The sequence below is a fragment of the Schistocerca serialis genome, chromosome 1 (assembly GCF_023864345.2).
Source record: "Schistocerca serialis cubense isolate TAMUIC-IGC-003099 chromosome 1, iqSchSeri2.2, whole genome shotgun sequence".
NCBI classification, from domain to species: domain Eukaryota; kingdom Metazoa; phylum Arthropoda; class Insecta; order Orthoptera; family Acrididae; genus Schistocerca; species Schistocerca serialis.
In genome coordinates this window covers 13234527-13378705 of record NC_064638.1, presented here as the reverse complement: position 1 = coordinate 13378705, position 144179 = coordinate 13234527, and positions in this window count along the sequence as shown.

The following is a 144179-nucleotide window of genomic DNA, read 5'->3' as shown; positions in this document are numbered from 1 at the left end:
TCCGATGCAAATTCTGTGTTTCATCGTCAATAAGAAGGTAAGAGGGATACAGTAAACCTAAAGTGAAGCATCGCAATCTATAACTAGTGTCACAGGAATGGTTCAAAATATAGACAGTAGGAAGAGTCAGTCTTCTTGTACTTATTTTGGCATTGTGCCTTTTCTATTTAATTCCTATGCAATTTCTGTGTTTCATCGTCAATAAGAAGGTCCAAGGGATATAGTAAACCTGGAGTGAAGCATCGGAATCTATAACTAGTGTCTCAACAATGGTTCTAACATAGACAGTAAGTAGAGTCAGTATTCTTGTACTTAAGTGGGGATTGTGTCTTTTGTATTTAATTCCGATTGCATTTCTGTGTTTCATCGTCAATAAGAAGGTCAGAGGGATACAGTAAACCAGAGGTGAAGCATCGGAATCTATAACTAGTGTCACAGGAATGGTTCAAAACATAGTCAGTACGAAGAGTCAGTCTTCTTGTACTTAAGGCGGCATTGTGCCTTTTTCATTTAATTCCGATGCAATTTCTGTGTTTCATCGTCAATAAGAAGGGCCAAGGGATACAGTAAATCTGGAGTGAAGCCTCGGAATCTATAACTAGTGTCACAGGAATGGTTCAAAGCATAGACAATAAGAAGGTTTAGTTTTCTTGCACTTAAGTGGGCATTGTGTCTTTTGTATTTAATTCCGATGAAATTTCTGTGTTTCATCGTCAATACGAAGGTCAGAGGGATGCAGTAAATCTGAAGTGAAGCATCGGAATCTATAACTATTGTAACGGGAATGGTTCAAAGCATAGTCAGTAAGAAGAGTCAGTCTTTTTGTACTTAAGTCGGCATTGTGCCTTTTGTATTTATTTCCGATGCAATTTCTGTGTTTCATCGTCAATAAGAAGGTCCAAGGGATACAGTAAACCTGAAGTGTAGCACCGGAATCTAAAACTAATGTCACATGAATGGTTCAAAGCATAGTCCGTAAGAAGAGTCAGTCTTCTTGTACTTAAGTCGCCATTGTGCCCTTTGTATTTAATTCCGATGCAATTTCTGTGTTTCATCGTCAATAAGAAGGTGCAAGGGATACATTAAATCTGGACTGAAGCATCGGAATCTAAAACTAGTGTCACATGAATGGTTCAAAACGTAGACATTAAGAAGAGTCAGTCTTCTTGTACTTAATTCGGCATTGTGCCTTTTGTATTTAATTCCGATGCAATTTCTGTATTTCATCGTCAATAAGATGGTCAGAGGGATACAGCAAACCTGAAGTGAAGCATCGAAATCTATAACTATTGTCACAGGAATGGTTCAAAACATAGACAGTAGGAAGAGTCAGTCTTCTTGTACTTAAGTCGGCATTGTGCCTTTTGCATTTAATTGCGATGCAATTTCTGTGATTCATCGTCAATAACAAGGTCCAAGGGATACAGTTAACCTGGAGTGAAGCATCGGAATCTATAACTAGTGACACAGGGATGGTTCAAAACATAGACAGGAAGAAGAGTCAGTATTCTTGTACTTAAATCGGCATTGTGCCTTTTGTATTTAATTCCGATGCAATTTCTGTGCTACATCGTCAGTAAGACGGTCCAGGGGATACAGTAAACCTGAAGTGAAGAACCGGAATCTATAACAAGTGTTACAGGAATGGTTCAAAACATAGTCAGAAAGAAGAGTCAGTCTTCTTGTACTTATGTCGGCATTGTGCCTTTTGTATTTAATTCCGATGCAATTTCTGTGTTTCATCTTCATTAAGAAGTTCCAAGGGATACAGTAAACCTGAAGTGAAGCATCAGAGTCTATAACTAGTGTCACAGGAATGGTTCAAAGCATAGTCAGTATGAAGAATCTGTCTTCTTGTACATAAGGCGGCATTATTCCTTTTGTATTTAATTCCGATGCAATTTCTGTGTTTCATCGTCAATGAGAAGGACCAAGGGATACAGTAAACCTGAAGTGAAGCATCGGAATCTATAACTAGTGTCACAGGAATGGTTCAAAGCATAGACAGTAGGAAGAGTCAGTCTTATTGTACGTAAGTCGGCATTGTGCCTTTTGTATTTAATTCCGATGCAGTTTCTGTGTTTCATCGTCAATAAGAAGGTCAGAGAGATACAGTAAACCTGAAGTGAAGCATCGGAATCTATAACTAGTGTCACAGGAATGGTTCAAAACGTAGACAGTAGGAAGAGTCAGTCTTCTTGTACATAAGTCGGCATTGTGCCTTTTCTATTTAATTCCTATGCAATTTCTGTGTTTCTTCGTCAATAAGAAGGTCCAAGGGATTCAGGAAACCTGGAGTGATGCATCGGAATCTATAACTAGTGACACAGGGATGGTTCAAAACATAGACCGTAAGAAGAGTCAGTATTCTTGTACTTAAGTGGGGATTGTGTCTTTTGTATTTAATTCCGATTGCATTTCTGTGTTTCATCGTCAACAAAAAGGTCCAAGGGATACAGTAAACCTGAAGTGAAGCATCAGAATCTATAACTAGTGTCACAGGAATGGATCAAAACATAGTCATTAAGAAGAGTCAGTCTTCTTGTACTTAAGTCGGCATTGTGCCTTTTGTGTTTATTTCCGATGCAATTTCTGTGCTTCATCGTCAATAAGAAGGTCCAAGGGATACAGTAAACCTGAAGTGAAGCACCGGAATCTAAAACTAATGTCACATGAATGGTTCAAAGCATAGTCAGTAAGAAGAGTCAGTCTTCTTGTACTTATGTCGGCATTGTGCCTTTTGTATTTAATTCCGATGCAATTTCTGTGTTTCATCGTCAATAAGAAGGTCCAAGGGATACAGTAAACCTGGACTGAAGCATCGGAATCTATAACTAGTGTCACATGAAGGTTCAAAACATAGACAGTAAGAAGAATCAGTCTTCTTGTACTTAATTCGGCATTGTGCCTTTTGTATTTAATTCCGATGCAATTTCTGTGTTTCATCGTCAATAAGAAGGTCAGAGGGATACAGTAAACCAGAGGTGAAGCATCGGAATCTACAACTAGTGTCACAGGAATGGTTCAAAACATAGTCAGTACGAAGAGTCAGTCTTCTTGTACTTAAGGCGGCATTGTGCCTTTTTCATTTAATTCCGATGCAATTTCTGTGTTTCATCGTCAATAAGAAGGGCCAAGGGATACAGTAAAACTGGAGTGAAGCCTCGGAATCTATAACTAGTGTCACAGGAATGGTTCAAAGCATAGACAGTAAGAAGATTTAGTTTTCTTGCACTTAAGTGGGCATTGTGTCTTTTGCATTTAATTCCGATGAAATTTCTGTGTTTCGTCGTCAATACGAAGGTCAGAGGGATACAGTAAATCTGAAGTGAAGCATCGGAATCTATAACTATTGTAACGGGAATGGTTAAAAACATAGTCAGTAAGAAGAGTCAGTCTTCTTGTACTTAAGTCGGCATTGTGAATTTTGTATTTGATTCCGATGCAATTTCTCTGTTTCATCGTCAATAAAAAGGTCCAAGGGATACAGTAAACCTGAAGTGAAGCATCAGAATCTATAACTAGTGTCACAGGAATGGTTCAAAACATAGTCAGTAAGAAGAGTCAGTCTTTTTGTACTTAAGTCGGCATTGTGCCTTTTGTATTTATTTCCGATGCAATTTCTGTGTTCATCGTCAATAAGAAGGTCCAAGGGATACAGTAAACCTGAAGTGAAGCACCGGAATCTAAAACTAATGTCACATGAATGGTTCAAAGCATAGTCCGTAAGAGGAGTCAGTCTTCTTGTACTTAAGTCGCCATTGTGCCCTTTGTATTTAATTCCGATGCAATTTCTGTGTTTCATCGTCAATAAGAAGGTCCAAGGGATACAGTAAATCTGGACTGAAGCATCGGAATCTAAAACTAGTGTCACATGAATGGTTCAAAACATAGACATTAAGAAGAGTCAGTCGTCTTGTACTTAATTCGGCATTGTGCCTTTTGTATTTAATTCCGATGCATTTTCTGTATTTCATCGTCAATAAGAAGGTCAGAGGGATACAGTAAACCAGAAGTGAAGCATCGGAATCTATAACCAGTGTCACAGGAATGGTTCAAATCATAGTCAGTACAAAGAGTCAGTCTTCTTGTACTTAAGGCGGCATTGTGCCTTTTGTATTTAATTCCGATGCAATTTCTATGTTTCATCGTCAATAAGAAGGTCCAAGGGATACAGTAAACCTGAAGTGAAGCATCGGAATCTATAACTAGTGTCACAGGAATGGTTCAAAACATAGACAATGAGTAGAGTCAGTCTTATTGTACTTAAGTCTGCATTGTGCCTTTTGTATTTAATTCCGATCAATTTCTGTGTTTCATCGTCAATAAGAAGGTCAGAGGGATACAGTAAACCTGAAGTGAAGCATCGAAATCGATAATTATTGTCACAGGAATGGTTCAAAACATAGACAGTAGGAAGAGTCAGTCTTCTTGTACTTAAGTCGGCATTGTGCCTTTTGCATTTAATTGCGATGCAATTTCTGTGATTCATCGTCAATAACAAGGTCCAAGGGATACAGTTAACCTGGAGTGAAGCATCGGAATCTATAACTAGTGACACAGGGATGGTTCAAAACATAGACAGTATGAAGAGTCAGTCTTCTTGTACTTAAGTCGGCATTGTGTCTTTTGTATTTCATTCCGATGCAATTTCTGTGTTTCATCTTCATTAAGAAGTTCCAAGGGATACAGTAAACCTGAAGTGAAGCATCAGAATCTATAACTAGTGTCACAGGAATGGTTCAAAACATAGTCAGTATGAAGAATCTGTCTTCTTGTACATAAGGTGGCATTGTTCCTTTTGTATTTAATTCCGATGCAATTTCTGTGTCTCATCGTCAATGAGAAGGTCCAAGGGATACAGTAAACCTGAAGTGAAGCATCGGAATCTATAACTAGTGTCACAGGAATGGTTCAAAGCATAGACAGTAGGAAGAGATAGTCTTATTGTACGTAAGTCGGCATTGTGCCTTTTGTATTTAATTCCGATGCAATTTCTGTGTTTCATCGTCAATAAGAAGGTCAGAGAGATACAGTAAACCTGAAGTGAAGCATCGGAATCTATAACTAGTGTCACAGGAATGGTTCAAAACGTAGACAGTAGGAAGAGTCAGTCTTGTTGTACTTAAGTCGGCATTGTGCCTTTTCTATTTAATTCCTATGCAATTTCTGTGTTAGATCGTCAATAAGAAGGTCCAAGGGATATAGTAAACCTGCAGTGAAGCATCGGAATCTATAACTAGTGTCACAGGAATGGTTCAAAACATAGACAGTAGGTAGAGTCAGTCTTCTTGTACGAAATTCGGCATTGTGCCTTTTTTATTTAATTCCGATGCCATTTCTGTGTTTCATCGGCAATAAGTAGGTCCAAGGGATACTGTAAACCTGGAGTGAAGAATCGGAATATATAACTGGTGTCACAGGAATGGTTCAAAGCATAGACAGTAGGAAGAGTCAGTTTTCTTGTACTGAAGTGGGCATTGTGTCTTTTGTATTTAATTGCGAAAACATTTCTGTGTTTCATCGTCAATAAGAAGGGCAGACTGATACAGATAATCTGAAGTGAAGCATCGGAACCTACAACTAGTGTCATAGGAATGGTTCAAAATATAATCAGTAAGTAGAGTCAGTCTTCTTGTACTGAAGTCGGCATTGTGCCTTTTGTAACTAATTCCGATGCAATTTCTATGTTGCTTCGTCAATAAGAAGGTCCAAGGGATAAAGTAAACCTGAAGTGAAGCATCGGAATCTATAACTAGTGTCCCAGGAATGGTTCAAAACATAGTCAGTAAGAAGAGTCAGTCTTCTTGTACTGAAGTCGGCATTGTGCCTTTTGTATTTAATTCCGATACAATTTCTGTGTTTCTTCGTCAATAAGAAAGTCCAAGGGATTCAGGAAACCTGGAGTGATGCATCGGAATCTATAACTAGTGACACAGGGATGGTTCAAAACATAGACCGTAAGAAGAGTCAGTATTCCTGTACTTAGGTCGGCATTGTGCGTTTTGTATTTAATTCCGATGCAATTTCTGTGTTTCATTGTCAATAAGGTGGTCCAAGGGATACAGTAAACCTGGAGTGAAGCATCGGAATCTATAACTAGTGTCACAGGAATAGTTCAAAACATAGTCAGTAAGAAGAGTCCGTCTTCTTGTACTTAAGTCGGCATTGTGCATTTTGTATTTAATTCCGATGCAATTTCTGTGATTCATCGTCAATAACAAGGTCCAAGGGATACAGTTTACCTGGAGTGAAGCATCGGAATCTGTAACTAGTGACACAGGGATGGTTCAAAACATAGACAGTAAGAAGAGTCAGTATTCTTGTACTTAAGTCGGCATTGTGCCTTTTGTATTTAATTCCGATGCAATTTCTGTGCTTCATCGTCAATAAGAAAGTCCAGGGGATACAGTAATCCTTAAGTGAAGCACCGGAATCTATAACAAGTGTTACAGGAATGGTTCAAAACATAGTCAGTAAGAAGAGTCAGTCTTCTTGTACTTAAGGAGGCATTGTGCCTTTTGTATTTAATTCCTATGCAATTTCTGTGTTTCATCTTCATTAAGAAGTACCAAGGGATAGAGTAAACCTGAAGTGAAACATCAGAGTCTATAACTAGTGTCACAGGAATGGTTCAAAACATAGTCAGTAAGAAGAATCTGTCTTCTTTTACATAAGTCGGCATTGTGCCTTTTGTATTTAATTCCGATGCAATTTCTGTGTTTCATCGTCAATGAGAAGGTCCAAGGGATACAGTAAACCTGAAGTGAAGCATCGGAATCTGTAACTAGTGTCACAGGAATGGTTAAAAAGCATAGACAGTAGGAATAGTCAGTCTTCTTGTACGTAAGTCGGTATTGTGCCATTTGTATTTAATTCCGATGCAATTTCTGTGTTTCATCGTCAATAAGAAGGTCAGAGAGATACATTAAACCTGAAGTGAAGCATCGTAATCTATAACTAGTGTCATAGGAATGGTTCAAAACGTAGACAGTAGGAAGAGTCAGTCTTCTTGTACTTAAGTCGGCATTGTGCCTTTTCTATTTAATTCCTATGCAATTTCTGTGTTTCATCGTCAATAAGAAGGTCCAAGGGATATAGTAAACCTGGAGTGAAGCATCGGAATCTATAACTAGTGTCACAGGAATGGTACAAAGCATAGACAGTGAGTAGAGTCAGTCTTCTTGTACTTAAGTCGGCATTGTGCCTTTTTTATTTAATTCCGATGCAATTTCTGTGTTTCATCGGCGATAAGAAGGTCCAAGGGATACTGTAAACCTGGAGTGAAGCATCGGAATCTATAACTAGTGTCACAGGAATGATTCAAAGCATAGACAGTAAGAAGAGTCAGTTTTCTTGTACTTAAGTGGGCATTGTGTCTTTTGTATTTAATTCCGATGACATTTCTGTGTTTCATCGTCAATAAGAAGGGCAGAGGGACACAGAAAATCTGAAGTGAAGCATCGGAACCTATAACTAGTGTCATAGGAATGGTTCAAAACATAGTCAGTAAGTAGAGTCAGTCTTCTTGTACTGAAGTCGGCATTGTGCTTTTTGTAACTAATTCCGATGCAATTTCTATGTTGCATCGTCAATAAGAAGGTCCAAGGGATACAGTAAACCAGAAGTGAAGCATCGGAGTCTATAACTAGTGTCACAGGAATGGTTCAAAACATAGTCAGTAAGAAGAGTCAGTCTTCTTGTACTTAAGTCGGCATTGTGCCTTTTGTATTTAATTCCGATGCAATTTCTGTGTTTCTTCGTCAATAAGAAGGTCCAAGGGATTCAGGAATCGTGGAGTGATGCATCGGAATCTATAACTAGTGACACAGGGATGGTTCAAAACATAGACCGTAAGAAGAGTCAGTATTCTTGTACCTAGGTCGGCATTTGCGTTTTGTATTTAATTCCGATGCAATTTCTGTGTTTCATTGCCAATAAGGATGTCCAAGGGATACAGTAAACCTGAAGTGAAGCATCGGAATCTAAAACTAGTGTCACAAGAATGGTTCAAACATAGACAGTAAGAAGAGTCAGTCTTCTTGTACTTAAGTCGGCATTGTGCCTTTTGTATTTAATTCCGATGCAATTTCTGTGATTCATCGTCAATAAGAAGGTCAGAGGGATACAGTAAACCTGAAGTGAAGCATCGGAATCTAAAACTAGTTTCACAGGAATGGTTCAAAACATAGTCAGTAAGAAGAGTCAGTCTTCTTGTACTTAAGTCGGCATTGTGCCTTTTGTATTTGATTCCGATGCAATTTCTATGTTTCATCGTCAATAAGAAGGTCCAAGGGATACAGTAAACCTGAAGTGAAGCAGCAGAATCTATAACTAGTGTCACAGGAATGGTTCAAAACATAGTCAGTAAGAAGAGTCAGTCTTCTTGTACTTAAGTCGGCATTGAGCCTTTTGTATTTATTTCCGATGCAATTTCTGTGTTTCATCGTCAATAAGAAGGTCCAAGGGCTACAGTAAACCTGAAGTGAAGCACCGGAATCTAAAACTAATGTCACATGAATGGTTCAAAGCATAGTCAGTAAGATGAGTCAGTCTTCTTGTACTTAAGTCGACATTGTGCCCTTTGTATTTATTTCTGATGCAATTTCTATGTTTCACCGTCAATAAGAAGGTCCAAGGGATACAGTAAACCTGAAGTGAAGCATCAGTATCTATAACTAGTGTCACACGAATGGTTCAAAACATAGTCAGTAAGAAGAGTGAGTCTTCTTGTACTTAAGTCGGCATTGTGCCTTTTGTATTTATTTCCGATGCAATTTCTGTGATTCATCGTCAATAAGAAGGTCCAAGGGATACAGTAAACCTGAAGTGAAGCACCGGAATCTAAAACTAATGTCACATGAATGGTTCAAAGCATAGTCAGTAAGAAGAGTCAGTCTTCTTGTACTTAAGTCGCCATTGTGCCTTTTGTATTTAATTCCGATGCAATTTCTGTGTTTCATCGTCAATAACAAGGTCCAAGGGATACAGTTAACCTGGAGTGAAGCATCGGAATCTATAACTAGTGACACAGGGATGGTTCAAAACATAGACAGTAAGAAGAGTCAGTATTCTTGTACTTAAGTCGGCATTGTGCCTTTTGTATTTAATTCCGAAGCAATTTCTGTGCTTCATAGTCAATAAGAAGGTCCAGGGGATACAGTAAACCTGAGGTGAAGAACCGGAATCTATAACTAGTGACACAGGGATGGTTCAAAACATAGACAGTACAAAGAGTCAGTATTCTTCTACTTAAGTCGGCATTGTGCCTTTTGTATTTAATTCCGATGCAATTTTTGTGCTTCATCGTGAATAAGAAGGTCCAAGGGATACAGTTAACCTGGAGTGAAGCATCGGAATCTATAACTAGTGACACAGGGATGGTTCAAAACATAGGCAGTAAGAAGAGTCAGTATTCTTGTACTTAACTCGGCATTGTGCCTTTTGTATTTAATTCCGATGCAATTTCTGTGCTTCATCGCCAATAAGAAGATCCATGGGATACAGTAAACCTGAAGTGAAGAACCGGAATCTATAACAAGTGTTACAGGAATGGTTCAAAACATAGTCAGAAAGAAGAGTCAGTCTTCTTGTACTTAAGTCGGCATTGTGCCTTTTGTATTAAATTCCGATGCAATTTCTGTGTTTCATCTTCATTAAGAAGTACCAAGGGATACAGTAAACCTGAAGTGAAGCATCAGAGTCTATAACTAGTGTCACAGGAATGATTCAAAACATAGTCAGTAAGAAGAATCTGTCTTCTTGTACATAAGGCGGCATTGTTCCTTTTGTATTTAATTCCGATGCAATTTCTGTGTTTCATCGTCAATGAGAAAGTCCAAGGGATACAGTAAACCTGAAGTGAAGCATCGGAATCTGTAACTAGTGTCACAGGAATGGTTCAAAGCATAGACAGTAGGAATAGTCAGTCTTCTTGTACGTAAGTCGGCATTGTGCCATTTGTATTTAATTCCGATGCAATTTCTGTGTTTCATCGTCAGTAAGAAGGTCAGAGAGATACAGTAAACCTGAAGTGAAGCATCGTAATCTATAACTAGTGTCATAGGAATGGTTCAAAACGTAGACAGTAGGAAGAGTCAGTCTTCTTGTACTTAAGTGGGCATTGTGCCTTTTCTATTTAATTCCTATGCAATTTCTGTGTTTCATCGTCAATAAGAAGGTCCAAGGGATATAGTAAACCTGGAGTGAAGCATCGGAATCTATAACTAGTGTCACAGGAATGGTACAAATCATAGACAGTGAGTAGTGTCAGTCTTCTTGTACTTAAGTCGGCATTTTGCCTTTTTGATTTAATTCCGATGCAATTTCTGTGTTTCATCGGCGATATGAAGGTCCAAGGGATACTGTAAACCTGGAGTGAAGCATCGGAATCTATAACTAGTGTCACAGGAATGGTTCAAAACATAGACAGTGAGTAGAGTCAGTCTTCTTGTACTTAAGTCGGCATTGTGCCTTTTGTATTTAATTCCGATGCAATTTCTGTGTTTCATCGTCAAAGAGAAGATCCAAGGGATACAGTAAACCTGAAGTGAAGCATCGGAATCTGTAACTAGTGTCACAGGAATGGTTCAAAGCATAGGCAGTAGGAAGAGTCAGTCTTCTTGTACGTAAGTCGGCATTGTGCCATTTGTATTTAATTCCGATGCAATTTCTGTGTTTCATCGTCAATAAGAAGGTCAGAGAGATACAATAAACCTGAAGTGAAGCATCGGAATCTATAACTAGTGTCGTAGGAATGGTTCAAAACGTAGACAGTAGGAAGAGTCAGTCTTCTTGTACTTAAGTCGGCATTGTGCCCTTTCTATTTAATGCCTATGCAATTTCTGTGTTTCATCGTCAATGCGAAGGTCCAAGGGATATAGTAAACCTGGAGTGAAGCATCGGAATCTATAACTAGTGTCACAGGAATGGTTCAAATCATAGACAGTAAGAAGAGTCAGTTTTCTTGTACTTAAGTGGGCATTGTGTCTTTTGTATTTAATTCCGATGACATTTCTGTGTTTCATCGTCAATAAGAAGGGCAGAGGAAGACAGAAAATCTGAAGTGAAGCATCGGAACCTATGACTAGAGTCATAGGAATGGTTCAAAACATAGTCCGTAAGTAGAGTCAGTCTTCTTGTACTGAAGTCGGCATTGAGCTTTTTGTAATTAATTCCGATGCAATTTCTATGTTGCATCGTCAATAAGAAGGTCCAAGGGATACAGTAATCCTGAAGTGAAGCATCGGAATCTATAACTAGTGTCACAGGAATGGTTCAAAACATAGTCAGTAAGAAGAGTCAGTTATCTTGTACTTAAGTCGGCATTGTGCCTTTTGTATTTAATTCCGATGCAATTTCTGTGTTTCTTCGTCAATAAGAAGGTCCAAGGGATTCAGGAAACCTGGAGTGATGCATCGGAATCTATAACTGGTGACACAGGGATGGTTCAAAACATAGACCGTAAGAAGAGTCAGTATTCCTGTACTTAAGTCGGCATTGTGCCTTTTGTATTTAATTCCGATGCAATTTCTGTGCTTAATCGTCAATAAGAAGGTCCAGGGGATACAGTAATCCTAAAGTGAAGCACCGGAATCTATAACAAGTGTTACAGGAATGGTTCAAAACATAGTCAGTAAGAAGAGTCAGTCTTCTTGTACTTAAGTCGGCATTGTGCCTTTTGTATTTAATTCCTATGCAATTTCTGTGTTTCATCTTCATTAAGAAGTTCCAAGGGATAGAGTAAACCTGAAGTGAAGCATCAGAGTCTATAACTAGTGTCACAGGAATGGTTCAAAGCATAGTCAGTAAGAAGAATCTGTCTTCTTGTACATAAGTCGGCATTGTGCCTTTTGTATTTAATTCCGATGCAATTTCTGTGTTTCATCGTCAATGAGGAGGTCCAAGGGATACAGTAAACCTGAAGTGAAGCATCGGAATCTGTAACTAGTGTCACAGGAATGGTTCAAAGCATAGACAGTAGGAATAGTCAGTCTTCTTGTACGTAAGTCGGCATTGTGCCATTTGTATTTAATTCCGATGCAATTTCTGTGTTTCATCGTCAGTAAGAAGGTCAGAGAGATACAGTAAACCTGAAGTGAAGCATCGTTATCTATAACTAGTGTCATAGGAATGGTTCAAATCGTAGACAGTACGAAGAGTCAGTCTTCTTGTACTTAAGTCGGCATTGTGCCTTTTCTATTTAATTCCTATGCAATTTCTGTGTTTCATCGTCAATAAGAAGGTCCAAGGGATATAGTAAACCTGGAGTGAAGCATCGGAATCTATAACTAGTGTCACAGGAATGGTACAAAGCATAGACAGTGAGTAGTGTCAGTCTTCTTGTACTTAAGTCGCCATTGTGCCTTTTTTATTTTATTCCGATGCAATTTCTGTGTTTCATCGGCGATATGAAGGTCCAAGGGATACTGTAAACCTGGAGTGAAGCATCGGAATCTATAACTATTGTCACAGGAATGGTTCAAAACATAGACAGTGAGTAGAGTCAGTCTTCTTGTACTTAAGTCGGCATTGTGCCTTTTGTATTTAATTCCGATGCAATTTCTGTGTTTCATCGTCAAAGAGAAGGTCCAAGGGATACAGTAAACCTGAAGTGAAGCATCGGAATCTGTAACTAGTGTCACAGGAATGGTTCAAAGCATAGGCAGTAGGAAGAGTCAGTCTTCTTGTACGTAAGTCGGCATTGTGCCATTTGTATTTAATTCCGATGCAATTTCTGTGTTTCATCGTCAATAAGAAGGTCAGAGAGATACAATAAACCTGAAGTGAAGCATCGGAATCTATAAATAGTGTCGTAGGAATGGTTCAAAACGTAGACAGTAGGAAGAGTCAGTCTTCTTGTACTTAAGTCGGCATTGTGCCCTTTCTATTTAATGCCTATGCAATTTCTGTGTTTCATCGTCAATGCGAAGGTCCAAGGGATATAGTAAACCTGGAGTGAAGCATCGGAATCTATAACTAGTGTCACAGGAATGGTTCAAAGCATAGACAGTAAGAAGAGTCAGTTTTCTTGTACTTAAGTGGGCATTGTGTCTTTTGTATTTAATTCCGATGACATTTCTGTGTTTCATCGTCAATAAGAAGGGCAGAGGAAGACAGAAAATCTGAAGTGAAGCATCGGAACCTATGACTAGTGTCATAGGAATGGTTCAAAACATAGTCAGTAAGTAGAGTCAGTCTTCTTGTACTGAAGTCGGCATTGTGCTTTTTGTAATTAATTCAGATGCAATTTCTATGTTGCATCGTCAATAAGAAGGTCCAAGCGATACAGTAATCCTGAAGTGAAGCATCGGAATCTATAACTAGTGTCACAGGAATGGTTCAAAGCATAGTCAGTAAGAAGAGTCAGTTATCTTGTACTTATGTCGGCATTGTGCCTTTTGTATTTAATTCCGATGCAATTTCTGTGTTTCTTCGTCAATAAGAAGGTCCAAGGGATTCAGGAAACCTGGAGTGATGCATCGGAATCTATAACTGGTGACACAGGGATGGTTCAAAACATAGACAGTAAGAAGAGTCAGTATTCTTGTACTTAGGTCGGCATTGTGCGTTTTGTATTTAATTCCGATGCACTTTCTGTGTTTCATCGTCAATGAGAAGGTCCAAGGGATACAGTAAACCTGAAGTGAAGCATCGGAATCTGTAACTAGTGTCACAGGAATGGTTCAAAGCATAGGCAGTAGGAATAGTCAGTCTTCTTGTACGTAAGTCGGCATTGTGCCATTTGTATTTAATTCCGATGCAATTTCTGTGTTTCATCGTCAGTAAGAAGGTCAGAGAGATACAGTAAACCTGAAGTGAAGCATCGTAATCTATAACTAGTGTCATAGGAATGGTTCAAAACGTAGACAGTAGGAAGAGTCAGTCTTCTTGTACTTAAGTCGGCATTGTGCCTTTTCTATTTAATTCCTATGCAATTTCTGTGTTTCATCGTCAATAAGAAGGTCCAAGGGATATAGTAAACCTGGAGTGAAGCATCGTAATCTATAACTAGTGTCACAGGAATGGTACAAAACATAGACAGTGAGTAGTGTCAGTCTTCTTGTACTTAAGTCGGCATTGTGCCTTCTTAATGTAATTCCGATGCAATTTCTGTGTTTCATCGGCGATAAGAAGGTCCAAGGGATACTGTAAACCTGGAGTGAAGCATCGGAATCTATAACTAGTGTCACAGGAATGGTTCAAAACATAGACAGTGAGTAGAGTCAGTTATCTTGTACTTAAGTCGGCATTGTGCCATTTGTATTTAATTCCGATGCAATTTCTGTGTTTCATCGTCAGTAAGAAGGTCAGAGAGATACAGTAAACCTGAAGTGAAGCATCGTAATCTATAACTAGTGTCATAGGAATGGTTCAAAACGTAGACAGTAGGAAGAGTCAGTCTTCTTGTACTTAAGTCGGCATTGTGCCTTTTGTATTTAATTCCGATGCAATTTCTGTGATTCATCGTCAATAAGAAGGTCAGAGGGATACAGTAAACCTGAAGTGAAGCATCGGAATCTAAAACTAGTGACACAGGAATGGTTCAAAACATAGTCAGTAAGAAGAGTCAGTCTTCTTGTACTTAAGTCGGCATTGTGCTTTTTGTATTTGTTTCCGATGCAATTTCTATGTTTCATCGTCAATAAGAAGGTCCAAGGGATACAGTAAACCTGAAGTGAAGCATCAGAATCTATAACTAGTGTCACAGGAATGGCTCAAAACATAGTCAGTAAGAAGAGTCAGTTTTCTTGTAGTTAAGTCGGCATTGTGCCTTTTGTATTTATTTCCGATGCAATTTCTGTGTTTCATCGTCAATAAGAAGGTCCAAGGGATACAGTAAACCTGAAGTGAAGCACCGGAATCTAAAACTAATGTCACATGAATGGTTGAAAGCATAGTCAGTAAGATGAGTCAGTTTTCTTGTACTTAATTCGACATTGTGCATTTGTATTTAATTCCGATGCAATTTCTATGTTTCATCGTCAATAAGAAGGTCCAAGGGATACAGTAAACCTGAAGTGAAGCTTCAGAATCTATAACTAGTGTCACAGGAATGGTTCAAATCATTGTCAGTTAGAAGAGTCAGTCTTCTTGTACTTAAGTCGGCATTGTGCCTTTTGTATATATTTCCGATGCAATTTCTGTGTTTCATCGTCAATAAGAAGCTCCAAGGGATACAGTAAACCTGTAGTGAAGCACCGGAATCTAAAACTAATATCACATGAATGGTTCAAAGCATAGTCAGTAAGAAGAAACAGTCTTCTTGTACTTAAGTCGCCATTGTGCCTTTTGTATTTAATTCCGATGCAATTTCTGTGTTTCATCGTCAATAACAAGGTCCAAGGGATACAGTTAACCTGGATTGAAGCATCGGAATCTATAACTAGTGACACAGGGATAGTTCAAAACATAGACAGTAAGAAGAGTCAGTATTCTTGTACTTAAGTCGGCATTGTGCCTTTTCTATTTAATTCCGATGCAATTTCTGTGCCTCATCGTCAATAAGAAGGTCCAGGGGATACAGTAAACCTGGGGTGAAGCACCGGAATCTATAACAAGTGTTACAGGAATGGTTCAAATCATAGTCAGTAAGAAGAGTCGCTCTTCTTGTACTTAAGTCGGCATTGTGCCTTTTGTATTTAATTCCGATGCAATTTCTGCGTTTCATCATCATTAAGAAGTTCCAAGGGATACAGTAAACCTGAAGTGAAGCATCAGAGTCTATAACTAGTGTCATAGGAATGGTTCAAAACGTAGACAGTAGGAAGAGTCAGTCTTCTTGTACTTAAGTCGGCATTGTGCCTTTTCTATTTAATTCCTATGCAATTTCTGTGTTTCATTGTCAATTAGAAGGTCCAAGGGATATAGTAAACCTGGAGTGAAGCATCGGAATTTATAACTAGTGTCACAGGAATGGTTCAAAGCATAGACAGTACGAAGAGTCAGTTTTCTTGTACTTAAGGGGGCATTGTGTCTTTTGTATTTAATTCCGATGACATTTCTGAGTTTCATCGTCAATAAGAAGGGCAGAGGAAGACAGAAAACCTGAAGTGAAGCATCGGAACTATAACTAGTGTCATAGGAATGGTTCAAAACATAGTCAGTAAGTAGAGTCAGTCTTCTTGTACTGAAGTCGGCATTGTGCTTTTTGTAATTAATTCCGATGCAATTTCTATGTTGCATCGTCAATAAGAAGGTCCAAGGGATACAGTAAACCTGAAGTGAAGCATCGGAATCTATAACTAGTGTCACAGGAATGGTTCAAAACATAGTCAGTAAGAAGAGTCAGTTATCTTGTACTTAAGTCGGCATTGTGCCTTTTGTATTTAATTCCGATGCAATTTCTGTGTTTCTTCGTCAATAAGAAGGTCCAAGGGATTCAGGAAACCTGGAGTGATGCATCGGAATCTATAACTAGTGACACAGGGATGGTTCAAAACATAGACCGTAAGAAGAGTCAGTATTCTTGTACTTAGGTCGGCATTGTGCGTTTTGTATCTAATTCCGATGCAACTTCTGTGTTTCATTGCCAATAGGGATGTCCAAGGGATACAGTAAACCTGGAGTGAAGCATCGGAATCTATAACTAGTGTCACAGGAATGGTTCAAAACATAGTCAGTAAGAAGAGTCCGTCTTCTTGTACTTAAGACGGCATTGTGCATTTTGTATTTAATTCCGATGCAATTTTTGTGTTTCATCCTCAATACGAAGGTGCAAGGGATAGAGTAAACTGGGAGTGAAGCATCGGAATCTATAACTAGTGTCACAGGAATGGTTCAAAACATAGTCAGTAAGAAGAGTCAGTCCTCTTGTACTTAAGTCGGCATTGTGCCTTTTGTATTTAATTACGATGCAATTTCTGTGATTCATCGTCAACAAGAAGGTCCAAGGGATACAGTAAACCGGGAGTGAAGCATCGGAATCTATAACTAGTGCCACAGGAATGGTTCAAACATAGACAGTAGGAAGAGTCAGTCTTCTTGTACTTAAGTCGGCATTGTGCCTTTTGTATTTAATTCCTATGCAATTTCTGTGTTTCATCGTCAATAAGAAGGTCACAGGGATACAGTAGACCTGAAGTGAAGCATCGGAATCTATAACTAGTGTCACAGGAATGGTTCAAAACATAGACAGTAGGAAGAGTCAGTCTTATTGTACTTAAGTCGGCATTGTGGCTTTTGTATTTAATTCCGATGCAATTTCTGTGCTTCATCGTCAATAAGAAGGTCTAAAGAGATACAGTAAACCTCAAGTAAAGCATCGGAATCTATAACTAGTATCACAAGAATGGTTCAAACATAGACAGTAAGAAGAGTCAGTCTTCTTGTACTTAAGTCGTCATTGTGCCTTTTGTATTTAATTCCGATGCAATTTCTGTGATTCATCGTCAACAAGAAGGTCCAAGGGATACATTAAACCGAGAGTGAAGCATCGGAATCTATAACTAGTGTCACAGGAATGGTTCAAAACATTGTCAGTTAGAAGAGTCAGTCTTCTTGTACTTAAGTCGGCATTGTGCCTTTTGTATATATTTCCCATGCAATTTCTGTGTTTCATCGTCAATAAGAAGCTCCAAGGGATACAGTAAACCTGAAGTGAAGCACCGGAATCTAAAACTAATATCACATGAATGGTTCAAAGCATAGTCAGTACGAAGAGTCAATCTTCTTGTACTTAAGTCGCCATTGTACCTTTTGTATTTAATTCCGATGCAATTTCTGTGTTTCATCGTCAATAACAAGGTCCAAGGGATACAGTTAACCTGGAGTGAAGCATCGGAATCTATAACTAGTGACACAGGGATGGTTCAAAACATAGACAGTAAGAAGAGTCAGTATTCTTGTACTTAAGTCGGCATTGTGCCTTTTCTATTTAATTCCGATGCAATTTCTGTGCTTCATCGTCAATAAGAAGGTCCAGGGGATACAGTAAACCTGGGGTGAAGTACCGGAATCTATAACAAGTGTTACAGGAATGGTTCAAATCATAGTCAGTAAGAAGAGTCGCTCTTCTTGTACTTAAGTCGGCATTGTGCCTTTTGTATTTAATTCCGATGCAATTTCTGCGTTTCATCTTCATTAAGAATTTCCAAGGGAATCAGTAAACCTGAAGTGAAGCATCAGAGTCTATAACTAGTGTCACAGGAATGGTTCAAACCATAGTCAGTAAGAAGAATCAGTCTTCTTGTACATAAGTCAGCATTGTGCATTTTGTATTTAATTCCGATGCAATTTCTGTGTTTCATCGTCAATGAGAAGCCCAAGGGATACAGTAAACCTGAAGTGAAGCATCGGAATCTATAACTAGTGTCACAGGAATGGTTCAAAGCATAGACGGTAGGAAGAGTCAGTCTTCTTGTACGTAAGTCGGCATTGTGTCTTTTGTATTTAATTCCGATGCAATTTCTGTGTTTCATCGTCAATAAGAAGGTCAGAGAGATACAGTAAACCTGAAGTGAAGCATCGAAATCTATAACTAGTGTCACAGGAATGGTTCAAAACGTAGACAGTAGGAAGAGTCAGTCTTCTTGTACTTAAGTCGGTATTGTGCATTTTCTATTTAATTCCTATGCAATTTCTGTGTTTCATCGACAATAAGAAGGTCCAAGGGATATAGTAAACCTGGAGTGAAGCATCGGAATCTATAACTAGTGTCACAGGAATGGTTCAAACATAGACAGTGAGTAGAGTCAGTCTTCATGTACTTAAGTCGGCATTGTGCCTTTTTTATTTAATTCCGAAGCAATTTCTGTGTTTCATCGGGAATAAGAAGGTGCAAGGGTTACTGTAAACCTGGAGTGAAGCATCGGAATCTATAACTAGTGTCACAGGAATGGTTCAAAGCATAGACAGTAAGAAGAGTCAGTTCTCTTGTACTTAAGTGGGCATTGTGTCTTTTGTATTTAATTCCGATGACATTTCTGTGTTTCATCGTCAATAAGAAGGGCAGAGGGATACAGAAAATCTGAAGAGAAGCATCGGAACCTATAACTAGTGTCATAGGAATGGTACAAAACATAGTCAGTAAGTAGAGTCAGTCTTCTTGTACTGAAGTCGGCATTGTGCATTTTGTAATTAATTCCGATGCAATTTCTATGTTGCATCGTCAATAAGAAGGTCCATGGGATACAGTAAACCTGAAAAGAAGCATCAGAATCTATAACTAGTGTCACAGGAATGGTTCAAAACTTAGACAGTAGGAAGAGTCATTATTCTTGTACTTAAGTCTGCATTGTGCCTTTTCTATTTAATTCCTATGCAATTTCTGTGTTTCATCGTCAATAAGAAGGACCAAGGGATACTGTAAACCGGGAGTGAAGCATCGGAATCTATAACTAGTGTCACAGGAATGGTTCAAACATAGACAGTAGGTAGAGTCAGTCTTCTTGTACTTAAGTCGGCATAGTGCCTTTTGTATTTTATTCCGATGCAATTTCTGTGCTTCATCGTCAATGAGACAGTCTAAAGAAATACAGTAAACCTCAAGTGAAGCATCGGAATCAATAACTAGTGTCACAGGAATGGTTCAAATCATAGACAGTAGGAAGTTTCAGTCTTCTTGTACTTAAGTCGGCATTGTGCCTTTTGTATTTAATTCCGATGCAATTTTTGTGTTTCATCGTCAATAAGAAGAGCAGAGGGATACAGTAAACCACAAGTGAAGCATCGGAATCTATAACTAACGTCACACGAATGGTTCAAAGCATAGACAGTAAGAAGATTTAGTTTTCTTGTACTTAAGTGAGCATTGTGTCTTTTGTATTTAATTCCGATGAAATTTCTGTATTTCATCGTCAATAAGAAGGTCAGAGGGATACAGTAAATCTGAAGTGAAGCATCGGAATCTATAACTAGTGTCACAGGAATGGTTCAAAGCATAGTCAGTAAGAAGAGTCAGTCTTCTTGTACTTATGTCGCCATTGTGTCTTTTGTATTTAATTCTGATGCAATTTCTGTGTTTCATCGTCAATAAGAAGGTCCAAGGGATACAGTAAACCTGGACTGAAGCATCGGAATCTAAAACTAATGTCACATGAATGGTTCAAAGCATAGTCAGTAAGATGAGTCAGTCTTCTTGTACTTAAGTCGACATTGTGCATTTGTATTTAATTCCGATGCAATTTCTATGTTTCATCGTCAATAAGAAGGTCCAAGGGATACAGTAAACCTGAAGTGAAGCATCAGAATCTATAACTAGTGTCACATGAATGGTTCAAAGCATAGTCAGTAAGAAGAGTCAGTCTTCTTGTACTTATGTCGCCATTGTGTCTTTTGTATTTAATTCCGATGCAATTTCTGTGTTTCATCGTCAATAAGAAGGTCCAAGGGATACAGTAAACCTGGACTGAAGCATCGGAATCTAAAACTAATGTCACATGAATGGTTCAAAGCATAGTCAGTAAGATGAGTCAGTCTTCTTGTACTTAAGTCGACATTGTGCATTTGTATTTAATTCCGATGCAATTTCTATGTTTCATCGTCAATAACAAGGTCCAAGGGATACAGTAAACCTGAAGTGAAGCATCAGAATCTATAACTAGTGTCACAGGAATGGTTCAAAACATTGTCAGTTAGAAGAGTCAGTCTTCTTGTACTTAAGGCGGCATTGTTCCTTTTCTATATATTTCCGATGCAATTTCTGTGATTCATCGTCAATAAGAAGCTCCAAGGGATACAGTAAACCTGAAGTGAAGCACCGGAATCTAAAACTAATATCACATGAATGGTTCAAAGCATAGTCAGTAAGAAGAGTCAGTCTTCTTGTACTTAAGTCGCCATTGTGCCTTTTGTATTTAATTCCGATGCAATTTCTGTGTTTCATTGTCAATAACAAGGTCCAAGGGATACAGTTAACCTGGAGTGAAGCATCGGAATCTATAACTAGTGACACAGGGATGGTTCAAAACATAGACAGTAAGAAGAGTCAGTATTCTTGTACTTAAGTCGGCATTGTGCCTTTTCTATTTAATTCCGATGCAATTTCTGTGCTTCATCGTCAATAAGCAGGTCCAGGGGATACAGTAAACCTGGGGTGAAGCACCGGAATCTATAACAAGTGTTACAGGAATGGTTGAAATCATAGTCAGTAAGAAGAGTCGCTCTCCTTGTACTTAAGTCGGCATTGTGCCTTTTGTATTTAATTCCGATGCAATTTCTGCGTTTCATCTTCATTAAGAAGTTCCAAGGGATACAGTAAACCTGAAGTGAAGCATCAGAGTCTATAACTAGTGTCACAGGAATGGTTCAAAACATAGTCAGTAAGAAGAAGCAGTCTTCTTGTACATAAGACGGCATTGTGCCTTTTGTATTTAATTCCGATGCAATATCTGTGTTTCATCGTCAATGAGAAGCCCAAGGGATACAGTAAACCTGAAGTGAAGCATCGGAATCTATAACTAGTGTCACAGGAATGGTTCAAAGCATAGACGGTAGGAAGAGTCAGTCTTCTTGTACGTAAGTCGGCATTGTGCCTTTTGTATTTGATTCCGATGCAATTTCTGTGTTTCATCGTCAACAATTAGGTCAGAGAGATACAGTAAACCTGAAGTGAAGCATCGAAATATATAACTAGTGGCACAGGAATGGTTCAAAACGTAGACAGTAGGAAGAATCAGTCTTATTGTACTTAAGTCGGCATTGTGCCTTTTCTATTTAATTCCTATGCAATTTCTGTGTTTGATCGTCAATAAGAAGGTCCAAGGGATATAGTAAACCTGGAGTGAAGCATGGGAATCTATAACTAGTGTCACAGGAATGGTTCAAATCATAGACAGTGAGTAGAGTCAGTCTTCATGTACTTAAGTCGGCATTGTGCCTTTTTTATTTAATTCCGAAGCAATTTCTGTGTTTCATCGGGAATAAGAAGGTCCAAGGGAGACTGTAAACCTGGAGTGAAGCATCGGAATCTATAACTAGTGTCACAGGAATGGTTCAAAGCATAGACAGTAAGAAGAGTCAGTTTTCTTGTACTTAAGTGGGCATTGTGTCTTTTGTATTTAATTCCGATGACATTTCTGTGTTTCATCGTCAATAAGAAGGGCAGAGGGATACAGAAAATCTGAAGAGAAGCATCGGAACCTATAACTAGTGTCATAGGAATGGTACAAAACATAGTCAGTAAGTAGAGTCAGTCTTCTTGTACTGAAGTCGGCATTGTGCATTTTGTAATTAATTCCGCTGCAATTTCTATGTTGCATCGTCAATAAGAAGGTCCAAGGGATACAGTAAACCTGAAGTGAAGCATCAGAATCTATAACTAGTGTCACAGGAATGGTTCAAAACATAGACAGTAGGAAGAGTCACTATTCTTGTACTTAAGTCTGCGTTGTGCCTTTTCTATTTAATTCCTATGCAATTTCTGTGTTTCATCATCAATAAGAAGGACCAAGGGATACTTTAAACCGGGAGTGAAGCATCGGAATCTATAACTAGTGTCACAGGAATGGTTCAAACATAGACAGTAGGAAGAGTCAGTCTTCTTGTACTTAAGTCGGCATTGTGCCTTTTCTATTTAATTCCGATGCAATTTCTGTGCTTCATCGTCAATAAGAGGGTCCAGGGGATACAGTAAACCTGGGGTGAAGCACCGGAATCTATAACAAGTGTTACAGGAATGGTTCAAATCATAGTCAATAAGAAGAGTCGCTCTTCTTGTACTTAAGTCGGCATTGTGCCTTTTGTATTTAATTCCGATGCAATTCCTGCGTTTCATCTTCATTAAGAATTTCCAAGGGATACAGTAAACCTGAAGTGAAGCATCAGAGTCTATAACTAGTGTCACAGGAATGGTTCAAACCATAGTCAGTAAGAAGAATCAGTCTTCTTGTACATAAGTCAGCATTGTGCATTTTGTATTTAATTCCGATGCAATTTCTGTGTTTCATCGTCAATGAGAAGCCCAAGGGATACAGTAAACCTGAAGTGAAGCATCGGAATCTATAACTATTGCCACAGGAATGGTTCAAAGCATAGGCGGTAGGAAGAGTCAGTCTTCTTGTACGTAAGTCGGCATTGTGTCTTTTGTATTTAATTCCGATGCAATTTCTGTGTTTCATCGTCAATAAGAAGGTCAGAGAGATACAGTAAACCTGAAGTGAAGCATCGAAATCTATAACTAGTGTCACAGGAATGGTTCAAAACGTAGACAGTAGGAAGAGTCAGTCTTCTTGTACTTACGTCGGTATTGTGCCTTTTCTATTTAATTCCTATGCAATTTCTGTGTTTCATCGTCAATAAGAAGGTCCAAGGGATATAGTAAACCTGGAGTGAAGCATCGGAATCTATAACTAGTGTCACAGGAATGGTTCAAACATAGACAGTGAGTAGAGTCAGTCTTCATGTACTTAAGTCGGCATTGTGCCTTTTTTATTTAATTCCGAAGCAATTTCTGTGTTTCATCGGGAATAAGAAGGTCCAAGGGTTACTGTAAACCTGGAGTGAAGCATCGGAATCTATAACTAGTGTCACAGGAATGGTTCAAAGCATAGACAGTAAGAAGAGTCAGTTCTCTTGTACTTAAGTGGGCATTGTGTCTTTTGTATTTAATTCCGATGACATTTCTGTGTTTCATCGTCAATAAGAAGGGCAGAGGGATACAGAAAATCTGAAGAGAAGCATCGGAACCTATAACTAGTGTCATAGGAATGGTACAAAACATAGTCAGTAAGTAGAGTCAGTCTTCTTGTACTGAAGTCGGCATTGTGCATTTTGTAATTAATTCCGATGCAATTTCTATGTTGCATCGTCAATAAGAAGGTCCAAGGGATACAGTAAACCTGAAGTGAAGCATCAGAATCTATAACTAGTGTCACAGGAATGGTTCAAAGCATAGACAGTAGGAAGAGTCATTATTCTTGTACTTAAGTCTGCATTGTGCCTTTTCTATTTAATTCCTATGCAATTTCTGTGTTTCATCGTCAATAAGAAGGACCAAGGGATACTGTAAACCGGGAGTGAAGCATCGGAATCTATAACTAGTGTCACAGGAATGGTTCAAACATAGACAGTAGGTAGAGTCAGTCTTCTTGTACTTAAGTCGGCATAGTGCCTTTTGTATTTTATTCCGATGCAATTTCTGTCCTTCATCGTCAATGAGAAAGTCTAAAGAAATACAGTAAACCTCAAGTGAAGCATCGGAATCAATAACTAGTGTCACATTAATGGTTCAAATCATAGACAGTAGGAAGTTTCAGTCTTCTTGTACTTAAGTCGGCATTGTGCCTTTTGTATTTAATTCCGATGCAATTTTTGTGATTCATCGTCAATAAGAAGAGCAGAGGGATACAGTAAACCACAAGTGAAGCATCGGAATCTATAACTAGTGTCACACGAATGGTTCAGAGCATAGACAGTAAGAAGATTTAGTTTTCTTGTACTTAAGTGAGCATTGTGTCTTTTGTATTTAATTCCGATGAAATTTCTGTGTTTCATCGTCAATAAGAAGGTCAGAGGGATACAGTAAATCTGAAGTGAAGCATCGGAATCTATAACTAGTGTCACAGGAATGGTTCAAAGCATAGTCAGTAAGAAGAGTCAGTCTTCTTGTACTTATGTCGCCATTGTGTCTTTTGTATTTAATTCCGATGCAATTTCTGTGTTTCATCGTCAGTAAGAAGGTCCAAGGGATACAGTAAACCTGGACTGAAGCATCGGAATCTAAAACTAATGTCACATGAATGGTTCAAAGCATAGTCAGTAAGATGAGTCAGTCTTCTTGTACTTAAGTCGACATTGTGCATTTGTATTTAATTCCGATGCAATTTCTATGTTTCATCGTCAATAAGAAGGTCCAAGGGATACAGTAAACCTGAAGTGAAGCATCAGAATCTATAACTAGTGTCACATGAATGGTTCAAAGCATAGTCAGTAAGAAGAGTCAGTCTTCTTGTACTTATGTCGCCATTGTGTCTTTTGTATTTAATTCCGATGCAATTTCTGTGTTTCATCGTCAATAAGAAGGTCCAAGGGATACAGTAAACCTGGACTGAAGCATCGGAATCTAAAACTAATGTCACATGAATGGTTCAAAGCATAGTCAGTAAGAAGAGTCAGTCTTCTTGTACTTAAGTCGGCATTGTGCCTTTTGTATTTAATTCCGATGCAATTTTTGTGTTTCATCGTCAATAAGAAGAGCAGAGGGATACAGTAAACCACAAGTGAAGCATCGGAATCTATAACTAGTGTCACACGAATGGTTCAAACATAGTCAGTACGAAGAGTCAGTCTTTTTTTACTTAAGGCGGCATTGTGCCTTTTTCATTTAATTCCGATGCAATTTCTGTCTTTCATCGTCAATAAGAAGGTCCACGGGATACAGTAAACCTGGAGTGAAGCATCGGAATCTATAACTAGTGTCACAGGAATGGTTCAAACATAGACAGTGAGTAGAGTCAGTCTTCATGTACTTAATTCGGCATTGTGCCTGTTGTATTTAAATCCGATGCAAGTTCTGTGTTTCATCGTCAATACGAAGGTCCAAGGGATACAGTAAACCTGGACTGAAGCATCGGAATCTAAAACTAATGTCACATGAATGGTTCAAAGCATAGTCAGTAAGATGAGTCAGTCTTCTTGTACTTAAGTCGACATTGTGCATTTGTATTTAATTCCGATGCAATTTCTATGTTTCATCGTCAATAAGAATGTCCAAGGGATACAGTAAACCTGAAGTGAAGCATCAGAATCTATAACTAGTGTCACAGGAATGGTTCAAAACATTGTCAGTTAGAAGAGTCAGTCTTCTTGTACTTAAGGCGGCATTGTGCCTTTTCTATATATTTCCGATGCAATTTCTGTGATTCATCGTCAATAAGAAGCTCCAAGGGATACAGTAAACCTGAAGTGAAGCACCGGAATCTAAAACTAATATCACATGAATGGTTCAAAGCATAGTCAGTAAGAAGAGTCAGTCTTCTTGTACTTAAGTCGCCATTGTGCCTTTTGTATTTAATTCCGATGCAATTTCTGTGTTTCATTGTCAATAACAAGGTCCAAGGGATACAGTTAACCTGGAGTGAAGCATCGGAATCTATAACTAGTGACACAGGGATTGTTCAAAACATAGACAGTAAGGAGAGTCAGTATTCTTGTACTTAAGTCGGCATTGTGCCTTTTCTATTTAATTCCGATGCAATTTCTGTGCTTCATCGTCAATAAGCAGGTCCAGGGGATACAGTAAACCTGGGGTGAAGCACCGGAATCTATAACAAGTGTTACAGGAATGGTTGAAATCATAGTCAGTAAGAAGAGTCGCTCTCCTTGTACTTAAGTCGGCATTGTGCCTTTTGTATTTAATTCCGATGCAATTTCTGCGTTTCATCTTCATTAAGAAGTTCCAAGGGATACAGTAAACCTGAAGTGAAGCATCAGAGTCTATAACTAGTGTCACAGGAATGGTTCAAAACATAGTCAGTAAGAAGAATCAGTCTTCTTGTACATAAGTCGGCATTGTGCCTTTTGTATTTAATTCCGATGCAATATCTGTGTTTCATCGTCAATGAGAAGCCCAAGGGATACTGTAAACCGGGAGTGAAGCATCGGAATCTATAACTAGTGTCACAGGAATGGTTCAAAAATAGACAGTAGGTAGAGTCAGTCTTCTTGTACTTAAGTCGGCATAGTGCCTTTTGTATTTTATTCCGATGCAATTTCTGTGCTTCATCGTCAATGAGAAAGTCTAAAGAAATACAGTAAACCTCAAGTGAAGCATCGGAATCAATAACTAGTGTCACAGGAATGGTTCAAATAATAGACAGTAGGAAGGGTCAGTCTTCTTGTACTTAAGTCGGCATTGTGCCCTTTGTATTTAATTCCGATGCAATTTTTGTGTTTCATCGTCAATAAGAAGAGCAGAGGGATACAGTAAACCACAAGTGAAGCATCGGAATCTATAACTAGTGTCACACGAATGGTTCAAAACATAGTCAGTACGAAGAGTCAGTCTTTTTGTACTTAAGGCGGCATTGTGCCTTTTTCATTTAATTCCGATGCAATTTCTGTCTTTCATCGTCAATAAGAAGGTCCACGGGATACAGTAAACCTGGAGTGAAGCATCGGAATCTATAACTAGTGTCACAGGAATGGTTCAAAGCATAGACAGTAAGAAGATTTAGTTTTCTTGTACTTAAGTGAGCATTGTGTCTTTTGTATTTTATTCCGATGCAATTTCTGTGCTTCATCGTCAATGAGAAAGTCTAAAGAAATACAGTAAACCTCAAGTGAAGCATCGGAATCAATAACTAGTGTCACAGGAATGGTTCAAATAATAGACAGTAGGAAGGGTCAGTCTTCTTGTACTTAAGTCGGCATTGTGCCCTTTGTATTTAATTCCGATGCAATTTTTGTGTTTCATCGTCAATAAGAAGAGCAGAGGGATACAGTAAACCACAAGTGAAGCATCGGAATCTATAACTAGTGTCACACGAATGGTTCAAAACATAGTCAGTACGAAGAGTCAGTCTTTTTGTACTTAAGGCGGCATTGTGCCTTTTTCATTTAATTCCGATGCAATTTCTGTCTTTCATCGTCAATAAGAAGGTCCACGGGATACAGTAAACCTGGAGTGAAGCATCGGAATCTATAACTAGTGTCACAGGAATGGTTCAAAGCATAGACAGTAAGAAGATTTAGTTTTCTTGTACTTAAGTGAGCATTGTGTCTTTTGTATTTAATTCCGATGAAATTTCTGTGTTTCATCGTCAATAAGAAGGTCAGAGGGATACAGTAAATCTGAAGTGAAGCATCGGAATCTATAACTAGTGTCACAGGAATGGTTCAAAACATAGTCAGTAAGAAGAGTCAGTCTTCTTGTACTTAATTCGGCATTGTGCCTTTTGTATTTAATTCCGATGCAAGTTCTGTGTTTCATCGTCAATAAGAAGGTCCAAGGGATACAGTAAACCTGGACTGAAGCATCGGAATCTAAAACTAATGTCACATGAATGGTTCAAAGCATAGTCAGTAAGATGAGTCAGTCTTCTTGTACTTAAGTCGACATTGTGCATTTGTATTTAATTCCGATGCAATTTCTATGTTTCATCGTCAATAAGAAGGTCCAAGGGATACAGTAAACCTGAAGTGAAGCATCAGAATCTATAACTAGTGTCACAGGAATGGTTCAAAACATTGTCAGTTAGAAGAGTCAGTCTTCTTGTACTTAAGGCGGCATTGTGCCTTTTCTATATATTTCCGATGCAATTTCTGTGATTCATCGTCAATAAGAAGCTCCAAGGGATACAGTAAACCTGAAGTGAAGCACCGGAATCTAAAACTAATATCACATGAATGGTTCAAAGCATAGTCAGTAAGAAGAGTCAGTCTTCTTGTACTTAATTCGGCATTGTGCCTTTTGTATTTAATTCCGATGCAATTTCTGTGTTTCATTGTCAATAACAAGGTCCAAGGGATACAGTAAACCTGAAGTGAAGCATCGGAATCTAAAACTAATATCACATGAATGGTTCAAAGCATAGTCAGTAAGTAGAGTCAGTCTTCTTGTACTGAAGTCGGCATTGTGCATTTTGTAATTAATTCCGCTGCAATTTCTATGTTGCATCGTCAATAAGAAGGTCCAAGGGATACAGTAAACCTGAAGTGAAGCATCAGAATCTATAACTAGTGTCACAGGAATGGTTCAAAACATAGACAGTAGGAGGAGTCACTATTCTTGTACTTAAGTCTGCGTTGTGCCTTTTCTATTTAATTCCTATGCAATTTCTGTGTTTCATCATCAATAAGAAGGACCAAGGGATACTTTAAACCGGGAGTGAAGCATCGGAATCTATAACTAGTGTCACAGGAATGGTTCAAACATAGACAGTAGGAAGAGTCAGTCTTCTTGTACTTAAGTCGGCATTGTGCCTTTTGTATTTTATTCCGATGCAATTTCTGTGCTTCATCGTCAATGAGAAAGTCTAAAGATATACAGTAAACCTCAAGTGAAGCATCGGAATCAATAACTAGTGTCACAGGAATGGTTCAAAACATAGACAGTAGGAAGAGTCAGTCTTCTTGTACTTAAGTCTGCATTGTGCCTTTTGTATTTCATTCCGATCAATTTCTGTGTTACATCCTCAATACGAAGGTCCAAGGGATAGAGTAAACCGGGAGTGAAGCATCGGAATCTATAACTAGTGTCACAGGAATGGTTCGAAACATAGTCAGTAAGAAGGGTCAGTCCTCTTGTACTTAAGTCGGCATTGTGCCTTTTGTATTTAATTCCGATGCAATTTCTGTGTTTCATCGTCAACAAGAAGGTCCAAGGGATACAGTAAACCTGAAGTAAAGCATCGGAATCTATAACTAGTGTCACAGGAATGGTTCAAAACATAGACAGTAGGAAGAGTCAGTCTTCTTGTACTTAAGTCTGCATTGTGCTTTTTCTATTTAATTCCGATGCAATTTCTGTGTTTCATCGTCAATAAGAAGGTCTAAGGGATACAGTAAACCGGGAGTGAAGCATCGGAATCTACAACTAGTGTCACAGGAATGGTTCAAACATAGACAGTATTAAGAGTCAGTCATCTTGTACTTAAGTCGGCATTGTGCCTTTTGTATTTAATTCCGATGCAATTTCTGTGTTTCATCGTCAATAAGAAGGTCAGAGGGATACAGTAGACCTGAAGTGAAGCATCGGAATCTATAACTAGTGTCACAGGAATGGTTCAAAACATAGACAGTAGGAAGAGTCAGTCTTCTTGTACTTAAGTCGCCATTGTGCCCTTTGTATTTTATTCCGATGCAATTTCTGTGCTTCATCGTCTATAAGAAGATCTAAAGAGATACAGTAAACCTCAAGTGAAGCATCGGAATCTATAACTAGTGTCACAGGAATGGTTCAAAACATAGACAGTAGGAAGAGTCTGTCTTTTTGTGCTTACGTCTGCATTGTGCCTTTTCTATTTAATTCCGATGCAATTTCTGTGTTTCATCGTCAATAAGACGGTCCAAGGGATACAGTAAACCTGAAGTGAAGCATCGGAATCTATAACAAACGTCACAGGAATGGTATAAACATAGAAAGTAAGAAGAGTCAGTCTTTTTGTACTTAAGTCGGCATTGTGCCTTTTTTCTTTAATTCCGAAGCAATTTCTGTGTTTCATCGGGAATAAGAAGGTCCAAGGAATACTGTAAACCTGGAATGAAGCATCAGAATCTATAACTAGTGTCACAGGAGTGGTTCAAAACATAGACAGTAGTAATAGTCATTATTCTTGTACTTAAGTCTGCATTGTGCCTTTTCTATTTAATTCCTATGCAATTTCTGTGTTTCATCGTCAATAAGAGGGACCAAGGGATACTTTGAACCGGGAGTGAAGCATCGGAATCTATAACTAGAGTCACAGGAATGGTTCAAACATAGACAGTAGGAAGAGTCAGTCTTCTTGTACTTAAGTCGGCATTGTGCCTTTTGTTTTTTATTCCGATGCAATTTCTGTGCTTCATCGTCAATGAGAAAGTCTAAAGATATACAGTAAACCTCAAGTGAAGCATCGGAATCAATAACTAGTGTCACAGGAATGGTTCAAACCATAGACAGTAGGAAGAGTCAGTCTTCTTGTACTTAAGTCGGCATTGTGCCTTTTGTATTTAATTCCGATGCAATTTTTGTGTTTCATCGTCAATAAGAAAGTCAGAGGGATACAGTAAACCACAAGTGAAGCATCGGAATCTATAACTAGTGTCACACGAATGGTTCAAAACATAGTCAGTACGAAGAGTCAGTCTTTTTGTACTTAAGGCGGCATTGTGCCTTTTTCATTTAATTCCGATGCAATTTCTGTCTTTCATCGTCAATAAGAAGGTCACGGGATACAGTAAACCTGGAGTGAAGCATCGGAATCTATAACTAGTGTCACAGGAATGGTTCAAAGCATAGACAGTAAGAAGATTTAGTTTTCTTGTACTTAAGTGAGCATTGTGTCTTTTGTATTTAATTCCGATGAAATTTATGTGTTTCATCGTCAATAAGAAGGTCAGAGGGGTACAGTAAATCTGAAGTGAAGCATCGGAATCTATAACTAGTGTCACAGGAATGGTTCAAAACATAGTCAGTAAGAAGCGTCAGTCTTCTTGTACTTAATTCGGCATTGTGCCTTTTGTATTTAATTCCGATGCAATTTCTGTGTTTCATCGTCAATAAGAAGGTCAGAGGGATACAGTAAACCAGAAGTGAAGCACCGGAATCTAAAACAAATGTCACATGAATGGTTCAAAGCATAGTCAGTAAGAAGAGTCAGTCTTCTTGTACTTATGTCGCCATTGTGTCTTTTGTATTTAATTCCGATGCAATTTCTGTGTTTCATCGTCAATAAGAAGGTCCAAGGGATGCAGTAAACCTGGACTGAAGCATCGGAATCTAAAACTAGTGTCACATGAATGGTTCAAAACATAGACATTAAGAAGAGTCAGTCTTCTTGCACTTAATTCGGCATTGTGCCTTTTGTATTTAATTCCGATGCAATTTCTGTGTTTCATCGTCAATAAGAAGGTCAGAGGGATACAGTAAACCAGAAGTGAAGCATCGGTATCTATAACTAGTGTCACAGGAATGGTGCAAAACATAGTCAGTACGAAGAGTCAGTCTTCTTGTACTTAAGGCGGCATTGTGCCTTTTGTATTTAATTCCGATGCAATTTCTATGTTTCATCGTCAAAAAGAAGGTTCAAGGGATACAGTAAACTTGAAGTGAAGCATCGGAATCTATATCTAGTGTCACAGGAATGGTTCAAAACATAGACAGTAGGAAGAGTCAGTCTTCCTGTACTTAAGTCTGCATTGTGCCTTTTGTATTTCATTCCGATCAATTTCTGTGTTTCATCGTCAATAAGAAGGTCAGAGGGATACAGTAAACCTGAAATGAAGCATCGAAATCTATAACTATTGTCACAGGAATGGTTTAAAACATAGACAGTAGGAAGAGTCAGTCTTCTTGTACTTAAGTCGGCATTGTGCCTTTTGCATTTAATTCCGATGCAATTTCTGTGATTCATCGTCAATAACAAGGCCAAGGGATACAGTTAACCTGGAGTGAAGCATCGGAATCTATAACTAGTGACACAGGGATGGTTCAAAACATAGACAGTAAGAAGAGTCGGTATTCTTGTACTTAAGTCGGCATTGAGCCTTTTGTATTTAATTCCGATGCAATTTCTGTGCTTCATCGTCAATAGGAATGTCCAGGGGATACAGTAAACCTGACGTGAAGCACCGGAATCTATAACATGTGTTACAGGAATGGTTTAAAACATAGTCAGTAAGAAGAGTCGCTCTTCTTGTACTTAAGTCGGCATTGTGCCTTTTGTATTTATTTCCGATGCAATTTCTGTGTTTCATCTTCATTAAGAAGTTCCAAGGGATACAGTAAACCTGAAGTGACGCATCAGAGTCTATAACTAGTGTCACAGGAATGGTTCAAAACATAGTCAGTGAGAAGAATCAGTCTTCTTGTACATAAGTCGGCATTGTGCCTTTTGTATTTAATTCCGATGCAATTTCTGTGTTTCATCGTCAATGAGAAGGTCCAAGGGATACAGTAAACCTGAAGTGAAGCATCGGAATCTATAACTAGTGTCACAGGAATGGTTCAAAGCATAGACAGTAAGAAGAATCAGTTTTCTTGTACGTAAGTCGGCATTGTGCCTTTTGTATTTAATTCCGATGCAATTTCTGTGTTTCATCGTCAATAAGAAGGTCAGAGAGATACAGTAGACCTAAGGTGAAGCATCGGAATCTATAACTAGTGTCACAGGAATGGTTCAAAACGTAGACAGTAGGACGAGTCAGTCTTCTTGTACTTAAGTCGGCATTGTGCCTTTTCTATTTAATTCCTATGCAATTTCTGTGTTTCATCGTCAATAAGAAGGTCCAAGGGATACTGTAAACCTGGAGTGAAGCATCGGAATCTATAACTAGTGTCACAGGAATGGTTCAAAGCATAGACAGTAAGAAGAGTCAGTTTTCTTGTACTTAAGTGGGCATTGTGTCTTTTGTATTTAATTCCGATGACATTTCTGTGTTTCATCGTCAATAAGAAGGGCAGAGGGACACAGAAAATCTGAAGTGAAGCATCGGAACCTATAACTAGTGTCATAGGAATGGTTCAAAACATAGTCAGTAAGTAGAGTCAGTCTTCTTGTACTGAAGTCGGCATTGTGCATTTTGTAATTAATTCCGATGCAATTTCTATGTTGCATCGTCAATAAGAAGGTCCAAGGGATACAGTAAACCTGAAGTGAAGCATCAGAATCTATTACAAATGTCACATTAATGGTTCAAAGCAAAGTCAGTAAGACGAGTCAGTCTTCTTGTACTTATTTCGGCATTGTGCCTTTTGTATATAATTCCGATGCAATTTCTGTGTTTCATCGTCAATTAGAAGGTCAGAGGGATACAGTAAACCTGAAGTGAGGCATCGGAATCTAAAACTAGTGTCACAGGAATAGTTCAAATTATAGATGGTAGGAAGAGTCAGTCTTCCTGTACATAAGTCGCCATTGTGCCCTTTGTATTAAATTCCGATGCAGTTTCTTTGTTTCATTGTAAATAAGAAGGTCCAAGGGATACAGTAAACCTGGAGTGAAGCATCGGAATCAATAACTAGTGTCACAGGAATGGTTCAAATCATAGACAGTAGGAAGAGTCAGTCTTCTTGTACTTAAGTCGGCATTGTGCCTTTTGTATTTGATTCCGATGCAATTTTTGTGTTTCATCCTCAATACGAAGGTCCAAGGGATAGAGTAAACCGGGAGTGAAGCATCGGAATCTATAACTAGTGTCACAGGAATGGTTCAAAACATAGTCAGTAAGAAGAGTCAGTCCATTTGTACTTAAGTCGGCATTGTGCATTTTGTATTTAATTCCGATGCAATTTTTGTGTTTCATCGTCAACAAGAAAGTCCAAGGGATACAGTAAACCTGAAGTGAAGCATCGGAATCTATAACTAGTGTCACAGGAATGGTTCAAAACATAGACAGTAGGAAGAGTCTGTCTTTTTGTGCTTACGTCTGCATTGTGCCTTTTCTATTTAATTCCGATGCAATTTCTGTGTTTCATCGTCAATAAGACGGTCCAAGGGATACAGTAAACCTGAAGTGAAGCATCGGAATCTATAACAAATGTCACAGGAATGGTATAAACATAGAAAGTAAGAAGAGTCAGTCTTTTTGTACTTAAGTCGGCATTGTGCCTTTTTTTATTAATTCCGAAGCAATTTCTGTGTTTCATCGGGAATAAGAAGGTCCAAGGGATACTGTAAACCTGGAATGAAGCATCAGAATCTATAACTAGTGTCACAGGAATGGTTCAAAACATAGACAGTAGTAATAGTCATTATTCTTGTACTTAAGTCTGCATTGTGCCTTTTCTATTTAATTCCTATGCAATTTCTGTGTTTCATCGTCAATAAGAAGGACCAAGGGATACTTTGAACCGGGAGTGAAGCATCGGAATCTATAACTAGAGTCACAGGAATGGTTCAAACATAGACAGTAGGAAGAGTCAGTCTTCTTGTACTTAAGTCGGCATTGTGCCTTTTGTTTTTTATTCCGATGCAATTTCTGTGCTTCATCGTCAATGAGAAAGTCTAAAGATATACAGTAAACCTCAAGTGAAGCATCGGAATCAATAACTAGTGTCACAGGAATGGTTCAAACCATAGACAGTAGGAAGAGTCAGTCTTCTTGTACTTAAGTCGGCATTGTGCCTTTTGTATTTAATTCCGATGCAATTTTTGTGTTTCATCGTCAATAAGAAAGTCAGAGGGATACAGTAAACCACAAGTGAAGCATCGGAATCTACAACTAGTGTCACACGAATGGTTCAAAACATAGTCAGTACGAAGAGTCAGTCTTTTTGTACTTAAGGCGGCATTGTGCCTTTTTCATTTAATTCCGATGCAATTTCTGTCTTTCATCGTCAATAAGAAGGTCACGGGATACAGTAAACCTGGAGTGAAGCATCGGAATCTATAACTAGTGTCACAGGAATGGTTCAAAGCATAGACAGTAAGAAGATTTAGTTTTCTTGTACTTAAGTGAGCATTGTGTCTTTTGTATTTAATTCCGATGAAATTTCTGTGTTTCATCGTCAATACGAAGGTCAGAGGGGTACAGTAAATCTGAAGTGAAGCATCGGAATCTATAACTAGTGTCACAGGAATGGTTCAAAACATAGTCAGTAAGAAGAGTCAGTCTTCTTGTACTTAATTCGGCATTGTGCCTTTTGTATTTAATTCCGATGCAATTTCTGTGTTTCATCGTCAATAAGAAGGTCAGAGGGATACAGTAAACCAGAAGTGAAGCACCGGAATCTAAAACAAATGTCACATGAATGGTTCAAAGCATAGTCAGTAAGAAGAGTCAGTCTTCTTGTACTTATGTCGCCATTGTGTCTTTTGTATTTAATTCCGATGCAATTTCTGTGTTTCATCGTCAATAAGAAGGTCCAAGGGATGCAGTAAACCTGGACTGAAGCATCGGAATCTAAAACTAGTGTCACATGAATGGTTCAAAACATAGACATTAAGAAGAGTCAGTCTTCTTGCACTTAATTCGGCATTGTGCCTTTTGTATTTAATTCCGATGCAATTTCTGTGTTTCATCGTCAATAAGAAGGTCAGAGGGATACAGTAAACCAGAAGTGAAGCATCGGTATCTATAACTAGTGTCACAGGAATGGTGCAAAACATAGTCAGTACGAAGAGTCAGTCTTCTTGTACTTAAGGCGGCATTGTGCCTTTTGTATTTAATTCCGATGCAATTTCTATGTTTCATCGTCAAAAAGAAGGTTCAAGGGATACAGTAAACTTGAAGTGAAGCATCGGAATCTATATCTAGTGTCACAGGAATGGTTCAAAACATAGACAGTAGGAAGAGTCAGTCTTCTTGTACTTAAGTCTGCATTGTGCCTTTTGTATTTCATTCCGATCAATTTCTGTGTTTCATCGTCAATAAGAAGGTCAGAGGGATACAGTAAACCTGAAATGAAGCATCGAAATCTATAACTATTGTCACAGGAATGGTTTAAAACATAGACAGTAGGAAGAGTCAGTCTTCTTGTACTTAAGTCGGCATTGTGCCTTTTGCATTTAATTCCGATGCAATTTCTGTGATTCATCGTCAATAACAAGGCCAAGGGATACAGTTAACCTGGAGTGAAGCATCGGAATCTATAACTAGTGACACAGGGATGGTTCAAAACATAGACAGTAAGAAGAGTCGGTATTCTTGTACTTAAGTCGGCATTGAGCCTTTTGTATTTAATTCCGATGCAATTTCTGTGCTTCATCGTCAATAGGAAGGTCCAGGGGATACAGTAAACCTGACGTGAAGCACCGGAATCTATAACATGTGTTACAGGAATGGTTTAAAACAAAGTCAGTAAGAAGAGTCGCTCTTCTTGTACTTAAGTCGGCATTGTGCCTTTTGTATTTATTTCCGATGCAATTTCTGTGTTTCATCTTCATTAAGAAGTTCCAAGGGATACAGTACACCTAAAGTGACGCATCAGAGTCTATAACTAGTGTCACAGGAATGGTTCAAAACATAGTCAGTGAGAAGAATCAGTCTTCTTGTACATAAGTCGGCATTGTGCCTTTTGTATTTAATTCCGATGCAATTTCTGTGTTTCATCGTCAATGAGAAGGTCCAAGAAATACAGTAAACCTGAAGTGAAGCATCGGAATCTATAACTAGTGTCACAGGAATGGTTCAAAGCATAGACAGTAAGAAGAATCAGTTTTCTTGTACGTAAGTCGGCATTGTGCCTTTTGTATTTAATTCCGATGCAATTTCTGTGTTTCATCGTCAATAAGAAGGTCAGAGAGATACAGTAGACCTGAAGAGAAGCATCGGAATCTATAACTAGTGTCACAGGAATGGTTCAAAACGTAGACAGTAGGACGAGTCAGTCTTCTTGTACTTAAGTCGGCATTGTGCCTTTTCTATTTAATTCCTATGCAATTTCTGTGTTTCATCGTCAATAAGAAGGTCCAAGGGATACTGTAAACCTGGAGTGAAGCATCGGAATCTATAACTAGTGTCACAGGAATGGTTCAAAGCATAGACAGTAAGAAGAGTCAGTTTTCTTGTACTTAAGTGGGCATTGTGTCTTTTGTATTTAATTCCGATGACATTTCTGTGTTTCATCGTCAATAAGAAGGGCAGAGGGACACAGAAAATCTGAAGTGAAGCATCGGAACCTATAACTAGTGTCATAGGAATGGTTCAAAACATAGTCAGTAAGTAGAGTCAGTCTTCTTGTACTGAAGTCGGCATTGTGCATTTTGTAATTAATTCCGATGCAATTTCTATGTTGCATCGTCAATAAGAAGGTCCAAGCGATACAGTAAACCTGAAGTGAAGCATCAGAATCTATAACAAATGTCACATTAATGGTTCAAAGCAAAGTCAGTAAGACGAGTCAGTCTTCTTGTACTTATTTCGGCATTGTGCCTTTTGTATATAATTCCGATGCAATTTCTGTGTTTCATCGTCAATTAGAAGGTCAGAGGGATACAGTAAACCTGAAGTGAAGCATCAGAATCTATAACTAGTGTCACAGGAATGGTTCAAAACATAGAAAGTAGGAAGAGTCAGTATTCTTGTACTTAAGTCTGCATTGTGCCTTTTCTATTTAATTCCTATGCAATTTCTGTGTTTCATCGTCAATAAGAAGGACCAAGGGATACAGTAAACCGGGAGTGAAGCATCGGAATCTATAACTAGTGTCACAGAAATGGTTCAAACATAGACAGTAGGAAGAGTCAGTCTTCTTGTACTTAAGTCGGCATTGTGCCTTTTGTGTTTTATTCCGATGCAATTTCGGTGCTTCATCGTCAATAAGAAGGTCTAAAGATATACAGTAAACCTCAAGTCAAGCATCGGAATCAATAACTAGTGTCACAGGAATGGTTCAAGTCATAGTCAGTTGGAAGAGTCAGTCTTCTTGTACTTAAGTCGGCATTCTGCCTATTGCATTTAATTCCGATGCAATTTTTGTGTTTCATCGTCAATAAGAAGGTCAGAGGGATACAGTAAACCAGAAGTGAAGCATCGGAATCTATAACTAGTGTCACACGAATGGTTCAAAACATAGTCAGTACGAAGGGTCAGTCTTCTTGTACTTAAGGCGGCATTGTGCCTTTTTCATTTAATTCCGATGCAATTTCTGTCTTTCATCTTCAATAAGAAGGTCCACGGGATACAGCAAACCTGGAGTGAAGCATCGGAATCTATAACTCGTGTCACAGGAATGGTTCAAAGCATAGACAGTAAGAAGATTTAGTTTTCTTGTACATAAGTGAGCATTGTGTCTTTTGTATTTAATTCCGATGAAATTTCTGTGTTTCATCGTCAATAAGGTCAGAGGGATACAGTAAATCTGAAGTGAAGCATCGGAATCTATAACTAGCGTCACAGGAATGGTTCAAAACATAGTCAGTAAGAAGAGTCAGTCTTCTTGTACTTAATTCGGCATTGTGCCTTTTGTATTTAATTCCGATGCAATTTCTGTGTTTCATCGTCAATAAGAAGGTCAGAGGGATACAGTAAACCAGAAGTGAAGCACCGGAATCTAAAACTAATGTCACATGAATGGTTCAAAGCATAGTCAGTAAGAAGAGTAAGTCTTCTCGTACTTAAGTCGCCATTGTGCCTTTTGTATTTAATTCCGATGCAATTTCTGTGTTTCATTGTCAATAACAAGGTCCAAGGGATACAGTAAACCCGAAGTGAAGCACCGGAATCTAAAACTAATATCACATGAATGGTTCAAAGCATAGTCAGTAAGAAGAGTCAGTCTTCTTGTACTTAAGTCGCCATTGTGCCTTTTGTATTTAATTCCGATGCAATTTCTGTGTTTCATTGTCAATAACAAGGTCCAAGGGATACAGTTAACCTGGAGTGAAGCATCGGAATCTATAACTAGTGACACAGGGATGGTTCAAAACATAGACAGTAAGAAGAGTCAGTATTCTTGTACTTAAGTCGGCATTGTGCCTTTTCTATTTAATTCCGATGCAATTTCTGTGCTTCATCGTCAATAAGCAGGTCCAGGGGATACAGTAAACCTGGGGTGAAGCACCGGAATCTATAACAAGTGTTACAGGAATGGTTGAAATCATAGTCAGTAAGAAGAGTCGCTCTCCTTGTACTTAAGTCGGCATTGTGCCTTTTGTATTTAATTCCGATGCAATTTCTGCGTTTCATCTTCATTAAGAAGTTCCAAGGGATACAGTAAACCTGAAGTGAAGCATCAGAGTCTATAACTAGTGTCACAGGAATGGTTCAAAACATAGTCAGTAAGAAGAATCAGTCTTCTTGTACATAAGTCGGCATTGTGCCTTTTGTATTTAATTCCGATGCAATATCTGTGTTTCATCGTCAATGAGAAGCCCAAGGGATACAGTAAACCTGAAGTGAAGCATCGGAATCTATAACTAGTGTCACAGGAATGGTTCAAAGCATAGACGGTAGGAAGAGTCAGTCTTCTTGTACGTAAGTCGGCATTGTGCCTTTTGTATTTGATTCCGATGCAATTTCTGTGTTTCATCGTCAACAATAAGGTCAGAGAGATACAGTAAACCTGAAGTGAAGCATCGAAATATATAACTAGTGTCACAGGAATGGTTCAAAACGTAGACAGTAGGAAGAGTCAGTCTTATTGTACTTAAGTCGGCATTGTGCCTTTTCCATTTAATTCCTATGCAATTTCTGTGTTTGATCGTCAATAAGAAGGTCCAAGGGATATAGTAAACCTGGAGTGAAGCATGGGAATCTATAACTAGTGTCACAGGAATGGTTCAAATCATAGACAGTGAGTAGAGTCAGTCTTCATGTACTTAAGTCGGCATTGTACCTTTTTTATTTAATTACGAAGCAATTTCTGTGTTTCATCGGGAATAAGAAGGTCCAAGGGAGACTGTAAACCTGGAGTGAAGCATCGGAATCTATAACTAGTGTCACAGGGATGGTTCAAAGCATAGACAGTAAGAAGAGTCAGTTTTCTTGTACTTAAGTGGGCATTGTGTCTTTTGTATTTAATTCCGATGACATTTCTGTGTTTCATCGTCAATAAGAAGGGCAGAGGGATACAGAAAATCTGAAGAGAAGCATCGGAACCTGTAACTAGTGTCATAGGAATGGTACAAAACATAGTCAGTAAGTAGAGTCAGACTTCTTGTACTGAAGTCGGCATTGTGCATTTTGTAATTAATTCCGCTGCAATTTCTATGTTGCATCGTCAATAAGAAGGTCCAAGGGATACAGTAAACCTGAAGTGAAGCATCAGAATCTATAACTAGTGTCACAGGAATGGTTCAAATCATAGACAGTAGGAAGAGTCACTATTCTTGTACATAAGTCTGCGTTGTGCCTTTTCTATTTAATTCCTATGCGATTTCTGTGTTTCATCATCAATAAGAAGGACCAAGGGATACTTTAAACCGGGAGTGAAGCATCGGAATCTATAACTAGTGACACAGGGGTGGTTCAAAACATAGACAGTAAGAAGAGTCGGTATTCTTCTACTTAAGTCGGCATTGAGCCTTTTGTATTTAATTCCGATGCAATTTCTGTGCTTCATCGTCAATAGGAAGGTCCAGGGGATACAGTAAACCTGACGTGAAGCACCGGAATTTATAACATGTGTTACAGGAATGGTTTAAAACATAGTCAGTAAGAGGAGTCGCTCTTCTTGTACTTAAGTCGGCATTGTGCCTTTTGTATTTATTTCCGATGCAATTTCTGTGTTTCATCTTCATTAAGAAGTTCCAAGGGATACAGTAAACCTGAAGTGACGCATCAGAGTCTATAACTAGTGTCACAGGAATGGTTCAAAACATAGTCAGTGAGAAGAATCAGTCTTCTTGTACATAAGTCGGCATTGTGCATTTTGTAATTAATTCCGATGCAATTTCTATGTTGCATCGTCAATAAGAAGGTCCAAGGGATACAGTAAACCTGGAGTGAAGCATCGGAATCTATAACTAGTGTCACAGGAATGGTTCAAAGCATAGACAGTAAGAAGAGTCAGTATTCTTGTACTTAAGTGGGCATTGTGTCTTTTGTATTTAATTCCGATGACATTTCTGTGTTTCATCGTCAATAAGAAGGGCAGAGGGACACAGAAAATCTGAAGTGAAGCATCGGAACCTATAACTAGTGTCATAGGAATGGTTCAAAACATAGTCAGTAAGTAGAGTCAGTCTTCTTGTACTGAAGTTGGCATTGTGCATTTTGTAATTAATTCCGATGCAATTTCTATGCTGCATCGTCAATAAGAAGGTCCAAGGGATACAGTAAACCTGAAGTGAAGCATCAGAATCTATAACTAGTGTCACAGGAATGGTTCAAAACACAGTCAGTAAGAAGAGTCAGTCTTCTTGTACTTAAGTCGGCATTGTGCCTTTTGTATTTATTTCCGATGCAATTTCTGTGTTTCATCGTCAATAAGAAGGTTCAAGGGATACAGTAAACCTGAAGTGAAGCACCGGAATCTATAACAAATGTCACATTAATGGTTCAAAACAAAGTCAGTAAGACGAGTCAGTCTTCTTGTACTTATTTCGGCATTGTGCCTTTTGTATATAATTCCGATGCAATTTCTGTGTTTCATCGTCAATGAGAAGGTCAGAGGGATACAGTAAACCTGAAGTGAAGCATCAGAATATATAACTAGTGTCACAGGAATGGTTCAAAACATAGAAAGTAGGAAGAGTCAGTATTCTTGTACTTAAGTCTGCATTGTGCCTTTTCTATTTAATTCCTATGCAATTTCTGTGTTTCATCGTCAATAAGAAGGACCAAGGGATACAGTAAACCGGGAGTGAAGCATCGGAATCTATAACTAGTGTCACAGGAATGGTTCAAACATAGACAGTAGGAAGAGTCAGTCTTCTTGTACTTAAGTCGGCATTGTGCCTTTTGTGTTTTATTCCGATGCAATTTCGGTGCTTCATCGTCAATAAGAAGGTCTAAAGATATACAGTAAACCTCAAGTCAAGCATCGGAATCAATAACTAGTGTCACAGGAATGGTTCAAATCATAGTCAGTTGGAAGAGTCAGTTTTCTTGTACTTAAGTCGGCATTGTGCCTTTTGCATTTAATTCCGATGCAATTTTTGTGTTTCATCGTCAATAAGAAGGTCAGAGGGATACAGTAAACCAGAAGTGAAGCATCGGAAACTATAACTAGTGTCACACGAATGGTTCAAAACATAGTCAGTACGAAGGGTCAGTCTTCTTGTACTTAAGGCGGCATTGTGCCTTTTTCATTTAATTCCGATGCAATTTCTGTCTTTCATCTTCAATAAGAAGGTCCACGGGATACAGCAAACCTGGAGTGAAGCATCGGAATCTATAACTAGTGTCACAGGAATGGTTCAAAGCATAGACAGTAAGAAGATTTAGTTTTCTTGTACATAAGTGAGCATTGTGTCTTTTGTATTTAATTCCGATGAAATTTCTGTGTTTCATCGTCAATAAGGTCAGAGGGATACAGTAGATCTGAAGTGAAGCATCGGAATCTATAACTAGTGTCACAGGAATGGTTCAAAACATAGTCAGTGAGAAGAGTCAGTCTTCTTGTACTTAATTCGGCATTGTGCCTTTTGTATTTAATTCCGATGCAATTTCTGTGTTTCATCGTCAATAAGAAGGTCAGAGGGATACAGTAAACCAGAAGTGAAGCACCGGAATCTAAAACTAATGTCACATGAATGGTTCAAAGCATAGTCAGTAAGAAGAGTAAGTCTTCTTGTACTTAAGTCGCCATTGTGCCTTTTGTATTTAATTCCGATGCAATTTCTGTGTTTCATTGTCAATAACAAGGTCCAAGGGATACAGTAAACCTGAAGTGAAGCACCGGAATCTAAAACTAATATCACATGAATGGTTCAAAGCATAGTCAGTAAGAAGAGTCAGTCTTCTTGTACTTAAGTCGCCATTGTGCCTTTTGTATTTAATTCCGATGCAATTTCTGTGTTTCATTGTCAATAACAAGGTCCAAGGGATACAGTTAACCTGGAGTGAAGCATCGGAATCTATAACTAGTGACACAGGGATGGTTCAAAACATAGACAGTAAGAAGAGTCAGTATTCTTGTACTTAAGTCGGCATTGTGCCTTTTCTATTTAATTCCGATGCAATTTCTGTGCTTCATCGTCAATAAGCAGGTCCAGGGGATACAGTAAACCTGGGGTGAAGCACCGGAATCTATAACAAGTGTTACAGGAATGGTTGAAATCATAGTCAGTAAGAAGAGTCGCTCTCCTTGTACTTAAGTCGGCATTGTGCCTTTTGTATTTAATTCCGATGCAATTTCTGCGTTTCATCTTCATTAAGAAGTTCCAAGGGATACAGTAAACCTGAAGTGAAGCATCAGAGTCTATAACTAGTGTCACAGGAATGGTTCAAAACATAGTCAGTAAGAAGAATCAGTCTTCTTGTACATAAGTCGGCATTGTGCCTTTTGTATTTAATTCCGATGCAATATCTGTGTTTCATCGTCAATGAGAAGCCCAAGGGATACAGTAAACCTGAAGTGAAGCATCGGAATCTATAACTAGTGTCACAGGAATGGTTCAAAGCATAGACGGTAGGAAGAGTCAGTCTTCTTGTACGTAAGTCGGCATTGTGCCTTTTGTATTTGATTCCGATGCAATTTCTGTGTTTCATCGTCAACAATAAGGTCAGAGAGATACAGTAAACCTGAAGTGAAGCATCGAAATATATAACTAGTGTCACAGGAATGGTTCAAAACGTAGACAGTAGGAAGAGTCAGTCTTATTGTACTTAAGTCGGCATTGTGTCTTTTCTATTTAATTCCTATGCAATTTCTGTGTTTGATCGTCAATAAGAAGGTCCAAGGGATATAGTAAACCTGGAGTGAAGCATGGGAATCTATAACTAGTGTCACAGGAATGGTTCAAATCATGGACAGTGAGTAGAGTCAGTCTTCATGTACTTAAGTCGGCATTGTACCTTTTTTATTTAATTACGAAGCAATTTCTGTGTTTCATCGGGAATAAGAAGGTCCAAGGGAGACTGTAAACCTGGAGTGAAGCATCGGAATCTATAACTAGTGTCACAGGAATGGTTCAAACATAGACAGTAGGAAGAGTCAGTCTTCTTGTACTTAAGTCGGCATTGTGCCTTTTGTATTTTATTCCGATGCAATTTCTGTGCTTCATCGTCAATGAGAAAGTCTAAAGATATACGTTAAACCTCAAGTGAAGCATCGGAATCAATAACTAGTGTCACAGGAATGGTTCAAAACATAGACAGTAGGAAGAGTCAGTCTTCTTGTACTTAAGTCTGCATTGTGCCTTTTGTATTTCATTCCGATCAATTTCTGTGTTTCATCGCCAATAAGAAGGTCAGAGGGATACAGTAAACCTGAAGTGAAGCATCGAAATCTATAACGATTGTCACAGGAATGGTTTAAAACATAGACAGTAGGAAGAGTCAGTCTTCTTGTGTTTAAGTCGGCATTGAGCCTTTTGTATTTAACTCCGATGCAATTTCCGTGCTTCATCGTCAATAGGAAGGTCCAGGGGATACAGTAAACCTGACGTGAAGCACCGGAATCTAAAACATGTGTTACAGGAATGGTTTAAAACATAGTCAGTAAGAAGAGTCGCTCTTCTTGTACTTAAGTCGGCATTGTGCCTTTTGTATTTATTTCCGATGCAATTTCTGTGTTTCATCTTCATTAAGAAGTTCCAAGGGATACAGTAAACCTGAAGTGACGCATCAGAGTCAATAACTAGTGTCACAGGAATGGTTCAAAACATAGTCAGTGAGAAGAATCAGTCTTCTTGTACATAAGTCGGCATTGTGCCTTTTGTATTTAATTCCGATGCAATTTCTGTGTTTCATCGTCAATGAGAAGGTCCAAGGGATACAGTAAACCTGAAGTGAAGCATCGGAATCTATAACTAGTGTCACAGGAATGGTTCAAAGCATAGACAGTAGGAAGAGTCAGTCTTCTTGTACGTAAGTCGGCATTATGCCTTTTGTATTTAATTCCGATGCAATTTCTGTGTTTCATCGTCAATAAGAAGGTCAGAGAGATACAGTAGACCTGAAGTGAAGCATCGGAATCTATATTTAGTGTCACAGGAATGGTTCAAAACGTAGACAGTAGGACGAGTCAGTCTTCTTGTACTTAAGTCGGCATTGTGCTTTTTCTATTTAATTCCTCTGCAATTTCTGTGTTTCATCGTCAATAAGAAGGTCTACGGGATACTGTAAACCTGGAGTGAAGCATCGGAATCTATAACTAGTGTCACAGGAATGGTTCAAATCATAGACAGTAAGAAGAGTCAGTTTTCTTGTACTTAAGTGGGCATTGTGTCTTTTGTATTTAATTCCGATGACATTTCTGTGTTTCATCGTCAATAAGAAGGGCAGAGGGACACAGAAAGTCTGAAGTGAAGCATCGGAACCTATAACTAGTGTCATAGGAATGGTTCAAAACATAGTCACTAAGTAGAGTCAGTCTTCTTGTACTGAAGTCGGCATAGTGCATTTTGTAATTAATTCCGATGCAATTTCTATGTTGCATCGTCAATAAGAAGGTCCAAGGGATACAGTAAACCTGAAGTGAAGCATCAGAATCTATAACTAGTGTCACAGGAATGGTTCAAAACACAGTCAGTAAGAAGAGTCAGTCTTCTTGTACTTAAGTCGGCATTGTGCCTTTTGTATTTATATCCGATGCAATTTCTGTGTTTCATCGTCAATAAGAAGGTTCAAGGGATACAGTAAACCTGAAGTGAAGCACCGGAATCTATAACTAATGTCACATGAATGGTTCAAAGCATAGTCAGTAAGACGAGTCAGTCTTCTTGTACTTATTTCGGCATTGTGCCTTTTGTATATAATTCCGATGCAATTTCTGTGTTTCATCGTCAATTAGAAGGACCAAGGGATACAGTAAACCGGGAGTGAAGCATCGGAATCTATAACTAGTGTCACAGGAATGCTTCAAACATAGACAGTAGCAAGAGTCAGTCTTCTTGTACTTAAGTCGGCATTGTGCCTTTTGTATTTAATTCCGATGCAATATCTGTGTTTCATCGTCAATAAGAAGGTCAGAGGGATACAGTAGACCTGAAGTGAAGCATCGGAATCTATAACTAGTGTCACAGGAATGGTACAAAACATAGACAGTAGGAAGAGTCAGTCTTCTTGTACTTAAGTCGGCAGTGTGCCTCTTTTATTTAATTCCGATGCAATTTCTGTGTTTCATCGCCAATAAGAAGGTCCAATGGATACTGTAAACCTGGAGTGAAGCATCGGAATCTATAACTAGTGTCACAGGAATGGTTCAAAGCATAGACAGTAAGAAGAGTCAGTCTTCTTGTACTTACGTCGGCATTGTGCCTTTTGTATTTAATTCCGATGCAATTTCTGTGTTTCTTCGTCAATAAGAAGGTCCAAGGGTTTCAGGAAACCTGGAGTGATGCATCGGAATCTATAACTAGTGACACAGGGATGGTTCAAAACATAGACCGTAAGAAGAGTCAGTATTCTTGTACTTAGGTCGGCATTTTGCCTTTTGTATTTAATTCCGACGGAATTTCTGTGTTTCATTGTCAATAAGGAGGTCCAAGGGATACAGTAAACCTGGAGGGAAGCATCGGAATCTATAACTAGTGTCACAGGAATGGTTTAAAACATAGTCAGTAGGAAGAGTCCGTCTTCTTGTGCTTAAGTCGGCATTGTGCATTTTGTATTTAATTCCGATGCAATTTTTGTGTTACATCCTCAATACGAAGGTCCAAGGGATAGAGTAAACCGGGAGTGAAGCATCGGAATCTATAACTAGTGTCACAGGAATGGTTCAAAACATAGTCAGTAAGAAGGGTCAGTCCTCTTGTACTTAAGTCGGCATTGTGCCTTTTGTATTTAATTCCGATGCAATTTCTGTGTTTCATCGTCAACAAGAAGGTCCAAGGGATACAGTAAACCTGAAGTAAAGCATCGGAATCTATAACTAGTGTCACAGGAATGGTTCAAAACATAGACAGTAGGAAGAGTCAGTCTTCTTGTACTTAAGTCTGCATTGTGCTTTTTCTATTTAATTCCGATCCAATTTCTGTGTTTCATCGTCAATAAGAAGGTCCAAGGGATACAGTAAACCGGGAGTGAAGCATCGGAATCTACAACTAGTGTCACAGGAATGGTTCAAACATAGACAGTAGGAAGAGTTGTAACGAGAATTATACGTAGAAGAATTTTTTTTCTTTATGAATTTAGATAAATTAATAATAGCAATGTGTTGAATTTCTTTTTCGATTCTTTTCGTGTCATGTTAAAGAAACTGTGTGTGACTTTTGAAACGAATATTATTATTTCTGTTAGATTTCAAATAATGTGGTAATCAAAGGGAAGTGTATTTAGTGTGAAAACTATTGTAAGATGTGAAAATTGTAATTTATACACTTGGTCCATACGTAGGTAATGCGTTAGGATATGTGTAGTAGAAAACCTGTGGTGAATACCCTACCTGTAGGGGAGCGGGAAAAGGTGGAGGCAGGCGAGGCGGGAAAACGCACACTAGCGCGGTTCTGCACAACGGGCTCAGTAACACAGTCGGAGGCGAACAACAGTCTGAAGTACACGTACTGTACCGAGGAGGCTACCCAGGAAAAGTGGATTCCATTGAGCCTCGGATGAACCGATTCCGACGACCACTTGGCATGGCTATATCCTGAGGCACAAAATTGGAAAAATTACGACGCTAAGAAGATGGAAAGTGCCGATGTTGTGTGAGCCTTAGCCGTGCTTGTATGTGTGCCGTGCTGCCCGCTATCTCGCTGCCCGCCATCCGCCGCACCGACTTGCACAGGTCAAACATTTATTTCATCTTTAGAAGTGTATCTGTGTGGACCAGTGTCGAAACTGTTTCTAATGGTTCAATAATAACGTGACTTTTACCAGAATTGCTTTAGCCATGACTTATCCTGATCACTGACCTAGACAGGATCCTTACCTCGTATTGTGCAATCCGAGTATCCTAAATAGAAAGTTTAATGTTTGTGTTGATGAAAATTATCAGCAGAGTAATCTATGCCATAAAGGAATCTATAGTTCTGTATGTTGTTGCAAATATTGGTAAAGACCAAAAGAGTTTTTTTTTTTTAATTAAGTTAGCGATGTTATTTAATTAATTTGAAACAGAAATAATGACAGTTAAATTATTCATAAGTAAGACAAAAGAGTAGTTATCCAGAGATTGATAAATTTTGTGTGTTAATTTGCCTTCAGTACTTAACAGTTTCAGTATAACCACTATAACAGTTTCAGGGCCCCCCCCCCCTTTTTTTTTCTCTTATCAATTCGTTCAAACCTTGATGTGTACTGCTCAGATTTGACCAGTAAAGCTAAATTCTATATTATTCCTAAATGTATTAGTGTTTTTCCATTATTCATAGTGATATTGTGTGTGTACTTTTAAGCTTGTCAATGCTAGGGCAATCTATGCCCGATTTCAGTCTGCTCAACATACAAAATGCAGTTCGTAGTAATCATTACTGTGTGGTGTTGTGTAAACTTAGCTCGTCCAAAGTAATACAAAAAGAGAAAACTTCAGTTCAGTGGATTTTTCGAGTTCCAAACTTTGCCATATAACGCATCATTACTACGTGTTACTATGCTTGTACATGCACCCACTTGTACAAGGAAAAACTCACTAATTGCCTAAGTAGGCTGGCGACCGAATTGTTAATTACAGGTAGCACCTACTGTGTGTACTTCTTGTCCATGCGAAAGAGCAGTTATACTCTACATTTACTTGATGCATCACTGTAGTTATTGACTGAAGATAAGTCCGATTTTGCTTCTATTAGGTACACGCGGTCAACTAATGTACTAAAATCCTTGTTTATAAGGTGAAGCCCGTGAACTTATTACAGTACAGGCTTTATAGAGCTAACCTACGTCCGAGCAGGGCGGTAGTGTTACAAGTGGTTTCCCGGTGACAGGACATCCATCTGTTGTCGGTTACAAATTAATGTAAATACCGAACAGTGGATGTTCAGTGGCACGAATTGCAATAAAGTTTAGCAAAATAAACTGCAGTGTGAGTCAAGTATAATAGTGTGGTATAGTTGGCATTCAATATGGACAGGAACGTAGGCAGGGTAGATGCGCCAAGTGAAATGGAGAATGCGGCTGGCAGTAGCCGGAGTTTACGCGGCCAGATAACAGATGGCGTTAGCGAAAGACAGTTGGCGTACATACAATACCACGAACATGTCAATGAACAGATTGAAAGGTTGAGATCGCCTCGAACACAGCAAGGGACAAAACAGGAAGCAGAGGGTGACTTTGTAGATGATAGTGGGTATGTGAATGAATCCACTGACATGTTTGATTCTCCACAGATAAAGAAAGAACCGAAAGAAACTTCTGAAGTAGAATCGGAACACATCGATCCTGTAGAACAAAACAGTATAAAAATTTTAAGTATGAACGACTTATTTGAACAATTAACCAAACAAATTGCAGGACAGAATGAGCAACTTCAAAATCAAGTCGGCAATCAGGTTAATCAGCTTAAAACACATGTTGATCAGCAGCTCAAAACGCAGAATGAACAGCTCAAAACACACGTTAACGAGCAACTCAAAACACAGGTGGATCAAATTAAAGCACAGGTGGAAGGACAGGGAATTAAAATTAGTAAACAGATAGAACAGGTAGAACAAAAAGTGGGTAATTTAAGTTCTGTGGTAAATACTCTGAAATTTGAAATTGATACCATTAACAAAAATATGGATACTATGCAGGAGGAAATTGGAAACATTAATAGTAGATTTGATGTTGAAATTCTCAACATCCAAGAGAAAGTAGAACCTTTGGTTGAAACTAAGGTAGACGAAAAAGTTTTCGGTCTTAAAACTGAGATCGTAAACGAATGTCAACACGGGATATCGCAATTGAAAAAGGTAGTTTCAGACACTGAAAGTGATTTAAGTAAAAAAGTAACCGGATGTGTTCACAATTGTGAACAAAATACTACGAAAATTCAGGGCAAAATTTTCGATCTGGAGAGCAAAATTAAAGATAGGCCTGGTGTTGTCTGTAATGGCACACCAATTACGAAGCTGTTAGAAGGCGAGGAACGCTTCGATCCGGCCAAGAAACATAACGGGTGGCATCCGTTAGATTTTATCAAAAATTGCGAGAGAGTATTTCCTGAGCACTTGTCTGATCAGGAAAAGATAAACGTAGTAATTAGCGCCTTAGCAGGTGACGCTAAGCGCTGGGGAATAAATTTAAATACCGAACGAATGACTTTCGAAGAATTCAGGCAAAGATTTACGGAAGAATATTGGTCTGAACAAAAGCAGGACCATTTATGGCGCGAGTTTATCATGGCCAAACAGCATGATAACCGGGGGAGAAATTCTTTGAAAGATTTCTGTGAGTATTGGTACCGGAAATTGACACACCTAAGAGGTAGAAGATCAGATTCGGAAATTATCTGGGAGCTATATAAAAAGCTTCCGGAGGATTCAAAAAGGTATGTAGGAAGCAATCATCGCAGCTTCCAAGCATTTCTCGAAAGAGTCGAAGACGAAGATCATTGGCGCGAAAGTCGTGCCAATTATCAAAGTTTTGGTAACCGTAATAACCGACACAATGACGAACGAAATGACGGCGATGGATTTCGCGTCAATGTAATACAGAGAGGAAGAGGCAGAGGAAGAGGCAGAGGAAATAATCCAGGTCGCGGTAGAGGGTATACCGCGCAAAACAATAACGACGCGGGAAACTAATTTCCGCGAACGTTGCGGGCCAAACGGAAGCGGACAATACATACCGGCCCCGATTCAAGAAAAGATACCGGACCGACCGTAATGTAATAAGACAGGCTAGGGACGAGCGTGGAACGCCGCGACGTGTTGTGGCGAAACAAGCGTCAGGTGCGAGCCAGAATGAATCATCGCTGCCGCACAGAGCGCTACATGTTAACAGGCGAGTGGAGCATCAGAGGGCAACGGCCCAGCCTAGCCGAACATCTGTTCGGAAAGAAGCCGCTAGCAATACGGCAGCAGTAGATACGAACATAGCCGTCAGAGCTAAAGAAAATTTTACGAGTGATAATTCCGTGGCAAAGGAAACAATAATTGAAACTGTAAATACACAGAGAGGTGCGGTTAGCAGTATTTGCAATGAGATAAAAGGCGAGGATGAACTAGCAGAAGTAACTGATTGGCGTGTGCAGATCGATGATCTGTACAAGGGCCTAAAGAAATGTGAGTGGGAGGATTTTAAGAAGGAGTATGAGGCGAAGAAATTAGTTGGTGGAAAGAGAGATAGTAGGGACGTCCATAAAGTGACGTGGCCCAAATTTGAAGAGGGGAGAATAAATAGCGCCGCGCAAAGTACGCGTGCTGCCAATAGGATGAAGGTTAATGATAGGAAGGATTTGGAGGATGAAATCCTCCGCATTGATGAAGAAATAACTTCTGCTAACAGTCCGCCAATAGTACAAGCTGCTACCGAGAGGCACCGTGGAGAAGGGGTAGATGATTACCTGAAAGTAATTAAAGTCCACGAGGATTACACCAAATATGAAGTCACAGTGGATGTGAATAAAGCTGAGGATGAGGCCGTTTTGCCAAAAGAGGAGATTGAATTAAAATCTAAGCCTGACGACAATACAGAGGAAGAACTTAGTGCCTGTCTCAGAAAAGCTTTTATGTTAGAACCTGAAAGCGATCCGGAATGGTCGGATTCCGACGATAGTTCAGATGATGATAGATACGTAAATACAGACGAAAATGAATGTACTAACTCTCCCTATTGTGCAAAAGTAGCGTGCTTAAGTGAATCTGATGTTGAGGAAGAGAGTAGTAATGACTCTAGTGAAGATGAATTTTCAGGTGTAAAGGAAAATGAATATACTTTTACTGAAAGAGGATATGAGAAAATCAGTGAAAATAAAGGGGATGCAGTTAAGTACGATATTGTACCTAACGATGACGACGTATCAAAACAAAATCCAGACGTTGAAACTGAACAAAGAAAGAAAGAGCCACCTGACGACTCTGTGTTTATTTTGCGAAGAGTTCAAGTAAGCAAAGACTTTGAACTCCAGAAGCCTAAGAAGCCACCAGACTTAAGTGACTGTTTTATGAGCCAGAAAAGACTGCCTTGTTAATAAAGAGATTAGGGGGCAGGATGTTGTAATTTTATATATTATTAATATTATGCATGACTTTATTATTACTGTAACTCAGTTTTATCTGAAAGTGAATTGTTGTTTGTTGAATTAGAGCCTGGGGCAGATTTATATTGGATTTTGAAAATGTCATGAACATATTACATCATGAAACTACAGGATTTCCACCGGAAGAAATTTTGTTAGGCAGAAGTAGTAAAAGTTTAATTGAAGAAAAACTAGAGTTTCCACCTTGTACAAGTTTGGGATTGGATCAAAAGAAAGAATTGGTGATAAAAAGGGCAAAGCAAAAAGCTGAATCTAGATCTAAAAGACACAATAAAAATTTAAAAGTTTCAAAATTTAAAATTGGAGATTATGTTCTTTTAAAAACCCACGAAAAGTCTAGTGAACTAAACCATGAAATTTCAAAATTTAAGTATATTTATAATGGACCATATGTAATACAGAATATTCCACACGACAATGCTTACTACCTGATCTACCCAAAATCCAAAAGACCTTTAGGCGTAAGAAATATTGTGGACCTAAAATTGTATGTACCTAGGAACGAGTAAATGTGCTGTATCTTATGCTGAACCCAAATTATTCTAAATGTATCTAATCTTTGTAAATGTCTGTATACCCTTGAAAGTGTGCTAATGTAGTTATGTGAGTTTCAGATTACCAATTGTACTGTAACTGTAAAAATGTATGGAGAAAAGGACTGAAAAGAAAGGATAAATGCTATCAGTCAGATAAAAGATGGGACTGTCAAAATGAAAATGGGCAGTGTATGAACCATAATATGAAGGACTGCCAAATACCAATGAGGGCAGATAAATAATCGATGGAAAATTGTAAATGTGATCCAGGAGATGTCACCATATGAAGTGAAAAGGACTGCCCAAATCCGCATAATAGGCAGCAAATATGTGTAGTTAATTTTCTGAATATATGTGTGTGTGTTTTGTTTAGTAAGTAAGAAAATGGACTGCTATTCAAAGCATGCAGCGATAAATTATTTTATAGTGTATACAAAATATGCAATTGTTTTTTGTAGTTAAATGTTTGTATTCCAGAATTTTAAATTATTTCTTTGAGAAATTTAGAAAAAATAAGTAAATTGCTATTTTAGTGAGATTGTGATGGGAAGTTGGACTGTGCGAAAGGCACTTGAGTAAATGACAAGTCAGTGTTCTTGAAGTATTAAAAAAAAAAAAAAAAAAAAAAGTGTAAACCTATATACAGTGAGCAAAAGGAAATATGTAGTGTAAATCTTTTTGGACAGTTAAGTAAAAATGCAGAACCACTGTATAATTGTAAGATTTAGTGTTCCCATAAAATTTGGACTTAAGAAAATTTTCTGGAAACAGGGGCATGTGTAACGAGAATTATACGTAGAAGAATTTTTTTTCTTTATGAATTTAGATAAATTAATAATAGCAATGTGTTGAATTTCTTTTTCGATTCTTTTCGTGTCATGTTAAAGAAACTGTGTGTGACTTTTGAAACGAATATTATTATTTCTGTTAGATTTCAAATAATGTGGTAATCAAAGGGAAGTGTATTTAGTGTTAAAACTATTGTAAGATGTGAAAATTGTAATTTATACACTTGGTCCATACGTAGGTAATGCGTTAGGATATGTGTAGTAGAAAACCTGTGGTGAATACCCTACCTGTAGGGGAGCGGGAAAAGGTGGAGGCAGGCGAGGCGGGAAAACGCACACTAGCGCGGTTCTGCACAACGGGCTCAGTAACACAGTCGGAGGCGAACAACAGTCTGAAGTACACGTACTGTACCGAGGAGGCTACCCAGGAAAAGTGGATTCCATTGAGCCTCGGATGAACCGATTCCGACGACCACTTGGCATGGCTATATCCTGAGGCACAAAATTGGAAAAATTACGACGCTAAGAAGATGGAAAGTGCCGATGTTGTGTGAGCCTTAGCCGTGCTTGTATGTGTGCCGTGCTGCCCGCTATCTCGCTGCCCGCCATCCGCCGCACCGACTTGCACAGGTCAAACATTTATTTCATCTTTAGAAGTGTATCTGTGTGGACCAGTGTCGAAACTGTTTCTAATGGTTCAATAATAACGTGACTTTTACCAGAATTGCTTTAGCCATGACTTATCCTGATCACTGACCTAGACAGGATCCTTACCTCGTATTGTGCAATCCGAGTATCCTAAATAGAAAGTTTAATGTTTGTGTTGATGAAAATTATCAGCAGAGTAATCTATGCCATAAAGGAATCTATAGTTCTGTATGTTGTTGCAAATATTGGTAAAGACCAAAAGAGTTTTTTTTTTTTAATTAAGTTAGCGATGTTATTTAATTAATTTGAAACAGAAATAATGACAGTTAAATTATTCATAAGTAAGACAAAAGAGTAGTTATCCAGAGATTGATAAATTTTGTGTGTTAATTTGCCTTCAGTACTTAACAGTTTCAGTATAACCACTATAACAGTTTCAGGGCCCCCCCCCCCTTTTTTTTTCTCTTATCAATTCGTTCAAACCTTGATGTGTACTGCTCAGATTTGACCAGTAAAGCTAAATTCTATATTATTCCTAAATGTATTAGTGTTTTTCCATTATTCATAGTGATATTGTGTGTGTACTTTTAAGCTTGTCAATGCTAGGGCAATCTATGCCCGATTTCAGTCTGCTCAACATACAAAATGCAGTTCGTAGTAATCATTACTGTGTGGTGTTGTGTAAACTTAGCTCGTCCAAAGTAATACAAAAAGAGAAAACTTCAGTTCAGTGGATTTTTCGAGTTCCAAACTTTGCCATATAACGCATCATTACTACGTGTTACTATGCTTGTACATGCACCCACTTGTACAAGGAAAAACTCACTAATTGCCTAAGTAGGCTGGCGACCGAATTGTTAATTACAGGTAGCACCTACTGTGTGTACTTCTTGTCCATGCGAAAGAGCAGTTATACTCTACATTTACTTGATGCATCACTGTAGTTATTGACTGAAGATAAGTCCGATTTTGCTTCTATTAGGTACACGCGGTCAACTAATGTACTAAAATCCTTGTTTATAAGGTGAAGCCCGTGAACTTATTACAGTACAGGCTTTATAGAGCTAACCTACGTCCGAGCAGGGCGGTAGTGTTACAGAGTCAGTCATCTTGTACTTAAGTCGGCATTGTGCCTTTTGTATTTAATTCCGATGCAATTTCTGTGTTTCATCGCCAATAAGAAGGTCAGAGGGATACAGTAGACCTGAAGTGAAGCATCGGAATCTATAACTAGTGTCACAGGAATGGTTCAAAACATAGACAGTAAGAAGAGTCAGTCTTCTTGTACTTAAGTCGCCATTGTGCCCTTTGTATTTTATTCCGATGCAATTTCTGTGCTTCATCGTCTATAAGAAGATCTAAAGAGATACAGTAAACCTCAAGTGAAGCATCGGAATCTATAACTAGTGTCACAAGAATGGTTCAAACATAGACAGTAAGAAGAGTCAGTCTTCTTGTACTTATGTCGGCATTGTGCCTTTTGTATTTATATCCGATGCAATTTCTGTGTTTTATCGTCAATAAGAAGGTCCAAGGGATACAGTAAACCTGAAGTGAAGCACCGGAATCTATAACTAATGTCACATGAATGGTTCAAAGCATAGTCAGTAAGACGAGTCAGTCTTCTTGTACTTATTTCGGCATTGTGCCTTTTGTATATAATTCCGATGCAATTTCTGTGTTTCATCGCCAATAAGAAGGTCAGAGGGATACAGTAAACCTGAAGTGAGGCATCGGAATCTAATACTAGTGTCACAGGAATAGTTCAAATTATAGATGGTAGGAAGAGTCAGTCTTCCTGTACATAAGTCGCCATTGTGCCCTTTGTATTAAATTCCGATGCAATTTCTTTGTTTCATTGTAAATAAGAAGGTCCAAGGGATACAGTAAACCTGGAGTGAAGCATCGGAATCAATAACTAGTGTCACAGGAATGGTTCAAAACATAGTCAGTAAGAAGAGTCAGTCCATTTTTACTTAAGTCGGCATTGTGCATTTTGTATTTAATTCCGATGCAATTTCTGTGTTTCAACGTCAACAAGAAAGTCCAAGGGATACAGTAAACCTGAAGTGAAGCATCGGAATCTATAACTAGTGTCACAGGAATGGTTCAAAACATAGACAGTAGGAAGAGTCTGTCTTTTTGTGCTTACGTCTGCATTGTGCCTTTTCTATTTAATTCCGATGCAATTTCTGTGTTTCATCGTCAATAAGACGGTCCAAGGGATACAGTAAACCTGAAGTGAAGCATCGGAATCTATAACAAATGTCACAGGAATGGTATAAACGTAGAAAGTAAGAAGAGTCAGTCTTTTTGTACTTAAGTCGGCATTGTGCCTTTTTTATTTAATTCCGAAGCAATTTCTGTGTTTCATCGGGAATAAGAAGGTCCAAGGGATACTGTAAACCTGGAATGAAGCATCAGAATCTATAACTAGTGTCACAGGAATGGTTCAAGACATAGACAGTAGTAATAGTCATTATTCTTGTACTTAAGTCTGCATTGTGCCTTTTCTATTTAATTCCTATGCAATTTCTGTGTTTCATCGTCAATAAGAAGGACCAAGGGATACTTTGAACCGGGAGTGAAGCATCGGAATCTATAACTAGAGTCACAGGAATGGTTCAAACATAGACAGTAGGAAGAGTCAGTCTTCTTGTACTTAAGTCGGCATTGTGCCTTTTGTTTTTTATTCCGATGCAATTTCTGTGCTTCATCGTCAATGAGAAAGTCTAAAGATATACAGTAAACCTCAAGTGAAGCATCGGAATCAATAACTAGTGTCACAGGAATGGTTCAAACCATAGACAGTAGGAAGATTTAGTTTTCTTGTACTTAAGTGAGCATTGTGTCTTTTGTATTTAATTCCGATGAAATTTCTGTGTTTCATCGTCAATAAGAAGGTCAGAGGGGTACAGTAAATCTGAAGTGAAGCATCGGAATCTATAACTAGTGTCACAGGAATGGTTCAAAACATAGTCAGTAAGAAGAGTCAGTCTTCTTGTACTTAATTCGGCATTGTGCCTTTTGTGTTTAATTCCGATGCAATTTCTGTGTTTCATCGTCAATAAGAAGGTCAGAGGGATACAGTAGACCAGAAGTGAAGCACCGGAATCTAAAACTAATGTCACATGAATGGTTCAAAGCATAGTTAGTAAGAAGAGTCAGTCTACTTGTACTTATGTCGCCATTGTGTCTTTTGTATTTAATTCCGATGCAATTTCTGTGTTTCATCGTCAATAAGAAGGTCCAAGGGATACAGTAAACCTGGACTGAAGCATCGGAATCTAAAACTAGTGTCACATGAATGGTTCAAAACATAGACATTAAGAAGAGTCAGTCTTCTTGTACTTAAGTCGGCATTGTGCCTTTTGTATTTAATTCCGATGCAATTTTTGTGTTTCATCGTCAATAAGAGAGTCAGAGGGATACAGTAAACCACAAGTGAAGCATCGGAATCTATAACTAGTGTCACACGAATGGTTCAAAACATAGTCAGTACGAAGAGTCAGTCTTTTTGTACTTAAGGCGGCATTGTGCCTTTTTCATTTAATTCCGATGCAATTTCTGTCTTTCATCATCAATAAGAAGGTCACGGGATACAGTAAACCTGGAGTGAAGCATCGGAATCTATAACTAGTGTCACAGGAATGGTTCAAAGCATAGACAGTAAGAAGATTTAGTTTTCTTGTACTTAAGTGAGCATTGTGTCTTTTGTATTTAATTCCGATGAAATTTCTGTGTTTCATCGTCAATAAGAAGGTCAGAGGGGTACAGTAAATCTGAAGTGAAGCATCGGAATCTATAACTAGTGTCACAGGAATGGTTCAAGACATAGTCAGTAAGAAGAGTCAGTCTTCTTGTACTTAATTCGGCATTGTGCCTTTTGTATTTAATTCCGATGCAATTTCTGTTTTTCATCGTCAATAAGAAGGTCAGAGGGATACAGTAAACCAGAAGTGAAGCACCGGAATCTAAAACTAATGTCACATGAATGGTTCAAAGCATAGTCAGTAAGAAGAGTCAGTCTTCTTGTACTTATGTCGCCATTGTGTCTTTTGTATTTAATTCCGATGCAATTTCTGTGTTTCATCGTCAATAAGAAGGTCCAAGGGATACAGTAAACCTGGACTGAAGCATCGGAATCTAAAACTAGTGTCACATGAATGGTTCAAAACATAGACATTAAGAAGAGTCAGTCTTCTTGCACTTAATTCGGCATTGTGCCTTTTGTATTTAATTCCGATGCAATTTCTGTGTTTCATCGTCAATAAGAAGGTCAGAGGGATACAGTAAACCAGAAGTGAAGCATCGGTATCTATAACTAGTGTCACAGGAATGGTGCAAAACATAGTCAGTACGAAGAGTCAGTCTTCTTGTACTTAAGGCGGCATTGTGCCTTTTGTATTTAATTCCGATGCAATTTCTATGTTTCATCGTCAAAAAGAAGGTTCAAGGGATACAGTAAACTTGAAGTGAAGCATCGGAATCTATATCTAGTGTCACAGGAATGGTTCAAAACATAGACAGTAGGAAGAGTCAGTCTTCTTGTACTTAAGTCTGCATTGTGCCTTTTGTATTTCATTCCGATCAATTTCTGTGTTTCATCGTCAATAAGAAGGTCAGAGGGATACAGTAAACCTGAAATGAAGCATCGAAATCTATAACTATTGTCACAGGAATGGTTTAAAACATAGACAGTAGGAAGAGTCAGTCTTCTTGTACTTAAGTCGGCATTGTGCCTTTTGCATTTAATTCCCATGCAATTTCTGTGATTCATCGTCAATAACAAGGTCCAAGGGATACAGTTAACCTGGAGTGAAGCATCGGAATCTATAACTAGTGACACAGGGATGGTTCAAAACATAGACAGTAAGAAGAGTCGGTATTCTTGTACTTAAATCGGCATTGAGCCTTTTGTATTTAATTCCGATGCAATTTCTGTGCTTCATCGTCAATAGGAAGGTCCAGGGGATACAGTAAACCTGACGTGAAGCACCGGAATCTATAACATGTGTTACAGGTATGGTTTAAAACATAGTCAGTAAGAAGAGTCGCTCTTCTTGTACTTAAGTCGGCATTGTGCCTTTTGTATTTATTTCCGATGCAATTTCTGTGTTTCATCTTCATTAAGAAGTTCCAAGGGATACAGTAAACCTGAAGTGACGCATCAGAGTCTATAACTAGTGTCACAGGAATGGTTCAAAACATAGTCAGTGAGAAGAATCAGTCTTCTTGTACATAAGTCAACATTCTGCCTTTTGTATTTAATTCCGATGCAATTTCTGTGTTTCATCGTCAATGAGAAGGTCCAAGGGATACAGTAAACCTGAAGTGAAGCATCGGAATCTATAACTAGTGTCACAGGAATGGTTCAAAGCATAGACAGTAGGAAGAATCAGTTTTCTTGTACGTAAGTCGGCATTGTGCCTTTTGTATTTAATTCCGATGCAATTTCTGTGTTTCATCGTCAATAAGAAGGTCAGAGAGATACAGTAGACCTGAAGTGAAGCATCGGAATCTATAACTAGTGTCACAGGAATGGTTCAAAACGTAGATAGTAGGACGAGTCAGTCTTCTTGTACTTAAGTCGGCATTGTGCCTTTTCTATTTAATTCCTATGCAATTTCTGTGCTTCATCGTCAATAAGAAGGTCCAAGGGATACTGTAAACCTGGAGTGAAGCATCGGAATCTATAACTAGTGTCACAGGAATGGTTCAAAGCATAGACAGTAAGAAGAGTCAGTTTTCTTGTACTTAAGTGGGCATTGTGTCTTTTGTATTTAATTCCGATGACATTTCTGTGTTTCATCGTCAATAAGAAGGGCAGAGGGACACAGAAAATCTGAAGTGAAGCATCGGAACCTATAACTAGAGTCATAGGAATGGTTCAAAACATAGTCAGTAAGTAGAGTCAGTCTTCTTGTACTGAAGTCGGCATTGTGCATTTTGTAATTAATTCCGATGCAATTTCTATGTTGCATCGTCAATAAGAAGGTCCAAAGGATACAGTAAACCTGAAGTGAAGCATCAGAATCTATAACTAGTGTCACAGGAATGGTTCAAAACACAGTCAGTAAGAAGAGTCAGTCTTCTTGTACTTAAGTCGGCATTGTGCCTTTTGTATTTATTTCCGATGCAATTTCTGTGTTTCATCGTCAATAAGAAGGTTCAAGGGATACAGTAAACCTGAAGTGAAGCACCGGAATCTATAACAAATGTCACATTAATGGTTCAAAGCAAAGTCAGTAAGACGAGTCAGTCTTCTTGTACTTATTTCGGCATTGTGCCTTTTGTATATAATTCCGATGCAATTTCTGTGTTTCATCGTCAATTAGAAGGTCAGAGGGATACAGTAAACCTGAAGTGAAGCATCAGAATCTATAACTAGTGTCACAGGAATGGTTCAAAACATAGAAAGTAGGAAGAGTCAGTATTCTTGTACTTAAGTCTGCATTGTGCCTTTTCTATTTAATTCCTATGCAATTTCTGTGTTTCATCGTCAATAAGAAGGACCAAGGGATACAGTAAACCGGGAGTGAAGCATCGGAATCTATAACTAGTGTCACAGGAATGGTTCAAACATAGACAGTAGGAAGAGTCAGTCTTCTTGTACTTAAGTCGGCATTGTGCCTTTTGTGTTTTATTCCGATGCAATTTCGGTGCTTCATCGTCAATAAGAAGGTCTAAAGATATACAGTAAACCTCAAGTCAAGCATCGGAATCAATAACTAGTGTCACAGGAATGGTTCAAATCATAGTCAGTTGGAAGAGTCAGTCTTCTTGTACTTAAGTCGGCATTGTGCCTTTTGCATTTAATTCCGATGCAATTTTTGTGTTTCATCGTCAATAAGAAGGTCAGAGGGATACAGTAAACCAGAAGTGAAGCATCGGAATCTATAACTAGTGTCACACGAATGGTTCAAAACATAGTCAGTACGAAGGGTCAGTCTTCTTGTACTTAAGGCGGCATTGTGCCTTTTTCATTTAATTCCGATGCAATTTCTGTCTTTCATCTTCAATAAGAAGGTCCACGGGATACAGCAAACCTGGAGTGAAGCATCGGAATCTATAACTAGTGTCACAGGAATGGTTCAAAGCATAGACAGTAAGAAGATTTAGTTTTCCTGTACATAAGTGAGCATTGTGTCTTTTGTATTTAATTCCGATGAAATTTCTGTGTTTCATCGTCAATAAGGTCAGAGGGATACAGTAAATCTGAAGTGAAGCATCGGAATCTATAACTAGTGTCACAGGAATGGTTCAAAACATAGTCAGTAAGAAGAGTCAGTCTTCTTGTACTTAATTCGGCATTGTGCCTTTTGTATTTAATTCCGATGCAATTTCTGTGTTTCATCGTCAATAAGAAGGTCAGAGGGATACAGTAAACCAGAAGTGAAGCACCGGAATCTAAAACTAATGTCACATGAATGGTTCAAAGCATAGTCAGTAAGAAGAGTAAGTCTTCTTGTACTTAAGTCGCCATTGTGTCTTTTGTATTTAATTGCGATGCAATTTCTGTGTTTCATCGTCAATTAGAAGGTCCGAGGGATACAGTAAACCTGGACTGAAGCATCGGAATATAAAACTAGTGTCACATGAATGGTTCAAAACATAGACATTAAGAAGAGTCAGTCTTCTTGTACTTAATTCGGCATTGTGCCTTTTGTATTTAATTCCGATGCAATTTCTGTGTTTCATCGTCAATAAGAAGGTCAGAGGCATACAGTAAACCTGCAGTGAAGCATCGGAATCCATAACTAGTGCCACATGAATGGTTCAAAACATAGACAGTAAGGAGAGTCAGTTATCTTGTACTTAAGTCGGCATTGTGCCTTTTGTACTTAATTCCCATGCAATTTCTGTGTTTCATCGTCAATAAGAAGGTCAGAGGTATACAGCAAACCTGAAGTGAAGCATCGGAATCTATAACTAGTGTCACATATATGGTTCAAAACATAGACAGTAAGAAGAGTCAGTTTTCTTGTACTTAAGTCGGCATTGTGCCTTTTGTATTAATTCCGATGCAATTTCTGTGTTTCATCGTCAATAAGAAGGTCAGAGGGATACAGTAAACCTGAAGTGAAGCATCGGAATCTATAACTGGTGTCACAGGAATGGTTCAAAACATAGACAGTAAGAAGAGTCAGTTTTCTGTTACTTAAGGCGGCATTGTGCCTTTTCTATTTAATTCCCATGCAATTTCTGTGTTTCATCGTCAATAAGAAGGTCAGAGGGATACAGTAAACCTGAAGTGAAGCATCGGAATCTATAACTAGTGTCACAGGAATGGTTCAAAACATAGACAGTAAGAAGAGTCAGCTTTCTTGTACTTCAGTCGGCATTGTGCCTTTTGTTTATAATTCCGATGCAATTTCTGTGTTTCATCGTCAATAAGAAGGTCAGAGGGATACAGTAAATCTGAAGTGAAGCATCGGAATCTATACCTAGTGTCACAGGAATGGTTGAAAACATAGACAGTAAGAAGAATCAGTTTTTCTTGTACTTAAGTCGGCGTTGTGCCTTTTATATATAATTCCGAAGCAATTTCTGTGTTTCATCGTCAATAAGATGGTCAGAGGGATACAGTAAACCTGAAGTGAAGCATCGGAATCTATAACTAGTGTCACAGGAATGATTCAAAACATAGACAGTAAGAAGAGTGAGTTTTCTTGTACTTAAGTCGGCATTGTGCCTTTTGTATTTAATTCCGATGCAATTTCTGCCTTTCATCGTCAATAAGAAGGTCACAGGGATACAGTAAACCTGAAGTGAAGCATCGGAATTTATAACTAGTGTCACAGGAATGGTGCAAACATAGACAGTAAGAAGAGTCAGTTTTCTTGTACATACGTCGGCATTGTGCCTTTTGCATTTAATTCCGATGCAATATCTGAGTTTCATCGTCAATAAGAAGGTCTGATGGATACAGTAAACCTGAAGTGAAGCATCGGAATCTATAACTAGTGTCACAGGAATGGTTCAAAGCATAGACTGTAAGAAGAGTCGGTTTTCTTGTACCTAAGTCGGCATTGTTCCTTTTCTAATTCATTCCGATGCAATTTCTATGTTTCATCGTCAATAACAAGGTCAGAGGGATACAGTATAACTGAAGTGAAGCATCGGAATCTATAACTAGTGTCAGAGGAATGGTTCAAAACATAGACAGTAAGAAAAGTCAGTTTTCTTGTACTTAAGTCGGCGTTGTGCCTTTTGTATTTATTTCCAATGCAATTTCTGTGTTTCATCGTCAATAAGAACGTCAGAGGGAATCAGTGAACCTGAAGTGAAGCATCTGAATCTATAACTACTGTCACAGGAATGGTTCAAATCATAGACAGTAAGAAGAGTCAGTATTCTTGTACTTAAGTCGGCATTGTGCCTTTTGTATTTATTCCGATGCCATTTTAGTGTTTGATCGTCAATAAGAAGGTCAGAGGGATACAGTGAACCTGAAGTGAAGCATCGGAATCTATAACTAGTGTCACAGGAATGGTTCAAAACATAGACAGTATGAAGAGTCAGTTTTCTTGTACTTATGTCGGCATTGTGCCATTTATATTTAATTCCGATGCAATTTCTGTGTTTCATCGTCAATACGAAGGTCAGAGGGATACAGTAAACCTGAAGTGAAGCATCGAAATCTATAACTAGTGTCACAGGAATGGTTCAAAGCATAGACAGCAAGAAGAGTCAGTTTTCTTTTAGTTAAGTCGGCTGTGTTCTTTTTGTATTTAATTCCGAAGCAATTTCTGTGTTTCATCGTCAATAAGGTCAGAGGGATACAGTAAACCAGAAGTGAAGCATCGGAATCTATAACTAGTGTTACACGAGTGGTTCAAAACATAGACTGTAAGAAGAGTCAGTTTTCTTGTACTTAAGTCGGCATTGTGCCATTTGTATTTTACTCCGATGCAATCTCTGTGTTTCATCGTCAATAAGAAGGTGAGGGGGATACAGTAAACCTGAAGTGATGCAGCAGAATCTATAACTAGTGTCACAGGAATGGTTCAAAACATAGACAGTAAGAAGAGTCAGTTTCCTTGTACTTAAGTCGGCATTGTGCCTTTTTTATTTAAATCCGATGCAATTTTTGTGTTTCATCGTCAATAAGAAGGTCAGAGGGATACAGAACACCTGAAGTGACGCATAGGAATCTATAACTAGTGTCACAGGAATGGTTCAAACATAGTCAGTAAGATGAGTCAGTTTTATTGTACTTAAGTCGGCATTGTGCCTTTTGTATTTAATTCCGATGCAATTTCTGTGTTTCATCGTCAATAAGGAGGTGAGAGGGATACAGTAAACCTGAAGTGAAGCATCGGAATCTATAACTAGTGTCACAGGAATGGTTCAAACATAGACAGTAAGATGAGTCAGTTTTCTTGTACTTAAGTCAGCATTGTGCCTTTTGTATTTAATTCCGATGCCATTTCAGTGTTTGATCGTCAATAAGAAGGTCAGAGGGATACAGTAAACCTGAAGTGAAGCATCGGAATCGATAACTAGTGTCACAGGAATGGTTCAAAACATAGACAGTAAGAATAGTGAGTTTTCTTGTACTTAAGTCGTCATTGTGCCTTTTGTATTTAATTCCGATGCAATTTCTGTGTTTCATCGTCAATAAGAAGGTCTGAGGGATGCAGTAAAGCTGAAGTGAAGCATCGGAATGTATAACTAGTGTCACAGGAATGGTTCAAAACATAGACAGTGAGAAGAGTCAGTTTTCTTGTCCTTAAGTCGGCATCGTGCCTTTTATATTTAATTCCGATGCAATTTCTGTCTTTCATCGTCAATACGAAGGTCAGAGGGATACAGTAAACCTGAAGTGAAGCATCGGAATCTATAACTAGTGTCACAGGAATGGTTCAAAACATAGATAGGGAGAAGAGTCAGTTATCTTGAACTTAAGTCGGTACTGTGAATTTTGTATTTAGTTCCGAAGCAATTTCTGTGTTTCATCGTCAATACGAAGGTCAGAGGCATACAGTAAACCTGCAGTGAAGCATCGGAATCTATAACTAGTGCCACATGAATGGTTCAAAACATAGACAGTAAGGAGAGTCCGTTTTCTTGTACTTAAGTCGGCATTGTGCCTTCTGTATTTAATTCCCATGCAATTTCTGTGTTTCATCGTCAATAAGAAGGTCAGAGGTATACAGTAAACCTGAAGTGAAGCATCGGAATCTATAACTAGTGTCTCATTTATGGTTCAAAACATAGACAGTAAGAAGAGTCAGTTTTCTTGTAGATAAGTCGACATTGTGCCTTTTGTATTTAATTCCGATGCAATTTCTGTGTTTCATCGACAATAAGAAGGTCAGAGGGATACAGTAAACCTGAAGTGAAGCATCGGAATCTATATCTGGTGTCACAGGAATGGTTCAAAACATATACAGTAAGAAGAGTCAGTTTTCTTCTACTTAAGTCGGCATTGTGCCTTTTGTATTTAATCCGATGCAATTTCTGTGTTTCATCGTCAATCAGAAGGTCAGAGGGATACAGTAAAGCTGAAGTAAAGCATCGTAATCTATAACGAGTGTCACATGAATGGTTCAAAACATAGACAGTAAGGAAAGTCCGTTTTCTTGTACTTAAGTCGGCATTGTGCCTTTTGTATTTAATTCCCATGCAATTTCTGTGTTTCATCGTCAATAAGAAGGTCAGAGGTATACAGTAAACCTGAAGTGAAGCATCGGAATCTATAACTAGTGTCACATATATGGTTCAAAACATAGACAGTAAGAAGAGTCAGTTTTCTTGTACTTAAGTCGTCATTGTGCTTTTTGTATATAATTCCGAAGCAATTTCTGAGTTTCATCGTCAATAAGAATGTCGGAGGGTTACAGTAAACCTGAAGTAAAGCATCGGAATCTATAACGAGTGTCACATGAATGGTTCAAAACATAGACAGTAAGAAGAGTCTGTTTTCCTGTACTTAAGGCGGCATTGTGCCTTTTCTATTTAATTCCCATGCAATTTCTGTGTTTCATCGTCAATAAGATGGTCAGAGGGATACAGTAAACCTTAAGTGAAGCATCGGAATCAATAACTAGTGTCACAGGAATGGTTCAGAACATAGACAGTAAGAAGAGTCTGTTTTCTTGTACTTAAGTCGGTATTGTGCCTTTTGTATTTAATTCCGATGCAATTTCTGTGTTTCATCGTCAATACGAAGGTCAGAGGCATACAGTAAACCTGCAGTGAAGCATCGGAATCCATAACTAGTGCCACATGAATGGTTCGAAACATAGACAGTAAGGAGAGTCAGTTTTCTTGTACTTTAGTCGGCATTGTGCCTTTTGTACTTAATTCCCATGCAATTTCTGTTTCATCGTCAATAAGAAGGTCAGAGGTATACAGTAAACCTGAAGTGAAGCATCGGAATCTATAACTAGTGTCACATATATGGTTCAAAACATAGACAGTAAGAAGAGTCAGCTTTCTTGTACTTCAGTCGGCATTGTGCCTTTTGTTTATAATTCCGATGCAATTTCTGTGTTTCATCGTCAATAAGAAGGTCATAGGGATACAGTAAATCTGAAGTGATGCATCTGAATCTATACCTAGTGTCACAGGAATGGTTGAAAACATAGACAGTAAGAAGAATCAGTTTTTCTTGTACTTAAGTCGGCGTTGTGCCTTTTATATATAATTCCGAATCAATTTCTGTGTTTCATCGTCAATAAGATGGTCAGAGGGATACAGTAAACCTGAAGTGAAGCATCGGAATCTATAACTAGTGTCACAGGAATGGTTCAAAACATAGACAGTAAGAAGAGTGAGTTTTCTTGTACTTAAGTCGGCATTGTGCCTTTTGTATTTAATTCCGATGCAATTTCTGCCTTTCATCGCCAATAAGAAGGTCACAGGGATACAGTAAACCTGAGGTGAAGCATCGGAATCAATAACTAGTGTCACAGGAATGGATCAAAACATAGACAGTAAGAAGGGTCAGCTTTCTTGTACTTAAGTCGGCATTGTGCATTTTGTATTGAATTCCGAAGCAATTTCTGTGTTTCATCGTCAATAAGAAGGTCACAGGGATACAGTAAACCTGAGGTGAAGCATCGGAATCAATAACTAGTGTCACAGGAATGGTTCAAATCATAGACAGTAAGAAGAGTGAGTTTTCTTGTACTTAAGTCGGCATTGTGCATTTTGTATTTAATTCCGAAGCAATTTCTGTGTTTCATCGTCAATAAGATGGTCAGAGGGATACAGTAAACCTGAAGTGAAGCATCGGAATCTATAACTAGTGTCACAGGAATGGTTCAATCATAGACAGTAAGAAGAGTCAGTTTTCTTCTACTTAAGTCGGCATTGTGCCTTTTGTATTTAATTACGATGCAATTTCTGTGTTTCATCGTCAATACGAAGGTCAGAGGGATACAGTAAACCTGAAGTGACGCATCGGTATCTATAACTAGTGTCACATGAATGGTGCAAACATAGACAATAAGAAGAGTCAGTTTTCTTGTACATACGTCGGCATTGTGCCTTTTGCATTTAATTCCGATGCAATATCTGAGTTTCATCGTCAATAACATGGTCTGATGGATACAGTAAACCTGAAGTGAAGCATCGGAATCTATAACTAGTGTCACAGCATTGGTTCAAAGCATAGACTGTAAGAAGAGTCGGTTTTCTTGTACCTAAGTCGGCAATGTTCTTTTTCTAATTCATTCCGATGCAATTTCTATGTTTCATCGTCAATAACAAGGTCAGAGGGATACAGTATAACTGAAGTGAAGCATTGGAATCTATAACTAGTGACACAGGAATGGTTCAAAACATAGACAGTAAGAAAAGTCAGTTTTCTTGTACTTAAGTCGGCGTTGTGCCTTTTGTATTTATTTCCAATGCAATTTCTGTGTTTCATCGTCAATAAGAACGTCAGAGGGAATCAGTGAACCTGAAGTGAAGCATCTGAATCTATAACTACTGTCACAGGAATGGTTCAAATCATAGACAGTAAGAAGAGTCCGTATTCTTGTACTTAAGTCGGCATTGTGCCTTTAGTATTTATTCCGATGCCATTTCAGTGTTTAATCGTCAATAAGAAGGTCAGAGGGATACAGTGAACCTGAAGTGAAGCATCGGAATCTATAACTAGTGTCACAGGAATGGTTCAAAACATAGACAGTATGAAGAGTCAGTTTTCTTGTACTTAAGTCGGCATTGTGCCTTTTTTATTTAATTCCGATGCAATTTTTGTGTTTCATCGTCAATAAGAATGTCAGAGGGATACAGAAAACCTGACGTGACGCATAGAAATCTATAACTAGTGTCACAGGAATGGTTCAAACATAGACAGTAAGATGAGTCAGTTTTATTGTACTTAAGTCGGCATTGTGCCTTTTGTATTTAATTCCGATGCAATTTCTGTGTTTCATCGTCAATAAGGAGGTGAGAGGGATACAGTAAACCTGAAGTGAAGCATCGGAATCTATAACTAGTGTCACAGGAATGGTTCAAACATAGACAGTAAGATGAGTCAGTTTTCTTTAACTTAAGTCAGCATTGTGCCTTTTGTATTTAATTCCGATGCCATTTCAGTGTTTGATCGTCAATAAGAAGGTCAGAGGGATACAGTAAACCTGAAGTGAAGCATCGGAATCGATAACTAGTGTCACAGGAATGGTTCAAACATAGACAGTAAGAAGAGTGAGTTTTCTTGTACTTAAGTCGTCATTGTGCCTTTTGTATTTAATTCCGATGCAATTTCTGTGTTTCATCGTCAATAAGAAGGTCAGAGGGATGCAGTAAAGCTGAAGTGAAGCATGGGAATGTATAACTAGTGTCACAGGAATGGTTCAAAACATAGACAGTAAGAAGAGTCAGTTTTCTTGTCCTTAAGTCGGCATCGTGCTTTTTATATTTAATTCCGATGCAATTTCTGTCTTTCATCGTCAATACGAAGGTCAGAGGGATACAGTAAACCTGAAGTGAAGCATCGGAATCTATAACTAGTGCCACATGAATGGTTCAAAACATAGACAGTAAGGAGAGTCCGTTTTCTTGTACTTAAGTCGGCATTGTGCCTTTTGTATTTAATTCCCATGCAATTTCTGTGTTTCATCGTCAATAAGAAGGTCAGAGGTATACAGTAAACCTGAAGTGAAGCATCGGAATCTATAACTAGTGTCACATTTATGGTTCAAAACATAGACAGTAAGAAGAGTCAGTTTTCTTGTAGATAAGTCGACATTGTGCCTTTTGTATTTAATTCCGATGCAATTTCTGTGTTTCATCGACAATAAGAAGGTCAGAGGGATACTGTAAACCTGAATTGAAGCATCGGAATCTATATCTGGTGTCACAGGAATGGTTCACACCATATACAGTAAGAAGAGTCAGTTTTCTTCTACTTAAGTCGGCATTGTGCCTTTTGTATTTAATCCGATGCAATTTCTGTATTTCATCGTCAATTAGAAGGTCAGAGGGATACAGTAAAGCTGAAGTAAAGCATCGGAATCGATAACGAGTGTCACATGAATGGTTCAAAACATAGACAGTAAGGAGAGTCCGTTTTCTTGTACTTAAGTCGGCATTGTGCCTTTTGTATTTAATTCCCATGCAATTTCTGTGTTTCATCGTCAATAAGAAGGTCAGAGGTATACAGTAAACCTGAAGTGAAGCATCAGAATCCATAACTACTGTCACATATATGGTTCAAAACATAGACAGTAAGAAGAGTCAGTTTTCTTGTACTTAAGTCGACATTGTGCCTTTTGTATTAATTCCGATGCAATTTCTGTGTTTCATCGTCAATAAGAAGGTCAGAGGGATACAGTAAACCTGAAGTGAAGCATCGGAAATCTATAACTGGTGTCACTGGAATGGTTCAGAACATAGACAGTAAGGAGAGTCAGTTTTCTTCTACTTAAGGCGGCATTGTGCCGTTTCTATTTAATTCCCATGAAATTTCTGAGTTTCATCGTCAATAAGAAGGCAGAGGGATACAGTAAACCTGAAGTGAAGCATCGGAATCTATAACTAGTGTCACAGGAATGGTTCAAAATATAGACAGTAAGAAGAGTCAGTTTTCTTGTACTTCAGTCGGCATTGTGCCTTTTGTTTTTAATTCCGATGCAATTTCTGTGTTTCATCGTCAATAAGAAGGTCAGAGGGAGACAGTAAAGCTGAAGTGAAGCATCGGAATCTATACCTAGTGTCACAGGAATGGTTGCATACATAGACAGTAAGAAGAATCAGTTTTTCTTGTACTTAAATCGGCATTGTGCTTTTGTATTTAATTACGATGCAATTTCTGTATTTCATCGTCAATTAGTAGGTCAGAGGGATACAGTAAAGCTGCAGTGAAGCATCGGAATCTATAACTAGTGTCACATGAATGGGTCAAGACATAGACAGTTAGAAGAGTCAGTTTTCTTGTCCTTTAGTCGGCATTGTGCCTTTTGTATTTAATTCCGATGCAATTTCTGTGTTTCATCGTCAATAAGGAGGTCAGAGGGATACAGTAAACCTGAAGTGAAGCATCGGAATCTATAACTCGTGTCACATGAATGTTTCAAAACATAGACAGTAAGATGAGTCAGTTTTCTTCTACCTAAGTCGGCATTGTGCCTTTTCTATTTAATTCCCATGTAATTTCTGTGTTTCATTGTCAAAAAGAAGGTCAGAGGGATACAGTAAAGCTGAAGTGAAGCATCGGAATGTATAACTAGTGTCACAGGAATAGTTCAAAACATAGACAGTAAGAAGAGTCTGTTTTCTTGCACTTAAGTCGGCATTGTGCCTTTTGTATTTAATTCCGATGCAATTTCTGTGTTTCATCGTCAATAAGATGGTCAGAGGGATACAGTAAACCTGAAGTGAAGCATCGGAATCTATAACTAGTGTCACAGGAATGGTTCAAAGCATAGACAGTAAGAAGAGTCTGTTTTCTTGTACTTAAGTCGGTATTGTGCCTTTTGTATTTAATTCCGATGCAATTTCTGTGTTTCATCGTCAATACGAAGGTCAGAGGCATACAGTAAACCTGCAGTTAAGCATCGGAATCCATAACTAGTGCCACAAGAATGGTTCAGAACATAGACAGTAAGGAGAGTCAGTTTTCTTGTACTTAAGTCGGCATTGTGCCTTTTGTATTTAATTCCCATGCAATTTCTGTGTTTCATCGTCAATAAGAAGGTCAGAGGTATACAGTAAACCTGAAGTGAAGCATCGGAATCTACAACTGGTGTCACAGGAATGGTTCAAAACATAGACAGTAAGAAGAGTCAGTTTTCTTGTACTTAAGTTGGCGTTGTGCCTTTTATATATAATTCCGAAGCAATTTCTGTGTTTCATCCTCAATAAGATGGTCAGAGGGATACAGTAAACCTCAAGTGAAGCATCGGAATCTATAACTAGTGTCACAGGAATGGTTCAAAACATAGACAGTAAGAAGAGTCAGTTTTCTTGTACTTAAGTCGGCATTGTGCCTTTTGTATTTAATTCCGATGCAATTTCTGCCTTTCATCGTCAATAAGAAGGTCACAGGGATACAGTAAACCTGAGGTGAACCATCGGAATCAATAACTAGTGTCACAGGAATGGATCAAAACATAGACAGTAAGAAGGGTCAGCTTTCTTGCACTTAAGTCGGCATTGTGCATTTTGTATTTAATTCCGATGCAAATTCTGTGTTTCATCGTCAATAAGAAGGTCGGAGGCATACAGTAAACCTGAAGTGAAGCATCGGAATTTATAACTAGTGTCACAGGAATGGTTCAAAACAAAGACAGTAAAAAGAGTTAGTTTTATTGTACTTAAGTCGGCATTGTGCCTTTTGTATTTAACTCCGATGCAATTTCTGTGTTTCATCGTGAATAAAAAGGTCAGAGGGATACAGTAAACCTGAAGTGAAGCATCGGAATCTATAACTAGTGTCACAGGAATGGTTCAATCATAGACAGTAAGAAGAGTCAGTTTTCTTGTACTTAAGTCGGCATTGTGCCTTTTGTATTTAATTACGATGCAATTTCTGTGTTTCATCGTCAATAAGAAGGTCAGAGGGATACAGTAAACCTGAAGTGACGCATCGGTATCTATAACTAGTGTCACATGAATGTGTGCAAACATAGACATTAAGAAGGGTCAGTTTTCTTGTACATATGTTAGCATTGTGCCTTTTGCATTTAATTCCGATGCAATTTCTGAGTTTCATCGTCAATAAGAAGGTCTGGTGGATACAGTAAACCTGAAGTGAAGCATCGGAATCTATAACTAGTGTCACAGGAATGGTTCAAAGCATAGACAGTAAGAAGAGTCGGTTATCTTGTACCTAAGTCGGCATTGTTCCTTTCCTAATTCATTCCGATGCAATTTCTATGTTTCATCGTCAATAAAAAGGTCAGAGGGATACAGTATACCTGAAGTGAAGCATCGGAATCTATAACTAGTGTCACAGGAATGGTTCAAAACATAGACAGTAAGAAGAGTCAGTTTTCTTGTACTTAAGTCGGCGTTGTGCCTTTTGTATTTAATTCCAATGCAATTTCTGTGTTTCATCGCCAATAAGGACGTCAGAGGGAATCAGTGAACCTGAAGTGAAGCATCGGAATCTATAACTACTGTCACAGGAATGGTTCAAATCATAGACAGTAAGAAGAGTCAGTATTCTTGTACTTAAGTCGGCATTGTGCCTTCTGTATTTAATTCCGATGCCATTTCAGTGTTTGATCGTCAATAAGAAGGTCAGAGGGATACAGTGAACCTGAAGAGAAGCATCGGAATCTATAACTAGTGTCACAGGAATGGTTCAAAACATAGACAGTAAGAAGAGTCAGTTATCTTGTACTTAAGTCGGCATTGTGCCATTTGTATTTAATTCCGATGCAATTTCTGTGTTTCATCGTCAAGAAGAAGGTCAGAGGGATACAGTAAACCTGCAGTGAAGCATCGGAATCTATAACTAGTGTCACAGGAATGGTTCAAACATAGACAGTAAGATGAGTCAGTTTTATTGTACTTAAGTCGGCATTGTGCCTTTTGTATTTAATTCCGATGCAATTTCTGTGTTTCATCGTCAATAAGGAGGTGAGAGGGATACAGTAAACCTGAAGTGAAGCATCGGAATCTATAACTAGTGTCACAGGAATGGTTCAAACATAGACAGTAAGATGAGTCAGTTTTCTTGTACTTAAGTTGGCATTGTGCCTTTTGTATTTAATTCCGATGCCATTTCAGTGTTTGATCGTCAATAAGAGGGTCAGAGGGATACAGTGAACCTGAAGTGAAGCATCGGAATCTATAACTAGTGTCACAGGAATGGTTCAAAACATAGACAGTAAGAAGAGTCAGTTTTCTTGTACTTAAGTCGGCGTTGTGCCTTTTATATATAATTCCGAAGCAATTTCTGTGTTTCATCCTCAATAAGATGGTCAGAGGGATACAGTAAACCTCAAGTGAAGCATCGGAATCTATAACTAGTGTCACAGGAATGGTTCAAAACATAGACAGTAAGCAGAGTCAGTTTTCTTGTACTTAAGTCGGCATTGTGCCTTTTGTATTTAATTCCGATGCAATTTCAGCCTTTCATCGTCAATAAGAAGGTCACAGGGATACAGTAAACCTGAGGTGAAGCATCGGAATCAATAACTAGTGTCACAGGAATGGATCAAAACATAGACAGTAAGAAGGGTCAGCTTTCTTGTACTTAAGTCGGCATTGTGCAATTTGTATTTAATTCCGATGCAAATTCTGTGTTTCATCGTCAATAAGAACGTCGGAGGCATACAGTAAACCTGAAGTGAGGCATCGGAATTTATAACTAGTGTCACAGGAATGGTTCAAAACATAGACAGTAAAAAGAGTTAGTTTTATTGTACTTAAGTCGGCATTGTGCCTTTTGTATTTAACTCCGATGCAATTTCTGTGTTTCATCGTCAATAAAAAGGTCAGAGGGATACAGTAAACCTGAAGTGACGCATAGGTATCTATAACTAGTGTCACATGAATGATGCAAACATAGACATTAAGAAGGGTCAGTTTTCTTGTACATATGTCGGCATTGTGCCTTTTGCATTTAATTCCGATGCAATTTCTGAGTTTCATCGTCAATAAGAAGGTCTGGTGGATACAGTAAACCTGAAGTGAAGCATCGGAATCTATAACTAGTGTCACAGGAATGATTCAAAGCATAGACAGTAAGAAGAGTCGGTTTTCTTGTACCTAGGTCGGCATTGTTCCTTTCCTAATTCATTCCGATGCAATTTCTATGTTTCATCGTCAATAAAAAGGTCAGAGGGATACAGTATACCTGAAGTGAAGCATCGGAATCTATAACTAGTGTCACAGGAATGGTTCAAAACATAGACAGTAAGAAGAGTCAGTTTTCTTGTACTTAAGTCGGCGTTGTGCCTTTTGTATTTAATTCCAATGCAATTTCTGTGTTTCATCGTCAATAAGAACGTCAGAGGGAATCAGTGAACCTGAAGTGAAGCATCGGAATCTATAACTACTGTCACAGGAATGGTTCAAATCATAGACAGTAAGAAGAGTCAGTATTCTTGTACTTAAGTCGGCATTGTGCCTTTTGTATTTAATTCCGATGCCATTTCAGTGTTTGATCGTCAATAAGAAGGACAGAGGGATACAGTGAACCTGAAGAGAAGCATCGGAATCTATAACTAGTGTCACAGGAATGGTTCAAAACATAGACAGTAAGAAGAGTCAGTTATCTTGTACTTAAGTCGGCATTGTGCCATTTGTATTTAATTCCGATGCAATTTCTGTGTTTCATCGTCAAGAAGAAGGTCAGAGGGATACAGTAAACCTGCAGTGAAGCATCGGAATCTATAACTAGTGTCACAGGAATGGTTCAAACATAGACAGTAAGATGAGTCAGTTTTATTGTACTTAAGTCGGCATTGTGCCTTTTGTATTTAATTCCGATGCAATTTCTGTGTTTCATCGTCAATAAGGAGGTGAGAGGGATACAGTAAACCTGATGTGAAGCATCGGAATCTATAACTAGTGTCACAGGAATGGTTCAAACATAGACAGTAAGATGAGTCAGTTTTCTTGTACTTAAGTCGGCATTGTGCCTTTTGTATTTAATTCCGATGCCATTTCAGTGTTTGATCGTCAATAAGAGGGTCAGAGGGATACAGTGAACCTGAAGTGACGCATCGGAATCTATAACTAGTGTCACAGGAATGGTTCAAAACATAGACAGTAAGAAGAGTCAGTTATCTTGTACTTAAGTCGGCATTGTGCCATTTGTATTTAATTCCGATGCAATTTCTGTGTTTCATCGTCAAGAAGAAGGTCAGAGGGATACAGTAAACCTGAAGTGAAGCATCGGAATCTATAACTAGTGTCACATATATGGTTCAAAACATAGACAGTAGGAAGAGTCAGTTTTCTTGTACTTAAGTCGACATTGTGCCTTTTGTATTTAATTCCGATGCAATTTCTGTGTTTCATCGACAATAAGTAGGTCAGAGGGATACAGTAAACCTGAAGTGAAGCATCGGAATCTATAACTGGTGTCACAGGAATGGTTCAAAACATATACAGCAAGAAGAGTCAGTTTTCCTCTACTTAAGTCGGCGTTGTGCCTTTTGTATTTAATCCGATGCAATTTCTGTGTTTCATCGTCAATTAGAAGGTCAGAGGGATACAGTAAAGCTGCAATGAAGCATCGGAATCTATAACTAGTGTCACATGAATGGTTCAAGACATAGACAGTTAGAAGAGTCAGTTTTCTTGTCCTTTAGTCGGCATTGTGCCTTTCGTATTTAATTCCGATGCAATTTCTGTGTTTCATCGTCAATAAGGAGGTCAGAGGGATACAGTAAACCTAAAGTGAAGCATCGGAAACTATAACTAGTGTCACAGGAATGTTTCAAAACATAGACAGTAAGAAGTGTCAGTTTACTTCTACTTAAGTCGGCATTGTGCCTTTTCTATTTAATTCCCATGCAATTTCTGTGTTTTATCGTCAATAAGAAGGTCAGAGGGATACAGTCAACCTGAAGTAAGCATCGGAATCTATAACTAGTGTCACAGGAATGGTTCAAAACATACACAGTAAGAAGAGTCAGTTTTCTTGTACTTAAGTCGGCATTGTGCCTTTTGTATTCAATTCCGATGCAATTTCTGTGTTTCATCGTCAATAAGAAGGTCAGAGGGATACAGTAAAGCTGAAGTGAAGCATCGGAATGTATAACTAGTGTCACAGGAATGGTTCAAAACATAGACAGTAAGAAGAGTCAGTTTTCTTGTACTTAAGTCGGCATCGTGCCTTTTATATTTAATTCCGATGCAATTTCTGTGTTTCATCGTCAATAAGAAGGTCAGAGGGATACAGTAAACCTGAATTGAAGCATCGGAATCTATAACTAGTGTCACAAGAATGGTACAAAGCATAGACAGGAAGAAGAGTCAGTTATCTTGTACTTAAGTCGGTATTGTGCATTTTGTATTTAATTCCGAAGCAATTTCTGTGTTTCATCGTCAATAAGAAGGTCGGAGGGATACAGTAAACCTGAAGTAAAGCATCGGAATCTATAACGAGTGTCACATGAATGGTTCAAAACATAGACAGTAAGAAGAGTCTGTTTTCTTGGACTTAAGTCGGCATTGTGCCTTTTGTATTTAATTCCGATGCAATTTCTGTGTTTCATCGTCAATACGAAGGTCAGAGGCATACAGTAAACCTGCAGTGAAGCATAGGAATCCATAACTAGTGCCACATGAATGGTTCAAAACATAGACAGTAAGGAGAGTCAGTTTTCTTGTACTTAAGTCGGCATTGTGCCTTTTGTATTTGATTCCGATGCAATTTCTGTGTTTCATCGTCAATAAGATGGTCAGAGGGATACAGTAAACCTGAAGTGAAGCATCGGAATCTATAACTAGTGTCACAGGTGTGGTTCAAAACATAGACAGTAAGAAGAGTCAGTTTTCTTGTACTTAAGTACGCATTGTGCCTTTTGTATTAAATTCCGATGCAATTTCTGTGTTTCATGGTGAATAAGAGGGTCAGAGGGATACAGTAAACCTGAAGTGAAGCATCGGAATCTATAACTAGTGTCACAGGAATGGTTCAAAGCATAGACAGTAAGAAGAGTTAGTTTTATCGTACATAAGTCGGCATTGTGCCTTTTGTATTTAATTCCGATGCAATTTCAGTGTTTCATCGTCAATAAGAAGGTCAGAGGGATACAGTGAACCTGAAGTGAAGCATCGCAATCTATAACTAGTGTCACAGGAATGGTTCAAAACATAGACAGTAAGAAGAGTCAGTTTTCTTGTACTTAAGTCGGCATTGTGCCTTTTGTATTTCATTCCGATGCAATATCTGTGTTTCATCGTCAATACGAAGGTCAGAGGGATACAGTAAACCTGAAGTGATGCATCGGAATCTATATCTAGTGTCATAGGAATGGTTCAAAACATAGACAGTTAGAAGAGTCAGTTTTCTTGTACTTAAGTCGAAATTGTGCCTTTTGTATTTAATTCCGATGCAATTTCTGTGTTTCATCGTCAATAAGAAGGTCAGAGGGATACAGTAAACCTGAAGTGAAGCATCGGAATCTATAACTAGTGTCACAGGATTGGTTCAAATCATGGACAGTAAGAAGAGTCAGTTTTCTTGCACTTAAGTCGGCATTGTGAATTTTATATTTAATTCCGTTGCAATTGCTTTGTTTCATCGTCAATAAGAAGGTCAGAGGGATTCAGTAAAAATGAAGTGAAGCATCGGAATATTTAACTAGTGACACAGGAATGGTTCAAAACACAGGCAGTAAGGAGAGTCAGTTATCTTGTACTTAAGTCGGCATTGTGCGTTTTGTATTTAATTCCGAAGCAATTTCTGTGTTTCATCGTCAAGGACAAGGTCGGAGGGATACAGTAAACCTGAAGTAAAGCATCGTAATCTATAACGAGTGTCACATGAATGGTTCAAAATATAGACAGTAAGAAGAGTCAGTTTTCTTGTACTTACGTCGGCATTGTACCTTTTGTATTTGATTCCGATGCAATTTCTGTGTTTCATCGTCAGTAAGAAGGTCAGAGGGATACAATAAACCTGAAGTGAAGCATCGGAATCTATAACTAGTGTCACAGGAATGGTTCAAAACATAGACAGTAAGAAGAGTCAGTTTTCTTGTACTTAAATCGGCTTTGTGCCTTTTGTATTTAATTCCAATGCAATTTCTGTGTTTCATCGTCAATAAGAAGGTCAGAGGGATACAGTAAACCTGCAGTGAAGCATCGGAACCCATAACTAGTGTCACATGAATGGTTCAAAACATAGACAGTAAAAAGAGTCAGTTTTCTTGTACTTAAGTCGCCATCGTCACTTTTATATTTAATTCCGAAGCAATTTCTGTGTTTCATCGCCACTAAGAAGGGCAGAGGGATACAGTAAACCTGAAGTGAAGCATCGGAATCTATAACTAGTGTCACAGGAATGGTTCAAATCATAGACAGTAAGAAGAGTCTGTTTTCTTGAACTTATGTCGGCATTGTGCCTTTTGTATTTAATTCCGATGCAATATCTGCGTTTCATCGTCAATAAGAAGGTCAGAGGCATACAGTAAACCTGAAGTGAAGCATCGGAATCTATGACTAGTGGCACAGGAATGGTTCAAAACATAGAGAGTAAGAGGGGTCAATTTTCTTATACTTAAGTCGGCTTTGTGCCTTTTGTATTTAATTCCGATGTAATTTCAGTGTTTCATCGTCAATAAGAAGGTCAGAGGGATACGGTGAACCTGAAGTGAAGCATCGGAATCTATAACTAGTGTCGCGGAATGGTTCAAAGCATAGACAGTAAGAAGAGTCAGTTTTCTTGTACTTAAGTCGGCATTGTGCCTTTTGTATTAAATTCCGATGCAATTTCTGTGTTTCATGGGGAATAAGAGGGTCAGAGGGATACAGTGAACCTGAAGTGAAGCATCGGAATCTATAACTAGTGTCACGGAATGGTTCAAAGCATAGACAGTAAGAAGAGTCAGTTTTCTTGTACTTAAGTCGGCATTGTGCCTTTCGTATCTAATTCCGATGCAATTTCTGTGTTTCATCGTCAATAAGAAGGTCAGAGAGATACAGTAAACCTGAAGTGAAGCATCGGAATCTGTAACTAGTGTCACAGGAATTGTTCAAAACATAGACAGTAAGAAGAGTCAGTTTTCTTGTACTTATGTCGGCATTGTGCCTTTTGTATTTAATTCCGATGCAATTTCTATGTTTCATCGTCAAGAAGAAGGTCAGAGGGATACAGTAAACCTGCAGTAAAGCATCGGAATCTATAACTAGTGTCACATGAATGGTTCAAAACATAGACAGTAAGAAGAGTCAGTTTTCTTGTACTTAAGTCGGCATTGTGCCTTTTGTATTTAATTCCGATGCAATTTCTGTGTTTCATCGTTAATAAGAAGGTCAGAGGTATACAATAAACCTGAAGTGAAGCATCGGAATCTATAACTAGTGTCACAGGTGTGGTTCAAAACATAGACAGTAAGAAGAGTCAGTTTTCTTGTACTTAAGTCGGCATTGTGCCTTTTGTATTAAATTCCGATGCAATTTCAGTGTTTCATGGTGAATAAGAGGGTCAGAGGGATACAGGGAACCTGAAGTGAAGCATCGGAATCTATAACTAGTGTCACAGGAATGGTTCAAAGCATAGACAGTAAGAAGAGTCAGTTTTCTCGTACATAAGTCGGCATTGTGCCTTTTGTATTTAATTCCCATGCAATTTCTGTGTTTCATCGTCAATAAGAAGGTCAGAGGGATACAGTAAACCCAAAGTGAAGCATCGGAATCTATAACTAATGTCACAGGAATGGTTCAAAACATAGACAGTAAGAGGAGTCAGGTTTCTTGTACTGAAGTCTGCATTGTGCTTTTTGTATTTAATTCCGATGCATTTTCTGTGTTTCATCGTCAATAAGAAGGTCAGAGGGATACAGTAAACTTATAGTGAAGCATCGGAATCTGTATCTAGTGTCACAGGAATGGTTCAAAACATAGACAGTAAGAAGAGTCAGTTTTCTTGTACTTAAGTTGGCATTGTGACTTTTGTATTTAATTCCGAAGGAATTTCTTTGTATCATCGTCAATAAGGAGGTCAGAGAGATACAGTAAACCTGGAGTAATGCATCGGAATCTATAACTAGTGTCACAGGAATGGTTGAAAACATAGACAGTAATAAGAGTCAGTTTTCTTGTACTTAAGTCGGCATTGTACCTTTTGTATTAAATTCCGATGCAATTTCTGTGTTTCATCTTGAATAAGAGCGTCAGAGGGATACAGAAAACATGAAGTGAAGCATCGGAATCTATAACTAGTGTCACAGGAATGTTCAAAACATAGACAGCAAGAAGAGTCAGTTTTCTTGTACTTAAGTCGGCGTTGTGCCTTTTGTATTTAATTCCGATGCATTTTCAGTGTTTCATCGTCAATAAGAAGGTCTGAGGCATACAGTAAAGCTGAAGTGAAGCATTGGAATCTATAACTAGCGTCACAGGAATGGTTCAAAACATAGACAGTAAGAAGAGTCAGTCTTCTTGTACTTAAGACGGCATTTTGCCTTTAGTATTTAATTCCGATTCAATTTCAGTGTTTCATCGTCAATAAGAAGGTCAGAGGGATACAGTGAACCTGAAGTGAAGCATCGCAATCTATAACTAGTGTCACAGGAATGGTTCAAAACATAGACAGTAAGAAGAGTCAGTTTTCTTGTACTTAAGTCGGCATTGTGCCTTTTGTATTTCATTCCGATGCAATATCTGTGTTTCATCGTCAATACGAAGGTCAGAGGGATACAGTAAACCTGAAGTGAAGCATCGGAATCTATATCTAGTGTCATAGGAATGGTTCAAAACATAGACAGTTAGAAGAGTCAGTTTTCTTGTACTTAAGTCGAAATTGTGCCTTTTGTATTTAATTCCGATGCAATTTCTGTGTTTCATCGTCAATAAGAAGGTCAGACGGATACAGTAAACCTGAAGTGAAGCATCGGAATCTATAACTAGTGTCACAGGATTGGTTCAAAACATGGACAGTAAGAAGAGTCAGTTTTCTTGCACTTAAGTCGGCATTGTGAATTTTATATTTAATTCCGTTGCAATTGCTTTGTTTCATCGTCAATAAGAAGGTCAGAGGGATTCAGTAAAAATGAAGTGAAGCATCGGAATATTTAACTAGTGACACAGGAATGGTTCAAAACACAGGCAGTAAGGAGAGTCAGTTATCTTGTACTTAAGTCGGCATTGTGCGTTTTGTATTTAATTCCGATGCATTTTCTGTGTTTCATCGTCAATAAGAAGGTCAGAGGGATACAGTAAACTTATAGTGAAGCATCGGAATCTGTATCTAGTGTCACAGGAATGGTTCAAAACATAGACAGTAAGAAGAGTCAATTTTCTTGTACTTAAGTTGGCATTGTGCCTTTTGTATTTAATTCCGAAGGAATTTCTTTGTATCATCGTCAATAAGGAGGTCAGAGAGATACAGTAAACCTGGAGTAATGCATCGGAATCTATAACTAGTGTCACAGGAATGGTTGAAAACATAGACAGTAAGAAGAGTCAGTTTTCTTGTACTTAAGTCGGCATTGTGCCTTTTGTATTAAATTCCGATGCAATTTCTGTGTTTCATCGTGAATAAGAGGGTCAGAGGGATACAGAAAACATGAAGTGAATCATCGGAATCTATAACTAGTGTCACAGGAATGTTCAAAACATAGACAGCAAGAAGAGTCAGTTTTCTTGTACTTAAGTCGGCGTTGTGCCTTTTGTATTTAATTCCGATGCATTTTCAGTGTTTCATCGTCAATAAGAAGGTCTGAGGCATACAGTAAAGCTGAAGTGAAGCATTGGAATCTATAACTAGCGTCACAGGAATGGTTCAAAACATAGACAGTAAGAAGAGTCAGTCTTCTTGTACTTAAGACGGCATTTTGCCTTTTGTATTTAATTCAGATTCAATTTCAGTGTTTCATCGTCGATAAGAAGGTCAGAGGGATACAGTGAACCTGAAGTGAAGCATCGGAATCTATAACTAGTGTCACAGGATTGGTTCAAAACATGGACAGTAAGAAGAGTCTGTTTTCTTGCACTTAAGTCGGCATTGTGAATTTTATATTTAATTCCGTTGCAATTGCTTTGTTTCATCGTCAATAAGAAGGTCAGAGGGATTCAGTAAAAATGAAGTGAAGCATCGGAATATTTAACTAGTGACACAGGAATGGTTCAAAACACAGGCAGTAAGGAGAGTCAGTTATCTTGTACTTAAGTCGGCATTGTGCGTTTTGTATTTAATTCCGAAGCAATTTCTGTGTTTCATCGTCAAGGAGAAGGTCGGAGGGATACAGTAAACCTGAAGTAAAGCATCGTAATCTATAACGAGTGTCACATGAATGGTTCAAAATATAGACAGTAAGAAGAGTCAGTTTTCTTGTACTTAAGTCGGCATTGTACCTTTTGTATTTGATTCCGATGCAATTTCTGTGTTTCATCGTCAATAAGAAGGTCAGAGGGATACAATAAACCTGAAGTGAAGCATGGGAATCTATAACTAGTGTCACAGGAATGGTTCAAAACATAGACCGTATGAAGAGTCAGTTTTCTTGTACTTAAATCGGCTTTGTGCCTTTTGTATTTAATTCCAATGCAATTTCTGTGTTTCATCGTCAATAAGAAGGTCAGAGGGATACAGTAAACCTGCAGTGAAGCATCGGAACCCATAACTAGTGTCACATGAATGGTTCAAAACATAGACAGTAAAAAGAGTCAGTTTTCTTGTACTTAAGTCGGCATCGTCAATTTTATATTTAATTCCGAAGCAATTTCTGTGTTTCATCGCCAATAAGAAGGGCAGAGGGATACAGTAAACCTGAAGTGAAGCATCGAAATCTATAACTAGTGTCACAGGAATGGTTCAAATCATAGACAGTAAGAAGAGTCTGTTTTCTTGAACTTATGTCGGCATTGTGCCTTTTGTATTTAATTCCGATGCAATATCTGCGTTTCATCGTCAATAAGAAGGTCAGAGGCATGCAGTAAACCTGAAGTGAAGCATCGGAATCTATGACTAGTGGCACAGGAATGGTTCTAAACATAGACAGTAAGAGAGGTCAGTTTTCTTATACTTAAGTCGGCTTTGTGCCTTTTGTATTTAATTCCGATGTAATTTCAGTGTTTCATCGTCAATAAGAAGGTCAGAGGGATACGGTGAACCTGAAGTGAAGCATCGGAATCTATAACTAGTGTCGCGGAATGGTTCAAAGCATAGACAGTAAGAAGAGTCAGTTTTCTTGTACTTAAGTCGGCATTGTGCCTTTTGTATTAAATTCCGATGCAATTTCTGTGTTTCATGGGGAATAAGAGGGTCAGATTGATACAGTGAACCTGAAGTGAAGCATCGGAATCTATAACTAGTGTCACGGAATGGTTCAAAGCATAGACAGTAAGAAGAGTCAGTTTTCTTGTACTTAAGTCGGCATTGTGCCTTTCGTATCTAATTCCGATGCAATTTCTGTGTTTCATCGTCAATAAGAAGGTCAGAGAGATACAGTAAACCTGAAGTGAAGCATCGGAATCTGTAACTAGTGTCACAGGAATTGTTCAAAACATAGACAGTAAGAAGAGTCAGTTTTCTTGTACTTATGTCGGCATTGTGCCTTTTGTATTTAATTCCGATGCAATTTCTATGTTTCATCGTCAAGAAGAAGGTCAGAGGGATACAGTAAACCTGCAGTAAAGCATCGGAATCTATAACTAGTGTCACATGAATGGTTCAAAACATAGACAGTAAGAAGAGTCAGTTTTCTTGTACTTAAGTCGGCATTGTGCCTTTTGTATTTAATTCCGATGCAATTTCTGTGTTTCATCGTCAATAAGAAGGTCAGAGGTATACAATATACCTGAAGTGAAGCATCGGAATCTATAACTACTGTCACAGGTGTGGTTCAAAACATAGACAGTAAGAAGAGTCAATTTTCTTGTACTTAAGTCGGCATTGTGCCTTTTGTATTAAATTCCGATGCAATTTCTGTGTTTCATGGGGAATAAGAGGGTCAGAGGGATACAGTGAACCTGAAGTGAAGCATCGGAATCTATAACTAGTGTCACGGAATGGTTCAAAGCATAGACAGTAAGAAGAGTCAGTTTTCTTGTACTTAAGTCGGCATTGTGCCTTTCGTATCTAATTCCGATGCAATTTCTGTGTTTCATCGTCAATAAGAAGGTCAGAGAGATACAGTAAACCTGAAGTGAGGCATCGGAATCTGTAACTAGTGTCACAGGAATTGTTCAAAACTAAGACAGTAAGAAGAGTCAGTTTTCTTGTACTTATGTCGGCATTGTGCCTTTTGTATTTAATTCCGATGCAATTTCTATGTTTCATCGTCAAGAAGAAGGTCAGAGGGATACAGTAAACCTGCAGTAAAGCATCGGAATCTATAACTAGTGTCACATGAATGGTTCAAAACATAGACAGTAAGAAGAGTCAGTTTTCTTGTACTTAAGTCGGCATTGTGCCTTTTGTATTTAATTCCGATGCAATTTCTGTGTTTCATCGTCAATAAGAAGGTCAGAGGTATACAATAAACCTGAAGTGAAGCATCGGAATCTATAACTAGTGTCACAGGTGTGGTTCAAAACATAGACAGTAAGAAGAGTCAGTTTTCTTGTACTTAAGTCGGCATTGTGCCTTTTGTATTAAATTCCGATGCAATTTCTGTGTTTCATGGTGAATAAGAGGGACAGAGGGATACAGTGAACCTGAAGTGAAGCATCGGAATCTATAACTAGTGTCACAGGAATGGTTCAAAGCATAGACAGTAAGAAGAGTCAGTTTTCTCGTACATAAGTCGGCATTGTGCCTTTTGTATTTAATTCCCATGCAATTTCTGTGTTTCATCGCCAATAAGAAGGTCAGAGGTATACAGTAAACCTGAAGTGAAGCATCGGAATCTATAACTAGTGTCACATATATGGTTCAAAACATAGACAGTAAGAAGAGTCAGTTTTCTTGTACTTAAGTCGACATTGTGCCTTTTGTATTTAATTCCGATGCAATTTCTGTGTTTCATCGACAATAAGTAGGTCAGAGGGATACAGTAAACCAGAAGTGAAGCATCGGAATCTATAACTGGTGTCACAGGAATGGTTCAAAACATATACAGCAAGAAGAGTCAGTTTTCCTCTACTTAAGTCGGCGTTGTGCCTTTTGTATTTAATCCGATGCAATTTCTGTGTTTCATCGTCAATTAGAAGGTCAGAGGGATACAGTAAAGCTGCAATGAAGCATCGGAATCTATAACTAGTGTCACATGAATGGTTCAAGACATAGACAGTTAGAAGAGTCAGTTTTCTTGTCCTTTAGTCGGCATTGTGCCTTTCGTATTTAATTCCGATGCAATTTCTGTGTTTCATCGTCAATAAGGAGGTCAGAGGGATACAGTAAACCTAAAGTGAAGCATCGGAAACTATAACTAATGTCACAGGAATGTTTAAAAACATAGACAGTAAGAAGTGTCAGTTTTCTTCTACTTAAGTGGGCATTGTGCCTTTTCTATTTAATTCCCATGCAATTTCTGTGTTTTATCGTCATTAAGAAGGTCAGAGGGATACAGTAAACCTGAAGTAAGCATCGGAATCTATAACTAGTGTCACAGGAATGGTTCAAAACATACACAGTAAGAAGAGTCAGTTTTCTTGTACTTAAGTCGGCATTGTGCCTTTTGTATTCAATTCCGATGCAATTTCTGTGTTTCATCGTCAATAAGAAGGTCAGAGGGATACAGTGAACCTGAAGTGAAGCATCGGAATCTATAACTAGTGTCACAGGATTGGTTCAAAACATGGACAGTAAGAAGAGTCAGTTTTCTTGCACTTAAGTCGGCATTGTGAATTTTATATTTAATTCCGTTGCAATTGCTTTGTTTCATCGTCAATAGGAAGGTCAGAGGGATTCAGTAAAAATGAAGTGAAGCATCGGAATATTTAACTAGTGACACAGGAATGGTTCAAAACACAGGCAGTAAGGAGAGTCAGTTATCTTGTACTTAAGTCGGCATTGTGCGTTTTGTATTTAATTCCGAAGCAATTTCTGTGTTTCATCGTCAAGGAGAAGGTCGGAGGGATACAGTAAACCTGAAGTAAAGCATCGTAATCTATAACGAGTGTCACATGAATGGTTCAAAATATAGACAGTAAGAAGAGTCAGTTTTCTTGTACTTAAGTCGGCATTGTGCCTTTTGTATTAAATTCCGATGCAATTTCTGTGTTTCATGGGGAATAAGAGGGTCAGATTGATACAGTGAACCTGAAGTGAAGCATCGGAATCTATAACTAGTGTCACGGATTGGTTCAAAGCATAGACAGTAAGAAGAGTCAGTTTTCTTGTACTTAAGTCGGCATTGTGCCTTTCGTATCTAATTCCGTGCAATTTCTGTGTTTCATCGTCAATAAGAAGGTCAGAGAGATACAGTAAACCTGAAGTGAAGCATCGGAATCTGTAACTAGTGTCACAGGAATTGTTCAAAACATAGACAGTAAGAAGAGTCAGTTTTCTTGTACTTATGTCGGCATTGTGCCTTTTGTATTTAATTCCGATGCAATTTCTATGTTTCATCGTCAAGAAGAAGGTCAGAGGGATACAGTAAACCTGCAGTAAAGCATCGGAATCTTAACTAGTGTCACATGAATGGTTCAAAACATAGACAGTAAGAAGAGTCAGTTTTCTTGTACTTAAGTCGGCATTGTGCCTTTTGTATTTAATTCCGATGCAATTTCTGTGTTTCATCGTCAATAAGAAGGTCAGAGGTATACAATATACCTGAAGTGAAGCATCGGAATCTATAACTACTGTCACAGGTGTGGTTCAAAACATAGACAGTAAGAAGAGTCAGTTTTCTTGTACTTAAGTCGGCATTGTGCCTTTTGTATTAAATTCTGATGCAATTTCTGTGTTTCATGGGGAATAAGAGGGTCAGAGGGACACAGTGAACCTGAAGTGAAGCATCGGAATCTATAACTAGTGTCACGGAATGGTTCAAAGCATAGACAGTAAGAAGAGTCAGTTTCCTTGTACTTAAGTCGGCATTGTGCCTTTCGTATCTAATTCCGATGCAATTTCTGTGTTTCATCGTCAATACGAAGGTCAGAGGGATACAGTAAACCTGAATTGAAGCATCGGAATCTATAACTAGTGTCACAGGAATGGTTCAAAACATAGACAGGAAGAAGAGTCAGTTATCTTGTACTTAAGACGGTATTGTGCATTTTGTATTTAATTCCGAAGCAATTTCTGTGTTTCATCGTCAATAAGAAGGTCGGAGGGATACAGTAAACCTGAAGTAAAGCATCGGAATCTATAACGAGTGTCACATGAATGGTTCAAAACATACACAGTAAGAAGAGTCTGTTTTCTCGTACTTAAGTCGGCATTGTGCCTTTTGTATTTAATTCCGATGCAACTTCTGTGTTTCATCGTCAATAAGATGGTCAGAGGGATACAGTAAACCTGAAGTGAAGCATCGGAATCTACAACTAGTGTCACAGGAATGGTTCAAAGCATAGACAGTAAGAAGAGTCTGTTTTCTTGTACTTAAGTCGGTATTATGCTTTTTGTATTTAACTCCGATGCAATTTCTGTGTTTCATCGTCAATACGAAGGTCAGAGGCATACAGTAAACCTGCAGTGAAGCATCGGAATCCATAACTAGTGCCACATGAATGGTTCAAAACATAGACAGTAAGGAGAGTCAGTTTTCTTGTACTTAAGTCGGCATTTTGCCTTTTGTATTTAATTCCGATTCAATTTCAGTGTTTCATCGTCAATAAGAAGGTCAGAGGGATACAGTGAACTTGAAGTGAAGCATCGCAATCTATAACTAGTGTCACAGGAATGGTTCAAAACATAGACAGTAAGAAGAGTCAGTTTTCTTGTACTTAAGTCGGCATTGTGCCTTTTGTATTTCATTCCGATGCAATATCTGTGTTTCATCGTCAATACGAAGGTCAGAGGGATACAGTAAACCTGAAGTGAAGCATCGGAATCTATATCTAGTGTCATAGGAATGGTTCAAAACATAGACAGTTAGAAGAGACAGTTTTCTTGTACTTAAGTCGAAATTGTGCCTTTTGTATTTAATTCCGATGCAATTTCTGTGTTTCATCGTCAGTAAGAAGGTCAGAGGGATACAGTAAACCTGAAGTGAAGCATCGGAATCTATAACTAGTGTCACAGGATTGGTTCAAAACATGGACAGTAAGAAGAGTCAGTTTTCTTGCACTTAAGTCGGCATTGTGAATTTTATATTTAATTCCGTTGCAATTGCTTTGTTTCAACGTCAATAAGAAGGTCAGAGGGATTCAGTAAAAATGAAGTGAAGCATCGGAATATTTAACTAGTGACACAGGAATGGTTCAAAACACAGGCAGTAAGGAGAGTCAGTTATCTTGTACTTAAGTCGGCATTGTGCGTTTTGTATTTAATTCCGAAGCAATTTCTGTGTTTCATCGTCAAGGAGAAGGTCGGAGGGATACAGTAAACCTGCAGTGAAGCATCGGAACCCATAACTAGTGTCACATGAATGGTTCAAAACATAGACAGTAAAAAGAGTCAGTTTTCTTGTACTTAAGTCGGCATCGTCACTTTTATATTTAATTCCGAAGCAATTTCTGTGTTTCATCGCCAATAAGAAGGGCAGAGGGATACAGTAAACCTGAAGTGAAGCATCGGAATCTATAACTAGTGTCACAGGAATGGTTCAAATCATAGACAGTAAGAAGAGTCTGTTTTCTTGAACTTATGTCGGCATTGTGCCTTTTGTATTTAATTGCGATGCAATATCTGCGTTTCATCGTCAATAAGAAGGTCAGAGGCATACAGTAAACCTGAAGTGAAGCATCGGAATCTATGACTAGTGGCACAGGAATGGTTCAAAACATAGACAGTAAGAGGGGTCAGTTTTCTTATACTTAAGTCGGCTTTGTGCCTTTTGTATTTAATTCCGATGTAATTTCAGTGTTTCATCGTCAATAAGAAGGTCAGAGGGATACGGTGAACCTGAAGTGAAGCATCGGAATCTATAACTAGTGTCGCGGAATGGTTCAAAGCATAGACAGTAAGAAGAGTCAGTTTTCTTGTACTTATGTCGGCATTGTGCCTTTTGTATTAAATACCGATGCAATTTCTGTGTTTCATGGGGAATAAGAGGGTCAGATTGATACAGTGAACCTGAAGTGAAGCATCGGAATCTATAACTAGTGTCACGGAATGGTTCAAAGCATAGACAGTAAGAAGAGTCAGTTTTCTTGTACTTAAGTCGGCATTGTGCCTTTCGTATCTAATTCCGATGCAATTTCTGTGTTTCATCGTCAATACGAAGGTCAGAGAGATACAGTAAACCTGAAGTGAAGCATCGGAATCTGTAACTAGTGTCACAGGAATTGTTCAAAACATAGACAGTAAGAAGAGTCAGTTTTCTTGTACTTATGTCAGCATTGTGCCTTTTGTATTTAATTCCGATGCAATTTCTATGTTTCATCGTCAAGAAGAAGGTCAGAGGGATACAGTAAACCTGCAGTAAAGCATCGGAATCTATAACTAGTGTCACATGAATGGTTCAAAACATAGACAGTAAGAAGAGTCAGTTTTCTTGTACTTAAGTCGGCATTGTGCCTTTTGTATTTAATTCCGATGCAATTTCTGTGTTTCATCGTCAATAAGAAGGTCAGAGGTATACAATATACCTGAAGTGAAGCATCGGAATCTATAACTACTGTCACAGGTGTGGTTCAAAACATAGACAGTAAGAAGAGTCAGTTTTGTTGTACTTAAGTCGGCATTGTGCCTTTTGTATTAAATTCCGATGCAATTTCTGTGTTTCATGGGGAATAAGAGGGTCAGAGGGATACAGTGAACCTGAAGTGAAGCATCGGAATCTATAACTAGTGTCACGGAATGGTTCAAAGCATAGACAGTAAGAAGAGTCAGTTTTCTTGTACTTAAGTCGGCATTGTGCCTTTCGTATCTAATTCCGATGCAATTTCTGTGTTTCATCGTCAATAAGAAGGTCAGAGAGATACAGTAAACCTGAAGTGAAGCATCGGAATCTGTAACTAGTGTCACAGGAATTGTTCAAAACATAGAGAGTAAGAAGAGTCAGTTTTCTTGTACTTATGTCGGAATTGTGCCTTTTGTATTTAATTCCGATGCAATTTCTATGTTTCATCGTCAAGAAGAAGGTCAGAGGGATACAGTAAACCTGCAGTAAAGCATCGGAATCTATAACTAGTGTCACATGAATGGTTCAAAACATAGACAGTAAGAAGAGTCAGTTTTCTTGTACTTAAGTCGGCATTGTGCCTTTTGTATTTAATTCCGATGCAATTTCTGTGTTTCATCGTCAATAAGAAGGTCAGAGGTATACAATAAACCTGAAGTGAAGCATCGGAACCTATAACTAGTGTCACAGGTGTGGTTCAAAACATAGACAGTAAGAAGAGTCAGTTTTCTTGTACTTAAGTCGGCATTGTGCCTTTTGTATTAAATTCCGATGCAATTTCTGTGTTTCATGGTGAATAAGAGGGTCAGTGGGATACAGTGAACCTGAAGTGAAGCATCGGAATCTATAACTAGTGTCACAGGAATGGTTCAAAGCATAGACAGTAAGAAGAGTCAGTTTTCTCGTACATAAGTCGGCATTGTGCCTTTCGTATTTAATTCCCATGCAATTTCTGTGTTTCATCGTCAATAAGAAGGTCAGAGGTATACAGTAAACCTGAAGTGAAGCATCGGAATCTATAACTAGTGTCACATATATGGTTCAAAACATAGACAGTAAGAAGAGTCAGTTTTCTTGTACTTAAGTCGACATTGTGCCTTTTGTATTTAATTCCGATGCAATTTCTGTGTTTCATCGACAATAAGTAGGTCAGAGGGATACAGTAAACCTGAAGTGAAGCATCGGAATCTATAACTGGTGTCACAGGAATGGTTCAAAACATATACAGCAAGAAGAGTCAGTTTTCCTCTACTTAAGTCGGCGTTGTGCCTTTTGTATTTAATCCGATGCAATTTCTGTGTTTCATCGTCAATTAGAAGGTCAGAGGGATACAGTAAAGCTGCAATGAAGCATCGGAATCTATAACTAGTGTCACATGAATGGTTCAAGACATAGACAGTTAGAAGAGTCAGTTTTCTTGTTCTTTAGTCGGCATTGTGCCTTTCGTATTTAATTCCGATGCAATTTCTGTGTTTCATCGTCAATAAGGAGGTCAGAGGGATACAGTAAACCTAAAGTGAAGCATCGGAAACTATAACTAGTGTCACAGGAATGTTTCAAAACATAGACAGTAAGAAGTGTCAGTTTTCTTCTACTTAAGTCGGCATTGTGCCTTTTCTATTTAATTCCCATGCAATTTCTGTGTTTTATCGTCAATAAAAAGGTCAGAGGGATACAGTAAACCTGAAGTAAGCATCGGAATCTATAACTAGAGTCACAGGAATGGTTCAAAACATACACAGTAAGAAGAGTCAGTTTTCTTGTACTTAAGTCGGCATTGTGCCTTTTGTATTCAATTCCGATGCAATTTCTGTGTTTCATCGTCAATATGAAGGTCAGAGGGATACAGTAAAGCTGAAGTGAGGCATCGGAATGTATAACTAGTGTCACAGGGTGGTTCAAAACATAGACAGTAAGAAGAGTCAGTTTTCTTGTACTTAAGTCGGCATCGTGCCTTTTATATTTAATTCCGATGCAATTTCTGTGTTTCATCGTCAATACGAAGGTCAGAGGGATACAGTAAACCTGAATTGAAGCATCGGAATCTATAACTAGTGTCACAGGAATGGTTCAAAACATAGACAGGAAGAAGAGTCAGTTATCTTGTACTTAAGTCGGTATTGTGCAATTTGTATTTAATTCCGAAGCAATTTCTGTGTTTCATCGTCAATAAGAAGGTCGGAGGGATACAGTAAACCTGAAGTAAAGCATCGGAATCTATAACGAGTGTCACATGAATGGTTCAAAACATAGACAGTAAGAAGAGTCTGTTTTCTTGTACTTAAGTCGGCATTGTGACTTTTGTATTTAATTCCGATGCAATTTCTGTGTTTCATCGTCAATAAGATGGTCAGAGGGATACAGTAAACCTGAAGTGAAGCATCGGAATCTATAACTAGTGTCACAGGTGTGGTTCAAAACATAGACAGTAAGAAGAGTCAGTTTTCTTGTACTTAAGTACGCATTGTGCCTTTTGTATTAAATTCCGATGCAGTTTCTGTGTTTCATGGTGAATAAGAGGGTCAGAGGGATACAGTGAACCTGAAGTGAAGCATCGGAATCTATAACTAGTGTCACAGGAATGGTTCAAAGCATAGACAGTAAGAAGAGTCAGTTTTCTCGTACATAAGTCGGCATTGTGCCTTTTGTATTTAATTCCCATGCAATTTCTGTGTTTCATCGTCAATAAGAAGGTCAGAGGGATACAGTAAACCTAAAGTGAAGCATCGGAATCTATAACTAATGTCACAGGAATGGTTCAAAACATAGACAGTAAGAGGAGTCAGGTTTCTTGTACTGAAGTCTGCATTGTGCTTTTTGTATTCAATTCCGATGCATTTTCTGTGTTTCATCGTCAATAAGAAGGTCAGAGGGATACAGTAAACTTATAGTGAAGCATCGGAATCTGTATCTAGTGTCACAGGAATGGTTCAAAACATAGACAGTAAGAAGAGTCAGTTTTCTTGTACTTAAATCGGCTTTGTGCCTTTTGTATTTAATTCCAATGGAATTTCTGTGTTTCATCGTCAATAAGAAGGTCAGAGGGATACAGTAAACCTGCAGTGAAGCATCGGAACCCATAACTAGTGCCACATGAATGGTTCAAAACATAGACAGTAAAAAGAGTCAGTTTTCTTGTACTTAAGTCGGCATCGTCACTTTTATATTTAATTCCGAAGCAATTTCTGTGTTTCATCGCCAATATGAAGGGCAGAGGGATACAGTAAACCTGAAGTGAAGCATCGGAATCTATAACTAGTGTCACAGGAATGGTTCAAATCATAGACAGTAGGAAGAGTCTGTTTTCTTGAACTTATGTCGGCATTGTGCCTTTTGTATTTAATTCCGATGCAATATCTGCGTTTCATCGTCAATAAGAAGGTCAGAGGCATACAGTAAACCTGAAGTGAAGCATCGGAATCTATGACTAGTGGCACAGGAATGGTTCAAAACATAGACAGTAACAGGGGTCAGTTTTCTTATACTTAAGTCGGCTTTGTGCCTTTTCTATTTAATTCCGATGTAATTTCAGTGTTTCATCGTCAACAAGAAGGTCAGAGGGATACGGTGAACCTGAAGTGAAGCATCGGAATCTATAACTAGTGTCGCGGAATGGTTCAAAGCATAGACAGTAAGAAGAGGCAGTTTTCTTGTACCTAAGTCGGCATTGTGCCTTTCGTATCTAATTCCGATGCAATTTCTGTGTTTCATCGTCAATAAGAAGGTCAGAGGGATACAGTAAACCTGAAGTGAAGCATCGGAATCTGTAACTAGTGTCACAGGAATTGTTCAAAACATATACAGTGAGAAGAGTCAGTTTTCTTGTACTTATGTCGGCATTGTGCCTTTTGTATTAAATTCCGATGCAATTTCTGTGTTTCATCGTGAATAAGAGGGTCAGAGGGATACAGTGAACCTGAAGTGAAGCATCGGAATCTATAACTAGTGTCACAGGAATGGTTCAAAGCATAGACAGTAAGAAGAGTCAGTTTTCTTGTACTTAAGTCGGCATTGTGCCTTTTGTATTTAATTCCCATGCAATTTCTGTGTTTCATCGACAATAAGAAGGTCAGAGGTATACAGTAAACCTGAAGTGAAGCATCGGAATCTATAACTAGGGTCACATATATGGTTCAGAACATAGACAGTAAGAAGAGTCAGTTTTCTTGTACTTAAGTCGACATTGTGCCTTTTGTATTTAATTCCGATGCAATTTCTGTGTTTCATCGACAATAAGAAGGTCAGAGGGATACAGTAAACCTGAAGTGAAGCATCGGAATCTATAACTGGTGTCACAGGAATGGTTCAAAACATATTCAGTAAGAAGAGTCAGTTTTCTTCTACTTAAGTCGGCATTGTGCCTTTTGTATTTAATTCGATGCAATTTCTGTGTTTCATCGTCAATTAGAAGGTCAGAGGGATACAGTAAAGCTGCAGTGAAGCATAGGAATCTATAACTAGTGTCACATGAATGGTTCAAGGCATAGACAGTTAGAAGAGTCAGTTTTCTAGTACTTTAGTCGGCATTGAGCCTTTTGTATTTAATTCCGATGCAATTTCTGTGTTTCATCGTCAATTAGAAGGTCAGAGGGATACAGTAAAGCTGCAGTGAAGCATCGGAATCTATAACTAGTGTCACATGAATGGTTCAAGGCATAGACAGTTAGAAGAGTCAGTTTTCTTGTCCTTTAGTCGGCATTGGGCCTTTTGTATTTAATTCCGATGCAATTTCTGTGTTTCATCGTCATTAAGGACGTCAGGGGGATACAGTAAACCTGAAGTGAAGCATCGGAATCTATAACTCGTGTCACAGGAATGTTTCAAAACATAGACAGTAAGAAGAGTCAGTTTTCTTCTACTTAAGTCGGCATTGTGCCTTTTCTATTTAATTCCCATGCAATTTCTGTGTTTCATCGTCAATAAGAAGGTCTGGTGGGTACAGTAAACCTGAAGTAAGCATCGGAATCTATAACTAGTGTCACAGGAATGGTTCAAAACATAGACAGTAAGAAGAGTCAGTTTGCTTGTACTTAAGTCGGCATTGTGCCTTTTGTATTCAATTCCGATGCAATTTCTGTGTTTCATCGTCAATAAGACGGTCAGAGGGATACAGTAAAGCTGAAGTGAAGCATCGGAATGTATAACTAGTGTCACAGGAATGGTTCAAAACATAGACAGTAAGAAGAGTCAGTTTTCTTGTACTTAAGTCGGCATTGTGCCATTTATATTTATTTCCGATGCAATTTCTGTGTTTCATCGTCAATACGAAGGTCAGAGGGATACAGTAAACCTGAAGTGAAGCATCGGAATCTATAACTAGTGTCACAGGAATGGTTCAAAACATAGACAGGAAGAAGAGTCAGTTATCTTGTACTTAAGTCGGTATTGTGCATTTTGTATTTAATTCCGAAGCAATTTCTGTGTTTCATCGTCAATAAGAAGGTCGGAGGGATACAGTAAACCTGAAGTAAAGCATCGGAATCTATAACGAGTGTCACATGAATGGTTCAAAACATAGACAGTAAGAAGAGTCTGTTTTCTTGTACTTAAGTCGGCATTGTGCCTTTTGTATTTAATTCCGATGCAATTTCTGTGTTTCATCCTCAATAAGATGGTCAGAGGGATACAGTAAACCTCAAGTGAAGCATCGGAATCTATAACTAGTGTCACAGGAATGGTTCAAAACATACACAGTAAGAAGAGTCAGTTTTCTTGTACTTAAGTCGGCATTGTGCCTTTTGTATTTAATTCCGATGCAAATTCTGTGTTTCATCGTCAATAAGAAGGTCGGAGGCATACAGTAAACCTGAAGTGAAGCATCGGAATTTATAACTAGTGTCACAGGAATGGTTCAAAACATAGACAGTAAAAAGAGTTAGTTTTATTGTACTTAAGTCGGCATTGTGTCTTTTGTATTTAACTCCGATGCAATTTCTGTGTTTCATCGTCCATAAGAAGGTCAGAGGGATACAGTAAACCTGAAGTGAAGCATCGGAACCTATAACTAGTGACACAGGAATGGTTCAATCATAGACAGTAAGAAGAGTCAGTTTTGCATTTAATTCCAATGCAATTTCTGAGTTTCATCGTCAATAAGAAGGTCTGGTGGATACAGTAAACCTGAAGTGAAGCATCGGAATCTATAACTAGTGTCACAGGAATGGTTCAAAGCATAGACAGTAAGAAGTGTCGGTTTTCTTGTACCTAAGTCGGCATTGTTCCTTTTCTAATTCATTCCGATGCATTTTCTATGTTTCATCGTCAATAAGAAGGTCAGAGGGATACAGTATACCTGAAGTGAAGCATCGGAATCTATAACTAGTGTCACAGGAATGGTTCAAAACATAGACAGTAAGAAGAGTCAGTTTTCTTGTACTTAAGTCGGCGTTGTGCCTTTTGTATTTAATTCCAATGCAATTTCTGTGTTTCATCGTCAATAAGAAGGTCAGAGGGATACAGTAAACCTGCAGTGAAGCATCGGAATCTATAACTAGTGTCACAGGAATGGTTCAAACATAGACAGTAAGATGAGTCAGTTTTATTGTACTTAAGTCGGCATTGTGCCTTTTGTATTTAATTCCGATGCAATTTCTGTGTTTCATCGTCAATAAGGAGGTGAGAGGGATACAGTAAACCTGAAGTGAAGCATCGGAATCTATAACTAGTGTCACAGGAATGGTTCAATACATTGACAGTAAGAGGAGTCAGTTTTCTTGTACTTAAGTCGGCATTGTGCCATTTGTATTTAATTCCAATGCAATTTCTGTGTTTCATCGTCAAGAAGAAGGTCGGAAGGATACAGTAAACCTGAGGTGAAGCATCGGAATCTATAAGTAGTGTCACAGGCATGGTTCAAGTCATAGACAGCAAGAAGAGTCAGTTTTCTTGTACTTAAGTCGGGATTGTGCCTTTTGTATTTAATTCCGAAGCAATTTCTGTGTTTCATCGTCAATAAGAAGGTCAGAGCGATACAGTAAACCTGAAGTGAAGCATCGGAATCTATAACTACTGTCACAGGAATGGTTCAAAACATAGACAGTAAGAAGAGTCAGTTTTCTTGTACTTATGTCGGCATTGTGCCTTTTGTATTTAATTCCGATGCAATATCTGTGTTCCATCGTCAATAAGAAGGTCAGAGTTATACAGTAAACCTTAAGTGAAGCATCGGAATCTATAACTAGTGTTACACGAATGGTTCAAAACATAGACTGTAAGAAGAGTCAGTTTTCTTGTACTTAAGTCGGCATTGTGCCATTTGTATTTTACTCCGATGCAATCTCTGTGTTTCATCGTCAATAAGAAGGTGAGAGGGATACAGTAAACCTGAAGTGAAGCAGCAGAATCTATAACTAGTGTCACAGGAATGGTTCAAAACATAGACAGTTAGAAGAGTCAGTTGTCTTGTGCTTATGTCGGCATTGTGCCTTTTGTATTTAATTCCGATGCAATATCTGTGTTTCATCGTCAATAAGAAGGTCAGAGGGATACAGTGAACCTGAAGTGAAGCATCGGAATCTATAACTAGTGGCACAGGAATGGTTCAAAGCATAGACAGTAAGGAGAGTCAGTTTTGTTGTACTTAAGTCAGCATTGTGCCTTTAGTATTTATTTCCGATGCAATATCTGTTTTTCATCGTCATTAAGAAGGTCAGAGGGATACAGTAAACCTGAAGTGAAGCATCGGAATCTATAACTAGTGTCACAGGAATGGTTCAAAACATAGACAGTTAGAAGAGTCAGTTGTCTTGTGCTTATGTCGGCATTGTGCCTTTTGTATTTAATTCCGATGCAATATCTGTGTTTCATCGTCAATAAGAAGGTCAGAGGGATACAGTGAACCTGAAGTGAAGCATCGGAATCTATAACTAGTGTCACAGGAATGGTTCAAGACGTAGACAGTAAGAAGAGACAGTTTTCTTGTACTTAAGTCGGCATTGTGCCTTTTGTATTTAATTTCGAAGCAATATCTGTGTTTCATCGTCACTAAGAAGGTCAGAGGGATACAGTAAACCTGAAGGGAAGCACCGGAATGAATAACTACTGTCACAGGAATGGTTCAAAACATAGACAGTAAGAAGAGTCGGTTTTCTTGTACTTAAGTCGGCATTGTGCCTTTTGTATTTAATTCAGACGCGCTATCTTTGTTTCATCGTCAATAAGAAGGTCAATGGGATACAATAAACCTGAAGTGAAGCATCGGAATCTATAACTAGTGTCACAGGAATGGTTCAATGCATAGACAGTAAGAAGAGTCAGTTTTCTTGAACATAAGTCGGCATTGTGCCTTTTGTATTTAACTCCGATGCAATTTCTGTGTCTCATCGTCAATAAGAAGGTCAGAGGGATACAGAAAACCTGAAGTGAAGCAGCAGATTCTATAACTAGTGCCACAGGAATGGTTCAAATCATAGACAGTAAGAAGAGTCAGTTTTCTTGTACTTAAGTCGGCATTGTGCCTTTTGTATTTAATTCCCATGCAATTTCTGTGTTTCATCGTCATTAAGAAGGTCAGAGGGATACAGTAAACCTGAAGTGAAGCATCGGAATCTGTAACTAGTGTCACAGGAATGGTTCAAACATAGACTGTAAGATGAGTCAGTTTTCTTGTACTTAAGTCGGCATTGTGCCTTTTGTATTTAATTCCGATGCAATTTCTATGTTTCATCGTCAATAACAAGGTCAGAGGGATACATTAAACCTGAAGTGAAGCATCGGAATCTATAACTAGTGTCACAGGAATGGTTCAAATTTAGACAGTAAGAGGAGTCAGTTTTCTTGTACTTAAGTCGGCACTGTGCCTTTTGTATTTAATTCCGATTCAATTTCTTTGTTCATCGTCAATAAGAAGGTCAGAGGGATACAGTAAACCTAAAGTGAAGCATCGGAATCTGTATCTAGTGTCACAGGAATGGTTCAAAACATAGACAGTAAGAAGAGTCAGTTTTCTTGTACTTAAGTTGGCATTGTGCCTTTTGTATTTAATTCCGAAGGAATTTCTTTGTATCATCGTCAATAAGGAGGTCAGAGAGATACAGTAAACCTGGAGTAAAGCATCGGAATCTATAACTAGTGTCACAGGAATGGTTGAAAACATAGACAGTAAGAAGTGTCAGTTTTCTTGTACTTAAGTCGGCATTGTGCCTTTTGTATTTAATTCCGATGCAATTTCTGTGTTTCATCGTGAATAAGATGGTCAGAGGGATACAGTAAACATAAAGTGAAGCATCGGAATCTATAACTAGTGTCACAGGAATGGTTCAAAACGTAGACAGCAAGAAGAGTCAGTTTTCTTGTACTTAAGTCGGCGTTGTGCCTTTTGTATTTAATTCCGATGCAATTTCAGTGTTTCATCGTCAATAAGAAGGTCTCAGGCATACAGTAAAGCTGAAGTGAAGCATCGGAATCTATAACTAGCGTCACAGGAATGGTTCAAAACATAGACATTAAGAAGAGTCAGTCTTTTTATACTTAAGACGGCATTGTGCCTTTTGTATTTAATTCCGATGCAATTTAAGGGTTTCATCGTCAATAAGAAGGTCAGAGGGATACAGTGAACCTGAAGTGAAGCATCGGAATCTATAACTAGTGTCACAGGAATGGTTCAAAACATAGACAGTAAGAAGAATCAGTTTTCTTGTACTTAAGTCGGCATTGTGCCTTTTGTATTTCATTCGGATGCAATATCTGTATTTCATCGTCAATACGAAGGTCAGAGGGATACAGTAAACCTGAAGTAAAGCATCGTAATCTATAACGAGTGTCACATGAATGGTTCAAAATATAGACAGTAAGAAGAGTCAGTTTTCTTGTTCTTAAGTCGTCATTGTACATTTTGTATTTAATTCCGATGCAATTTCTGTGTTTCATCGTCAATAAGAAGGTCAGAGGGATACAATAACCTGAAGTGAAGCATCGGAATCTATAACTAGTGTCACAGGAATGGTTCAAAACATAGACAGTATGAAGAGTCAGTTTTCTTGTACTTAAGTCGGCTTTGTGCCTTTTGTACTTAATTCCTGTGCAATTTCTGTGTTTCATCGTCAATAAGAAGGTCAGAGGGATACAGTAAACCTGCAGTGAAGCATCGGAACCCATAACTAGTGTCACATGAATGGTTCAAAACATAGACAGTAAGAAGAGTCAGTTTTCTTGTACTAAAGATGCCATTGTGCCTTTTGTATTTAATTGCGATGCAATTTCTGTGTTTCATCGGTAATAAGAAGGTCAGAGGTATACAGTAAACCTGAAGTGAAGCATCGGAATCTGTAACTAGTGTCACTGGTATGGTTCAAAACATAGACCGTAAGAAGAGTCAGTTTTCTTGTACTTATGTCGGCATTTTGCTTTTGTATTTAATTCCGATGCAATTTCTGTGTTTCATCGACAATAAGAAGGTCAGAGGGATACAGTAAACCTGAAGTGAAGCATCGGAATCTATAACAGGTGTCACAGGAATGGTTCAAAGCATAGACAGTAAGAAGAGTCAGGTTTCTTGTACTTAAGTCGGCGTTGTGCCTTTTATATATAATTCCGAAGCATTTTCTGTGTTTCATCCTCAATAAGATGGTCAGAGGGATACAGTAAACCTCAAGTGAAGCATCGGAATCTATAACTAGTGTCACAGGAATGGTTCAAAACATACACAGTAAGAAGAGTCAGTTTTCTTGTACTTAAGTCGGCATTGTGCCTTTTGTATTTAATTCCGATGCAATTTCTGCCTTTCATCGTCAATAAGAAGGTCACAGGGATACAGTAAACCTGAGGTGAAGCATCGGAATCAATAACTAGTGTCACAGGAATGGTTCAAAACATAGACAGTAAGAAGAGTCAGTTTTCTTGTACTTAAGTCGGCGTTGTGCCTTTTGTATTTAATTCCAATGCAATTTCTGTGTTTCATCGTCAATAAGAAGGTCAGAGGGATACAGTAAACCTGCAGTGAAGCATCGGAATCTATAACTAGTGTCACAGGAATGGTTCAAACATAGACAGTAAGATGAGTCAGTTTTATTGTACTTAAGTCGGCATTGTGCCTTTTGTATTTAATTCCGATGCAATTTCTGTGTTTCATCGTCAATAAGGAGGTGAGAGGGATACAGTAAACCTGAAGTGAAGCATCGGAATCTATAACTAGTGTCACAGGAATGGTTCAATACATTGACAGTAAGAGGAGTCAGTTTTCTTGTACTTAAGTCGGCATTGTGCCATTTGTATTTAATTCCAATGCAATTTCTGTGTTTCATCGTCAAGAAGAAGGTCGGAAGGATACAGTAAACCTGAAGTGAAGCATCGAAATCTATAAGTAGTGTCACAGGCATGGTTCAAGTCATAGACAGCAAGAAGAGTCAGTTTTCTTGTACTTAAGTCGGGATTGTGCCTTTTGTATTTAATTCCGAAGCAATTTCTGTGTTTCATCGTCAATAAGAAGGTCAGAGGGATACAGTAAACCTGAAGTGGAGCATCGGAATCTATAACTACTGTCACAGGAATGGTTCAAAACATAGACAGTAAGAAGAGTCAGTTTTCTTGTACTTATGTCGGCATTGTGCCTTTTGTATTTAATTCCGATGCAATATCTGTATTTCATCGTCAATAAGAAGGTCAGAGTTATACAGTAAACCTTAAGTGAAGCATCGGAATCTATAACTAGTGTTACACGAATGGTTCAAAACATAGACTGTAAGAAGAGTCAGTTTTCTTGAACTTAAGTCGGCATTGTGCCATTTGTATTTTACTCCGATCCAATCTCTGTGTTTCATCGTCAATAAGAAGGTGAGAGGGATACAGTAAACCTGAAGTGAAGCAGCAGAATCTATAACTAGTGTCACAGGAATGGTTCAAAACATAGACAGTAAGAAGAGTCAGTTTTCTTGTACTTAAGTCGGCATTGTGCCTTTTGTATTTAATTCCGATGCAATTTCCGTGTTTCATCGTCAATAAGAAGGTCAGACCGATACAGTAAACCTGAAGTGAAGCATCGGAAACCATAACTAGTGTCACAGGAATGGTTCAAAGCATAGACAGTAAGGAGAGTCAGTTTTGTTGTACTTAAGTCAGCATTGTGCCTTTAGTATTTATTTCCGATGCAATATCTGTTTTTCATCGTCATTAAGAAGGTCAGAGGGATACAGTAAACCTGAAGTGAAGCATCGGAATCTATAACTAGTGTCACAGGAATGGTTCAAAACATAGACAGTTAGAAGAGTCAGTTGTCTTGTGCTTATGTCGGCATTGTGCCTTTTGTATTTAATTCCGATGCAATATCTGTGTTTCATCGTCACTAAGAAGGTCAGAGGGATACAGTAAACCTGAAGGGAAGCACCGTAATGAATAACTACTGTCACAGGAATGGTTCAAAACATAGACAGTAAGAAGAGTCGGTTTTCTTGTACTTAAGTCGGCATTGTGCCTTTTGTATTTAATTCAGATGCGCTATCTTTGTTTCATCGTCAATAAGAAGGTCAATGGGATACAATAAACCTGAAGTGAAGCATCGGAATCTATAACTAGTGACACAGGAATGGTTCAATGCATAGACAGTAAGAAGAGTCAGTTTTCTTGAACTTAAGTCGGCATTGTGCCTTTTGTATTTAACTCCGATGCAATTTCTGTGTCTCATCGTCAATAAGAAGGTCAGAGGGATACAGTAAACCTGAAGTGAAGCAGCAGATTCTATAACTAGTGCCACAGGAATGGTTCAAATCATAGACAGTAAGAAGAGTCAGTTTTCTTGTACTTAAGTCGGCATTGTGCCTTTTGTATTTAATTCCCATGCAATTTCTGTGTTTCATCGTCATTAAGAAGGTCAGAGGGATACAGTAAACCTGAAGTGAAGCATCGGAATCTGTAACTAGTGTCACAGGAATGGTTCAAACATAGACAGTAAGATGAGTCAGTTTTCTTGTACTTAAGTCGGCATTGTGCCTTTTGTATTTAATTCCGATGCAATTTCTATGTTTCATCGTCAATAACAAGGTCAGAGGGATACATTAAACCTGAAGTGAAGCATCGGAATCTATAACTAGTGTCACAGGAATGGTTCAAATTTAGACAGTAAGAGGAGTCAGTTTTCTTGTACTTAAGTCGGCATTGTGCCTTTTGTATTTAATTCCGATTCAATTTCTGTGTTCATCGTCAATAAGAAGGTCAGAGAGATACAGTAAACCTAAAGTGAAGCATCGGAATCTATAACTAATGTCACAGGAATGGTTCAAAACATAGACAGTAAGAGGAGTCAGGTTTCTTGTACTGAAGTCTGCATTGTGCTTTTTGTATTTAATTCCGATGCATTTTCTGTGTTTCATCGTCAATAACAAGGTCAGAGGGATACAGTAAACTTAAGGTGAAGCATCGGAATCTGTATCTAGTGTCACAGGAATGGTTCAAAACATAGACAGTAAGAAGAGTCAGTTTTCTTGTACTTAAGTTGGCATTGTGCCTTTTGTATTTAATTCCGAAGGAATTTCTTTGTATCATCGTCAATAAGGAGGTCAGAGAGATACAGTAAACCTGGAGTAAAGCATCGGAATCTATAACTAGTGTCACAGGAATGGTTGAAAACATAGACAGTAAGAAGAGTCAGTTTTCTTGTACTTAAGTCGGCATTGTGCCTTTTGTATTTAATTCCGATGCAATTTCTGTGTTTCATCGTGAATAAGATGGTCAGAGGGATACAGTAAACATGAAGTGAAGCATAGGAATCTATAACTAGTGTCACAGGAATGGTTCAAAACATAGACAGCAAGAAGAGTCAGTTTTCTTGTACTTAAGTCGGCATTGTGCCTTTTGTATTTAACTCCGATGCAATTTCTGTGTCTCATCGTCAATAAGAAGGTCAGAGGGATACAGAAAACCTGAAGTGAAGCAGCAGATTCTATAACTAGTGCCACAGGAATGGTTCAAATCATAGACAGTAAGAAGAGTCAGTTTTCTTGTACTTAAGTCGGCATTGTGCCTTTTGTATTTAATTCCCATGCAATTTCTGTGTTTCATCGTCATTAAGAAGGTCAGAGGGATACAGTAAACCTGAAGTGAAGCATCGGAATCTGTAACTAGTGTCACAGGAATGGTTCAAACATAGACTGTAAGATGAGTCAGTTTTCTTGTACTTAAGTCGGCATTGTGCCTTTTGTATTTAATTCCGATGCAATTTCTATGTTTCATCGTCAATAACAAGGTCAGAGGGATACATTAAACCTGAAGTGAAGCATCGGAATCTATAACTAGTGTCACAGGAATGGTTCAAATTTAGACAGTAAGAGGAGTCAGTTTTCTTGTACTTAAGTCGGCACTGTGCCTTTTGTATTTAATTCCGATTCAATTTCTGTGTTCATCGTCAATAAGAAGGTCAGAGGGATACAGTAAACCTAAAGTGAAGCATCGGAATCTATAACTAATGTCACAGGAATGGTTCAAAACATAGACAGTAAGAGGAGTCAGGTTTCTTGTACTGAAGTCTGCATTGTGCTTTTTGTATTTAATTCCGATGCATTTTCTGTGTTTCATCGTCAATAAGAAGGTCAGAGGGATACAGTAAACTTAAGGTGAAGCATCGGAATCTGTATCTAGTGTCACAGGAATGGTTCAAAACATAGACAGTAAGAAGAGTCAGTTTTCTTGTACTTAAGTTGGCATTGTGCCTTTTGTATTCAATTCCGAAGGAATTTCTTTGTATCATCGTCAATAAGGAGGTCAGAGAGATACAGTAAACCTGGAGTAAAGCATCGGAATCTATAACTAGTGTCACAGGAATGGTTGAAAACATAGACAGTAAGAAGTGTCAGTTTTCTTGTACTTAAGTCGGCATTGTGCCTTTTGTATTTAATTCCGATGCAATTTCTGTGTTTCATCGTGAATAAGATGGTCAGAGGGATACAGTAAACATGAAGTGAAGCATCGGAATCTATAACTAGTGTCACAGGAATGGTTCAAAACGTAGACAGCAAGAAGAGTCAGTTTTCTTGTACTTAAGTCGGCGTTGTGCCTTTTGTATTTAATTCCGATGCAATTTCAGTGTTTCATCGTCAATAAGAAGGTCTGAGGCATACAGTAAAGCTGAAGTGAAGCATCGGAATCTATAACTAGCGTCACAGGAATGGTTCAAAACATAGACATTAAGAAGAGTCAGTCTTTTTATACTTAAGACGGCATTGTGCCTTTTGTATTTAATTCCGATGCAATTTAAGGGTTTCATCGTCAATAAGAAGGTCAGAGGGATACAGTGAACCTGAAGTGAAGCATCGGAATCTATAACTAGTGTCACAGGAATGGTTCAAAACATAGACAGTAAGAAGAGTCAGTTTTCTTGTACTTAAGTCGGCATTGTGCCTTTTGTATTTCATTCGGATGCAATATCTGTATTTCATCGTCAATACGAAGGTCAGAGGGATACAGTAAACCTGAAGTATAGCATCGTAATCTATAACGAGTGTCACATGAATGGTTCAAAATATAGACAGTAAGAAGAGTCAGTTTTCTTGTTCGTAAGTCGTCATTGTACATTTTGTATTTAATTCCGATGCAATTTCTGTGTTTCATCGTCAATAAGAAGGTCAGAGGGATACAATAACCTGAAGTGAAGCATCGGAATCTATAACTAGTGTCACAGGAATGGTTCAAAACATAGACAGTATGAAGAGTCAGTTTTCTTGTACTTAAGTCGGCTTTGTGCCTTTTGTATTTAATTCCTGTGCAATTTCTGTGTTTCATTGTCAATAAGATGGTCAGAGGGATACAGTAAACCTGCAGTGAAGCATCGGAACCCATAACTAGTGTCACATGAATGGTTCAAAACATAGACAGTAAGAAGAGTCAGTTTTCTTGTACTAAAGATGACATTGTGCCTTTTGTATTTAATTGCGATGCAATTTCTGTGTTTCATCGGTAATAAGAAGGTCAGAGGTATACAGTAAACCTGAAGTGAAGCATCGGAATCTGTAACTAGTGTCACTGGTATGGTTCAAAACATAGACCGTAAGAAGAGTCAGTTTTCTTGTACTTATGTCGGCATTTTGCTTTTGTATTTAATTCCGATGCAATTTCTGTGTTTCATCGACAATAAGAAGGTCAGAGGGATACAGTAAACCTGAAGTGAAGCATCGGAATCTATAACAGGTGTCACAGGAATGGTTCAAAGCATAGACAGTAAGAAGAGTCAGTTTTCTTGTACTTAAGTCGGCGTTGTGCCTTTTATATATAATTCCGAAGCATTTTCTGTGTTTCATCCTCAATAAGATGGTCAGAGGGATACAGTAAACCTCAAGTGAAGCATCGGAATCTATAACTAGTGTCACAGGAATGGTTCAAAACATACACAGTAAGAAGAGTCAGTTTTCTTGTACTTAAGTCGGCATTGTGCCTTTTGTATTTAATTCCGATGCAATTTCTGCCTTTCATCGTCAATAAGAAGGTCACAGGGATACAGTAAACCTGAGGTGAAGCATCGGAATCAATAACTAGTGTCACAGGAATGGTTCAAAACATAGACAGTAAGAAGAGTCAGTTTTCTTGTACTTAAGTCGGCGTTGTGCCTTTTGTATTTAATTCCAATGCAATTTCTGTGTTTCATCGTCAATAAGAAGGTCAGAGGGATACAGTAAACCTGCAGCGAAGCATCGGAATCTATAACTAGTGTCACAGGAATGGTTCAAACATAGACAGTAAGATGAGTCAGTTTTATTGTACTTAAGTCGGCATTGTGCCTTTTGTATTTAATTCCGATGCAATTTCTGTGTTTCATCGTCAATAAGGAGGTGAGAGGGATACAGTAAACCTGAAGTGAAGCATCGGAATCTATAACTAGTGTCACAGGAATGGTTCAATACATTGACAGTAAGAGGAGTCAGTTTTCTTGTACTTAAGTCGGCATTGTGCCATTTGTATTTAATTCCAATGCAATTTCTGTGTTTCATCGTCAAGAAGAAGGTCGGAAGGATACAGTAAACCTGAAGTGAAGCATCGAAATCTATAAGTAGTGTCACAGGCATGGTTCAAGTCATAGACAGCAAGAAGAGTCAGTTTTCTTGTACTTAAGTCGGGATTGTGCCTTTTGTATTTAATTCCGAAGCAATTTCTGTGTTTCATCGTCAATAAGAAGGTCAGAGGGATACAGTAAAGCTGAAGTGAAGCATCGGAATCTATAACTACTGTCACAGGAATGGTTCAAAACATAGACAGTAAGAAGAGTCAGTTTTCTTGTACTTATGTCGGCATTGTGCCTTTTGTATTTAATTCCGATGCAATATCTGTATTTCATCGTCAATAAGAAGGTCAGAGTTATACAGTAAACCTTAAGTGAAGCATCGGAATCTATAACTAGTGTTACACGAATGGTTCAAAACATAGACTGTAAGAAGAGTCAGTTTTCTTGAACTTAAGTCGGCATTGTGCCATTTGTATTTTACTCCGATGCAATCTCTGTGTTTCATCGTCAATAAGAAGGTGAGAGGGATACAGTAAACCTGAAGTGAAGCAGCAGAATCTATAACTAGTGTCACAGGAATGGTTCAAAACATAGACAGTAAGAAGAGTCAGTTTTCTTGTACTTAAGTCGGCATTGTGCCTTTTGTATTTAATTCCGATGCAATTTCCGTGTTTCATCGTCAATAAGAAGGTCAGACCGATACAGTAAACCTGAAGTGAAGCATCGGAAACCATAACTAGTGTCACAGGAATGGTTCAAAGCATAGACAGTAAGGAGAGTCAGTTTTGTTGTACTTAAGTCAGCATTGTGCCTTTAGTATTTATTTCCGATGCAATATCTGTTTTTCATCGTCATTAAGAAGGTCAGAGGGATACAGTAAACCTGAAGTGAAGCATCGGAATCTATAACTAGTGTCACAGGAATGGTTCAAAACATAGACAGTTAGAAGAGTCAGTTGTCTTGTGCTTATGTCGGCATTGTGCCTTTTGTATTTAATTCCGATGCAATATCTGTGTTTCATCGTCAATAAGAAGGTCAGAGGGATACAGTGAACCTGAAGTGAAGCATCGGAATCTATAACTAGTGTCACAGGAATGGTTCAAGACATAGACAGTAAGAAGAGACAGTTTTCTTGTACTTAAGTCGGCATTGTGCCTTTTGTATTTAATTTCGAAGCAATATCTGTGTTTCATCGTCACTAAGAAGGTCAGAGGGATACAGTAAACCTGAAGGGAAGCACCGGAATGAATAACTACTGTCACAGGAATGGTTCAAAACATAGACAGTAAGAAGAGTCGGTTTTCTTGTACTTAAGTCGGCATTGTGCCTTTTGTATTTAATTCAGATGCGCTATCTTTGTTTCATCGTCAATAAGAAGGTCAATGGGATACAATAAACCTGAAGTGAAGCATCGGAATCTATAACTAGTGACACAGGAATGGTTCAATGCATAGACAGTAAGAAGAGTCAGTTTTCTTGAACTTAAGTCGGCATTGTGCCTTTTGTATTTAACTCCGATGCAATTTCTGTGTCCCATCGTCAATAAGAAGGTCAGAGGGATACAGTAAACCTGAAGTGAAGCAGCAGATTCTATAACTAGTGCCACAGGAATGGTTCAAATCATAGACAGTAAGAAGAGTCAGTTTTCTTGTACTTAAGTCGGCATTGTGCCTTTTGTATTTAATTCCCATGCAATTTCTGTGTTTCATCGTCATTAAGAAGGTCAGAGGGATACAGTAAACCTGAAGTGAAGCATCGGAATCTGTAACTAGTGTCACAGGAATGGTTCAAACATAGACAGTAAGATGAGTCAGTTTTCTTGTACTTAAGTCGGCATTGTGCCTTTTGTATTTAATTCCGATGCAATTTCTATGTTTCATCGTCAATAACAAGGTCAGAGGGATACATTAAACCTGAAGTGAAGCATCGGAATCTATAACTAGTGTCACAGGAATGGTTCAAATTTAGACAGTAAGAGGAGTCAGTTTTCTTGTACTTAAGTCGGCATTGTGCCTTTTGTATTTAATTCCGATGCAATTTAAGGGTTTCATCGTCAATAAGAAGGTCAGAGGGATACAGTGAACCTGAAGTGAAGCATCGGAATCTATAACTAGTGTCACAGGAATGGTTCAAAACATAGACAGTAAGAAGAGTCAGTTTTCTTGTACTTAAGTCGGCATTGTGCCTTTTGTACTTCATTCCGATGCAATATCTGTATTTCATCGTCAATACGAAGGTCAGAGGGATACAGTAAACCTGAAGTAAAGCATCGTAATCTATAACGAGTGTCACATGAATGGTTCAAAATATAGACAGTAAGAAGAGTCAGTTTTCTTGTTCTTAAGTCGTCATTGTACATTTTGTATTTAATTCCGATGCAATTTCTGTGTTTCATCGTCAATAAGAAGGTCAGAGGGATACAATAACCTGAAGTGAAGCATCGGAATCTATAACTAGTGTCACAGGAATGGTTCAAAACATAGACAGTATGAAGAGTCAGTTTTCTTGTACTTAAGTCGGCTTTGTGCCTTTTGTATTTAATTCCTGTGCAATTTCTGTGTTTCATCGTCAATAAAAAGGTCAGAGGGATACAGTAAACCTGCAGTGAAGCATCGGAACCCATAACTAGTGTCACATGAATGGTTCAAAACATAGACAGTAAGAAGAGTCAGTTTTCTTGTACTAAAGATGACATTGTGCCTTTTGTATTTAATTGCGATGCAATTTCTGTGTTTCATCGGTAATAAGAAGGTCAGAGGTATACAGTAAACCTGAAGTGAAGCATCGGAATCTGTAACTAGTGTCACAGGTATGGTTCAAAACATAGACCGTAAGAAGAGTCAGTTTTCTTGTACTTATGTCGGCATTTTGCTTTTGTATTTAATTCCGATGCAATTTCTGTGTTTCATCGACAATAAGAAGGTCAGAGGGATACAGTAAACCTGAAGTGAAACATCGGAATCTATAACTAGTGTCACATGAATGGTTCAAAATATAGACAGTAAGGAGAGTCAGTTTTCTTGTACTTAAGTCGGCATTGTGCCTTTTGTATTTAATTCCGATGCAATTTCAGTGTTTCGTCGACAATAAGAAGGTCATCGGGATATAGTGAACCTGAAGTGAAACATCGGATTCTATAACTAGTGTCACAGGAATGTTTCAAAACATAGACAGTAAGAAGATCAGTTTTCTTGTACTTAGGTCGGCATTGTGCCTTTTGTATTTAATCCGATGCAATTTCTGTGTTTCATCGTCAATTAGAAAGTCAGAGGGATACAGTAAACCTGCAGTTAAGCATCGGAACCTATAACTAGTGTCACATGAATGGTTCAAAACATAGACAGTAAGAAGAGTCAGTTTTCTTGTACTTAAGTCGGCATTGTGCCTTTTGTATGTAATTCCGATGCAATTTCTGTGTTTCATAGTCAATAAGAATGTCAGAGGGATACAGTAAACCTGAAGTGAAGCATCGGGATCTATAACTAGTGTCACAGGAATGGTTCAAAACATATGCAGTAAGAAGAGTCAGTTTTCTTGTACTTAAGTCGGCATTGTGCATTTTGTATTTAATTCCGATGCAATTTCTGTGTTTCATCGTCAATAAGAAGGTCAGAGGGATACAGTAAAGCTGAAGTGAAGCATCGGAATGTATAACTAGTGTCACAGGAATGGTTAAAAACATAGACAGTAAGAAGAGTCAGTCTTCTTGTACTTAAGACGGCATTGTGCCTTTTGTATTTAATTCCGATGCAATTTCTGTGTTTCATCGTCAATAAGAAGGTCAGAGGTATACAGTAAACCTGAAGTGATGCATCGGAACCTATAACTAGTGTCACAGGTGTGGTTCAAAACATAGACAGTAAGAAGTGTCAGTTTTCTTGTACTTAAGTCGGCATTGTGCCTTTTGTATTAAATTCCGATGCAATTTCTGTGTTTCATCGTGAATAAGAGGGTCCGAGGGATACAGTAAACATGAAGTGAAGCATCGGAATCTATAACTAGTGTCACAGGAATGGTTCAAAACATAGACAGTAAGAAGAGTCACTTTTCTTGTACATAAGTCGGCTATGTGCCTTGTGTATATAATTCCGATGCAATGTCTGTGTTTCATCGTCAATATGAAGGTCTGAGGCATACAGTAAACCTGAAGTGAAGCATCGGAATCTATAACTAGTGTCACAGGAATCGTTCAAAACATAGACAGTAAGAAGAGTCAGTTTTCTTGTACTTAATACGGCATTGTGCCTTTTGTATTTAATTCCGATGCAATTTCAGGGTTTCATCGTCAATAAGAAGGTCAGAGGGATACAGTGAACCTAAAATGAAGCATCGGAATCTATAACTAGTGTCACAGGAATGGTTCAAAACATAGACAGTAAGAAGAGTCAGTTATCTTGTACATAAGTCGGTATTGTGCATTTTGTATTTAATTCCGGAGCAATTTCTCTGTTTCATCGTCAATAAGAAGGTCAGAGGGATACAGTTAACCTGAAGTGAAGCATCGGAATCTATAACTAGTGTCACAGGAATGGTTCAAAACATAGACAGTAAGAAGAGTCTGTTTTCTTGTACTTATGTCGGCATTGTGCCTTTTGTATTTAATTCCGATGCAATATCTGCGTTTCATCGTCAATGAGAAGGTCAGAGGCATACAGTAAACCTCAAGTGAAGCGTCGGAATCTATGACTAGTGGCACAGGAATGGTTCAAAACATAGACAGTAAGAAGGGGCACTTTTCTTATACTTAAGTCGGCTTTGTGCCTTTTGTATCTAATTCCGATGCAATTTCAGTGTGTCATCGTCAATAAGAAGGTCAGAGAGATAAAGTGAACCTGAAGTGAAACATCGGAATCTATAACTAGTGTCACAGGAATGGTTCAAAGCATAGACAGTAAGAAGAGTCAGTTTTCTTGTACTTAAGTCGGCATTGTGCCTTTTGTATTTAAATCCGATGCAATTTCTATGTTTCATCGTCAAGAAGAAGGTCAGAGGGATACAGTAAACCTGCAGTAAAGCATCGGAATCTATAACTAGTGTCACATGAATGGTTCAAAACATAGACAGTAAGAAGAGTCAGTTTTCTTGTACTTAAGTGGGCATTGTGCCTTTTGTATTTAATCCGATGCAATTTCTGTGTTTCATCGTCAATAAGAAGGTCAGAGGAATACAGTAAACCTGAAGTGAAGCATCGGAATCTATAACTAGTGTCACAGGTATGGTTCAAATCATAGACAGTAAGAAGAGTCAGTTTTCTTGCACTTAAGTCGGCATTGTGCGTTTTGTATTAAATTCCGATGCAATTTATGTGTTTCATCGTGAATAAGAGGGTCAGAGGGATACAGTAAACATGAAGTGAAGCATCGGAATCTATAACTAGTGTCACAGGAATGGTTCAAAACATAGACAGTAAGAAGAGTCAGTTTTCTTGTACATAAGTCGGCGTTGTGCCTTTTGTATATAATTCCGATGCAATTTCTGTGTTTCATCGTCAATAAGAAGGTCTGAGGCATACAGTAAGCCTGAAGTGAAGCATCGGAATCTATAACTAGTGCCACAGGAATGGTTCAAAACATAGACAGTAAGAAGAGTCAGTTTTCTTGTACTTAAGACGGCATTGTGCGTTTTGTATTTAATTCCGATGCAATTTCAGTGTTTCATCGTCAATAAGAAGGTCAGAGGGATACAGTGAACCTGAAATGAAGCATCGGAATCTATAACTAGTGTCACAGGAATGGTTCAAAACATAGACAGTAAGAAGAGTCAGTTTTCTTGTACTTAAGTCGGCATTGTGCCTTTTGTGTTTAATTCCGATGCAATTTCAGTGTTTCGTCGACAATAAGAAGGTCAGCGGGATATAGTGAATCTGAAGTGAAACATCGGATTCTATAACTAGTGTCACAGGAATGGTTCAAAACTTACACAGTAAGAAGATCAGTTTTCTTGTACTTAGGTCGGCATTGTGCCTTTTGTATTTAATTCCGAAGCAATTTCTGTGTTTCATCGACAATAAGAAGGTCGGATGGATGCAGTAAACCTGAAGTAAAGCATCGGAATCTATAACGAGTGTCACATGAATGGTTCAAAACATAGACAGTAAGAAGAGTCTGTTTTCTTGTACCTAAGTCGGCATTGTGCCTTTTGTATTTAATTCCGATGCAATTTCTGTGTTTCATCGTCAATAAGAAGGTCAGAGGGATACAGTAAACCTGAAGTGAAGCATCGGAATCTATAACTAGTGTCACAGGAATTTTTCAAAACATAGACAGTAAGATGAGTCTGTTTTCTTGTACTTAAGTCGGCATTGTGCCTTTTGTACTTAATTCCGATACAATATCTGCGTTTCATCGTCAATAAGAAGGTCAGAGGCATACAGTAAAACCTGAAGTGAAGCATCGGAATCTATGACTAGTGGCACAGGAATGGTTCAAAACATAGACAGTAAGAAGAGTCAGTTTTCTTATACTTAAGTCGGCTTTGTGCCTTTTGTATTTAATTCCGATGCAATGTCAGTGTTTCATCGTCAATAAGAAGGTCAGAGGGATGCAGTGAACCTGAAGTGAAGCATCTGAATCTATAACTAGTGTCACAGGAATGGTTCAAAGCATAGACAGTAAGAAGAGTCAGTTTTCTTGTACTTAAGTCGGCATTGTGCCTTTTGTATTTAATTCCGATGCAATTTCTGTGTTTCATCGTCAATAAGAAGGTCAGAGGTATACAGTATACCTGAAGTGAAGCATCGGAATCTATAACTAGTGTCACAGGTATGGTTCATAACATAGACAGTAAGAAGAGTCAGTTTTCTTGTACTTAAGTCGGCATTGTGCCTATTGTATTAAATTCCGATGCAAGTTCTGTGTTTCATCGTGAATAAGAGGGTCAGAGGGATACAGTAAACATGAAGTGAAGCATCGGAATCTATAACTAGTGTCCCAGGAATAGTTCCAAACATAGACAGTAAGAAGAGTCAGTTTTCTTGTATTTAAGTCGGCATCGTGACTTTTATATTTAATTCCGATGGAATTTCTGTGTTTCATCGTCAATACGAAGGCCAGAGGGATACAGTAAACCTGAAGTGAAGCATCGAAATCTATAACTAGTGTCACAGGAATGGTTCAAAGCATAGACAGTAAGAAGAGTCTGTTTTCTTGTACCTAAGTCGGCATTGTGCCTTTTGTATTTAATTCCGATGCAATTTCTGTGGTTCATCGTCAATAAGAAGGTCAGAGGGATACAGTAAACCTGATGTGAAGCATGGGAATCTATAACTAGTGTCACAGGAATGGTTCAAAACTTAGACAGTAAGAAGAGTCTGTTTCCTTGTACTTAAGTCGGCATTGTGCCTTTTGTATTTTATTCCGATGCAATATCTGCGTTTCATCGTCAATAAGAAGGTCAGAGGCACACAGTAAACCTGAAGTGAAGCATCGGAATCTATAACTAGTGTCACAGGAATGGTTCAAAACATAGACAGTAAGAAGAGTCAGTTTTCTTGTACATAAGTCGGCGTTGTGCCTTTTGTATATAATTCCGATGCAATTTCTGTGTTTCATCGTCAATAAGAAGGTCTGAGGCATACAGTAAGCCTGAAGTGAAGCATCGGAATCTATAACTAGTGTCACAGGAATGGTTCAAAACATAGACAGTAAGAAGAGTCAGTTTTCTTGTAAGTAAGACGGCATTGTGCCTTTTGTATTTAATTCCGATGCAATTTCAGTGTTTCATCGTCAATAAGAAGGTCAGAGGGATACAGTGAACCTGAAATGAAGCATCGGAATCTATAACTAGTGTCACAGGAATGGTTCAAAACATAGACAGTAAGAAGAGTCGGGTTTCTTGTGCTTAATTCGGCATTGTGCCTTTTGATTTTAATTCCGATGCAATTTCTGTGTATCATCGTCAATAAGAAGGTCAGAGGGAAACAGTAAACCTGAAGTGAAACATCGGAATCTATAACTAGTGTCACAGGAATGGTTCAAAACATAGACAGTAAGAAGAGTCAGTTTTCTTGTGCTTAAGTCGGCATTGTGCCTTTTGTATTTAATTCCGATGCAATTTCAGTGTTTCGTCGACAATAAGAAGGTCAGCGGGATATAGTGAACCTGAACTGAAACATCGGATTCTATAACTAGTGTCACAGGAATGGTTCAAAACATACACAGTAAGAAGATCAGTTTTCTTGTACTTAGGTCGGCATTGTGCCTTTTGTCTTTAATTCCGAAGCAATTTCTGTGTTTCATCGACAATAAGAAGGTCGGATGGATGCAGTAAACCTGAAGTAAAGCATCGGAATCTATAACGAGTGTCACATGAATGGTTCAAAACATAGACAGTAAGAAGAGTCTGTTTTCTTGTACCTAAGTCGGCATTGTGCCTTTTGTATTTAATTCCGATGCAATTTCTGTGTTTCATCGTCAATAAGAAGGTCAGAGGGATACAGTAAACCTGAAGTGAAGCATCGGAATCTATAACTAGTGTCACAGGAATTTTTCAAAACATAGACAGTAAGAAGAGTCTGTTTTCTTGTACTTAAGTCGGCATTGTGCCTTTTGTACTTAATTCCGATACAATATCTGCGTTTCATCGTCAATAAGAAGGTCAGAGGCATACAGTAAAACCTGAAGTGAAGCATCGGAGTCTATGACTAGTGGCACAGGAATGGTTCAAAACATAGACAGTAAGAAGAGTCAGTTTTCTTATACTTAAGTCGGCTTTGTGCCTTTTGTATTTAATTCCGATGCAATGTCAGTGTTTCATCGTCAATAAGAAGGTCAGAGGGATGCAGTGAACCTGAAGTGAAGCATCTGAATCCATAACTAGTGTCACAGGAATGGTTCAAAGCATAGACAGTAAGAAGAGTCAGTTTTCTTGTACTTAAGTCGGCATTGTGCCTTTTGTATTTAATTCCGATGCATTTTCTATGTTTCATCGTCACGAAGAAGGTCAGAGGGATACAGTCAACCTCCAGTAAAGCATCGGAATCTATAACTAGTGTCACATGAATGGTTCAAAACATTGACAGTAAGAAAAGACAGTTTTCTTGTACTTAAGTCGGCATTGTGCCTTTTGTATTTAATTCCGATGCAATTTCTGTGTTTCATCGTCAATAGGAAGGTCAGAGGTATACAGTATACCTGAAGTGAAGCATCGGAATCTATAACTAGTGTCACAGGTATGGTTCATAACATAGACAGTAAGAAGAGTCAGTTTTCTTGTACTTAAGTCGGCATTGTGCCTATTGTATTAAATTCCGATGCAATTTCTGTGTTTCATCGTGAATAAGAGGGTCAGAGGGATACAGTAAACATGAAGTGAAGCATCGGAATCTATAACTAGTGTCCCAGGAATGGTTCCAAACATAGACAGTAAGAAGAGTCAGTTTTCTTGTACTTAAGTCGGTATTGTGCATTTTGTATTTAATTCCGAAGCAATTTCTGTGTTTCATCGACAATAAGAAGGTCGGAGGGATACAGTAAACCTGAAGTAAAGCATCAGAATCTATAACGAGTGTCACATGAATGGTTCAAAACATAGACAGTAAGAAGAGTCTGTTTTCTTGTACCTAAGTCGGCATTGTGCCTTTTGTATTTAATTCCGATGCAATTTCTGTGGTTCATCGTCAATAAGAAGGTCAGAGGGATACAGTAAACCTGAAGTGAAGCATCGGAATCTATAACTAGTGTCACACGAATGGTTCAAAACATAGACAGTAAGAAGAGTCTGTTTCCTTGTACTTAAGTCGGCATTGTGCCTTTTGTATTTAATTAAGATGCAATATCTGCGTTTCATCGTCAATAAGAAGGTCAGAGGCATACAGTAAACCTGAAGTGAAGCATTGGAATCTATAACTAGTGTCACATGAATGGTTCAAAAGATAGACAGTAAGGAGAGTCAGTTTACTTGTACTTAAGACGGCATTGTGCCTTTTGTATTTAATTCCGATGCAATTTCTGTGTTTCATCGTCAATAAGAAGGTCAGAGGTATACAGTAAACCTGAAGTGAAGCATCGGAATCTATAACTAGTGTCACAGGTATGGTTCTAAACATAGACAGTAAGAAGAGTCAGTTTTCTTGTACTTAAGTCGTTATTGTGCCTTTTGTATTAAATTCCGATGCAATTTCTGTGTTTCATCGTGAATAAGAGGGTCAGAGGGAAACAGTAAACCTACAGTGAAGCATCGGAATCTATAACTAGTGTCACATGAATGGTTCAAAACATAGACAGTAAGAAGAGTCAGTTTTCTTGTACTAAAGTTGACATAGTGCCTTTTGTATTTAATTCCGATGCAATTTCTGTGTTTAATCGGTAATAAGAAGGTCAGAGGTGAACAGTAAACCTGAAGTGAAGCATCGGAATCTATTACTAGTGTCACAGCTATGGTTCAAAATATAGACCGTAAGAAGAGTCAGTTTTCTTGTACTTATGTCGGCATTGTGCTTTTGTATTAATTTCCGATGAAATTTCTGTGTTTCAGCGTCAATAAGAGGGTCAGAGGGATACAGTAAACCTGAAGTGAAACATCGGAATCTATAACTAGTGTCACAGGAATGGTTCAAAACATAGACAGTAAGAAGAGTCAGTTTTCTAGTACTTAAGTCGGCATAGTGCTTTTGTATTTAAGGGGAGTTGGAATGCCCTATCTCGCCAATGTTAAATTTGCTAACTTTGTGTACCTTTTTCTTTGGAACTATTATCTTCAGAACTTTGAAATTCTGGCAGAGGTTTTCAGCATATATTGTGAGCCCACTGAACTAGAACCAATGTTTTCTTTTTGTTGGTATAGTATTTATGAATTTTTTACCATTAAGCCATTTTTTATTGGAAAAAGTATAACATAAACTTCCCTAGTTCAGAGAATAAGCCAGTTCTTGTCATGATTCTAGTTCAGTGGCCTCTTTGAACTGTTTTGCAGCATTTCTGAAAATTTGAATGTTGTTGGTTGAGTGGTTTATGAGATAAAGGTACATGTAACACTAAAAATGTCAAATGCCAGAAAATGCGATTAAAGTAATTTATTATGAAAATTCACAAATACCTTTTATTCTATTATCAAAAGTGTCCAGCAGAGTAATCAGGGTCATCTTCTAGTTCTTCTTCTTCACCTAGAAGCTTTCTTCTCCTTGCTGCCCTTGCTTTTTTTGTATTAAATTCAGCTGCATACTGAGCCTTCCTTACTCGCACGCTGTCCAGAAGCTGAAGACCTCTGATGGTGTTGATACCAGGAGCAATGCCGAGCCTTGCCATGACCTTTAGCCTACCCATATGACCATCATTGAATGAAATAACAGCATCACTGACTCCCCATTTCAATGTTTTTATCCCAACAAATACATTCTTAGGTACACGAGTCCAAATGAGGTTGTTGAACGACTCGTTTTGATTCTGGGTACAACCATGAAGACATTTTCGCAGAAGATCAGGATGCCCCAAGTCTCTATATATTGGTTTAATTACTTCCATAACAGCCAATGGAATATAATTTTTATGGTGATAAGGATCCCCAGTAGCTTGAGATTTTCTATAATTGCACCATGACTGAGGACCATCTGGACAAGCAAAATGTTGAGGATTATCATCAGTTGATGATCGATGTAAATATGTGGCCCATACAGCTTGTCTCATTTCCTGCAAATTATTTGCATTATTTCTTATTGCCATACCATAGTATTGTTGTAATTCATTTATAATTTTATCTGACAGGCGACCTCTAATGGTTTTACCATCTGACAAAATTTTGTCCTTCAGATTCTGTTTCAGTTTCCTTAGACGAGTGCCCATTCGTTTCTGAACATGACCGACACATTCTAGTTTAGTTATTGTCTTATTGACATATGGCATGGATTCTGTAACACTTTTGTATGCCTTGGAGTCCCCATCTCCAAGGAATTTTGTGTAAAATACTCCCCGTTCTTTTTCTGATCTGCTAAACATTTTCACAGCAGCGGCAGCCTCCATGCCTCCACTCGTACCTTCATAATTCTTGCTACATATGTGAGCTGCTTCTATCTTACCAGATGCACAATGGTAACAATGTTTAGTGAGCACTTCATAGTCCAAAACTTTACCGCTGTCCACACTAGTAACAGTAGCAACAGCATTTTTGGATGTGTGACCCCTTTTCTGCCAGGTTCCATCAAAAGCAACAGGGATATCTGGGTTTCCTTCATTTATATATTTTGCTTCACTGGCAGCAGCTTTCATTGATAAATCTGCTACAGACTGAACAGCATCTCCTATCACTTCAGTGTAATTGTCAATTTTAGCAGGTGGAGGTGGAAGATTCATTATGGCACAAAATGTTTGAGCAGCAGTATGTCCTTTACCAATTGCTCTCATTGCATACATTAGCCTGATATTACTCTCAAACAAATTGCTACTGCATGTTTTAGAGCTCCAAAAACAGGTCTCATTTTCACAACTGGCACAAACTATAGCAATTTTGCAGGAAAGTCCTATAGATTTTGTTATGTTCATATCAAAAGAACCTCCACAAAGATTACAACACAAACATTTCTTCATAAACTCAGTAAAAACAGGAAAGTCGACTAAAACATATTGTTCATTAGAAGCTTCATCTGTAATTTCACTTGCACAGTTTGATAACTTCTTTTTTGATGCACTGGTGGGCGTGTCTCCTTCACACATCTCAGCTGTACAAACGTCAGAACTTTCACCAGCATCAACAGGTGCTGAAGCAGAATCACTTGAACAAACGTTATTTGTAAATCTATTACCGCGAAACTTTCGCTTTTTAAATAATGATGCACTCCTAGGCATCGTAGAAACTACGCACTCACCACTGAAAGTCAAAACAAGACAGATAACAAACTCCAAATGAGCGACAAACTAAACTCGAGGCTCAAAACAAACACTCACAGATCAAAAACTGAACAATAAACACAGCTAGTCGTAAAAACAATGGTACCTATGGAAGGATCAAAGATTCTACAACTGAAGAGTGAAATCCACAGCCTTCTATATGTAATGTTTTCGGAAATGCGAAGATTTAAATGTGTACAAATCACAAGATGGGTAACTTTGCTGGGCGCACATGTAATTTTGAAAAATTAAATAAAAATACTTCCAATTGGAATTTCTTAACAAATTTTGCACCATTTTAAGCAGAAAATTTCAAATTAAGTTATAAGGTTAAAAACTGAAAATGTGAATTTTTTCCATTTTCCGGCATTCCAACTCCCCTTAATTCCGATGCAATTTCAGTGTTTCGTCGACAATAAGAATGTCAGCGGGATATAGTGAACCTGAAGTGAAACATCGGAATCTATAACTAGTGTCACAGGAATGATTCAAAACATAGACAGTAAGAAGATCAGTTTTCTTGTACTTAGGTCGGCATTGTGCCTTTTGTATTTAATCCGATGCAATTTCTGTGTTTCATCGTCAATTAGAAGGTCAGAGGGATACAGTAAACCTGCAGTGAAGCATCGGAATCTGTAACTAGTGTCACATGAATGGTTCAAAACATAGACAGTAAGAAGAGTCAGTTTTCTTGTACTTAAGTCGGCATTGTGCCTTTTGTATGTAATTCCGATGCAATTTCTGTGTTTCATCGTCAATAAGAATGTCAGAGGGATACAGTTAACCTGAAGTGAAGCATCGGGATCTATAACTAGTGTCACAGGAATGTTTCAAAACATAGACAGTAAGAAGAGTCAGTTTTCTTGTACTTAAGTCGGCATTGTGCATTTTGTACTTAATTCCGAAGCAATTTCTGTGTTTCATCGACAATAAGAAGGTCCGAGGGATACAGTAAACCTGAAGTAAAGCATCGGAATCTATAACGAGTGTCACATGAATGGTTCAAAACATAGACAGTAAGAAGAGTCTGTTTTCATGTACCTAAGTCGGCATTGTGCCTTTTGTATTTAATTCCGATGCAATTTCTGTGTTTCATCGTCAATAAGAAGGTCAGAGGGATACAGTAAACCTGAAGTGAAGCATCGGAATCGGTAACTAGTGTCGCAGGAATTGTTCAAAACATAGACAGTAAGAAGAGTCAGTTTTCTTGTACATAAGTCGACATTGTGCCTTTCGTATTTAATTCCGATGCAATTTCTGTATTTCATCGTCACTAAGAAGGTCAGAGGGATACAGTAAACCTGCAGTAAAGCATCGGAATCTATAACTAGTGTCACATGAATGGTTCAAAACATAGACAGTAAGAAGAGTCAGTTTTCTTGTACTTAAGTCGGCATTGTGCCTTTTGTATTTAATTCCGATTCAATTTCTGTGTTTCATCGTCAATAAGAAGGTCAGAGGTATACAGCAAACCTGAAGTGAAGCATAGGAATCTATAACTAGTGTCACAGGTATGGTTCAAAACATAGACAGTAAGAAGAGTCAGTTTTCTTGTACTTAAGTCGGCATTGTGCCTTTTGTATTAAATTCCGATGCAATTTCTGTGTTTCATCGTGAATAAGAGGGTCAGAGGGATACAGTAAACCTGCAGTGAAGCATCGGAATCTATAACTACTGTCACATGAATGGTTCAAAACATAGACGGTAAGAAGAGTCAGTTTTCTTGTACTAATGTTGACATTGTGCCTTTTGTATTTCATTCCGATGCAATTTCTGTGTTTCATCGGTAGTAAGAAGGTCAGAGGTATACAGTAAACCTGAAGTGAAGCATCGGAATCTATAACTAGTGTCACAGGTATGGTTCAAAATATAGACCGTAAGAAGAGTCAGTTTTCTTGTACTTATAACGGCATTGTGCTTTTGTATTTAATTCCGATGAAATTTCTGTGTTTCATCGTCAATAAGAAGGCCAGAGGGATACAGTATACCTGAAGTGAAGCATCGGAATCTATAACTAGTGTCACAGGTATGGTTCATAACATAGACAGTAAGAAGAGTCAGTTTTCTTGTACTTAAGTCGGCATTGTGCCTATTGTATTAAATTCCGATGCAATTTCTGTGTTTCATCGTGAATAAGAGGGTCAGAGGGTTACAGTAAACAGGAAGTGAAGCATCGGAATCTATAACTAGTGTCACAGGAATGGATCAAAACATAGACAGTAAGAAGAGTCAGTTTTCTTGTACGTAAGACGGCATTGTGCCTTTTGTATTTAATTCCGATGCAATTTCAGTGTTTCATCGTCAATAAGAAGGTCAGAGGGATACAGTGAACCTGAAATGAAGCACCGGAATCTATAACTAGTGTCACAGGTATGGTTCAAAACATAGACAGTAAGAAGATCAGTTTTCTTGTACTTAGGTCGGCATTGTGCCTTTTGTATTTAATCCGATGCGATTTCTGTGTTTCATCGTCAATTAGAAGGTCAGAGGGATACAGTAAACCTGCAGTGAAGCATCGGAATCTATAAATAGTGTCACATGAATGGTTCAAAACATAGACAGTAAGAAGAGTCAGTTTTCTTGTACTAACGTCGGCATTGTGCCTTTCGTATGTAATTCCGATGCAATTTCTGTCTTTCATCGTCAGTAAGAATGTCAGAGGGATACAGTTAACCTGAAGTGAAGCATCGGGATCCATAAGTAGTGTCACAGGAATGTTTCAAAACATAGACAGTAAGAAGAGTCAGTTTTCTTGTACTTAAGTCGGCATTGTTCATTTTGTATTTAATTCCGATGCAATGTCTGTGTTTCATCATCAATAAGAAGGTCAGAGGGATACAGTAAAGCTGAAGTGAAGCATCGGAATGTATAACTAGTGTCACAGGAATCGTTCAAAACATAGACAGTAAGAAGAGTCAGTTTTCTTGTATTTAAGTCGGCATCGTGACTTTTATATTTAATTCCGATGCAATTTCTGTGTTTCATCGTCAATACGAAGGCCAGAGGGATACAGTAAACCTGAAGTGAAGCATCGAAATCTATAACTAGTGTCACAGGAATGGTTCAAAGCATAGACAGGAAGAAGAGTCAGTTATCTTGTACTTAAGTCGGTATTGTGCATTTTGTATTTAATTCCTAAGCAATTTCTGTGTTTCATCGACAGTAAGAAGGTCGGAGGGATACAGTAAACCTGAAGTAAAGCATCGGAATCTATAACGAGTGTCACATGAATGGTTCAAAACATAGACAGTAAGAAGAGTCTGTTTTCTTGTACCTAAGTCGGCATTGTGCCTTTTGTATTTAATTCCGATGCAATTTCTGTGGTTCATCGTCAATAAGAAGGTCAGAGGGATACAGTAAACCTGAAGTGAAGCATCGGAATCTATAACTAGTGTCACAGGAATGGTTCAAAACATAGACAGTAAGAAGAGTCTGTTTCCTTGTACTTAAGTCGGCATTGTGCCTTTTGTATTTAATTCCGATGCAATATCTGCGTTTCATCGTCAATAAGAAGGTCAGAGGCATACAGTAAACCTGAAGTGAAGCATCGGAATCTATAACTAGTGTCACAGGAATGGTTCAAACCATAGACAGTAAGAAGAGTCAGTTTTCTTGTACTTAAGTCGGCATTGTGCCTTTCGTATTTAATTCCGACGCAATTTCTGTGTATCATCGTCAATAAGAAGGTCAGAGGGATACAGTAAACCTGAAGTGAAGCATCGGAATCTGTAACTAGTGTCACAGGAATTGTTCAAAACATAGACAGTAAGAAGAGTCAGTTTTCTTGTACTTAAGTCGGCATTGTGCCTTTTGTATTTAATTCCGATGCAATTTCTATGTTTCATCGTCAAGAAGAAGGTCAGAGGGATACAGTAAACCTGCAGTAAAGCATCGGAATCTATAACTAGTGTCACATGAATGGTTCAAAAGATAGACAGTAAGAAGAGTCAGTTTACTTGTACTTAAGTCGGCATTGTGCCTTTTGTATTTAATTCCGATGCAATTTCTGTGTTTCATCGTCAATAAGAAGGTCAGAGGTATACAGTAAACCTGAAGTGAAGCATCGGAATCTATAACTAGTGTCACAGGTATGGTTCAAAACATAGACAGTAAGAAGAGTCAGTTTTCTTGTACTTAAGTCGGCATTGTGCCTTTTGTATTAAATTCCGATGCAATTTCTGTGTTTCATCGTGAATAAGAGGGTCAGAGGGATACAGTAAACCTGCAGTGAAGCATCGGAATCTATAACTAGTGTCACATGAATGGTTCAAAACATAGACAGTAAGAAGAGTCAGTTTTCTTGTACTAATGTTGACATTGTGCCTTTTGTATTTCATTCCGATGCAATTTCTGTGTTTCATCGGTAATAAGAAGGTCAGAGGTATACAGTAAACCTGAAGTGAAGCATCGGAATCTATAACTAGTGTCACAGGTATGGTTCAAAATATAGACCGTAAGAAGAGTCTGTTTTCTTGTACTTATGTCGGCATTGTGCTTTTGTATTTAATTCCGATGTAATTTCTGTGTTTCATCGTCAATAAGAAGGCCAGAGGGATACAGTAAAAGTGAAGTGAAACATCGGAATCTATAACTAGTGTCACAGGAATGGTTCAAAACATAGACAGTAAGAAGAGTCAGTTTTCTTGTACTTAAGTCGGCATTGTGCCTTTTGTATTTAACTCCGATGCAATTTCGGTGTTTCGTCGACATTAAGACGGTCAGCGGGATATAGTGAACCTGAAGTGAAACATCGGATTCAATAACTAGTGTCACAGGAATGGTTCAAAACATAGACAGTAAGAAGATCAGTTTTCTTGTACTTAAGTCGGCATTGTGCCTCTCGTATTTAATTCCGATGCAATTTCTGTGTTTCATCGTAAGTAAGAAGGTCAGAGGGATACAGTAAACCTGAAGTGAAGCATCGGAATCTGTAACTAGTGTCACAGGAATTGTTCAAAACATAGACAGTAAGAAGGCTCAGTTTTCTTGTACTTAAGTCGGCATTGTGCCTTTTGTATTTAATTCCGGTGCAATTTCAGTGTTTCGTCGACAATAAGAAGGTCAGCGGGATATAGTGAACCTGAAATGAAACATTGGATTCTATAACTAGTGTCACAGGAATGGTTCAAAACATAGACAGTAAGAAGATCAGTTTTCTTGTACTTAAGTCGGCATTGTGCCTTTTGTATTTAACTCCGATGCAATTTCGGTGTTTCGTCGACATTAAGACGGTCAGCGGGATATAGTGAACCTGAAGTGAAACATCGGATTCAATAACTAGTGTCACATGAATGGTTCAAAACATAGACAGTAAGAAGAGTCAGTTTTCTTGTACTTAAGTCGGCATTGTGCCTTTTGTATGTAATTCCGATGCAATTTCTGTGTTTCATCGTCAATAAGAATGTCAGAGGGATACAGTTAACCTGAAGTGAAGCATCGGGATCTATAACTAGTGTCACAGGAATGGTTCAAAACATAGACAGTAAGAAGAGTCAGTTTTCTTGTACTTAGGTCGGCATTGTGCGTTTTGTATTTAATTCCGATGCAATTTCTGTGTTTCATCGTCAATAAGAAGGTCAGAGGGATACAGTAAAGCTGAAGTGAAGCATCGGAATGTATAACTAGTGTCACAGGAATGGTTCAAAACATAGACAGTAAGAAGAGTCAGTTTTCTTGTACTTAAGTCGGCATCGTGACTTTTATATTTAATTCCGATGCAATTTCTGTGTTTCATCGTCAATACGAAGGCCAGAGGGATACAGTAAACCTGAAGTGAAGCATCGGCATCTATAACTAGTGTCACAGGAATGGTTCAAAGCATAGACAGGAAGAAGAGTCAGTTATCTTGTACATAAGTCGGTATTGTGCATTTTGTATTTAATTCCGAAGCAATTTCTGTGTTTCATCGACAATAAGAAGGTCGGAGGGATACAGTAAACCTGAAGTAAAGCATCGGAATCTATAACGAGTGTCACATGAATGGTTCAAAACATAGACAGTAAGAAGAGTCTGTTTCCTTGTACCTAAGTCGGCATTGTGCCTTTTGTAATTAATTCCGATGCAATATCTGCGTTTCATCGTCAATAAAATGGTCAGAGGCATACAGGAAACCTGAAGTGAAGCATCGGAATCTATAACTAGTGTCACAGGAATGGTTCAAAGCATAGACAGTAAGAAGAGTCAGTTTTCTTGTACTTAAGTCGGCATTGTGCCTTTCGTATTTAATTCCGATGCAATTTCTGTGTTTCATCGTCAATTAGAAGGTCAGAGGGATACAGTAAACCTGAAGTGGAGCATCGGAATCTGTAACTAGTGTCGCAGGAGTTGTTCAAAACATAGACAGTAAGGAGAGTCAGTTTTCTTGTACTTAAGTCGGCATTGTGACTATTGTATTTAATTCCGATGCAATTTCTATGTTTCGTCGTCAAAAAGAAGGTCAGAGGGATACAGTAAACCTGCACTAAAGCATCGGAATTTATAACTAGTGTCACATGAATGGTTCAAAACATAGACAGTAAGAAGAGTCAGTTTTCTTGTACTTAAGTCAGCATTGTGCCTTTTGTATTTAATTCCGATGCAATTTCTGTGTTTCATCGTCAATAAGAAGGTCAGAGGTATACAGTAAACCTGAAGTGAAGCATCGGAATCTATAACTAGTGTCACAGGTATGGTTCAAAACATAGACAGTAAGAAGAGTCAGTTTTCTTGTACTTAAGTCGGCATTGTTCTTTTTGTATTAAATTCCGATGGAATTTCTGTGTTTCATCGTGAATAAGAGGGTCAGAGGGATACAGTAAACGTGAAGTGAAGCATCGGAATCTATAACTAGTGTCACAGGAATGGTTCAAAACATAGACAGTAAGAAGAGTCATTTTTCTTGTACATAAGTCGGCGTTGTGCCTTTTGTATATAATTCCGATGCAATTTCTGTGTTTCATCGTCAATAAGAAGGTCTGAGGCATACAGTAAACCTGAAGTGAAGCATCGGAATCTATAACTAGTGTCACAGGAATGGATCAAAACATAGACAGTAAGAAGAGTCAGTTTTCTTGTACGTAAGACGACATTGTGTTTTTTGTATTTAATTCCGATGCAATTTCAGTGTTTCATCGTCAATAAGAAGGTCAGAGGGATACAGTGAACCTGAAATGAAGCACCGGAATCTATAACTAGTGTCACAGGAATGGTTCAAAACATAGACAGTAAGAAGAGTCGGGTTTCTTGTGCTTAAGTCGGCATTGTGCCTTTTGACTTTAGTTCCGATGCAATATCTGTGTTTCATCGTCAATAAGAAGGTCAGCGGGATACTGCAAAACCTGAAGTGAAACATCGGAATCTATACCTAGTGTCACAGGAATGGTTCAAAACATAGACAGTTAGAAGAGTCAGTCTTCTTGTACTTAAGTCGGCATTGTGCCTTTTGTATTTAATTCCGATGCAATTTCTGTGTTTCATCGTCAATTAGAAGGTCAGAGGGATACAGTAAACATGAAGTGAAGCATCGGAATCTATAACTAGTGTCACAGGATTGGTTCAAAACATAGACAGTAAGAAGATTCAGTTTTCTTGCACTTAAGTCGGCATTGTGCCTTTTATATTTAATTCCGACGCAATTGCTGTGTTTCATCGTCAATAAGAAGGTCAGAGGGATACAGTAAAAATGAAGTGAAGCATCGGAATATTTAACTAGTGTCACAGGAATGGTTCAAAACACAGACAGTAAGAAGGGTCAGTTATCTTGTACTTAAGCCGGCATTGTGCCTTTTGTATTTAATTCCGAAGCAATTTCTGTGTTTCATCGTCAAGATGAAGGTCGGAGGGATTCAATAACCAGATGTAAAGCATCGTAATCAGTAACGGGTGTCACATGAATGGTTCAAAATATAGACAGTAAGAAGAGTCAGTTTTCTTGTACTTAAGTCGGCATTGTACCTTTTGTATTTAATTCCGATGCAATTTCTGTGTTTCATCGACAATAAGCAGGTCGGAGGGATACAGTAAGCATGAAGTGAAGCATCGGAATCTATATCTAGTGTCACAGGAAAGGTTCAATACATAGACAGTAAGAAGAGTCAGTTTACTTGTACTTAAGTTGGCATTGTGCCTTTTGTATACAATTCCGGTGCAATTTCAGTATTTCATCGTCAATAAGAAGGTCAGAGAAATTTAGTGAACCTAAAGTGAAGCATCGGATTCTATAACTAGTGTCACAGGAATGGTTCAAAACATAGACAGTAAGAGGATCAGTTTTCTTGTACTTAAGTCGGCATTGTGCCTTTTGTATTTAATCCGATGCAATTTCTGTGTTTCATCGACAATAAGCAGGTCGGAGAGATACGGTAAACCTGAAGTGAAGCATCGGAATCTATAACTAGTGTCACAGGAATTGTTCAAAACATAGACAGGAAGAAGAGTCAGTTATCTTGTACTTAAGTCGGTATTGTGCATTTTGTATTTAATTCCGAAGCAATTTCTGTTTTTCATCGACAATAAGAAGGTCGGAGGGATACAGTAAGCATGAAGTGAAGCATCAGAATCTATAACTAGTGTCACAGGAATGGTTCAAAACATAGACAGTAAGAAGAGTCAGTTTTCTTGTACATAAGTCGGCGTTGTGCCTTTTGTATATAATTACGAAGCAATTTCTGTGTTTCATCGTCAATTAGAAAGTCTCAGGCATACTGTAAACCTGAAGTGAAGCATCGGAATCTATAACTAGTGTCACAGGAATGATTCAAAACATAGACAGTAAAAAGAGTCAGTTTTCTTGTACTTAAGACGGCATTGTGCCTTTTGTATTTAGTTCCAATGTAATTTCAGTGTTTCATCGTCAATAAGAAGGTCAGAGGGATACAGTGAACCTGAAATGAAGCATCGGAATCTATAACTAGTGTCACAGGAATGGTTCAAATCATAGACAGTAAGAAGTGTCGGGTTTCTTGTGCTTAAGTCGGCATTGTGCGTTTTGAATTTAATTCCGATGCAATATCTGTGTTTCATCGTCAATAAGAAGGTCAGAGGGATACAATAAACCTGAAGTGAAGCATCGGAATCTATAACTAGTGTCACAGGAATGGTTCAAAACATAGACAGTATGAAGAGTCAGATTTCTTGAACTTAAGTCGGCTTTGTGCCTTTTGTATTTTATTCCGATGCATTTTCTGTGTTTCATCGTCAATAAGAAGGTCAGAGGCATACAGTAAACCTGAAGTGAAGCATCGGACTCTATATCTAGCGTCACAGGAATGGTTCAAAACATAGACAGTAAGAAGTGTCGGGTTTCTTGTGCTTAAGTCGGCATTGTGCCTTTTGAATTTAGTTCCGATGCAATATCTGTGCTTCATCGTCAATAAGAAGGTCAGAGGGATACTGCATAACCTGAAGTGAAACATCGGAATCTATACCTAGTGTCACAGGAATGGTTCAAAACATAGACAGTTAGAAGAGTCAGTCTTCTTGTACTTAAGTCGGCATTGTGCCTTTTGTATTTAATTCCGATGCAATTTCTGTGTTTCATCGTCAATTTGAAGGTCAGAGGGATACAGTAAACATGAAGTGAAGCATCGGAATCTATAACTAGTGTCACAGGATTGGTTCAAAACATAGACAGTAAGAAGATTCAGTTTTCTTGCACTTAAGTCGGCATTGTGCCTTTTATATTTAATTCCGACGCAATTGCTGTGTTTCATCGTCAATAAGAAGGTCAGAGGGATACAGTAAAAATGAAGTGAAGCATCGGAATATTTAACTAGTGTCACAGGAATGGTTCAAAACATAGACAGTAAGAAGAGTCAGTTTTCTTCTACATAAGTCGGCGTTGTGCCTTTTGTATATAATTACGAAGCAATTTCTGTGTTTCATCGTCAATTAGAAGGTCTCAGGCATACAGTAAACCTGAAGTGAAGCATCGGAATCTATAACTAGTGTCACAGGAATGGTTCAAAACATAGACAGTAAGAAGAGTCAGTTTTCTTGTACTTTAGTCGGAATTGTGCCTTTTGTATTTAATTCCGATGCAATTTCTGTGTTTCATCGTCAAGATGAAGGTCAGAGGGATTCAATAACCTGAAGTAAAGCATCGTAATCTGTAACGAGTGTCACATGAATGGTTCAAAATATAGACAGTAAGAGAGTCAGTTTTTTAGTACTTAAGGCGCCATTGTACCTTTTTTATTTAATTCCGCTGCAATTTCTGTGTTTCATCGTCAATAAGAAGGTCAGAGGGATACAATAAACCTGAAGTGAAGCATCGGAATCTATAACTAGTGTCACAGGAATGGTTCAAAACATAGACAGTATGAAGAGTCAGTTTTCTTGTACTTAAGTCGGCTTTGTGCCTTTTGTATTTTATTCCGATGCAATTTCTGTGTTTCATCGTCAATAAGAAGGTCAGAGGCATACAGTAAACCTGAAGTGAAGCATCGGAATCTATATCTAGCGTCACAGGAATGGTTCAATACATAGACAGTAAGAAGAGTCAGTTTACTTGTACTTAAGTCGGCATTGTGCCTTTTGTATATAATTCCGATGCAATTTCAGTATTTCATCGTCAATAAGAAGGTCAGAGAAATTTAGTGAACCTAAAGTGAAGCATCGGATTCTATAACTAGTGTCACAGGAATGGTTCAAAACATAGACAGTAAGAGGATCAGTTTTCTTGTACTTAAGTCGGCATTGTGCCTTTTGTATTTAATCCGATGCAATTTCTGTGTTTCATCGACAATAAGAAGGTCGGAGGGATACGGTAAACCTGAAGTGAAGCATCGGAATCTATAACTAGTGTCAGAGGAATTGTTCAAAACATAGACAGTAAGAAGAGTCAGTTTTCTTGTACTTAAGTCGGCATTGTGCCTTTTCTATTTAATTCCGATGCAATTTCTGTGTTTCATCGTCAATAAGAAGGTCAGAGGGATACAGTAAACCTGCAGTGAAGCATCGGAATCTATAACTAGTTTCACATGAATGGTTCAAAACATAGACAGTAAGAATAGTCAGTTTTCTTGTACAAAAGTTGACATTGTGCCTTTTGTATTTAATCCGATGCAATTTCTGCGTTTCATCGTCAATTAGAAGGTTAGAGGGATACAGTAAACCTGCAGTGTAGCATCGGTATCTATAACTAGTGTCACCGGAATGGTTCAAAACATAGACAGTAAGAAGAGTCAGTTTTCTTGTCCTTTAGTCGGCATTGTGCCTTTTGTATTTAATTCCGATGCAATTTCTGTGTTTCATCGTCAATAAGGAGGTCAGAGGGATACAGTAAGCCTGAAGTGAAGCATCGGAATCTATAACTCGTGTCACAGGAATGTTTCAAAACATAGACAGTAAGAAGAGTCAGTTTTCTTCTACTTAAGTCGGCATTGTGCCTTTTCTATTTAATTCCCATGCAATTTCTGTGTTTCATCGTCAATAAGAAGGTCAAAGGGATACACTAAACCTGAAGTGAAGCGTCGGAATCTATAACTAGTGTCACAGGAATGGTTCAAAGCATAGACAGTAAGAAGAGTCTGTTTTCTTGTACTTAAGTCGGCATTGTGCCTTTTGTATTTAATTCTGATGCAATTTCTGTGTTTCATCGTCAATAAGAAGGTCAGAGGGATACAGTAAAGCTGGAGTGAAGCATCGGAATGTATAACTAGTGTCACAGGAATGGTTCAAAACATAGACAGTAAGAAGAGTCAGTTTTCTTGTACTTAAGTCGGCATAGTGCCTTTTATATTTAAATCCGATGCAATTTCTGTGTTTCATCGTCAATACGAAGGTCAGAGGGATACATTAAACCTGAAGTGAAGCATCGGGATCTATAACTAGTCTCACAGGAATGGTTCAAAACATAGACAGGAAGAAGAGTCAGTTATCTTGTACTTAAGTCGGTATTGTGCATCTTGTATTTAATTCCGAAGTAATCTCTGTGTTTCATCGTCAATAAGAAGGTCGGAAGGATACAGTAAACCTGAAGTAACGCATCGTAATCTGTAACGAGTGTCACATGAATGGTTCAAAACATAGACAGTAAGAAGAGACTGTTTTCTTGTACTTCAGTCTGCATTGTGCCTTTTGTATTTAATTCAGATGCAATTTCTGTGTTTCATCGTCAATAAGAAGGTCAGAGGGATACAGTAAACCTGAAGTGAAGCATCGGAATCTATAACTAGTGTCACAGGAATGGTTCAAAACATAGACAGTAAGAAGAGTCTGTTTTCTTGTACTTAAGTCGGTATTGTGCCTTTTGTATTTAATTACGATGCAACTTCTGTGTTTCATCGTCAATACGAAGGTCAGAGGCATACTGTAAACCTGAAGTGAACCATCGGAATCCATAACTAGTGTCATGGGAATGGTTCAAAACATAGACAGTCAGAAGAGTCAGTTTTCTTGTACTTAAGTCGGCATTGTGCCTTTTGTATTTAATTCCGATGCAATTTCTGCCTTTCATCGTCAATAAGAAGGTCAAAGGGATACAGTACACCTGAGCTGAAGCATCGGAATCCATAACTAGTGTCACAGGAATGGTTCAAAACATAGACAGTAAGAAGGGTCAGCTTTTGTTGTACTTAAGTCGGCATTGTGCCTTTTGTATTCAATTCCGATGCAAATTCTGAGTTTCATCGTCAATAAGAAGGTCGGAGGCATACAGTAAACCTGAAGTGAAGCATCGGAATTTATAACTAGTGTCACAGGAATGGTTCAAAACATAGACAGTAAGAAGAGTTAGTTTTATTGTACTTAAGTCGGCATTGTGCCTTTTGTATTTACTTTCGATGGAATGTCAGTGTTTCATCGTCAAAAAGTAGGTCAGAGGGATACAGTGAACCTGAAGTGAAGCATCGGAATCTATAACTAGTGTCACAGGAATGGTTTAAAACATAGAAATTAAGAAGAGTCAGTTTTCTTGTACTTAAGTCGGCATTGTGCATTTTGTATTTAATTCCGATGCAATTTCTGTGTTTCATCGTCAATACGAAGGTCAGAGGGATACAGTAAACCTGAAGTGAAGCATCGGAATCTATAACTAGTGCACAGGAATGGTTCAATACATAGACAGTAAGAGGAGTCAGTTTTCTTGTACTTAAGTCGGCATTGTGCCTTTTGTATTTAATTCCGACGCAATTTCTGTGTTTCAGTCGTCAATAAGAAGGTCAGAGGGATACAGTAAACCTGAAGTGAAGCATCGGAATCTATAACTAGTGTCACAGGTATGGTTCAAAACATAGACAGTAAGAAGAGTCAGTATTCTTGTACTTAAGTCGGCATTGTGCCTTTTGTATTTAATTCCGATGCAATTTCTGTGTTTCATCGTCAATAAGAAGGTCAGAGGGATACAGTAAACCTGAAGTGAAGCATCGGAATCTATAACTGGTGTCACAGGAATGGTTCAAAACATAGACAGTAAGAAGGGTCATTTTTCTTCTACTTAAGGCGGCATTGTGCCTATTCTATTTAATTCCCATGCAATTTCTGTGTTTCATCGTCAATAAGAAGGTCAGAGGGATACAGTAAACCTGAAGTGAAGCATCGGAATCTATAACTAGTGTCACAGGAATGGTTCAAAACATAGACGTTAAGAAGAGTCAGTTTTCTTGTACTTCAGTCGTCATTGTGCCTTTTGTTTTTAGGTCCGATGCAATTTCTGTGTTTCATCGTCAATAAGAAGGTCAGAGGGATACAGTAAAGCTGATGTGAAGCATCGGAATCCATAACTAGTGTCACAGGAATGGTTGAAAACATAGACAGTAAGAAGAGTCAGCTTTTCTTGTACTTAAGTCGGCATTGTGGCTTTTTTATATAATTCCGATGCAATTTCTGTGTTTCATCGTCAATAAGATGGTCAGAGGGATACAGTAAACATGAAGTGAAACATCGGAATCTATGATTAGTGTCACATGAATGGTTCAAAACATAAAAAGTAAGAAGAGTCAGTTTTCTTGTACTTTAGTCGGCATTGTGCCTTTTGTATTTAATTCCGATGCAATTTCTGTGTTTCATCGTCAATAAGAAGGTCACAGGGATACAGTAAACCTGAGGTGAAGCATCGGAATCAATTACTAGTGTCACAGGAATGGATCAAAACATAGACAGTAAGAAGGGTCAGCTTTCTTGTACTTAAGTCGGCATTGTGGGTTTTGTATTTAATTCCGATGCAATTTCTGTGTTTCAGTCGTCAATAAGAAGGTCAGAGGGATACAGTAAAACTGAAGTGAAGCATCGGAATCTATAACTAGTGTCACATAAGTGGTTCAAAACATAGACAGTAAGAAGAGTCAGTTTTCTTGTACTTAAGTCGGCATTGTGCCTTTTCTATTTAATTCCGATGCAATTTCTGTGTTTCATCGTCAATAAGAAGGTCAGAAGGATACAGTAAACCTGAAGTGTAGCATCGGGATATACAACTAGTGTCACAGGTATGGTTCAAAACATAGACAGTAAGAAGAGTCAGTATTCTTGTACTTAAGTCGGCATTGTGTCTTTTGTATTTAATTCCGATGCAATTTCTGTGTTTCATCGTCAATAAGAAGGTCAGAGGGATACAGTAAACCTGAAGTGTAGCATCGGGATATACAACTAGTGCCACAGGAATGGTTCAAAGCATAGAAAGTAAGAAGAGTCAGTTTTCTTGTACTTAAGTCGGCATTGTGCCTCTTGTATTTAATTCCGATTCAATTTCTGTGTTTCATCGGGAATAAGAAGGTCAGAGGGATACAGTCAACCTGAAGTGAAGCATCTGAATCTATAACTAGTGTCACAGGAATGATTCAAAACATAGACAGTAAGAAGAGTCAGTTTTCTTGTACTTAAGTCGGCATTGTGCCTTTTTTATATTATTCCGATGCAATTTCTGTGTATCATTGTCAATAATAAGGTCAGAGGGATACAGTAAACCGGAGGTGAAGCATCGGAATCTATAACTAGTGTCACAGGAATGGTTCAAACATAGACAGTAAGAAGGGCCAGTTTTCTTGTACTTAAGTCGGCATTGTGCCTTTTGTATTAATTCCGATAGAATTTCTGTGTTTCATCGTCAATAACAAGGTCAGAAGGATACAGTAAACCTGAAGTGAAGCATCGGCATCTGTAACTAGTGTCACAGGAATGGTTCAAAACATAGACAGTAAGAAGAGTCAGTTTTCTTGTACTTAAGTCGGCATTGTGCCATTTGTATTTAATTCCGATGCAATTTCTGTGTTTCATCGTCAATAAGAAGGTCAGAGGTATACAGTAAACCTGAAGTAAAGCATCGGAATCTATAACTAGCGTCACAGGTATGGTTCAAAACATAGACAGTAAGAAGAGTCAGTTTTCTTGTACTTAAGTCGACGTTGTGCCTTTTGTTTTTAATTCCGATGCAATTTCTGTGTTTCATCGTCAATAAGAAGGTCAGAGGGATACAGTTAACCTGAAGTGATGCATCGGAATCTATAACTGGTGTCACAGGAATGGTTCAAAACATAGACAGTAAGAAGAGTCATTTTTCTTCTACTTAAGGCGGCATTGTGCCTATTCTATTTAATTCCCATGCAATTTCTGTGTTTCATCGTCAATAAGAAGGTCAGAGGGATACAGTAAAACTGAAGTGAAGCATCGGAATCTATAACTAGTGTCACAGGAATGGTTCAAAACATAGACGTTAAGAAGAGTCAGTTTTCTTGTACTTCAGTCGGCATTGTGCCTTTTGTTTTTAGGTCCGATGCAATTTCTGTGTTTCATCGTCAATAAGAAGGTCAGAGGGATACAGTAAAGCTGATGTGAAGCATCGGAATCTATGATTAGTGTCACATGAATGGTTCAAAACATAAAAAGTAAGAAGAGTCAGTTTTCTTGTACTTCAGTCGGCATTGTGCCTTTTGTATTTAATTCCGATGCAGTTTTTGTGTTTCATCGTCAATAAGAAGGTCACAGGGATACAGTAAACGTGAACTGAAGAATCGGAAACTGTAACTAGTGTCAAAATAATGGTTCAAAACATAGACAGTAAGAAGAGTCAGTTTTCTTGTACTTAAGTCGGCATTGTGCCTTTTGTATTTAATTCCGTTTGTAACTTCTGTGATTCATCGTCAATAAGAAGGTCAAAGGGATACAGTATACCTGAGGTGACGCATCGGAATCTATAACTAGTGTCACAGGAATGGTTCAAATCATAGACAGTAAGAAGAGTCAGTTTTCTTGTACTTAAGTCGGCATTGTGCCTTTTCTATATAATTCCGATGTAATTTCTGTGTTTCATCGTCAATTAGAAGGTCAGAGGGATACAGTAAACTTGAGGTGAAGGATCGGAATCTATAACTAGTGTCGAAGGAATGTTTCAAAACATAGACAGTAAGAAGAGTCAGTTTTCTTGTACTTAAGTCTCCATTGTGCCTTTTGTATTGAATTCCGATGAAATTTCTGTGTTTCATCGTCAATATGAAGGTCAAAGGGATACAGTAAACCAGAAGTGAAGCATCGGAATCTATAACTAGTGTCACAGGAATGGTTCAAAGCATTGACAGTAAGAAGAGTCAGTTTCCTTGTACTTAAGTCGGCATTGTGACTTTTCTATTTAATTCCGATGCAATTTCTGTGTTTCATCGTCAATAAGAAGGTCCGAGGGATACAGTAAACCTGAAGTGAATCATCGGAATCTATAACTAGTGTCACAGGAAGGGGTCAAACATGGACAGTAAGAAGGGTCAGTTCTCTTGTACGTAAGTCGACGTTGTGCCTTTTTTATTTAATTCCGATGCAATTTCTGTGTTTCATCGTCAATAAAAAGGTCAGAGGGATACAGTAAACCTGAAGTGAAGCATCGGAATCTAAAACTAGTGTCACAGGAATGGTTCAAAACAAAGACAGTAAGAAGGGTCAGTTCTCTTGTACGTAAGTCGGCGTTGTGCCTTTTGTATTTAATTCCGATGAAATTTCTGTGTTTCATCGTCAATAAGAAGGTCAGAGGGATACAGTAAACCTGAGGTGAAGCATCGGAATCTATAACTAGGGTCACAGGAATGGTTCAAAACATAGACAGTAAGAAGAGTCAGTTTTCTTGTACATAAGTCGGCGTTGTGCCTTTTCTATTTCATTCCGATGCAGTTTCTGTGTTTCATCGTCAATAAGAAGGTCAGAGGGATACAGTAAACCTGAAGTGTAGCATCGGGATATACAACTAGTGTCACAGGAATGGTTCAAAACATAGGAATTAAGAAGAGTCAGTTTTCTTGTACTTAAGTCGGCATTGTGCCTCTTGTATTTAATTCCCGTGCAATTTCTGTGTTTCATCGTGAATAAGAAGGTCAGAGTGATACAGTAAACCTGAAGTGAAGGATCGGAATCTATAACTAGTGTCACATGAATGGTTCAAAACACAGACAGTAAGAAGAGTCAGCTTTCTTGTACTTAAGTCGGCATTGTACCTTTTGTATTTAATTCCGTTGCAATATCTGTGTTTCATCGTCAATAACAAGGTCAGAGCGATACAGTATACCTGAAGTGAAGCATCGGAATCTATAACTAGTGTCACAGGAATGGTTCAAAACTTAGACAGTAAAAAGAGTCAGTTTTCTTGTACTTAAGTCGGCATTGTGCCTTTTGTATTTTATTCCGATGCAATTTCTGTGTTTCATCGTCAATAATAGGGTCAGAGGGATACAGTAAACCGGAGGTGAAGCATCAGAATCTATAACAAGTGTCACAGGAATGGTTCAAACATAGACTGTAAGAAGAGCCTGTTTTCTTGTACTTAAGTCGGCATTGTGCCTTTTGTATATAATTCCGATACAATTTCTATGTTTCATCGTCAATAAGAAAGTCAGAGGGATACAGTAAACCTGAAGTGAAGCATCGGGATCTATAACTAGTGTCACAGGAATGGTTCAAACATTGACAGTAAGAAGAGCCAGTTTTCTTGTACTTAAGTCGGCATTGTGCCTTTTAAATTTAATTCCGATGCAATATCTGTGTTCCATCGTCAATAAGAAGGTCAGAGGGATACAGTAAACCTGAAGTGAATCATCGGAATCTATAACTTGTGTCACAGAAACTGTTCAAAACATAGATAGTAAGAAAAATCAGTTTTCATGTACTTAATCGGCACTGTGCCTTTTCTATTTAATTCCGATGCAATTTCTGTGTTTCATCGTCAATAAGAAGGTCAGAGGGAAACAGTAAACATGAAGTGAAGCATCGGAATCTTAAACCGGTCTCACAGGAAAGTTTCAAAGCATAGACAGTAGGAAGAGCCAGTCTTCTTGTACTTGAGTCGGCATTGTGCCTTTTGTATTTAATTCCGATGCAATTTCTGTTTTTCATCGTCAATAAGAAGGTCAGAGGGATACAGTAAACCAGGAGTGAAGCATCGGAATCTATAACTAGAGTCACGGGAATGCTTCAAAACATAGACAGTAAGAAGAGTCAGTTTTCTTGTACTTAAGTCGGCATTGTGCCTATATATTTAATTCCGATGCAATTTCTGTGTTTCATCGTCAATAAGACGGTCAGAGGGATACAGTAAAGCTGAAGTGAAGCATCGGAATCTATGACTAGCGTCACAGGGATAGTTCAAAACATAACAGTAAGAGGAGTCAGTCTTCTTGTACTTAAGTCGGCATTGTGCCTTTTGTATTTAATTCCGATGCAATTTCTGTGTTTCATCTTCAATGAGAATGTCAGAGGGATACATTAAACATGAAGTGTAGCATCGGAATCTATTACTAGTGTCACAGGAATGATTCAAAACATAGACAGTAAGAAGAGTCAGTTTTCTTGTACTTAAGTCGGCATTGTGCCTTTTGTATTTTATTCCGATGCAATTTCTGTGTATCATCGTCATTAATAAGGTCAGAGGGATACAGTAAACCGGAGGTGAAGCATCGGAATCTATAACTAGTGTCACAGGAATGGTTCAAACATAGACAGTAAGAAGAGCCAGTTTTCTTGTACTTAAGTCGGCATTGTGCCTTTTGTATTAATTCCGATACAATTTCTGTGTTTCATCGTCAATAAGAAGGTCAGAGGGATACAGTAAACCTGAAGTGAAGCATCGGGATCTATAACTAGTGTCACAGGAATGGTTCAAAACATAGACAGTAAGAAGAGTCAGTTTTCTTGTACTTAAGTCGGCATTGTGCCATTTGTATTTAATTCCAATGCAATTTCTGTGTTTCATCGTCAATAAGAAGGTCAGAGGTATACAGTAAATCTGAAGTGAAGCATCAGAATCTATAACTAGTGTCACAGGTATGGTTCAAAACATAGACAGTAAGAAGAGTCAGTTTTCTTGTACTTAAGTCGACGTAGTGCCTTTTGTATTTAATTCCGATGCAATTTCTGTGTTTCATCGTCAATAAGTACGTCAGAGGGATACAGTTAACCTGAAGTGTAGCATCGGAATCTATAACTGGTGTCACAGGAATGGTTCAAAACATAGACAGTAAGAAGAGTCATTCTTCTTCTACTTAATTCGGCATTGTGCCTTTTCTATTTAATTCCCATGCAATTTCTGTGTTTCATCGTCAATAAGAAGGTCAGAGGGATACAGTAAACCTGAAGTGAAGCATCGGAATCTATGATTAGTGTCACATGAATGGTTCAAAGCATAGACAGTAAGAAGAGTCAGTTTTCTTGTACTTAAGTCCGCATTGTGCCTTTTGTATTTAATTCCGATGCAATTTCTGTGTTTCATTGTCAATAAGATGGTACCAGGGATACAGTAAACCTGAGGTGAAGCATCGGAATCAATAACTAGTGTCACAGGAATGGATCAAAACATAGACAGTAAGAAGGGTCAGCTTTCTTGTACTTAAGTCGGCATTGTGAGTTTTGTATTTAATTCCGATGCAATTTCTGTGTTTCAGTTGTCAATATGAAGGTCAGAGGTATACAGTAAACCTGAAGTGAAGCATCGGAGTCTATAACTTGCGTCACATAAGTGGTTCAAAACATAGACTGTAAGAAGAGTCAGTTTTCTTGTACTTAAGTCGGCATTGTGAATTTTCTATTTAATTCCGATGCAATTTCTGTGTTTCATCGTCAATAAGAAGGTCAGAGGGATACAGTAAACCTGAAGTGTAGCATCGGGATATACAACTAGTGTCACAGGAATGGTTCAAAACATAGGAAGTAAGAAGAGTCAGTCTTCTTGTACTTAATTCGGCATTGTGCCTCTTGTATTTAATTCCGGTGCAATTTCTGTGTTTCATCGTGAATAAGAAGGTCAGAGTGATACAGTAAACCTGAAGTGAAGGATCGGAATCTATAACTAGTGTCACATGAATGGTTCAAAACACAGACAGTAAGAAGAGTCAGCTTTCTTGTACTTAAGTTGGCATTGTACCTTTTGTATTTAATTCCCTTGCAATATCTGTGTTTCATCGTCAATAACAAGGTCAGAGGGATACAGTATACCTGAAGTGAAGCATCGGAATCTATAACTAGTGTCACAGGAATGGTTCAAAACATAGACAGTAAGAAGAGTCAGTTTTCCTGTACTTAAGTCGGCATTGTGCCTTTTGTATTTTATTCCGATCCTATTTCTGTGTTTCATCGTCAATAATAGGGTCAGAGGGATACAGTAAACCGGAAGTGAAGCATCAGAAACTACAACTAGTGTTACAGGAATGGTTCAAACATAGACAGTAAGAAGAGCCAGTTTTCTTGTACTTAAGTCGGCATTGTGCATTTTGTATTTTATTCCAATGCAATTTCTGTTTTTCATCGTCAATAATAAGGTCAGAGGGATACAGTAAAGCTGAAGTGAAGCATCGGAATCTATGACTAGCGTCACAGGAATAGTTCAAAACATAACAGTAAGAGGAGTCAGTCTTCTTGTACTTAAGTCGGCATTGTGCCTTTTGTATTTAATTCCGATGCAATTTCTGTGTATCATCGTCATTAATAAGGTCAGAGGGATACAGTAAACCGGAGGTGAAGCATCGGAATCTATAACTAGTGTCACAGGAATGGTTCAAACATAGACAGTAAGAAGAGCCAGTTTTCTTGTACTTAAGTCGGCATTGTGCCTTTTGTATTAATTCCGATACAATTTCTGTGTTTCATCGTCAATAAGAAGGTCAGAGGGATACAGTAAACCTGAAGTGAAGCATCGGGATCTATAACTAGTGTCACAGGAATGGTTCAAAACATAGACAGTAAGAAGAGTCAGTTTTCTTGTACTTAAGTCGGCATTGTGCCATTTGTATTTAATTCCGATGCAATTTCTGTGTTTCATCGTCAATAAGAAGGTCAGAGGTATACAGTAAATCTGAAGTGAAGCATCAGAATCTATAACTAGTGTCACAGGTATGGTTCAAAACATAGACAGTAAGAAGAGTCAGTTTTCTTGTACTTAAGTCGACGTAGTGCCTTTTGTATTTAATTCCGATGCAATTTCTGTGTTTCATCGTCAATAAGTAGGTCAGAGGGATACAGTTAACCTGAAGTGTAGCATCGGAATCTATAACTGGTGTCACAGGAATGGTTCAAAACATAGACAGTAAGAAGAGTCATTCTTCTTCTACTTAATTCGGCATTGTGCCTTTTCTATTTAATTCCCATGCAATTTCTGTGTTTCATCGTCAATAAGAAGGTCAGAGGGATACAGTAAACCTGAAGTGAAGCATCGGAATCTATGATTAGTGTCACATGAATGGTTCAAAGCATAGACAGTAAGAAGAGTCAGTTTTCTTGTACTTAAGTCCGCATTGTGCCTTTTGTATTTAATTCCGATGCAATTTCTGTGTTTCATCTTCAATGAGAATGTCAGAGGGATACATTAAACATGAAGTGTAGCATCGGAATCTATTACTAGTGTCACAGGAATGATTCAAAACATAGACAGTAAGAAGAGTCAGTTTTCTTGTACTTAAGTCGGCATTGTGCCTTTTGTATTTTATTCCGATGCAATTTCTGTGTATCATCGTCATTAATAAGGTCAGAGGGATACAGTAAACCGGAGGTGAAGCATCGGAATCTATAACTAGTGTCACAGGAATGGTTCAAACATAGACAGTAAGAAGAGCCAGTTTTCTTGTACTTAAGTCGGCATTGTGCCTTTTGTATTAATTCCGATACAATTTCTGTGTTTCATCGTCAATAAGAAGGTCAGAGGGATACAGTAAACCTGAAGTGAAGCATCGGGATCTATAACTAGTGTCACAGAAATGGTTCAAAACATAGACAGTAAGAAGAGTCAGTTTTCTTGTACTTAAGTCGGCATTGTGCCATTTGTATTTAATTCCGATGCAATTTCTGTGTTTCATCGTCAATAAGAAGGTCAGAGGTATACAGTAAATCTGAAGTGAAGCATCAGAATCTATAACTAGTGTCACAGGTATGGTTCAAAACATAGACAGTAAGAAGAGTCAGTTTTCTTGTACTTAAGTCGACGTAGTGCCTTTTGTATTTAATTCCGATGCAATTTCTGTGTTTCATCGTCAATAAGTAGGTCAGAGGGATACAGTTAACCTGAAGTGTAGCATCGGAATCTATAACTGGTGTCACAGGAATGGTTCAAAACATAGACAGTAAGAAGAGTCATTCTTCTTCTACTTAATTCGGCATTGTGCCTTTTCTATTTAATTCCCATGCAATTTCTGTGTTTCATCGTCAATAAGAAGGTCAGAGGGATACAGTAAACCTGAAGTGAAGCATCGGAATCTATGATTAGTGTCACATGAATGGTTCAAAGCATAGACAGTAAGAAGAGTCAGTTTTCTTGTACTTAAGTCCGCATTGTGCCTTTTGTATTTAATTCCGATGCAATTTCTGTGTTTCATCGTCAATAAGAAGGTCAGAGGGATACTGTAAAGCTGAAGTGAAGCATCGGTATCTATAACTAGTGTCACAGGAATAGTTCAAAACATAGACAGTAAGAAGAGTCAGTCTTCTCGTACTTAAGTCGGCATTGTGCCTTTTGTATTTAATTCCGATGCAATTTCTGTGTTTCATCTTCAATAAGGTCAGAGGGATACAGTAAACCTGAAGTGAAGCATCGGGATCTATAACTAGTGTCACAGGAATGTTTCAAAGCATAGACAGTAGAAGGAGCCAGTCTTCTTGTTCTTGATTCGTCATTGTGCCTTTTGTATTTAATTAACATGCAATTTCTGTGTTTCATCCACAATAACAAGGTCAGAGGGATACAGTAAAGCTGAAGTGAAGCATCGGAATCTGTGACTAGTGTCACAGGAATAGTTCAAAACATAACAGTAAGAGGAGTCAGTCTTCTTGTACTTAAGTCGGCATTGTGCCTTTTGTATTTAATTCCGATGCAATTTCTGTGTTTCATCTTCAATAAGAATGTCAGAGGGATACAGTAAACATGAAGTGTAGCATCGGAATCTGTTACTAGTGTCACAGGAATGGTTCAAAACATAGACAGTAGGAAAAATCAGTTGTCTTGTACTGAAGTCGGCTTTGTGCTTTTGTATTTAATTACGATGCAATTTCTGTGTTTCATCGTCAATAAGAAAGTCAGAGGGATACAGTGAACCTGAAGTGAAGCATCGAAATCTATAACTAGTGTCACGGGAATGCTTCAAAACATAGACAGTAAGAAGAGTCAGTTCTCTTGTAGATAAGTCGGCATTGTGTCTTTTCTATTTAATTCTGATGCAATTTCTGTGTTTCATCGTCAATAAGAAGGTCGGAGGGATGCAGTAAACCTGAAGTGAAGCATCGGAATCTATAACTAGTGTCACAGGATTGGTTCAAAACATAGACAGTAAGAAGAGTCAGTTTTCTTGTACTTAATTCGGCATTGTACCTTTTGTATTTAATTCCGATGCAATTTCTGTGTTTCATCGTCACGAAGAAGGTCAGAGCGATACAGTAAACCCGAAGTGAAGCATCGGAAACGATAACTAGTGTCACAGGAATGGTTCAAAACATAGACAGCAAGAGGAGTCAGATTTCTTGTACTTAAGTCGGCATTGTGCCTTTCATATTTAATTCCGATGCAATATCTGTGTTTCATCGTCAATAGGAAGGTCAGAGGGATACAGTAAACCTGAAGTGAAGCATCGAAATCTATAACTAGTGTCACAGGAATGGTTCAAAACAAAGACAGTAAGAAGAGCCGGATTTCTTGTACTTAAGTCAGCATTTTCCCTTTTGCATTTAATTCCGCTGCAATATCTGTGTTTCATCGTCAATAAGAAGGTCCGAGGGATACAGTAAACCTGAAGTGAAGCATCGGAATGTGTAACTAGTGTCACAGGAATTGTTCAAATCATAGACAGTAAGAAGAGTCAGTTTTCTTCTACTTAAGTCGGCATTGTGCCTATTCTATTTAATTACGATGCAATTTCTGTGTTTCGTCGTCAGTAAGAAGATCCAAGGGACACAGTAAACCTGAAGTGACGCATCGGAATCTAAAACCGGTCTCACAGGAAAGTTTTAAAACATAGACAGTAAGAAGAGTCAGTCATCTTGCACTTGAGTCGGCATTGTGCCTTTTGTATTTAATTCCTATGCAATTTCTGTGTTTCAT